At 34.0% G+C, this 140,974-nt stretch overlaps 15 protein-coding genes, 2 long non-coding RNA genes and 2 pseudogenes across 24 annotated transcripts; 12 read left to right on the plus strand and 7 right to left on the minus strand.

Annotated features, from left to right (window-relative positions):
* The first annotated feature begins 4,592 nt into the window (after positions 1–4,592).
* Positions 4,593–9,390, plus strand: LOC111199179 (cell division cycle protein 27 homolog B). The gene is made up of 16 exons (XM_022688575.2): positions 4,593–4,802; positions 5,238–5,310; positions 5,389–5,498; positions 5,615–5,661; positions 5,737–5,834; positions 5,915–6,201; positions 6,559–6,720; positions 6,856–7,069; positions 7,160–7,359; positions 7,448–7,513; positions 7,659–7,778; positions 7,931–8,007; positions 8,091–8,210; positions 8,305–8,524; positions 8,606–8,887; positions 8,988–9,390. The coding sequence occupies exons 1-16, from the start codon at positions 4,698–4,700 to the stop codon at positions 9,036–9,038; spliced, it is 2,232 nt and encodes a 743-aa protein (XP_022544296.1). The 5' UTR covers positions 4,593–4,697; the 3' UTR covers positions 9,039–9,390.
* Positions 9,391–11,847: 2,457 nt separating this feature from the next.
* Positions 11,848–13,748, plus strand: LOC111199418 (F-box protein At1g30790-like). Its single transcript, XM_022689489.2, has one exon. The coding sequence runs from the start codon at positions 12,256–12,258 to the stop codon at positions 13,432–13,434; it is 1,179 nt and encodes a 392-aa protein (XP_022545210.1). The 5' UTR covers positions 11,848–12,255; the 3' UTR covers positions 13,435–13,748.
* Positions 13,749–23,845: 10,097 nt separating this feature from the next.
* LOC111199419 (pathogenesis-related protein 1) lies at positions 23,846–24,783 on the plus strand. The gene has a single exon (XM_022689490.2). The coding sequence runs from the start codon at positions 23,942–23,944 to the stop codon at positions 24,599–24,601; it is 660 nt and encodes a 219-aa protein (XP_022545211.1). The 5' UTR covers positions 23,846–23,941; the 3' UTR covers positions 24,602–24,783.
* A 6,584-nt stretch (positions 24,784–31,367) lies between these two features.
* Positions 31,368–32,092, plus strand: LOC106431618 (pathogenesis-related protein 1). The gene has a single exon (XM_013872415.3). The coding sequence runs from the start codon at positions 31,477–31,479 to the stop codon at positions 32,011–32,013; it is 537 nt and encodes a 178-aa protein (XP_013727869.2). The 5' UTR covers positions 31,368–31,476; the 3' UTR covers positions 32,014–32,092.
* A 918-nt stretch (positions 32,093–33,010) lies between these two features.
* On the plus strand, positions 33,011–36,500 carry LOC125576637. 3 transcript variants are annotated; one of them, XR_007315068.1, is made up of 8 exons: positions 33,011–34,163; positions 34,246–34,315; positions 34,592–34,643; positions 34,740–35,246; positions 35,354–35,616; positions 35,718–35,925; positions 36,002–36,100; positions 36,421–36,500. It is a non-coding gene; the product is annotated as an uncharacterized LOC125576637 (long non-coding RNA). The 3 variants fall into 3 exon arrangements; XR_007315066.1 differs by having other exon boundaries at positions 33,018–34,163; positions 35,547–35,616; XR_007315067.1 differs by having other exon boundaries at positions 33,018–34,163; positions 35,547–35,616; positions 36,436–36,500.
* LOC125576638 lies at positions 35,670–37,098 on the minus strand. The gene is made up of 2 exons (XR_007315069.1): positions 36,408–37,098; positions 35,670–36,307 (listed from the first exon to the last, which is right to left on the minus strand). It is a non-coding gene; the product is annotated as an uncharacterized LOC125576638 (long non-coding RNA).
* Positions 37,099–37,205: 107 nt separating this feature from the next.
* LOC125576634 lies at positions 37,206–41,820 on the plus strand (annotated as a pseudogene).
* A 7,349-nt stretch (positions 41,821–49,169) lies between these two features.
* LOC125576636 (methyl-CpG-binding domain protein 4-like protein) lies at positions 49,170–50,977 on the plus strand. The gene is made up of 5 exons (XM_048737135.1): positions 49,170–49,292; positions 49,370–49,485; positions 49,588–50,247; positions 50,434–50,630; positions 50,702–50,977. The coding sequence occupies exons 2-5, from the start codon at positions 49,381–49,383 to the stop codon at positions 50,814–50,816; spliced, it is 1,077 nt and encodes a 358-aa protein (XP_048593092.1). The 5' UTR covers positions 49,170–49,292; positions 49,370–49,380; the 3' UTR covers positions 50,817–50,977.
* A 5,451-nt stretch (positions 50,978–56,428) lies between these two features.
* On the plus strand, positions 56,429–61,438 carry LOC125576633 (probable RNA-dependent RNA polymerase 5). 5 transcript variants are annotated; one of them, XM_048737133.1, is made up of 18 exons: positions 56,429–56,806; positions 56,886–57,033; positions 57,122–57,251; positions 57,379–57,453; positions 57,647–57,830; positions 57,977–58,175; positions 58,256–58,343; positions 58,415–58,564; positions 58,661–58,681; positions 58,773–58,844; positions 58,938–59,044; positions 59,127–59,275; positions 59,348–59,582; positions 59,667–59,892; positions 59,971–60,119; positions 60,206–60,510; positions 60,594–60,793; positions 60,940–61,438. In XM_048737133.1, exons 1-18 carry the CDS (start codon positions 56,494–56,496, stop codon positions 61,174–61,176), a joined length of 2,988 nt encoding a protein of 995 aa, XP_048593090.1. In that variant the 5' UTR covers positions 56,429–56,493; the 3' UTR covers positions 61,177–61,438. The 5 variants fall into 5 exon arrangements, with proteins under 5 accessions (XP_048593090.1, XP_048593088.1, XP_048593087.1 ...); XM_048737131.1 differs by having other exon boundaries at positions 56,889–57,033; positions 58,655–58,681; XM_048737130.1 differs by having other exon boundaries at positions 56,430–56,806; positions 58,655–58,681.
* Positions 61,439–63,306: 1,868 nt separating this feature from the next.
* LOC125576635 lies at positions 63,307–66,980 on the minus strand (annotated as a pseudogene).
* A 10,602-nt stretch (positions 66,981–77,582) lies between these two features.
* Positions 77,583–82,448, plus strand: LOC106357580 (probable RNA-dependent RNA polymerase 5). Of its 2 annotated transcripts, none has more exons than XM_048737137.1 (17): positions 77,583–78,127; positions 78,210–78,363; positions 78,462–78,594; positions 78,660–78,734; positions 78,848–79,022; positions 79,121–79,319; positions 79,426–79,513; positions 79,612–79,773; positions 79,858–79,929; positions 80,021–80,115; positions 80,186–80,334; positions 80,414–80,636; positions 80,733–80,958; positions 81,036–81,184; positions 81,269–81,573; positions 81,668–81,822; positions 81,956–82,448. In XM_048737137.1, the coding sequence occupies exons 1-17, from the start codon at positions 77,866–77,868 to the stop codon at positions 82,190–82,192; spliced, it is 2,859 nt and encodes a 952-aa protein (XP_048593094.1). In that variant the 5' UTR covers positions 77,583–77,865; the 3' UTR covers positions 82,193–82,448. The 2 variants fall into 2 exon arrangements, with proteins under 2 accessions (XP_048593094.1, XP_048593093.1); XM_048737136.1 differs by having other exon boundaries at positions 77,584–78,127; positions 80,009–80,115.
* Positions 82,449–83,085: 637 nt separating this feature from the next.
* LOC125576639 (NADP-dependent malic enzyme 1-like) lies at positions 83,086–86,415 on the plus strand. The gene is made up of 17 exons (XM_048737138.1): positions 83,086–83,289; positions 83,381–83,501; positions 83,574–83,800; positions 83,879–83,984; positions 84,055–84,120; positions 84,207–84,302; positions 84,377–84,448; positions 84,546–84,629; positions 84,706–84,804; positions 84,916–84,963; positions 85,038–85,091; positions 85,162–85,260; positions 85,345–85,434; positions 85,512–85,589; positions 85,663–85,828; positions 85,925–86,053; positions 86,132–86,415. Exons 1-17 carry the CDS (start codon positions 83,165–83,167, stop codon positions 86,218–86,220), a joined length of 1,749 nt encoding a protein of 582 aa, XP_048593095.1. The 5' UTR covers positions 83,086–83,164; the 3' UTR covers positions 86,221–86,415.
* A 93-nt stretch (positions 86,416–86,508) lies between these two features.
* Positions 86,509–90,050, minus strand: LOC125576640. The gene is made up of 14 exons (XM_048737139.1): positions 89,690–90,050; positions 89,322–89,377; positions 89,069–89,243; positions 88,877–88,978; positions 88,664–88,735; positions 88,426–88,542; positions 88,262–88,339; positions 88,066–88,128; positions 87,890–87,986; positions 87,739–87,817; positions 87,450–87,664; positions 87,208–87,353; positions 86,961–87,083; positions 86,509–86,876 (listed from the first exon to the last, which is right to left on the minus strand). Exons 1-14 carry the CDS (start codon positions 89,777–89,779, stop codon positions 86,724–86,726), a joined length of 1,566 nt encoding a protein of 521 aa, XP_048593096.1. The 5' UTR covers positions 89,780–90,050; the 3' UTR covers positions 86,509–86,723.
* Positions 90,051–99,791: 9,741 nt separating this feature from the next.
* LOC125576694 (factor of DNA methylation 5-like) lies at positions 99,792–102,588 on the minus strand. The gene is made up of 8 exons (XM_048737262.1): positions 102,462–102,588; positions 101,845–102,257; positions 101,582–101,770; positions 101,424–101,513; positions 101,052–101,342; positions 100,763–100,978; positions 100,429–100,671; positions 99,792–99,975 (listed from the first exon to the last, which is right to left on the minus strand). Exons 2-7 carry the CDS (start codon positions 102,247–102,249, stop codon positions 100,429–100,431), a joined length of 1,434 nt encoding a protein of 477 aa, XP_048593219.1. The 5' UTR covers positions 102,250–102,257; positions 102,462–102,588; the 3' UTR covers positions 99,792–99,975.
* A 681-nt stretch (positions 102,589–103,269) lies between these two features.
* LOC106357579 (uncharacterized tRNA/rRNA methyltransferase MSMEG_6073/MSMEI_5913) lies at positions 103,270–105,181 on the minus strand. The gene has a single exon (XM_013797260.3). It carries the CDS (start codon positions 105,020–105,022, stop codon positions 103,391–103,393), a length of 1,632 nt encoding a protein of 543 aa, XP_013652714.2. The 5' UTR covers positions 105,023–105,181; the 3' UTR covers positions 103,270–103,390.
* A 629-nt stretch (positions 105,182–105,810) lies between these two features.
* Positions 105,811–109,224, minus strand: LOC106357578 (hexokinase-1). The gene is made up of 9 exons (XM_013797259.2): positions 108,776–109,224; positions 108,122–108,272; positions 107,867–108,049; positions 107,694–107,768; positions 107,461–107,616; positions 107,290–107,388; positions 107,085–107,215; positions 106,503–106,584; positions 105,811–106,417 (listed from the first exon to the last, which is right to left on the minus strand). The coding sequence occupies exons 1-9, from the start codon at positions 109,045–109,047 to the stop codon at positions 106,064–106,066; spliced, it is 1,503 nt and encodes a 500-aa protein (XP_013652713.2). The 5' UTR covers positions 109,048–109,224; the 3' UTR covers positions 105,811–106,063.
* Positions 109,225–123,593: 14,369 nt separating this feature from the next.
* LOC106449763 (vacuolar protein sorting-associated protein 32 homolog 1-like) lies at positions 123,594–124,680 on the plus strand. Its single transcript, XM_022706182.2, has 6 exons — positions 123,594–123,668; positions 123,785–123,884; positions 123,975–124,060; positions 124,146–124,237; positions 124,309–124,417; positions 124,495–124,680. The coding sequence occupies exons 1-6, from the start codon at positions 123,594–123,596 to the stop codon at positions 124,678–124,680; spliced, it is 648 nt and encodes a 215-aa protein (XP_022561903.2).
* A 4,786-nt stretch (positions 124,681–129,466) lies between these two features.
* LOC125576695 lies at positions 129,467–130,632 on the plus strand. Its single transcript, XM_048737263.1, has 2 exons — positions 129,467–130,218; positions 130,401–130,632. The coding sequence occupies exons 1-2, from the start codon at positions 129,467–129,469 to the stop codon at positions 130,630–130,632; spliced, it is 984 nt and encodes a 327-aa protein (XP_048593220.1).
* Positions 130,633–133,097: 2,465 nt separating this feature from the next.
* LOC106381735 (zinc finger CCCH domain-containing protein 20) lies at positions 133,098–134,827 on the minus strand. Its single transcript, XM_013821673.3, has one exon. The coding sequence runs from the start codon at positions 134,483–134,485 to the stop codon at positions 133,412–133,414; it is 1,074 nt and encodes a 357-aa protein (XP_013677127.2). The 5' UTR covers positions 134,486–134,827; the 3' UTR covers positions 133,098–133,411.
* Positions 134,828–140,974: the final 6,147 nt, after the last annotated feature.

Below are 140,974 nucleotides of genomic sequence, written 5' to 3' on the forward strand. Positions count from 1 at the left end.
AACTAAGTTAAGTTCCTTAAGAATAAAAAAGTGAAATCATATACTATAACTATTAAAAAATAAAGAAATAAATTTAATAAATCATATATTAAAATTATTAAAATAATAAAGAATAAACAACAATAATTAAATTATTATAGTAGACTTCCAAAAAGGTCTACTATGTTATAGTAAGATCTACTCCAAAATTTTAATTTTAGTAGACTTCAAACGAAGTCTACAGTATCGTAAATTTTAACCTAGTTACATTTTTGTCTCCCTATATAAACAAAATTTATTCAATCTCTCTCTAAAGTGGCTGCACAAGTTCTTAAAACTCTCTCCCTTCTCTCTAAAACTTTCTCTCTTCTCTCTAAAATTCTCTCAATTGTTTCTAAATCTCTCTCATTATCTTCTTTCTCTCTAAAATTTTCTCAAGTCTTTCTCACAATATTATCTTGTCATTTTAGATATTATGATTCATGGTTTTCATCTTCTCCTTTAAAAAATGTAAGTTTTAGATCTATAGATTTTAAATGTGTATTTTATGTTTATTTCTCACAATATTATCTTTTTTTGGTAGGTATTATCACTCATGGATTTCATCATCTCCTCTAAAAATGTAAGTTTTAGATTAATAGATTTTAAATATGTATTTACATGTTTATATTCAAATAAATTTATAGATCAAGCTCTCTACATTAATTTGCTACTAGTTTACCTTATAAATTATATTATGTAAAGTATTTTCAGATTTAAAATTATTTTCACATTTCAAAATATATAGATTTTTTCAGATCTGAAAATTATCAGACAGTGTAGACTTCTAAAGAAGTTTACTAAAGCTTGCAGACTTCATATGAAGTTTACTAAACCATAAAGTTTAAGCAGACTTCATTGGAAGTCTACAAAAATATGACTTTAATTTTTTTTCTATGTTTTTTAATAATTTTATCTTATTTTGCAGGTATTTTCTTCCATAGTTGTTCTCTTCTCCTCCTAGAAATGTAAGGTTTACATCTATAGATTTAAAATATGTGTTCTAGTATTTATATTCAAATAAAGTTACATATTAAAATTCATATTAATATGTCTTTAATTTATAACTATTTTGTCTATTAAATCATATTTTTAAAAGTTTTTTAGATTTAAACTTATTTCATATTTTTAATGTATTATTTTTCAGATCTATTTTTTTTGATAGAGTAGACTTCATTTGAAATCTACTTAAAACTTACGGCTGGTAGACTTCAAATGAAGTCTACTAGCCTTGAATTTTAAGCAAATTTCATTAGAAGTTTACTCAAATATGATTTTAATTTTTATCTTATTTTTTAAAATTTTATTTTATTTTGCAGGTATTCTCTTCCAATATTTTCAAATCATCTTCCCAAAAATGTAAGCTTTCCATATATTCATTATAAGATATTTTGTGTTTATAATGAACTAAATTTATAGATTCATACATTATCTTTTTGCTTTGTTACAAGGATGACAAAAAACCATTTTTGAAATATTTTCCAGAACAAAGTATTTTCAAATTTTCTAAATGCACACTTTTAAATATGAAAATTTTCCATTAGTGTAGACTTCAACTAAAGTCTACTAAACAATAACTTTACGTAGACTTAATAAAAAGTCTACTAAAATATGATTTTATTTTTTATCTTATGTTTTTCTCATAACTCTATCTTATTTGGCAGGTACTTTTTCCAAGACTTTATTTGAAGCATCAAGATTATGAAAAATCAAACATACTCAAGAATACTTTTTAATATATTGCTCTGTAATAACTTTCATAATAAAATATTAATTTTTAAATAATTTTTTAATGCATAATCTATAAACATTGTATTCATTTTTAGTTGTTTTCACTTGTATGATATTATTAATTTTTTGTTAGATATCAATTTTTTCACAAGATCTAACCAACCAAACAAGTAAAACCACCATAAGCTAAAATAATAACTAACACACATGTGAGAAGAAGAAAATCTATACAAAATTTTCCCAAAAATTTTCAAGAATAATACTAATCAAAACAATTTGCAATAAGTATCAAGTGTATAATTATAACACATTAAATTGTGAAATTCATCCAAGACCATTAAAATTTTACTAACATACACTGTAAAATAATTAAATCATGAAAAAATATGATGAATAATACACAAATACACTTTTAATAGAATTTACGACGTAGACTTCAACTGCAGTCTACATTTGTAGATTTACAAAAACGTCTACACTTATTATTTAACATATAGTCAATCCAAATTTTTTTAGTGTATTGGCGCAGGCTTGATACACAAAGGCGTACAAAGTGTGTCTTAGATAACTCGATCAAGTTCCGTACTTGTCGATTATTCGTGACAGGCATAAGAGGAGTATATTCCTATTCGGAGTCATTTGTTTTAAATGATGTTTGGTAAGGAATAGGTTAGCACCATCTTCTCAATTTTGTTGTCCAGATCATAATCTTCTTGTGTCATTTCAAGAAGTTTACCATGTGTACAGCCATCATGCACAAGGAACATTCTTCAACCTTTCCGATTCTTCATCTTTTTCGAATATTTTGTCACCCAAAATGTCTTTGGCCCATACTTCACACTCGCTCTAAGTTTCCAACCACATCCTTGAACACGACACTTAGCCACATACAGAGTTTTTGTTGTCTTATATGCTGAAAATGTAAAATTATATTCCACAGTCACCGACTTCAGCTTTGAAACAAGCTCAGCCTTACTAGCAAAACTATAAACGAAGACTTAGAAATACGTCTACAATTATTAGCTAACAACATTGTCAAATCAAATGAATTATACCTTCATAATTATAAAAAAAAAATTATTTTCAAAATCACTCAAACCCATTAGGATTAACTAACACACACTGTCAAACAAAAAAACTAGAAAAAATTTAATGAATAATACACAAATTCACATTTTTATAGATTTTTCTATGAAGACTTAATATTTAGTCTCTGAAGATGTTGACGTTCTTTTCAGTTTACAGACGTAGACTGTCAAATAGGTCTACTCTTTGGGTTGGTTTTTGCAATTGACCATTTTACGGGTTGCTTTCTATAGTTGAATAAAAGTTGTAATTTTGTACATGTAGACTTTCATTTCAGTCTACAATTTAAAAAGGTTACTTTTTGCAATTGACCAGAATTCATCCAAGATTTGACTTTCAGAACTAGACTTCATATGCAGTCTACATGTTTGAATTTTTTTGAAAGAGGTTAGTTTTGCAATTGACCAAGTTTGACTTCAAATCAGTAGATTAAAATGAACGTCTACGGGTGTGTAGACTTCTTGTGAAGTCTACTCTCAAATCCGACGGGTTGGTTTTGCATTTGACCAAAATAAAAAAGTAGACTTTATACGCAGTCTACATTTTTTTTTTAAGATAAGAAGACTGCATATGAAGTCTACAATTTAATAAATTTTTGATTGCTTTTTAAACTTTTTGGTCAAACACAAAACTAACCTATTCCACGAAGTCAAAGTTTTGGTCAAATGCAAAACTGACCTTTTATAGACTTTGTTGGCAGTCTACATTTTGTAGACTTCCGTTGAAGTCTATTTTGAAAAGTCAAAAGTTCGGTCAAATGAAAAACTAACCTCTTTTAGGTAGACGTCTTAGTAAGTCTACCGAAAGTTTTATTTTTGTTGTCAAAGGTAAAGACGGAGACTACTGGGGAAGTCTGCGTTAGAAAAAAAATTTGTCTGCTCAATTGCAAAACTAACCCGTGCGTTGACAAATAGACTGCATCGTAAGTCTCCACGGAGGCGTAGACATACAAAACAGTCTACCGTCGCGACACAGATCTGAAAAAGAACGAAAACCATGTAAATAGTTACATTTTTCATGTGTAAAGCTTGTTTCCAACCTTTTCAACCGTCCAAACTCCAAATATGAGCAAAAAGAAGCATCTTTAACGATTCACTAATGAAGAAACTCGAAAATATGAAGTTTGTGATTATGAAAATGATAGTTATGAGAGTTTTTTAGATGGAAATGTAGAGGAGATGAGAGAAAATGAAGTTTTTTGGGTTATAATGAGAAAAAAAAGTGGTTGAAAATTGAATTCTAGAGCTTTAGAGCTCAAAAATGGTGGTTCATGGTGGTTGGAAAAATTGATGATGATGGCATTTTTGTAAATAAGAAGAAATGGTTAGGGTGTATTTGATTTTTTGTTAATTTCGAAATTAATAAAAAAATAAATAAAAATGGCAATTTTGTGAATAATTCAAAAACATAAGGATAGTATGGAAATTTTATTGATGAATAGTATGGACAAAAAAAAAAGGGTTGGTTTTGGATTTGACTTGAAAATATGGGTTGGTTTTGAAAAACACCCACAAAATTGTTGCTACCATAAATCTTAAGTTTTATTTTTTTTTAATTTTTAGTTAAATGATCTTTATCATAATAAAAAAATAAATTACATTTTAGAGTGTGGGCTGCCAAACAATTGAAAATAACGAATGGATCAATTGCAAAGCCCAGTACTTGATTAAACGTTTATAGTCTTTGTCACGTGCCGAATAGTTTGAACTTTGAAAACAGAGCATCGCACGTGCCGCCTCAAAATTTGAAATTATTTACTTCTTCAAAATAAATCACCAAAGGGTAAGAAAAAAAGGAAATCGAGAAAAACAGAAACCCCTCTTTCTCTCTCTCTCTCGGAAGGAAGACAAAAGCTCGTAACAATGGAAGCTATGCTAGTGGACTGTGTACGCAACAGCCTCAGTCATTTTGTGTACAAGAATGCCATTTTCATGTGCGAGCGTCTCTGCGCTGAGTTTCCCTCTGAGGTTATTACCTCTTCTTTCCACTCTCTCTCTATGGAGATTAATTGGGTTACTTTTGGGTGTGTAATTCAATCGAGCGTCCTTGAGTTCTTCGAGATCGATTTTGGGTTTCTTAGCTTTTACCCCCCCCTTTGATTCAAGATCTATATTGTTTGTTTCGTTGGTCAATTAGACGATGAAAATTCGATTTTTATCTTTTCGAATTTGGAATCTCCACTAGTGACCTGGTCAGCTTCTATCTTCTTGCTTTAGATCTCTCCCCCCAATGTTTTGACTTTCTCCTCTGTTATTTTGTTATCCCAAAGCTTAGCAATTGTATAACCTTCAAATTAGGGTTTATACAGCTTCCAATTTGCTAGCAGTGAAAAAATGTCAGTAAAAGACCAGACTTTGAGGCTTTCCATGTCGGTAAAACTTTCTACTCTTCCTCTTAAATAGGTTAATCTGCAGCTATTAGCCACCAGCTACCTTCAGAATAATCAAGCTTACAGTGCCTATCATCTGCTCAAGGGTATGTTGCTTGGTTTCTCCACAGTTTATTAGGTCGTTTGCTCATCTTCTTTGTATTGCGTCCTTCTTTATTTTAAAGGAACACATATGGCTCAGTCTCGGTACTTGTTCGCCTTATCTTGCTACCAGATGGACCTTCTCAATGAAGCTGAATCTGCACTCTCCCCTCTTAATGAACCTGGTGCCGAGGTACTTTGTCATCTCTCGTACATTGCTTTTATTTTCTCACACAAACTCTCGGTGTCAGTAGATCTTTTGTGTTTTATTTAGTTCAGATTATAACGTAGCTTCTGGTTATTCTGCAGATCCCAAATGGTGCAGCGGGTCATTACCTTCTTGGGCTTATTTACAAGTTCGTTTCTTGCTCTCTCTAAGCATTTTCGTCTTTATTCTGAATCGAGATGTTTTCTCATTAGTGATCTTTCAGGTATACTGATAGAAGGAAGAACGCCGCTCAACAATTTAAGCAGTCTTTGACACTGGATCCTCTACTTTGGGCTGCGTATGAGGAATTATGCATACTAGGTGAACGCAATGCATTTTCTGCGTACTTGGTACGTTTGTTATGGTTCTCTTACGTGAATCTGGCCATCCTACTTTTTCAGGTGCTGCTGAGGAACCATCTGCGGTTTTTGGTGAAGCAGCTGCTCTCTCCATCCAAAAGCAGTACATGCAACAACTGCCATCTTCGCTCGGCTTAAACACGTACAATGATGAACGTAATACGACTTCGGCTAAAAACACGAGCTCTGAAGATTACAGTCCAAGGCAGCCCAAGCACACGCAAGGCCATGGCCTTAAAGATATCTCTGGAAATTTCCATTCTCATGGTCTTAACGGAGGTGTTTCGAACATGTCATTCTATAATACCCCCTCGCCAGTGGCTGCACAGGTAATGTCACACTTCTTTTAATATCAACAAGTCGGTCGGCTTTCTGTTGAATTGATCACATATTCTTGAGTAATTTGGATATTTAATGCATCATACGGTATTGATTTTGTAGTGCTTGCATTGCTTATTATGTTATACCTTCAGTGCCAAAGATGGTTTGGCTAATCTTTCATTGACTATTACTTCTGAGTCTGTTTTTAATGTCTCTGGTTTGGCATGCTACCTTACTACTTATATCTGGAGAACTGTATGTTTTCACCTTATAAGCATTATTTTGGTCATGGTGTATTGTGTATGTGCTTTAAAGAGCAGCTGTGAATGAGATTTAAATTGACTTGTATATTTGTCAACTTGTAGCTATCCGGTATGGCTCCACCACCACTTTTCCGGAATTTTCAGCCGGCTGTCCCTAACCAAAACTCCCTTACTACTGACAATTCCCCAAAGTCCACAGTCAACTCTACCATTCAAGCACCTGCACCCAGAAGAAAATTTGTAGATGAAGGAAAGCTACGTAAGGTAGTATTCACATGCCTGTACTGGTCTATTTGTTGTCATAAAGACACAATTCTGAATTTGTTGGTTTTCATTCTCTTTATAATACTCTGGTTCTTTTTGAATTTTGTCTTACTTGTCATATCTTTTCCTATGCAGATTTCTGGCAGGCTGTTTTCTGATTCTGGTCCACGACGGAGTTCGAGACTATCTGCTGATTCAGGTGCAAACACTAATGCAAGTGTTGCAACAGTAAGCGGAAATGGGAACAACACTTCCAAGTATTTGGGAGGTTCTAAATTGGGTTCTTTGGGACTTCGTTCTGTAACACTTCGGAAGGGAAATTCTTGGGCAAATGAAAACATGGATGAAGGTTGTGACATTACATGCACTATATCACCATATTTCTATTGAAAGCTGGTCTGTTGTGATACTCAACTCGTCGTCATCCTGTTTGGTTTAGGGGTTCGTGGGGAATCTTTTGATGATTCGAGGCCTAATACTGCCTCAACGACTGCTTCTATGGCTTCCAGTGATGCTAAATCCTGTGATCAAGAAGACGAAATAATGTCGCAGAGAATCACAATTGGTATTTCAGAAATATTAAGCCTCCTAAGGACACTCGGGGAAGGGTGTAGACTTTCGTACATGTACAAGTGTCAGGTAAGAATATTGTTGCTTACTTAAGTAATACAAAGTTAATTTACATAGGATTATTACATTGTCTTCCTTGTTCTTCTGGGTGTTTCAGGAGGCACTGGATACGTATATGAAACTTCCACATAAGCATTATAATACAGGATGGGTTCTTTCCCAGGTAATAAGTGACTCTTCTCTCTTTTAATTTGTCATACTTGGATATGTTTATTCTACCAGCTATCTTGTTCAGTTTGGTGCATGAAGTTTTAGTCTGGTGGCCTGTGATATTCTTGTTAAAGGCCTTTTGATGTATATTAATGCAGGTCGGGAAAGCACACTTTGAATTAATAGACTATTTAGAAGCTGAAAAAGCATTCCGTCTTGCCCGCCAGGCTTCTCCTTATAGCTTAGAAGGAATGGATATTTACTCCACGGTCCTCTACGTAAGCGCGTTTTCCTGGTTTCTAAACATAGAAACTCCTCTGTGTCTGATGAAACTTTGGCCTTTTGCTTTTAGTCTCTGGGAAGTTTAAAAATTCCGCAAATAAACCTCATGTATCTTAAAATTTCTCATCAAATAATGATGTTTTTGCAGCATTTAAAAGAAGATATGAAGCTGAGTTACTTGGCTCAGGAACTAATATCAACAGATCGCTTAGCTCCTCAATCTTGGTATTTTATTGTTGAATGTCTCTTTCTGATTAGTTATGTATTGTTGGTAATGACAGAAATAAGCGAAATGCGAAATTATGTAGGTGTGCAATGGGAAACTGTTATAGCTTGCAAAAAGACCATGAGACTGCACTGAAGAATTTCCTACGAGCTGTTCAATTAAATCCAAGATTTGCATACGCACATACTTTATGTGGCCACGAGTAAGAAAACTTCTATTCATGTTAACAATAGTCTGGTTGAAATGCTCTGGTTATTGGTCTAAGCAACGGTCTCTTGTCTTTACCGTTTCTCTAGATACGCAACTCTGGAAGATTTTGAGAACGGAATGAAAAGTTACCAAAACGCACTTCGTGTAGACACAAGACACTATAACGCATGGTATGGGCTTGGAATGATCTATCTACGTCAAGAGAAGTTAGAGTTCTCAGAGCATCACTTCAGAATGGCGTTCCTAATAAATCCGAGTTCCTCTGTTATAATGTCTTATTTGGGGACAGCTCTGCATGCCTTAAAGGTTATATTCTTGCACTCATTTAATAGAACTTTCTTTTGAAGAATGACTAAAAAGAATCTTGTTTTTGTTCTGTGTAAATAGAGAAGCGAGGAAGCGTTAGAGATAATGGAGCAAGCTATATTAGCAGACAGGAAGAATCCTCTTCCAATGTACCAGAAAGCTAACATACTTGTCTGCTTAGAAAGATTAGATGAAGCTCTAGAAGTTCTGGAGGAGCTTAAAGAGTATGCGCCTTCAGAGAGCAGCGTCTACGCTTTAATGGGCAGGATCTATAAGCGGCGAAACATGCACGATAAAGCCATGCTTCATTTCGGTCTAGCTTTGGATATGAAACCGCCTGCAACTGACGTTGCTGCAATAAAGGTTTGAGTCTTTCAGAAAACACACAACAAACAGTGTCATCTTCTGATGGTTTTATCTACTGCTTTTAAATTTTGAAACTGGCTTTTATTGTATGAAACAGGCTGCCATGGAGAAACTGCATGTTCCAGATGAGATCGACGAGAGCCCATAGAGAATCGTTGCTACTCTGAGAAACATGGAGAAAGAAGCAAATGTATGGGTTTGTGCAAAAGCCTACCTCCTTTATGGAACTAGTTGGGTTTTTAATCTTCCAAAGATTTTGAAGCTTTGGTAACCAAACAGTAACACAACCACAAAGAGCTTACCACATGAGTATGTATCAGGAGTCGATCTGTATGTTGTTCATACCTACTTCTCGCAATATAAAATTTTATATTTGTTTAGAAACTCCATGTTTGTCTAGAGCTATTTTTTTTATTCAAGTAATTTTGTTTTATCTAAATAATATTTAGAATATATTCTCGTCAACAATTTATGTTTTTAAATGTCTTTGCAGAATTTTATTTAAGGCTTACTATGATTGATTAAAGAGTTCAAAACCCAAAGAAAACAAAGAAACGCTACTCTTTCTATTTTTGAAAGATAAATGTTTTGAAAAACACGTTTGTTTCTGAAAGATATAGTATATGTTGTGATTTCAATATATTTTATATGAGTTAATAATAGCAAATTATAATATTTAAAACATTAATTTGTATTTATTGAATTATTTTAAATTAAGATTACTATAAATGGTTAACCAAAGAAAATAATTTATTTATCTACAATTTTTCATATGTTTTTTATTATGCGTAAACCTTAAAAATATATTTATCTTTAGTGTTCAGTATGACCAGATAAAAATAGAAAAGACGGATATATTTTAGTCTACCTCTAGATCTGATTCTCTCTATACATAGTTTACTATCTTGATTCCATTAAGCTTGGATATCTGGATAATGATTCCACCCTTATAACGGTAAAAAGTGGTATTCGAGCCAGTGGAACCCGACTACAAAATGCATTACAATGCTTAAGGAGATTTAAGAGTCCATAAGTGACTTATTAAATATATCTATATAATTTTCTTTATATATTTTGGAGGCCGAATGCCAATGTTTTATTCCTGGTCCTGCAATGCTTGGGAAAAGTTTGCACGAATGCTTAAACTTGTAACATTGTACTTCATCCCTCTGCATTCAGTAAATAAAAGCCTGCAGTGACAACTCTGACTCGGATGTATATGATATCTTTTTACTTTATAAAAATATGTAACTAGTGATTTATGCTATATTTTAAACATTATGTATATGCTAGAGCATTTATTTGTATTGATTTTTTCCCAAAGCTATTTAGTTAATTGTAAAGTATTGCTTAGTTTATGACATATAAGCTAATTAGAGTTAATAAAAATTTAATGTCTTAAATGCCATGCTGGCTAATAGATTTTTTTTTTTTTGAACGTCTGGATTGATATTAATCAAAGGGGTTTGGTACATATGAGATCAAGGCAATGCCTTCTACCACAAGGTAGTAAATTTAGAAAAATAAAGCAGACAACACTCTAAATAAGAGTCATAAGTCGCTTACATCCTTTCTCTTGCAAGTCTATCATGAAGCCAAGAAGGACCACCCATCGCTAGATATGATTGAAAACGTCCATCTCTTAGCACACTCCTTGCGATTTCTCGGGCAATCCCGTTCGTAACTATTTTCTCCTCTTCCAGCACCACCATTGTAAACTTCTCTTTAAGCTTTATCACCTGTTGTAATAGACCCCTCAAACGTGGCCATTGGAGTGGTGTTTTGATGGCTTCAAGCACTTCATTATAGTCCGATGTAATGATCACATTTGTGACTCCTATGTCAACCAGGCTTGTCATAGTCCATATAATACACCGCAGCTCTGCTACCATTCGGTTTGGCGCATGAACAAGCGCATCCCTTGCATGATACATCACATTACCATTCTGATCCCTTGCAATCCAAGCAACCCCACTGTGGAGATGTGCATCCCTCCAATTCGCATGAACATTGCATTTGATGATTCCATGCTCAGGCGGCGACCAACGAGCAGTATTCAGAATATTCTGTCCCTCCTCTGTGTCGCGTGATGGAGTGTTGTTCAATAAGAACCATTGATCAACTTCCTGCATCATATCTCTAAGCAGTCTCACCATAGAGTCCTGAGTTTCAGCATATAGGATAGCGTTTCTGTTCTTCCATATTAACCACATAACCCATGGTACAGCACGTACTATATTCTGCGGTTTACTCTTATCCTCCATTAGATCAAAAACAGAGGATATGTTTTCTTCAAGAGAGCGTTGAGATGACACAGCAGGGAGGGGAGTTCCTACATCAGACCATATTAGGGAGGCTACTGAACACTGGAACAAGACATGATTAATGGTTTCAGGACCGTCTTGGCATAGTCTGCACGAAGGATCAACATTAAGACCTCTGGAGTTAAGACGTTCAGCAACAGCTAAGGCACCAGACACTGCTCTCCATAGAAACATTCGAATTTTTGGTAGCGTAGGGAGTTTCCAAATTCGCTTCTTCAGATCATTCTGGACCTGTTCCTCAGGTGAGATTTGTCCTATCGATATCGATTTCACTTTAACCAACATCTCATAACCAGTTTTGACTGTGTATGCCCCGTGTCTTGTGTAAGCCCATACGAAGCAATCCTCTACCTCTCCCGGTACCATTTGCTTGATTCGATGAACCTCATTTGGCGGAAAAAGTTCTGTTAATTTCTCCTCATTCCATACGCCTGGACTGGACAGTAGCGATGATACCTTAAGGTGGGCATCTATACGAATTTGGCGATTATAGATAGGATGGTTTTAGAAAGGGATCTCCACAAAATAAAGACAAATAATAATAGGTATTAACATTTTTTAAAATGATGGTAATAAAATAATAACCTTTTAATAGACAAAAGACAAAATAGCAATGTCAGCAAGTAAACCATTAATATGAAAACAAGAAAAAGTAAATAGAAATGTATAAAAATTCTATAAAATACGGATTTGTTATCATATATATCCTATTATCATAATTTGGGAAAAATATCTAGAAGGATTTGTTATCATATGTATCCTTCCTGTCATCCTTTTAGAGTAATTATCATAGTTGTGGAGGCATATCTATTGTCTGTCTTCTATTATAAATGGTGTGGATGAGTTATAACTGATATTTAAGGACATAACATGTGAACAAGAGTAGAAAGCATCATCAAGAAATTTGTAAATTTCTCGAGGTAATATTACTATCGCTGATTACTATGTCTTTTCTATTGAGATAACTCTATATATTAGATGTGTTTTTGGACGTGCCCTAAGAAGTTGTATGTTTTTTAGTTTTGAGTTTGTCCTGTCGCCATGAAGACAAAGGAGATGGAAAACAGCAATAACGAAGGAGTGATCACAACCTTCAGACATAGCTTGGACTCAATCCCTCTTGATCTAATAAGCGATATACTCTTAAAATTTCCTGCAAAATCCCTTGTCGAGTTCACATGTGTATCAAATACATGGTACTCCATAATCCGCAGCCAAATGTTCATAAAAACTTTCATGTCAATATCTATCTCTCGACCTCGTATCCTTCTCACCTTCAAACGTAACCACAACGGCGAAAATGAACTGCTCTTCTTTTCGTCGCCTGATACTTCTCAAGTATCAAATGATTCATCATCAGTAGTGTCCAGACACGAGATGACGATGTCAAGAACCTCTCTTGGTGATTACATAATCCATAGTCCTTCTGTTCGTGGCTTTTTATGTTGTTCTCATCAACATCAATACATGGTATGTAATCCAACTACAAGACAAGTCATAAACTTACCCGAGGATCATCGTTTTGACCACGGTACAATGAAATGTTACATGCATTTGGGATACGATCCAAGCAGTGATAAGTACAAAGTGTTGCGAATGGTCACCCAACCGGGGAGCAACTTAGTTTCTGAGCATAGTGTGTATACATTGGAACGTCAACAATGTTCTTATTCTCCGTGGAGGTGCGTTGAAGGTGATATATCTAACTATATTCCTAGTTCTAATGGCGTGTGCATTAACGGAGTTGTGTATTATGAAGCTAGGATAAAGCCATGGATTAGCTCTGTAGTACTGGTTACTTTTGATTTTGGTTCTGAGCGTTTTTGTCAGATTAAAACACCAGGAGAAAAGTTTACTTGTCTAGCAAACTACAAAGGGAAACTAGCAGGCCTTAGTCTCCTAGGTAATAGTTTTAATTTGTGGGTTCTCGACGATGTGAAGGAGCAAACCTGGTCGAAAACAGATACATTTGTTTTGTCCCATACTTTGTGGAATATACAGCTAAAATTTTCAGGAACCACTGATGCTGGGGAACTGGTTTTTGCACCAAGTTCATTTTCTGATGACTTCCATGTTTTCTATTTCGATATAAAGGAAAAGACAATGAGAAGAGTTAAGCTTGAAGGAGTCACAAACGATGAGGAGTTTAGATGTCGTAGAAAACATCTTTGTTATGTATCAATCTCATGTGACCATGTGGAAAATATTTACCTGTATTAATTCAAAGTAAAAGTTGTTCTAGTTAACTTTTTGTCATTTTATCTCTTTTTATTTTATGTTTAGCTAACCTTTATTGACAAAAAAAAAAGAAGCTAACCTTTATTAATTCCAATAATGAATTTCAAAGAGAGTTTGGCTATAAACGGTATCTCTCTGTACTTTATGTTCAACCTTGATTCAAACCTAAATCATTGTCTTCCTAGAAATATCTTATGCAGCTTGATGATACTTCTTTTTTCGTTTAGGATTTGTGTTTAAGAAGTTTTTTCTTTTGATATTCTGGAGTACGGTTTAGGACCCTCTTTAGTGATACACAAAAAAATCTTCTATATTTCATTCTAAAATAGAATAACTTTATTATAGAGTTAATTTGCTCCAAAATATTATATAAATTACATAAATATTATATAAATTACAAAATGAAAATTAACTAAAAATATTAAAATATATATATAAGCATGAAAAACTAGGATTAAATATTAAATAGCACTAAAAATTTGAAAAAAAATAAACATGATATAAATATAATCTAAGAGAATACTTATTTTCTTTGTCAAACAAACGATTATATTAAAAGGTGTTAAGTTATAACATCTGGAGCTAGACTTAACGATAACAGGATAAAAACTGGAGGGATCCTCAACAGTTTGATGAACACCAACATAACAGCAAAACAAGACATAACAAACTTAAAGAGAGATACTTGCTCGACAACCAGATAATACATAGATAATGTTTTGTAATTTATTATTTTTGTGTTTCAATCTAACTGCTTTTAATATTTAAATTATTAAGAATATATAATGTTTGTTGGCTATTGTTATTTTGTTGAAGTTTTATGAGTTGCGATTGTTTATAATCCTTTTAGTGCCACTAGATTTCATTTTTTCAGTCCGTAAATAGAATAAATGTTTAATCTCAAATCCAAATGTCTTAATTTGATTATTATTATTATTGAAAAGATTTTGATCCAAAATCTACTTCTCATAAATAAAACTATAAAACAAGAAAAAATATAAATTAATACATTAATTACCAATATGAATATTGAAGTTTTATAATTTATAATATTTATTTAAAAAAATTATTTAATTTAACAATTTATTTTTATGAGAATAAACATTATGATTAAAAACTTTTTAGGAAAAATATATTAGTCCTCACAAGGTGTGGGCCATAAATTAGTATATATATATATATATATATAAAATATGTCCTTCTTGTTATCATAATTTGGGAAAAATATCTATAAGGATTTGTTATGATATTTATCCTTGTCATCCTTTTAAAGTAAATATCAGAGTTGTGGAGGCTTACCTATTGTGTTTTTCCTCCATTTATAAAAGGCGTGAACGATTTCATCAAGATAATACATGTACTATTGAACCAAATTAAAAATAATACATGTGAACGATTTCATCAAGAAATTCTCGAGGTAATATTTCTTGGAGTATCAAATTCAAGTTTGTATCATTTGAAATATAAGCCTTTGTTGTTTAGATTACTCAATATATTAGATGGTTTTGGATGTGCCCTAAAAAGTAGTATCTTTTTTTTAATGAAAAAAAAGTAGTATCTTTTTTTTAATGAAAAAAGGTAGTATATTTTTTAGGTTTAATTTTGTCTTGTCACCATGGAGACAAAGGAAACAGAAGACAACAATAACGAAGGAGTGATCACAACCGTCAAAAACAGCTTAGGCTGGATCCCTCTGGATCTAACGAGCTTGATACTCTTAAAACTACCGGCAAAATTCCTTGTCGAGTTCACATGTGTATCGAAGACATGGTATTCCATAATCCTTAGCAAAATGTTCATAAACACTTTCATGTCAATGTCTATCTCTCGACCTCGTCTCCTTCTCACCTACAAACGCAATGAAAACAACGGAAATGAACTTATCTTCTTTTCGTCTCCTCATATTTCTCAAGAATCAAATGATTCATCATCAGTAGTGTCCAGGATGTTAACACTAGACGAGTAAAGCTGAATAAACAAAGTTTTGTAATAGATTGTTTAAAGAAGATTTCTAATAATACATAAGTGGTGTTTGTAGTTGTTTTGTCTCTCGAATTATCTTCTACAGTATTATTGTGTTTGCATCTTGCACTTACACAATGGACCATCACCTTACTAGGTGGTTAACTTTTCAAACTAGTCCAAAATTCAAAGAGAATTTTTTCAATTTTCTTGTGGATGAAATATCATTTCTAAGCATTTATCTCAGTCCCATGCATAATCTCACCGACATGGGGCTTATACTTAGCAAATGAGCTAGCTCACGTGAGAAGTATGCATGGATCTCTTTCTTGAGTTGGTTAGGTTGTTCAAACCGGAATGTTAAAGGTTATTATCTATATCGGTTAAGGCTGTTGTTAGCTTAAATGAAAGAGGTAGTTTTCTTAATTTGTTGATGTACAAGTAGGCCTATGTACAAGGACATTCAAATTCGTTAGAAAGGCAAACAGCTCATTCCTAGTAGTCACATGTGAAAAACCTATCACATACTGCCTCACCTCAGAGATAATTGTTTTGAAAACTAATTGTTTCACAATTTTTTTTGTGTGTTTTCTATAAATTTTCTATTACTTAATAAATATAAGTTGTAAATTTTGTTTTAATTTTTTGGGTTTATTGAATTACTAAGCTTAACTGTATTAAAAATTGATAATCACAAAAGATATATTTACAATACAAATTTAATGTATTTTTATTATGTATGGACGAATGAAAACTTCTTTTAATAGAAAGAAGATATTATATTTAAAGATTTTAATTACATTTAAGTACTATTGCTAGGCTTTTAATTAGAGTATATGCAACGAAATATCTCACCATTTGAAAAACTTTATCATGAGTCTCTCAAATTGTTAAAAAAAATCTTAAATAAATGGTTTTTTGAAAAGATTCATGGTTATAAACTATCATTGTGGATAATTTTACTGCAACACTCACTCCTATTATCAAATTGTTGGAGATGGACCTAGCACAAAGTCCATTAAGTTTTGGGCCCAAAACTCACTTCTATTATCAAATTTATCAGATGATGACTTCGCATAAAGATAAGTTTGTATTTTCACTATAAAATGAGGTGTCAAAATCATTAAAAGGAAGAAAGAGGAGAGAGACCACAAAAGTATAAGATGACCTCTCTCGTCTCCGACTACCAGCTCGCCTTCGACTACCAGAAACTACCACCACTAAAAGTCCGAGTTGACCTCTCTCGTCTCCGGCTACCAGCTCGCCTTCGACTGCTAGAATCTACCACCACTAAATGTCCGAGATGACCTCTCTCGTCTCTGATTACCAGCTCGCCTTTGACTACCAAAAACTACCACCACAAAGAGTTCGAGACGACCTCTCTTGTCCAAAACGAGCTCGACTACTGACTACCGGGATGACCTGGCGACCATCGACTACCTCGGAATCATGATGACGTAGCGACCACCGACTACCTCGATGAACTCGCGACTAGCGACTACCTCGCGACCATCAACTACCCGGCGATTACCAACTACCTTGGTACCATCAACGACCTCGCGATCATCGACTACCTCGGTACCATGATGACCTTGCAATTACCGACTACCTCGATGACCTCGCAACTACCAACTATCTCGCGACCATCGACTACCTTGGTTTCATTGATGACCTCGCGACCATCGACTATTTCAGTACCATGTTTACCTCACGACTATCGACTACCTTGATGACCTCGCGATCATCGACTACCTCGGTACCATGATGAATATTCCTCGACGATCATGTCTCCAAATACCATGTCATGATGACCCCATCTCGACCAATATACCTTGACAACCTTGATCAGTCGACAATCATGTCTCAAGCAAACACGTCTTTGATGACCTTGCCTTGACAACTACATCACCTGGACGACCACGTAACGACGACCACATTATGGAGACATCATCTCGACTAATTTGCTTTGAGGACTTCGATCAAATCGTCGATCTCATCTCGACAACTATATCTCGACGACCACGTCCTTGAAGATCTCACCTCGACGATCATATCTCTGACAACCATGTCACAATGACTTCATCGATTTTCTTGTCTCAACCAAACTCGACTCCAACTCCCCTTTGGCGACGACCTAACACTGATCTCCAAAAGATGACATGCTTTCACTGCTTTCCGACGCCGACGAACTACCACTGCTCTTCGACAATGACAAGCTCACAATACTCTTTGATGACGACATTCTCCAAGTTAACAATCTCCTACTCAAAGACATCAACACGAACGATCGAAAGACAACCTCAAAACATATGGCCTCAAAAGTGACTTTCAAAAATGATGATAAAAACTGAGCATCAACCATGATGAACTCCGTCTATAGTCAAAGGATGAACTCGACAAAGTGATCGAAGCTCTGCGCACACACTTGTTGAATGATCTCCACACCCAAGAAAGCCGACCTCAGAGCTCAAATAGATGAATTACACACCTAATGAAGCCAAACTCTGTGTTTGATGGATGCTATGTGCATTTATGGAAGCAATAATACACATTTGTATTTTATGGACAATTTAAATCTCATCTAATTTCAATCATTACTCTAATACTAGAGCTTTTCCCGGGCTACGCCCGGGTTTATTTTCATTAATTTTAAAATAGTATGTTAGTATATTTAAAGATATAGTATATACTAAAAACTGTGATAAATATAAATTACTAAAATAAAATTTAATTATAATGCAAACAAAAATAATTATAAAATCTATTATATTATCACAGTAGAAAAACAGGTTGAAATCTCAATCATTTTAAATTTTGATTTCGTAACTCCTCTGTTCATTATATCTTTCTGATTCGTATTGTATAATTAGTGGCTAAAAAGTTTAAGTTCTTACCAAGAAAACTAAACTTTCTAGAAGTATGCATGAAAAATAAAATGGGGTTGCTGAAATTTTCTTCTAAATTCAAAAAAGTTAGATACAATAAATATTTTATTTTGTAAATACCTTGATAATAGGTAAAAAGATAATTTCTTATTGAGTATTTTTCTGAAATTTCATAAATGTTGAAAAAATATAATAGTTTTCGAAGGTGACTGGTAAGTACTCTGAATGCTTTCCACACTTTTTCACAACTAATCTAATTTACCAATCATGCTTTAAAAAAATAATTTAAAGGTACAATTCAAAAGTTAAACTGAAAATAGATTGGCTATGAAAATCATTTTCTTAAGAACTTATATTTAGTGCTTTGAAAGTTATTGATATAAATCTATTTCAATAGATTAAGTTTACAGCTACAACATTTTTTTTTACAAATTTACAGCTTATATTCTAAAGCAAATAATTAAGTTTACAGCTACAAAGACTAAATATCTCTACCAAATATTATTTTATTTTTGTCGTTCTCTGCTAAATAATATCTTTTAAAAATTATTCGTTTTCATGAGATTCATGTTTTTCATCATCGATTTCCAAGAACAAAGATAGAAGATATTATAGATATAGATATTAGATAACAACATATGAACTTTGTGATTAATATCTAGGTTGTGATTTTGTATCCAGTCAGTTAATTATGAACTTTTTATTGAAATAATTCAAAAATTAACGCCAAAATTACATATTTATGTTATTAAATTAAAGGAATTCTAAATTTACCATAATATTTGATATATTTTCTAAATTTATTTTTAAAAATAACAATTTGCATAAATACCTTAAATCTGTGATGAAAATAAGACTAATTTTCTTAAATCATTTATAAATGTTTAAGAATCATTTATAAAATATTTATAGAAGTGTATAAACTCAACCTCTCCTCTATATACTAAATAATAATTAATATACTGTAAATTCAAATTCTATAATATTTGTATTTGAAATAATATTAAAAACAGTATCTAAAGTATGGTATTTTAAGCAGTTGATCATTAAATTTGGATATCCTTTTCTATTGTGTTTTTCATTTTTAATTAAAATTCTTAAAATCCTTTGTATATATATCGTTTACAAATTTTGTCAGAATATTTACAAAAACTTCCTGGTTTTGTTAGCTCTAAGTTTGGAACATAATTGTTTTTCCCGTCAGCATAGAATATGTATTATTATAAAATATTCATAATTTTGAAATATAAAAAATGAGTAACTCACATTTATGCACTAAAGATGGAAAATGTAATTTGGCCCTCTTATCTTGACATAAAAGTGGTTTGTTCTTCTTCTTTTAAGTTCTAATAATATCAATGGAATAATGGAAGTAAATTTTCTTGACGGTGTTATTAGCACACTAATTTTCCTGCGTTTTTTGAATTAGTTTTTACGATATGTTATCTAATTCAAATTGGTTTTAAATTTCTATATATTATGAGATTGATGATTGTGAATCTGTGATTTTTTTCCTATGAAAATACGTATATTTGATGATAAACAATAACCAAAGTCTCATGAGAGCAATCCAAAAATTAAAACAGCACCCAAAAAGAACAGAGCCTGAGACTCATTCACGTCTTCCCACCACAAAACATAGACATCACCCCACCAACATAATCCCCTTTCCTCATATCAATACCTTTAGCAAGTTAGTCGTTCTTCTGCAAACAAACCCCTCAGCCAAGCAACCTCTCCCCTTGCAACATACGACTGCAACCTCATATCCATGGTGACACTTCTTGCGATCAAAAAGGTGATCATATTCGATTTCCTTGATACCACCTCCAATTCCCACTCATGCATATTACTCAGCGCAGTTTTTATCTCCATAGCATACGCACGATAAGATGGCCACGCCCTCGGTCTTTTCACCGCACCCACCAAATCTGCATCTTCAGTTTCAAAAATTACTTTATTCAGCCTGTGAGATGCCATGCTCTCAATGGCCCAAATCAAAGCATGGTGCCTTGCTTCCGCTAGGACGTAACACCAGAGAAAACCCTCCTACTGTGCAGCAACACCTCTCCTATATTTATTCCTCACAGTGGATATGTATTCATTAACTTTTATTTTCTAACCATGATTTGTCTCAGGATCTACATTTTTATGACAAACATATTACTGTACTAATGGTTACTAAAAGATAAATATTTGAGCAATAAACATAATATACCTCTAGAATATCCAGAACCAAAGTTTATATGTTTATGTTTTCTCCAGTTTTTCTTTACCATATACTCTTTATGCTCTGTCTCTTGTCACCTGAGCAGGAATATATATTTTCGTCGACCTTTAGCGAGTGAAAATATTGACAATAGATAGTGCGAATACATAACATATTTACCTTAGCGACATTACCTGTTCCACTAACAACAGGATATAGACCATCAGGTTTCTTTGAAACCACAAACTTGATTGAGGCAAACCTATGACAATTTTATTATGTACTTCTCAGAATTATAAATCTCACATATCTAAATATTTGTTTCCATCAAAATGGTAAGCAATCACCTCCGTTCCAGGCCGATACAGGCCGATCTCCGATCGAATGACGCCCTTAGCCAATCATCCGCTCTCTAACAATCTGCCACCGGACGGGACTTTTCGGTGATCGCCAATTCCGCAGTGGAGGAGATCGTCGCATCTCCGGCGTCAGCCGTTTGCAAGAAGCTAGCCTTCGACCTCATCAGATCCACACGCCTCACTCCGGATCTCTGGGACACGGTTTGCTCCGGTGTCAAAACCAATCTCAATTTCTCTGACTCCGACGTAACCGCCGCCGCCGTCTCCATCCACGCCGCTTTCCCCTCCTTCTCGAGTTAGCCATAACAAACCAATAGAGGGTTTATTCCATCGGAACAGATTCATGTCGTTTGGGTTATGATAAGCACATGAATTTTATGAGACTTAGATGTGGAGGCGAAGGAGAATCGGAAGTGGTGTAATGGGAGGAAGACGAAACGGAGAGGTCCGTATGTTGTGTGAATGAACGAATGACGTGGCAAAAAGAACCCATCCCATTGGATGATTTTCCATGCTGAGGTGGATAGGCTCAATGGAGCTCATATATCCCTTTTAATATAGTATAGATTTTCTATAAACGTATCGGTACCCAGCCGGCGATCAAGCAAGACAATCAACCATAAGCTCTACGACTCATTTTATATGGGATCCGTTCCCAAGTGCTACAGTTCCTCGCTCACACTTCAAAAAACTTTTGCAAACGAAATATGAGTTCTGCTCTCAGAGTGCTACATCTCCCTGCTCACACTTGTATTATTTTGCAAAAGTACGATCCTAGTGTTGCAGCTCCGCGCTCACACTAACTTTGCAAACAAAATATGTGATCCGTTCTCGGAGTGATGTAGTCCCTGCTCACACTTGTAACGTTTTGAAAAATATGGGATTTGTCTTCAGTGCTGCAGCTCCGCGCTCACACTTCAAAAAACTTTTGCAAACGAAATAGAAATCCGCTGTTAGAGTTTTTTTTTGTAATAGATTTGTGATTATAGACTATCATTGTAGATAGTTTTACTGCAACACTTCACTCCTATTATCAAATGTTATAGTTTAATCTTAAGAAAGTTCTCAAAAAAATAAATCTTAAGAAATGGTTTATGACGTATACGTAGAACAATTCACGGGTGCTGAGTAAAAGTCACGAGAGTTATATAACATCACGTGGATTAAAGTTCAGATAGATTAATGAACGTAACTAATTAATTAGTCCAATCAAATTCCACGTCTGTAGGATTGCGAGATTATGCGTACGGTATATATGAAAGTTTAATGTGTTTCCAGTACAAAACACGCATATAAAGCATAACATGAGTCGGAAGGCGAAAGGGGTTAAAAAATAATCCCATATTGTTTTCCATTTACATAGTCACGTATCCCTTATATATTAAAAGAGAAGTATTACAACATATTTTTGTAGCCATATGTCATTACCACAATCATTCTTAGAATCCTTAGAAAAATATGTTGGTCCACATAAATATATAATAAGCTTTTTATTAAACTAACCATAAATTAATCATAAATTTTCTTCATTGTTTCCTTAATAAAAATCACGGAATTACCTAATGTGGCTAAAGTATATATATGACAATTAATGATTTTGAATAATAAAGATTTGATAAAAATTACTCTATTCTCTATCATTTTTAAAAAAATTTAACTTATTAAAATAAATTAAACAACCACATTAACTATATAATAAAAATTTAGATTTTTTCGTATATTATATATTTTGAATTTTAAAAAACGAATCTAAATGACTAAAGTTATTAAAAATTTCACATTGAAATTTTTGTGATCCATGGTTTAAAATGTATGTTATAACAAGATTAAATGATTACGAAATTACATAAATATGAAGTCTCATTTAATAAATATTATATATATGTATATTAATATTTTTAAAAAATAAATTATATACCATATAAAATACATAAGTATTTTAATTTTGATTTTGCTTTAAATTTTTTTGATAAACATTTTGAACAATTATTGACAACTTATTAGATTTTAAACTTTGCATTGAATGTTTTTAAAATTATAAATTACTAAAACTATTAAACATTCCACAAATTTTTTATTGTTATCAGTGATTTAATTTTTTTGTTATAAAGAAATACAAATGATCAAAAATAATATGAGTATAAAATATTTTTTAATAGATGTCAATATTAAAAATGTACTATATATCTATGTTAATATCATGTAAACTTAATTTTATAACATATATAAAATAGAAAAAGTGTTTATATCGATTAATAAAATTTATTTAAGTATTTATACCAATTTAATTATATACGTAATAATTCCTAAAATTTTAATTATTCAATATATATATATATTATTTCTTAATATGTAAAAATATATAATACTTAAAAATAATTTATATTTAATATTCATCCCGCGCAAGTCTTAACCTAGTCATATGTTGAAACATTATCACAGTTGGTGATATTACCGTCCACAATTAACGGACCTAATTAGCCCCACAGTTAAACTTCCATTAATAACCTGACATTAATTACGTGATCAATCACACACTAGACGATAAGCTTTTCGACTAATCTAATTAACTTCTTTTTCATTCAAACTAACATTAAGTGCATTAAGATATTTTATTAGCTAGTTTAGACGCACCTACACCTACAGTCAAACTAATTATTCTTTGCCTTCTACAAAGTTCCGGGAATGCGTTAAGAAATCTTGCCTTTTCCGTTACATTTATCAAACTTTCAAAATTGTAACTTTCAGTCGATTACTTAATGTTGACGTTAAGTACTCTAAAAATTAGAATATAGAGTCCTAAATTTATATTATTTTAAGAAATTTCTATAAGTAATTTGCTATTTAGTAGTAATTGTTTAGGAAATAAACAGCGTCTGTTTTTCGCTTATTTTTTGGTTTAACTAGTGGTGAATATTTGAAATCCCAAAAATAGTCACGGAACTCTTGCTTTCCTAGGCTTACAAAAAGGAGAAAACAAAGAATCAAAATAGAGAACAAAGAAGTTCGAAAACAAAAACAAAAGAAGTGTTGACAAAAAAAAAAACAAAAAAAAAACTATAAGAAGAACAAGAATGTCGTTTTCTGGATATAGCTTCGTCATAGTATCATTACTCTCCATCGTCTTAACTCAAATCTACGGTTCCTGTAATGTAGACCCAAATGCTAATCCCCAACCGGCAGCAACGTCAGGGGTTAGGGCTCATCCCCAACCGGCAGCAACGTCAGGGGTTAGGGCTCATCCCCAACTGGCAGCAACGTCAGATCTTAACACCCTAGGTCGAACCAACTTAGACCCAAGGGTTGATCTTCTACCGGCAGAAACTTTATTGGTTCACAATCGGGTTCGAGCCGAAGTCGGGGTGGGTCCAATGGTGTGGGACTTCAAACTAGCTGCCTTCGCACAGAACTACGCTAACGTACGATCCAAAGACTGCGCCCTACAACATTCGACAGACGAAATGTACGGCGAGAATATAGCCGCAGGGTGGCTCAAGTCTAAAGAATCAATGAGCGGTCCGATCGCGGCTAAGTTGTGGTATGGCGAGAAGAAATTCTACAATTATCAAACCAACAAATGTAGTGGTATGTGTGGGCATTATACTCAGATGGTGGCTAACCAATCGCACCGAGTTGGATGTGGTCACGTCAGGTGTCATGCAGATACATATCTTTGGGTCGTATGTAACTATGCTCCTAGGCCGATGGGTGATGAGAACACACGTCCGTATTAATGAACTTTTGTTTTTAACAAGACGAATAGTTGTCTGATGTAATAAAATTTAACATAATAAGTTACGTACTATAGATAACCAGACATTATAGTATGGAGATGTCTGATCATGTAATAAAAATTAACATAATAAGTTCGTGTTTCATATAATATACCAGAATCCAGAAATTATATTTTTTGTGATTTGTAGTATTTAGTAGTAATCACTTAACAGTGTATGATCACACCTTGTATTCATATATTGTAGAGTGTGTATTTGAGTTATTGAAAAAATTATCTCCAAACGTGTATATATTATTAGCACTTAATTACATAATACATATCACCACCCTTAATTTTCTTGTATTTATATTTTATAGAGCTAATATAAATATAATACATAAATTTAATGTTTAATTTGCTTTCTCTTTTCAAATTTCAACAATATGTGAATTTTAATTTGAAGATGATACATTAAAGAGACCAACACAAAACATAAAACTAAATGTTATTGTTTATTATTTTCAAATAAATACATGATTAATAGTTCCAATATGATATCCTTAAAAAATATTTTCTAAGATTATATTAATGTTAATTATTAATATTAAAGAAGTAAAAAGTCACAAATTGTTTCTTCACATGCACACATTGTTGAATAAACACAAGCTTTAAGATTGGATAATATTTGCATAGTGGATAATTCATGGACTTCCATAAATCAATTCAGTGAAATTGGATGGGTTTGGAAAGATACAATGGGAAATATCCAATTTATGAGGACTCGGAACTTAATGAGGCGTGTGACAACACTACACTCGGAACTGGAAGCGCTAAGATGGGCAATGGAGAGTATGCTACAACATTCAACATGTCAGAGATTTGAGACAGATTACAAGGACCTGATTGCAATTAGAGATGACAATTGGGTTGTACCGACCCGCCTTGTCCCGCCCCGCCGCGGTACACGGTCAATGCGGATCTTCGCGGTACATGTCCGCGCGGGATGCGGTTTCTAAAAGAGCTGCCCAATCTCGACCCGCGACTTGCACAAGCCTTGGCGGTACAGGTCCGCGGGACTCCGATCTTCATCAACACATGCATGAGATGTTCGGTGAGAGGAGACTTGAGTGTGCCAATGTCTAGGTCATGAACTCCACGGTTGATCGCTTCCGCGATCAACTCACTGATTCGAAAGAGATAAACATTGTACTCGTCGTACTTTATCTTGAACTTCTGGAGACGCGAATCACGGTTAATCTCGAGAAACCTGTCGATGAAGTTCTTGATGGCGGCTGGATCAGAGAAGTCATGGGAGTGTAACTCTAGTCCTGGGACTTGAAGCCAGATATTTCTAAATCTCGTCGACAAAATGCTTGTCCTGACGGAATCTTTGGTAGGAAGGCATAAGAGGATCTGAGTTATCAAAGAGTCCGGAAGGGAGCTGATTCCATGTGAAAGATGAGGGCATCTTGAGCAGGGATGAAAGAAACAACACCAAAGGTGAGACGAACAAGGATGGACAAATAAGAAGCAAGGGTGTATCCGCTTTTTATAGGTTTGGTGTCTTTCCTCTTCAGGGAGAAGAGACCAGTCTGGTACGGATGATGAATACAGAGAGTCTTTGTCAGAGACGTACGATGATCATACGATGATGAAGATAGAGACCAGTTTTTGCGGATCCCCGCGGGTCCCGCGGGATACACCAAACCCATCCCGCTTCTGGCCCAATTCCGCACAAGCTCATCCCGCGAAGCCCGCTAAAAATTTGGGCCTAGATCTTAGTAACCAATCCCGCCCCGCAACAGGTCCAAACGGGCTGGCGCAAAATAAAATTACTGATTTGCTAGCTAGGAATGTCCGTTCTTTTCATAGATCTCTTTGTTTTATTGGTTGTTCTATCCTGATTACTCAAATCGCTAGTTTGAATAATAGAATAACCGTTTGTCGAAAAAAAAAAAAAGGTAAAAGTCAACAATTTCATTCCGGAAATGAAGCTAAGTAAGAATAAATCACGGGTGTAGAATAACATTCACGTGAATTATTATATTACGAGGACTATATAGATTATTATACGTAACTTACAAGATATTGATACACATAATTTTATAACTGTGATTTTCTTCAAACCAATCACTTTCGACTTTAGGTGTGATTAACGGTCGCGTTTCACGTCATTGGTTATATGACTTATGCTGTTAATTACCGTAATTAAAGGACTTGAAAAGAAATGGCGTCAAGTAAGTATTTACAACAAAATAGTATGATTGTCTTCAGTTTATTTAGTTTATCTTTTTTTTGTTAAAAGTTTGTTAGACTTTTTTATAGTATCTGGTAAATTCTAAAGTTGTTCTGGACTCTTTCATACACAATCCCACAAGTTTATACTTTACAGATTGTGTAATGTAGCTTATCCTGTTTTTTCAATAGCGAATGTCAGATTTATTTTTTCTATAAATTAATTGATAGCGTTTAATCTTTTGATGTGTATGTACTTTGGAGCTAAAAGAGATTGTCAGAGAGAAGTTAGAGAGAGAAAAGTTTTTCTAAGGGGATCCGGCGGTCGGCCGGCGCGTGAGCGTCCGTGCCGTCGCCGGAGCCCCTTTTCCTTCCGATAAAATCATCCGGGTCTGTCCCTCCTTCTCTTTTTCGGTGTCCGTCGGTCGGAGCTCAGATCAGTCACCAACCGGTGTGGTTCTGGTACGGGAGTTACGGCGGGGCTTGCGGGTAGGAGGGGGGGGGTGTCATTAGTGCGAGTTTTAGTTCCGGGAGGCGGAGGCTCTCACAGCTCCGTCGACGCCGGTTTTTGTCTCCGCGGTGGGGAAGCTCCCTTAGTTCTGCCGTCGTCGGATCTAGCTCCCGGGGGGTAAAGGCTGTCACAGCTTTACGTCGCCGGCTTCAGTCCCCTAGTCCTTTAGGGTTTATTTCGGTGTTTAGTCGTTGGTTTGGAGTGGTTTCTGGTCGCGTCGGAGGAGAGAAAGATCTCCGACGGAAAGGGTGAAGTTGCATGCGAGGTTTTGGGCGGTTGCGGTGAACGGGGGTGGATGAGATCTCGCCACGGCGATCGATTCTCTCCGATATTTGAGTCCTAAAAGCTCTTGACGGTGAAGAGGTTCGGAACTTTGGAGTTCCGGCGTGGCTGGTGATCCGGCTGATGGATCTCCGGCGAGGATGAGTTGCAGGTGCGATGCGTCGATCTCGCGACACGTGACCCTCGACGCCGAGGATGTTGACACGTGTCCAAGCGTTGAAAAGAGTGATCTGCGAGGCGGCCGCGCTTCGAAACCGTGTTGGTTTCTAGGGTTTCTCAAGGTGGGCCGCTGGATTGGGCCCAATTGTGTAACGAGTTTTGCCCTGTAGCTTTGTTGGGCTTTTATTGTATTTTGTTTCTGGGCTGGGCCCGTTTTTATAAATTAAAAAAATCTATTGACGGAAAAAAAAAAAAAGATGTGTATGTACTTTGTCAAACAAAGAAAATGATATACAGTATGCATTTATTGCCACATATACTTTAGGAAAAAATTGTCTAAAGGCCATGTGTAACTTTTGTTTAGGTGGAATCATGTAACACCAAGTTATAAATTCATTAATTCCCTCCTATATTAGCCATCAGTCAAAGTCTTATATTTTAAATCTTTACCATAAATCAATCAAATTTTAGGAATTTCTATTTAGACTTTTCGCATAATTTTATAATCACATAAATGCACGTATATTCTTGATTTGTCTTTCTATGACATTTTCAAATTTAGGATTTTCATGTTGAAAAATTATGTATGAGTTTTGTTAATTTTGATGAATTTGAAGATTTTATGCCCAAATTTTATTTTAATCATATAAACATGTTATTCAAAAGAATCCTAGATTTACTTTAAGATATTACTAATTAATCCCTTATATATTAAATCCCTTATATATTAAAGGAGAAGCATTGTAATAAATGCATTCACACTATAATAGACACGTGGTAGCTTCATAATGATTTGATAATAAATATGCTAATGCATTCACACTATATTCATAAATGTGTTCACACTATATACTTTTTATTTTTTTAATATAAAACTCATATGCATGGTTCCAATAAAACTTTGGATTTTTCGGTTCGAATCAAAACAAATAACGAATCAAAAGCTAAACTATATATATATTATTTTTATTGTTTACCGATAAAGTTGGGCAAAATATTAATAAGTTTTGATTCAATTCGTTATCCGTTTTGAATTGAACCAAAAAATATGGATATCCGTAACTTTACGAAGCAAATCAATTACTAAAATACAATTAAAGAAAAGCAAATTACAAATACCAATATTTTTAAGAGCGATTATCAAATTCGATCTATTATATGCATATATATACATATATGTACAGAATTATATATATATATATATATATATATGTTATATATATTATAGTTTATATAAGTTTTACAATATCTTTATAAATTAAATTTATTATATTATGTATTAAAATTTAAAAAGTAAATAATATTTTATTTTTGTAATAAAACGTTATTATTAAATTTTCAATTAATTTTTTAATTTTATTTACGGATCAAATCGAATATTCTTTAAAATCCTAAATCATTTCGGATATCATAATCACCGACTATCCAAGTGGCTAAAGATTGAATCGACATGAATGTCTTCAAATACTCGGATATTCGATCTGTGCCCATCTCTATTTACGGATACAGTTGATTTTTTATATAAAAAAATTCACTAATATCAAGGCCTTTTTACCTTTTAATTAATTTTAATTTTATCTTTCATGTATTATTTAGAACAAAAATGTCATTAATATTAATTAACAATATCTTTATATATTTATCATTTATTTTTATATAATTTTATATACACATACATGTGCACCTTGATGTGAAAACTTTATAAGTATTTACCACTACTGAAGTATCTATTTTTTTTGGAAGTTGAAATATATTTTTTTCTTAATGCTTCTTTCACGACCGAACAAATTGTAGTGAAATGATTAGTCTTAATAATTTTATTTTCTTTTTCTTGAACTATTATCCGTTTACAAACTATAATATGAAACCATTGTTTCGACATGAGATTATCTAAAATTTATAACATAAAAATAAACAAATAATAATAATTTTTGGTTTCTACCGAAAAAACTAAAAAATCAAACATTCTAACAGAATAAACCAAAAAAATAATTTAAAACTGAACCAATATCCAGATTAAACAGATTTAATGTGTTTTTATTAAAAAATAACAAAACTAATAATCACATCCCGCGCAAGGCGCGGGTTATTACCTAGTTATATATTAAAGGAGAAGCATTGTAATAAATGCATTCACACTATAATAGACACGTGGCAATCTCACAATGATTTGATAATAAATATGCTAACGCGTTCACACTATAATCATAAATGTATTCACACTATATATTTTGTATTTTTAAATATAAAACCCGCATGCATGGCTCCAACAAAACTTTGGATTTTTCGGTTTGAATCAAAACAAATAACGAATCAAAAGCTAAACTGTATATATATATATATATATATAGTGCTTTTATTGTTTACGGATAAAGTTGGGCAAAATAGTTAAGGGATTTTGATTCGATTCGTTATCCTTTTTGATTGAACCAAAAATATGGATATCCGTAACTATACGAAGCAAATCAGATACTAAAATACAATATCAAACCAAAAAAAAAAACAAATCACAAATACCAATTTTTTTAGAAACATATATCTAATTCGATCTTTTATATGCATATATATACATATATGTACAGTATTATATATATATATATATATGTTATGTATATATATTATAATTTATATAAGTTTTACAATATTTTTATGAATTAAATTAATTATTATTAGGTATTAAAATTTTAAAAAGTTAAATAATATTTTATTTTTGTAATAAAATGTTATTATTAAATTTTTCAGTTTTATTTACGAATCAAATCGGATATTCTTTAAAATTTTAAATCATTTCGGATATCACAGTCACTGATCCAGTGGCAAAAGATTGAATCAATATGAATGCCTCCAAATATTCGGATATTCGATTTGTATCCACGTCTATTTATGAATATAATTTATTTTCTTTATATGAAAAAAATTCACTAATGTCAAGGGCGTTTTAATTTTTAATTTTTAATTAATTTTAATTTTATCTTTCATGTATTATTTTAAATAAAAATATCATTTAATATTAATTAACAATATCTTTATATATTTGTCAACTATTTTTATATACTTTTACATACACATAAATGTGCACCTTGACGTGAACACCTTGCAACTAAGTATTTACCACAACTGAAGTATCTATTTTATTTTTTGGAAGTTGGAATATATATTGTTTTTCTTAATGCTTCTTTCACTACCGACCAAATTGTAGTGAAATAATTTGTCTTAATAAATTTTTTTTTTTGAACTATTATCCGTTTACAAACTATGATATGAAGCCTTGGTTCGACATGACGACTATCTAAAATTGATAACATGAAAGAAATAATAGTAATGTTTGGTTTTAACCGAAAAAACTAAAAAATCAAATATTCTAACCAAATAAACCAAAATATGTATTAATTTAAAATAATAGTTATATTTTAGCAGATTAAAAACTAAAAACTAACTTAAAACTGAACCGATATCCAGATTAAACATATTTAATGTGTTTTTATTAAAAAATAACGAAACTAATAATCACATTCCGCGCAAGGCGCGGGTTATTACCTAGTAATATAATAATAGAAACTAAACCCTCCAAAACAACTTTTAGTTGTTAGTATATTAATCACAAAATAGTACAATACCTATTTTGTACTGTTTTCGGAGGCTTACAAAAGGAGGAAGCAGAGATCACATAACATAAGTTCCAAGAAGATTTACAAAACCAGAACAAAATGTTGTCTTTTGGTGAAAGCTTCGTCCTAGCCCTAGCATTATTCTCCGTCATTTTAACTCCAGCCTATGGTCTACCAAAAGTGAAGCCAATCGATGATGTCCAACCGGAACAAACGCTAGCGGTTCACAACGAGATTCGAGCCGCGGTCGGGGTGGCTCCATTGGTATGGAACGAAACCGTTGCGGCCTATGCACAGAATTTCGCCAACAAGCTAGCCAAAGCTGGGAAATGCGCGTATACTGACATGAGACATTCTGGTGGACCTTACGGCGAAAACATCGCGGCAGGATGGGTCCAACCTGAGGATCAAATGAGCGGTCCGATCGCTACTAAGTATTGGTTAACGGAGAAGCCTAACTACGACCATGCCACTAACAAGTGCAAAGATGTTTGCGGGCACTACACTCAGATCGTGGCAAATCAATCATTCAGTCTCGGATGTGGCTCGTATAGGTGTCATGATAATGAGTTGATTTGGATTGTATGTGATTATTATCCTATGCCTATGGGTGATGCGAATACTCGCCCCTATTGATGATTTGAACTGGATGATTTATTTCCAAAAAAAATGTAATGCGTGAATCTATTATCTATAAAAAGATTAATATATTAAGTTAATATATCTTACATATAGATGTGATCAAATTAAACCAGCTAGTTTATAATTTGTTTTAATGATGTTGTCGTATTACCATTGTGATAGAGAGGTAAGAAACATAAAACAAAAAAAAGACTGAATTATATTAATTAGTAGCCTGTATTGATATTGATCTGTGTAATTTTCATATTATAGACGTAGGCATAATGCTAGCAGAAATTATGCAGCAAAACTAGGTCATCAGGCTCGGCCTCATATGCTCAAATGTGTTGAGGAGCTTTAGGGATGATATGTTAAAGTCAGCATGAGACTTTGATAATAGTATAATACATTAATAACTTTCCACAACATCTGAGGCATGCTCTACCTTTTTTTTATGGACGCGATCAGCCGATCATCAAGATTACTTTAAGTGACATGCTAATCATTCTTCTTTATCCTCCTCCTCTATTCTTATTGAATTAGAGCCGAAAGTACTGAAAAATCTATTAATTACGCTTTCAAAAACACATCTATATAATTAAAACATAAGTCATGACTTAATTCATGTATGATTTTTTTAATTTGGACTACTCCTTGAAAAGTTGTTTAAATTAATTTTTGTATAAATATTTAATGTATTTGAATTATTCTAAAACAAACAAATCAAATAGATATTCTTATATTTTCTCTGAAATTGTTTCTGGATAAAATCATTTCATATTTTTATTTACAATATAAGTACATATTTCATTTTCATCAAAATAAACTTTTTAAAAATTAAATAATTTCGTATTTATTTAAAAAATAAATGTATATTTTATTTTTCACTTAAACAAAATATTTAAATATTTAGTTAATTTCGTGTTTATTTAAATATATATATATATATATATATTTCATTTTAACTAAAAAAACCTTTTAAATTTTAAATTTTTTATTTTTAATAATAACTAAACTCATATACAATTTCATATTAAATTTTAATATAATGCTTTGCAATTAAATTTTTGATCCTTAACCAATAATTTATTCAATTTAGAACTTTGTATCACATGATTAAAAATATGCCATCATTGACAATTTAAAACAAATAAATTAAATTATTGCATGAAACTATAAAATTGTTATATTTTAAATTCTATATTAAACAATTAGTAATATGGTAAATATTAAAATTATATACAATTAATCATGTAAAAATATTTATTTGTGTAACAATAAAAATAATCACCTGCACGGTTGCGCGGGTCAAAATCTACTTGTAACTTAAAACGACAAGTACTTGATAGTCATCTTATGAAGTAAACATAATTAATGATTTTTAGCTATGCATGGCAATCGAGTTGGCATTGTGGAGCGAGTAAGTGTTCGATAACATCTAAAACTATTGTAAAACTACTACTTTTTTTTGCTGTTATTGTAAAACTAATTTTAAATCAGTACATCTATACATTGCGCTAGTTTTGTGAGAACGCGAATTGTAGTTTCACTATTTTTTGTATATTTTGCTAGTTTCTTTTTGATCATCAAAAAGTTTTGGGTCAGTGGATCTATACAATCAAATCTAAAATCTGAGGTAAATTGTTTAAAACCCTTGATCTACATCATCACTGGGTTAAAAGACTTCTTGCATGTTACTTTAAAATTTGAATGAACAACGCTTCCGAACTTTGATAATCTTCTGAAATAATCAATAAAAAACCATTATATTCGGAAGTCCATTAAAAACACACTTAAGTAAAAAGGCCCACCTCATTTATAAAAAAAACATATATACACCCTTCAAAAGAAATACTTGTACATAGGAGAAATATAAGAATCCTATTTCGACGGCCAGGATCATGTAGACCACTGTAAACAAGGTAGTCGTGAAACCACATGATCAATGATCTGAGTTCTTCCCCCTTCTTTTCTGTTTGAATCCGTTTTGTAATTCTCAAAACCAGCTATTGATTTTTTCATTATGATCCTCATTTTTTTTCTACTCGGGAACCGAGTCGGTGGTGCGTGGAAGCTCATTGCGGATCCGCCGTGACTAGCGGGGAGTTACTTTCTGATTTTGATCATCAATGGCGTCTTGGCTCAAAGCTGCCTGCCTGCCGAAGGTAATCTTAGTGGTGGTTTCTGCACTCTTTTACCATGACAACAATTTTGTGAAAGTTTGATTGATTATTGGATTTATTGGAGGTTGTGGATCGAAGGGGAAAGTCTGTGGTTGAAGACCTCTCCGAGGAACAGTCTGATTTGCACTTGCCAGGTACTGCCCATAGTAGTCTGTACAAAAAAGCTCACCTTTGGTTCTGGTTCATCTTATGATTACAATGTGAATATCATAGTTTGTATCCTTGTTTTACTTTAAGCAGTAGGACAACACCTGAAATATCACCAACTTTTCTGTGGAAATTCTGTATAATAAGCCCAAATGGATTTCTCTTAAACTATTTAGAAACATTGGCATTATTGGCTCACATCTTTACAATTTTGGTTTTAGTCATGTATCTGTCTCTTATATTATGTTTTCTCTTTTGTTTAGCTTCTAATAAGAAAGGGTCCCAAGCAAAGAGATTAAAAGTTCAAAGGGAAAGGTATTTACATTGCTTCTCTTATATGTAAGTCGTTCTCTTTGTTTGGTACCATCCATATTCAACATCAACTTCTTCCTTTCTGGACTGTATTTGTAGGCTCGGCAGAAAGTAAAGTTGTCAAGGAAGAATCTTCTAATAATAGAGATTTTTTTGGTGATCAATCTCGACCAGGAGTTTCGCAGTCGGAGGTGCCTACCTCTAGAGATTCAACCGACTGATACAGATGTTCAGAGTGTTCTGTCACTTCCACAGTCTGTGGCAGACACAAAAAGTGAAGATGCTGCTGTGGTAGCTATTGGTTCTGTTGCGCTGCTGAGCCAACTCCAAATGACAAGCAAGCTGATGGAGCTGTTCCAAATGACACTTTGGTGCAACCGTTGCAACCGCAAACCTGGTTGATGCTCAGAATATTTTTTAAAAGAGATTTGGATAAATGGAATCTGTGGTGCATGTTTCTCCTTTAGGCCAAGGAACTGTGATTCAAAGCACAGGAAATGAGGCGTAAGAGAAAGTTGGTATCTCAGTCAATTTGGATAAAGAACATAGGAACATAATACCTCCACCAATACAAATTCCATGAAGATTCAACATCAGCTTGAAGAGGTTAGTTAGTCTCTGGGAAAATGATGAAAAATAACACATACTATATCTGCTACTTGCATGTATGTTGTCATCAAAAGCCTGTTGAACAATTTCTTCACTAATTCTAGGCTCAGGGGTTGTTAAAAGCTACGGTTTTCTTTGGGCAGTCAAAAGAAGCTAGGTTAAGCTCAAATATCCTTTGTGCATCAAATGGGTGATTAAACACTCTTTTATCTGTCCGATAGAATTAATTCATGCTAGTGTTTGGACGTTACCAATTTCAGATATATGCTTCATTTGTTTGTCCTCATATACATCTAGGTTTGTGCTGGACTGTCTGCAAAAGATTAAGGAAGAAAATGCACAGTTGGAAGAGTCTCTCACTGCAGAGGTAAATTTGAACAGCTTCTTTAGTGTATTTTGTACCCATATAAGAAAAAGTGATACTTGAAGCCACCTAATTTTATTTCTTCATTTTTTTTACTGTTATAGCAAGAGCTGACCAAGTCATATGAAGCTAGCATTAGATAGTTACAAAAATATTTATCATCTTCTAAAAGAAAAGTGTCGAAAGTAGAGTCAAGCATGGTTGAGGCACTAGCAGCTACGAACTCAGAGGTAGAAAGAAGCACTTGTCAGCACAATGGATGCCTTGAAAAACCAGGCTGCTCTGAACGAAGGAAAATTGTCGTCCCTTCAGGTTTCTAGCCTCTCATTTTGTTCCCCCATTATCATATATTTGAACTTCATTAGAAGAATTGGCAAATGATACGCAGGTGGAATGTACATCTCTGGATCAAGAGTTGCAAGATATGGAAGTTCGTGCTCGCAGAGGGCAAACGAAATCTCCGGATGAACCAAACCAAGTGACACATGTATGTATTTTTAGGTTATCATGCTCTACGTTGTGGAAGTTAACTTCAATTGTGAATTGTGAGCTCTTTGCACACTTTAATTTTTTTGTTAGAAGTAAAAACCAAGAACTTATATGCAAAAAGTATTTACGATCCCTTGGTAACTCTGATAAGTCATGTATCATACCTTAATTCTTCTACTGTAGTCGTTTCACATCTTAGAAATACCTGGCATTATGGAATTTCAAATTCTTAAAAGTGAGAAGTATATTCAAATCCTTGGAAACAAAGTTTATCAGCTTTTCGAACTTCAGATTTTGCTACTCACTCTAATTATGCAGATTCAAGCATGGCAGGGTGAAGTGGACAGTGCTCGACAAGCTCAGAGAGATGCCGAGAAGAAACTTGCTTCAATGGAGGCATGATACTAACTTACTAACCTCGGAACTTCTTTATGACATGATGTAAATGTTTTTGTGTGCCACAATTAGCATTATTTTGACACATGATCCGTGTGTTTGTTATAGGCTGGAATGCTCAACAAGTGAGGGTTGAAATGGTAGCCATGAAGAGGGATGCAGAACATTACGGATTAGTTCCTCAGCCGAGGCCCAAGAAGTTGGGGATTCAATGGTCAGACCATGACGGGTTACGCACGGAAAGCAATGAATGGTGCGTTTTAATAAACTCTTTTCCATTTTTGCATATGTATAGTTGAGTTTCATCAAATGTTAGGAACATAGATGTTAAGCATTTCAGAGAAGTACCTTGAAAAAGCATCCTCGTTCCAAACAAAGTGAGCTCAAACAAGCATTAATTCTTGGATTGGATTCAAAACTCAAAAATCGGAGTAATTACCAACATACAACACATTAGACCAAAAGAAGCTAAACTTTTTTTGTGCCGAAGAAGAAGATAGGATTTGTGACTGAGATATCTTTACTAATGTTAAATGACGTTATTAGACTCGCTGATTTTCAAAAACTACACTGAGAGTTTAGCGATTGTGGCACTATGGTAATTATGCATCAAAAGATATGGGTATAGTTGTCAATTAAACCATGTATGCGTAGAGAGATGTACAAAATCAAATCTATTACCAGAGAATAAAAGATGCAATCTTCTTGCTTCTCGTGTAGTCACATCAGACTCTTTTTGTTTTTCTTTATAACTCTTTGCATAAACTAGTCTTTCAGTTCACTGGTGAGAGAGAGAGTAGAGAAGAAAGTGTTTGAAGAAAAAAAAATGATAACTGCTTCTACTTCGCAGAGGTCAGTGATCGCTCTTCCGGCTCGGCTCGAAACCGTTTTGGAGAAAATATACAGCAAACACAAATGTCCTCCCATAAACGACGAGTCAAGGCAGAGACTTTCTTCGATCCCTGAGGAGATAGCTTTCGATTTGCTCAGGAAAGCTTTCAATGCCCCGGGGATGTCCAACCTCGACCACTTCATCCTCTCTAAGCTTACCCACGCCGTTACTGTTACTAGCTCTCCGGCTAAGTCTCCTCCTCCAAAAGATGGCTGCAGAGTTTCTCAAGGTCAGTATCACTCAAAAGAAGAGTCTTTCTATTTTATATTTTGTGGGTTCTTACTTTGACTGTGATTGGTGCTGACTGCAGAGGAGATATCTGTTGATTCTGAAGCTCCTCCTCAGCTCTTACTGGCTTTGAGTGAACTTGAGTTCAACAAGGCCTTTCTCTTGCTTACCTACATTCCTCGGTATGCCTCCTAAGTTTTCTGACTTTTTTAACCTCTTTCCCTTGAGTTGGTTCTGGTAACAGTTACCCTTTTTTTTGTGTGATACTTTTTGATGTTAAACAGGAAAGATCTGAGTCAGGTTGAAATAACTGCTGAAGAGATCAGAGGATGGAAGGATTTGTCTATGGTTGCATTTGAAGCTGCCGTTTGGATAGTTTGGGAAATAAATTTTGTTCCCCAACAGACCGTAGATTGGTATTTTTGTCTGTTTCCTCTATTTGGTATTTTATTGATATGAATTCCTAATAAAGGTGAATTAACAAGAAAGAGAGACATATTTTGTACTGTTTGGGTCTTTATATGCTTCCTCTGTTTCTGCAGTCACTGGAATGTGATAATGAGAAGACTAGCTACTACCAATGTCATGTTGCTTCGGATGGCAGTTACACATTCAAGGTGTTCAGTCCACTCTTCAACTACTATCTTCTTTCGTGCTTTGCATATATTCCCAATGTCGCATGTCTACTTTTTATGTTGAAATAATTCTTTGGCAAGTTTCTATCTTATGTCTCTATTACACGTAGTATCGTGGTGGGGTCAATAGGCATTGACTCGATCTACTTGTACTTATAATGGACTGGAGACACTGTTTTGGCAGGGACCTCTTCTTGAACCCACTGGAACACACTTGCACAAGGCCTTGGGTGATGCTAATGTTTTGACGGTCAAGTTTGCAGATGTCCAGAAAAATTCGTCAACTGATCCTTACTCTGCGTACAAAAGGATTGCCAAGAATGGTATCATGGTCGGTTTACGTCGTTATCAATTTTTTGGTGGGTCTTTTTCCTTTTTGTTCTCTTTTGATATATCATTCATGTCACACTGTACATACAACACTTTTTCGTTGTTAAATATTCTTTTTGTGTTGAACAGTTTTCAAAGATGGTGGAAAAGGTCAAAAGAAGATAGACTTTTCCACAGAAGGAGTGAAATGCTACTTCATACGCACTGATTCCACTTCAGCGAATGATTTGGGAACTCCTTACATCTTTTCTTGGAAGTCAATTTGTGAAGCTCGTATGCATTTTATGCACGTCCACACATTGCCATCTTTGGCCAACTACATGGCAAGGTACCTCAGTTTCTTTTATTAATCTATTTGAGAAATTTTTTCCTTTTTAATTTGAGACACTGTGTGTTTTTGTTGATGCTTCAGGTTTTCTTTGATTCTGTCAAAGACTAAGAAGCTTGAAGTTGACATGAATGGGATAACCTTTGAGACAATCAATGATATACACTGCCATGTACTTTGTTAATTATTTTCTCCTTTTAGAAACCGTGTCTCTATCTAATTAGTCTTTACTTAAGTCTTGTTCTCTGTGTCCTTTGATCTTTTACCCTCTGTTCCAATTGCAGGATGAGAATGATAAAGATGTTCTTAATAAGGATGGGAAACCATGTATACATTCAGATGGCACTGGCTACATCTCTGAGGACCTTGCTCGGATGTGTCCAGTACATGTATATAAAGGGAAATGTCTCAGGAGCAATAATGTTCAAAACCCGGTATGTATACTAAATTTCAAACCCATGTTCATGCTCCCTTATATACTTGTCCATAGTAACAGTTACTTTTCCAAACAGCCTCTTCTAATCCAGTTTCGGATGTTTTATGATGGCTATGCTGCTAAGGGAACTTTTCTCTTAAACAAGAAAGTAAGTCTTGTCTCTTTCTTTTTTTCATTACAAAATCCATATTTGTTTGTTTAAATGTTTTCAAGCTATTCCTTGCTCCAAATTTTGGCAGCTTCCTCCTCGTACTGTCCAGGTCAGACCTTCTATGATCATGGTTTCTAAAGATCCAGCCTTGTCAAATGTTAGCACTTTTGGCTCCCTAGAGGTTGTCAATACAAGGTAAATGTGTTTCTTTGAAACTTCTTGTTTGATACTAAAGTTCTTAATAGTAACATGTTGTTGTTTCCATTATCCAGTAATCCACCTAAAAGAACAAAGTTATCAAGAAACTTGGTTGCGCTGCTCAGCTATGGAGGAGTCCCTGATGAATTCTTTCTAGATATTTTGCTCAATACTCTGGCAGAATCCAAAACTGTCTTCAACAACAAACGTGCTGCTCTTAAAGGTCCTTAACATACATTCCAAAGTCCTTATTTACTTACGATGGATCTTCTAAGAAGTGGGTTTACATGTGCAGTTGCCCTTAATTATGGAGATATGGACGATCACAACGCTGCACGCATGATTTTGGCTGGTATCCCACTTGACGAACCACACTTGCAGGATCAGCTGTCTATTTTTTCAAACACAGAGAAGAATGATCTCAAAGCAGGAAGGCTTCCTGTGAGTGAATCATACTATCTCATGGGTACAGTTGATCCCACTGGAGAGTTAAAGGAAGATGAAGTCTGTGTCATCCTGTATGCTTCTTAATCTCTTGCTCTTTCACTTTTTGAGTTAGATGTTTATTTCCTAACTACATTCTTTGTTGTGGTTTGGTGTAGTGAGTCTGGCCAAATCTCAGGGAATGTGCTAGTTTACAGGAATCCTGGACTACATTTTGGAGACATACATGTACTTAAGGCTACTTATGTTAAGGCCTTGGAGGAGTATGTTGGAAACTCAAAGTATGGTGTGTTCTTCCCTCAGAAAGGTCCAAGATCTTTGGGTGATGAGATTGCAGGTGATTTGTATTTCATCTCAAGAAATCCAGAGGTAATGCACTGAATTTGAAAGTAAAGTTCTGTTTTGTTGTAACCTGATTTTTTTGATGGTTTGCTATCTGTTGTAGCTACTTGAACACTTCAAACCAAGTGAACCGTGGGTGAGTTCGACTCCTCCTATTAACATTAACTCTGCTAAAAATCCAAGCCAACTTTCACCAGAAGAGTTGGAAGAAGAGCTTTTCAATATGTACTTGAAGACAAGATTCCATGCTAGGTACTCTCAACTTACTTTTTTAATGCCAAAAAAAATGTGAATCTTTGGGACTCATTATTTTTTTCTTGGGTTTACAGCAATATTGTAGGGATGGCTGCTGATAGCTGGTTAACAATAATGGACCAATTCCTCACACTAGGAGATGAGAGGGCTGAGGAAAAAGCTGAAATGAAGAAGAAAATGTTAAAGCTCATTGATATATACTATGATGCTCTTGATGCACCTAAGCAAGGTGCTGAGGTCGTCAATTTCCCAGACGAGCTGAAGCCTCACGTTTTCCCTCATTACTTGGAGCGTGATCCGAAATTCAATTCCACTTCTATTCTTGGAATGATCTATGACTTTGTTCATTCACATACAGCAGAGGAACACAAACCATCAGCTGGTAAAGGACCTTTCTTCTTACTACTGATCAGAACACAGAAACAAATGATTATATCATCATGAATATCTATTTTCAACTGTGGTTTATACAATTCAGAGATGAGTAAACTCTCATGTTTCAAAGTTGAGCCGGTCTCTGATCATCATATGGAGAAATGTGGACGGTGGTATGAAAAGTACAGAAAGGAAATGATACAGGCGATGGGTAACAAAGATGAATCAGCCAATGAAGTTATCCAGAGATACAAGCAGGCAAGCTCTTCAATGAACGTGTGTTTTGTGTTATTTTGTCTCCCACCAATAGATTTTTTTTTCTGCTTGTGTGTCAGGAGTTCTATGGTGCTGCAGGGCTTGAAGAGCTTTATCCGCAAGCCTTGGCACTTTACAACATCGTTTACGATCATGCAGTCAAAATGAACAACGCTCGAAACTGTGGGTTTGTGTGGAAGGTTGCAGGACCGGTCCTGTGCAGGTTCTACCTTGAGAAAACGGAGGAAAAATCCTTAGTATGCCCACTAGGTGTGTTTAAGAAGGTGCTTTTGGGTTGATCACAAAGCACATGTTATCTGCCCTGTTCTTGTAATATAAATAAGCTTTTTGTTGTGATCATGTAAGATAAGAAGCGTGTGAGTCAAGTTTCGAACCTTGGTAAAAAACCTATTTGTATTTGTTCTAATCTAATCAAGAAGTGTTGTAATGCCTTTTGTTAAGTTCGTATGAATGTAGAACCTATTTTCATGTGTATTACGAAGCTTGTATTATATTTATAATAATTAGCTACCACTGCACCAGTGTTGAGCAATCTTACAACTTGTAATTAATCTAGATGTTCCTCGTTCCCTATTTTACTAATGACTTTTGTTTAAAACACAATGGCAATTAATCTAGATGTTCCTCGTTCCCTATTTTACTAATGATTTTTGTTTAAACCACAATGGCAAGACCATTTTGACCTGGTATCATAATCAAAGACACAAACTCGATCGTTGGCACACTCAGAAAAAGAACACGGAATAAACATAGAAGATAAACACAAGTATTATTTACCCAGGGTTTACTTAGAATGACTACGTCAATGGAGCCTGACAATGAAGCAATTCGCTATAACTCAAGTACAAAGACATAGCACCTCTCTCTCACAAGGCTTGGTCGCAAAGGACCGCTCACAGAAGACCTTTTTGGACAAGAGATAATGAAACACACGAGCTCTCCTTATATATGAATCTATTACATTAACCTAATTAGACTAGGGCATTCACCCTTTTCCATAAACCTATTTAAAAATATTTCAAAATACTTGTAACTTCCATAACTCCATGAAAATAATATTTTCAGGATCCTATCAATTTCCATAAATCCATAAAAGTGATATTTCATTTTCCTAATATGACGTTTTTGTATTGGTTTAAGTTATGCGATCTTATTTGATTTCCATCACTAAATCCTAACGAAGTCCCTGACAGATTTTTTGATGTAGTCTCCCACAGTCTCACGTATAGTCCCGAATCCCAACAACTTTGGTTGAGGATGATGAGATCAGATATTTATAAAGAGAAACATATCAGAAGTGACTGATATTCAGGTCTTTCTTCGAGTTTCTTGTGTTTCCTTATCATGTTTCGAATCACAGTGAGGGAACCAGTGTCCAAGGGGTAGTAAACTTGGCGTTGGAGGAACTCTACCCACAAGCCTTGACATTGAAAGAGCATTGTTTACCTACTGCACAATTTTACTTAAGTTAATGATAAGCCTTTGTTGCTTCAATAGGCGTGTTAGGTGAGTAAACTAACCAAGATGTGATGTGGTTCTCTTGTTTTCCTGACAGCATTAAACCTAGTTAGTTAAGCAGAATAATTAAAAAAGTAGACTGACATGTATACATAATCCAAGAACATAAAGTCATGTGCTATGTTAACATTTACAGTTGTGAAATTGTAAATTGCTTGAAAAACTCTAGGAGAAGCAGAGGGTTCAGTGCCGGCCCGGAATATCCCGTGGCCTAAACCAAAAGAGAAAACCTCCAAAATAACTTCCAACTTAAAAAAAAAAAGCCAAAAAAAAACTTGAACTTGAGCAATTTAAATCACCAATTTTTTTTAAATATTGGCCGATTTAATCTCACATTTATGTTGACTAGGTCATTTAAACTACTCTAAAGTCAACAGTTAATTATCTTTAACCTCCGTTAGATGTAATCCCATCGTTTGATAAAATATTCTTCATCGAATCCCCAAATCGACCACACATCCTTCCACGGAAAACACAGACCGAAGAAGAATGTTGTGAAGAGCTAGTTTATCCAGAACGAGCTGAGAAGTTTGATCGTTTCCTCGTTGAGTCTTACGTAGATTATAACAAGATGGTCAAGTGGTGTCCACAGACTCAAGAAAATACTGGTCGTCCTTCTGAAGAACTGAAGTGGGTGATTCGTGAGTTTAAAGAAGAGCTATTGTGTGTATTTCTTTGTTATTTATGGCCATGGTTTACGTTTTGGTGTTGAGACTTTGGGGCTTTGTGGCTTGATTATAACTTTGTTTTAGCTATTATGACTTTGTCACTTTGCTTTGGCTTTATTTAAGAAGAGAAGAATACATTTGAGTTGCTAAAAGGTACTTGTGGAAATCACTTGCTTCTTTCCCTCAAGATTGTTTTTGTTTTTGCTTTAGGTTCAAGACTTTTAGGACACTGCAGCGATTTGAATGGTTGTCTGTGTTGCAGGCTGTTTTTACTCAATTGCGTTAGGTGGGCTTAGGAGCTTTGAGAACCCTAAGAATAAGATCAATGCCATTCCTGCTTAAGAAGAAATTTGGGGAGCCACATTCAAGCTGATTGATTGATTCTTTAAGAACATATTATATCTAGTTTCATTTTTTCAGCAACATTTTGAAGACTCATAACACAAACAATGGTGGTTGAAACAGGTGGAAGGAGCAGCAGTTCTTGTAGATTGAGAATGAGAAAGAATCAAAATCAATCTCTCTTAATCTTGAAACTCTAACAGTAAGAAAGAAATAATGATTTAAAGAAAACAAGAAGCTGTTCTATGAGTTCTTTAAAGCTATGTCAATGGTTGGTGATGACGTGTTAGTGTTGTGTCTCTCCTTTGTCTTATGTTTCTTTGTACAGCCCGTGTATGTTTGTTCTGGTGTTTTTAGCATCTTCGTCCCAATAAATTTAATTTATCTTTATTTCATAATCACAAGAATTATTGAGAAGAACAGTACTGAGACAAAAGTCATTAACACTTAAACGAAAACTTGTCTTTCATTTCAATTTCTTGACTCACAAGAAACAACTATTGTTTCAAATAAGATAAAACTGACGCTGGTTTAGTTAAAGTTACGTAGTTTAATCTTAACAGACATTAAATGTATATTAACAGTTGACTATTGCTAAGTTAAAATGACTGGGTCAACATAAAAACAAGATTAAAATGACCAATATTTAAAAGTTGAAGATTTAAATTACTCATATACAAGTTCAAGTTTTTTTGGGCTTCTTTTTGAAAGTTTGAAGTTATTTTGGTGGTTTTCTCTAAACCAAAATAAAAAATGTGGCCTTTGATTTATTTTCAGAAATTTTGACTTTTGTTTATCATTACTATATATTTATTTTATATAGGAAAATGTATTGCATTAAAACCAAATTTCTGTTATCTTTTAAATCAAACAAATATAACAGTTTAGTTGTGATTGCTGTAAATTTTAACCTGGATTTTTGTTAAGTTATTTTACAATTATATAAAGAATCAAGAAAATCATAAAAATATAAGAAAAATGCATTACTAATATGTGTTTGAAATATAAAATATGACTGTCTTTAACTATGATAATTTAGAGGACAATAAATGATAGTTGAAAAGAAATATATATACATGATTATTAGCTATAAAAAAGACACTAGGAAATTATGAGGAAAAGGAAAATAACTAAATATTCTTTAATATCAATTATATCTAATGGGATTCTATTGAAAGAAGACACCAAGAAAGCATGAGAAGAAGGAAAATAACTAAATATTACATCTTATACTAAAGAAGATAAAAAACGACCACTTATGATCATTACACAGGTTAAGATTTTGTGGTCATAAAAATGTTAAATATAAATGTAGCCTAAAGCAACAGCTTTACCATCCTTATGGCTAGGACGGGCTTGAGAGGGTTTATTAATTATACTGTGTACTATAGATTTTACATAAGTAGGTATAAAATAAAATTTTAAATTTGGAAATATAATGTATTAAATATAGTATATTTAATTTTTTAATTCTATAAGAAAAATACGGTTTAGGATAGTTAAGTTTTTAATTCTATAAGTAAAATAGGGTTTAGAATAGTTAAGTTTTTAATTCTATAAGTAAAATATGGTAAAAACAGTTTTTGATTTTCAAAAATAAATTTGCAAAAAAATAATCGAAAAAAAAATTCCAAAAACAAATTCAAAAAAATATAAAAATGTTCAAATTTGAAAAATTATAATTCGAAAACATAAAAAAAAAGTTATTTTTATTATTATTTTTTTTATTTGAATTCTTATTTATTATATATATAGAGAACAATGATATAAGAGTCTTTTGTCACTTAATGAAAAGTGTTTTTTTTTGAAAATGTTTATTTAATGGTGGTAAACATGAATAATGGTAGCAAGAAAATGGTAAACATAAAAAATTTCCCGTAATTTTCTTTTCCTAAAATCCTAAACAAAAAATGTAAAAGAGTGTTTGATATATATATATATTTAATTGTAAATGAAAAGAAGCCTTTTAAAAAAAAATCCAAACAAAATAAAAGTTTAAAATTATTTAGTGTTAAAAAAAAAGGAATTTGATGATAAGTATGATGTTTAAACTATTTAATTAACAAAAATCAAAATTAGGATGTCCTCATGATTGTCATTTATATGTGTTTGGTCATACGGAAATAATACACATGTTTGATCATACGAAAACAAACTCATATTTGATATATATTTTTATGTTTGGTCATAAAAGTTAGATTATTATTATAGTCACGGAAGTGATTTTTATATGCATTTTGTCAAAAAAAAAAACAAGTTTCATTTTCATCTTATTACATTTTTTTGTTTTTACTATGTAATATTTGTCTACTTCATTTTCAATGAAAATGTTGTTATGAAAATATATGATTAAAAATAATGAATTAAGAAAATTAATAAGCATAGGATAAGTTATAATAAAATATTAAATTATTACATAAGAAAGTGTATGATATTGTGAGTGACTCGATTGGCCTTATTTAACTTTTAATTTTTTTCCATCTAATTCTTAATTCGGGTTGAGTTGGGTTTAAATTATAGGTACGAGTGTTTTCTCTAGCACTAAGTAGAAAGTTGATAAAAATTCACCTATGCACCATGATTATAAAATAGAAATATTAACTAGAAGTATGTAAAAACGAGTTCTTAATTATAAAATAATTTTCACACAACATATGCAAAAACAATCCTAAAAATATAATAAACTGATTTCTTACTTTTATTTATTTATTAAATTAAAACATCAAACAAAACCGGACGACTTACTGGGTCGATGGATCACTGGATCGACAGCGGATGAACTGCGCGAGTAATAAATAAATTAATTTTATTATATAATAATATATTAGCTATGTAAATAAAAATATAGAAACTAAAGTTTAATATTTTCTAAATTTTTTTAAAAAAACACAAAATAATAGTTTGGATATATTTTATGTTTAAAAATATTTAGAAAATACTTAACTTTAGTTTTATATTTTTATATTCAATTGACATACAAAATATCAAAAAATGATTTAGACTATTTAAAATTTTCTGTAACAAAAGGTAAGAGTTACGACATCTAAAAAAATCAAGACATAAAATTCATAAATATTTAAATTTCTAATGTAAATAATAAATTAAACTCCATATCCAAAATAAAACAAAAGTAAAAGATCATAATAAACTGTCAATAACGGAAATAAACTAACACCAAATCACATCAACTAATTTGGTTCTCTGTGCCATCGTTCACTTTATTTTCTTCAGGTGGCATAGTGAAATCTTCATCAAAATCTAAAAATCACAAATATAGGTAGGGGTTATTGGTTGTTGTATTTTAATGGATTTGAAAATCCGAACTAAATTTAGTGTTATTTGTTTTATGATTTTCAAATATGTATTAAAATCATGTGTTATTGGTTTAATGATTCATAAATTCTATATTAAATCAAGTGTTATTCAATCGTATGGATTTACTAATAAATTTCATTTTATAATGTATTTGAATGGATTTTTTTGTATTTTTTTGTTAAAAATACAAAGACTCAAATCCGAGGGAAAATCTCTGGATTTGTAATTACTAATCCGAAAAAATTTAAAAATCTGTATATTTTACTTGGATTTATAAATACTAAGGAGATGTGTTATTGGTTTATATATTTTGATTGATTTAGAAATCCATTATTTATAAATCCAAGTAAAATATACAAATTCTCTCGGATTAGTATTTACAAATCCGGAGGTTTTCCCTCGGATTTGAGCCTTTGTATTTTTAACAAATAAATCCATGCTAATCCATTATGAAATCAAATCTATTAGTAAATTCGTATGATTGAATAACACTTGATTTGAATTATAATTTATGAAGAGAAATTGCCAAAAATATCACTTTCATGATACCACTTTTCAAGTTTACACGAATCACTTTTACCCTCATTTTTAAAGAGAGAAAAAATGCATTTATAATCCTAATGTTATATAACTAATATAGACTTAGGATTAAGAATTGAAAGGTGAGATAGAGTTTAGTTTATAGGGTTTAGAATTGAGGATTTAGGGTTTAGAATTGAGGGTATAGGGTTTAGGATTTAGAACAAGGATATATAATTATTATTTATTTACATATTTATTTATTATATATATTTAACAAGTATATAAGAGTTTTTTACCTCTTAATGAAAAGTGTATTTTTGAAAATGTCTCTTTAGTAGTGGCAAACATGAATAATAGTATCTTAAAAGTGGTAAAAGTGAAATTTCCCCATTTATGAATCATTAAACGAATAACATATGATTTCAATACATATTTTAAAATCATAGAACCAATAACACTAGATTTAGTTTGAATTTTCAAATATATCAAAATACACCAACCAATAACCCCCACTAAAACTATACAAATGAAAAGGGAAAACAAACTTTTTTTTCAGCAACTAACTTCTTAATTGGAAACTTATAATATAAAACATAATCTAAAAACATAATTAAAAACTAAAAAATAAGTAAAAGTTATTTATTGGTTCAACCGACTTATTTTTTAGTTCAACAGGTATCGGATTCCGAGTTTTATTGAGTTTTACGGATTTTTGCGGTTTCTAAATATTGGATTTTTTGCAAAACTAAAACTGATTTTTTTATGGGCTACTGGGTTTTCCGGTTCACCGTGACTGGGTGGGTTTCAAAACAGTGGTTGCAAGGGACTGACTCTAGATCTATACTATTATTTGCGAAGTAAATTTTTGGAATCGAGCTCTCACGTTAAAAGTTAGAGCGGTTAATAACGTTTATACCCTTAATGAATAAAATGTAACTAAATGAAAAAATAAAAACGAAATTTTAATTTATTTGATTAGATAATTGATTAAAATTATAATAGTAAGAATTATCCAAAATCTGAAAATATAATTTAAAAAATAGTAATTTATGTATATATTGTATTGTTATCTGAAAAAGTCTTTTAGTAAAAAGTTTAAAACATGATTTATCAAACTAAATATTAATCAAATAAAATTCTTAATTAAATAATTTAAAATAGAATATTGAATTATCCAAAATCTAAAAATATAATTAAAAAATATCTATATATATATATATATTGTATTGTTATCTGAAAAAGTATTTTAGTAAAAAGTTAAAAACATAAAATACATAATTAAATATAAATCAAATAAATTTTTTAATTATATAATTAAAAATATATATTAAAATATTTTAAAATTTATTTTAATATAATGAATATAGTGTACAAATAATTTTTAAAAAATTATGAAAATGTTTAAGTCGTATCATGGGCAAAACACACGTAGTATCTAGTAATAATAAAAAAGTATCGATCTTTTTTCCTCACCCAAACAGAAGCTCCTCGATTTCGTGCTTTTCATTGCCAAGCAAACTCAGAATCTACCAAACCCAGGTGAAATTTTCGATTTTGTAGTATGGGTCGGTAGCTAATTTAGCTAAAGGAGTCGTTTTTTTTGTTATTTGGGATAGATTAATGGTAGATGATGGCTCATCAAGTGAAATTTCATATGCCTAACGATGATAGTTCAGTGACGAGGACTCTTCGGGCCTCGCCTAACCATTTAAACGACAGACCCAGCTCCGAGGTAAGTGACGAGAGTCGCTCGTTTTTTAGTTTGTTTAATGTTAGAATTTGCGTTGAGGGTGTTACTGAAACTAGACATGGTTCTGGTCATTTGGTTCTTCAGTGTAAGGGGACAAGAAACAGTTTTGTTTCGTGTAGAAGTTTGGATGATTTGTTGTCTGAGTGTACTTATAAAGGTGTGAGGAGGAAGACATGGAATGGGTTTGGAAGTAAAACCAGAACTAATCTTGTTACTCCAGGGAACACAGTAAAGGATGATAGTGATAGTGTTTTTGAATCTCACAGTGAAAGACAAGAATGTAGTGAATATCTGACTCAAGTAAGAAGAGTTTCTCCGTACTTCCAGCACAAACAAGGGTGTAATTCTGATAGTGAGTCTTCTAAAACGCAAAGTGGAAGCAGTACTAGGAAAGCTAAAGTCCGAAAAGTTTCTCCATACTTCCAGGGATCAACTGTTCCAAACCCGCCAAGAGATATGCGTCAATACTTTAAGATCGTGAAAGTTTCAAGATATTTCCATGGCCTGTCTGCCCAAGTAAATGAATCACAAAAGGAGATACCAAGAAGGGTGAGGAAAACTCCTCTTGTGAGCCATTCTCTGTCTCAGTCTCAGAAGACTGATGAGGCATACCTGCGGAAAACGCCTGATAACACATGGGTGCCTCCGCCATCTCCATGTAATCTACTTCAAGAAGATCACTGGCACGATCCATGGCGGGTGCTGGTCATATGTATGCTTCTCAACAAAACTTCTGGTGCACAGGTTCTGTCCTCTTTCCTCTCCATTTTGAACTTACATAATTTTAGTAGAGAGTAGGAAGTGAGACCTACTGTCTCAGAAGAAGTGTAGATGCAAGAGGATTGATTCAGACATGACTGGAACTAGTTGCTCTTGTAAGAAGAAAAGGCTCACTTGTTGGTCAGTTGATTTTTCTTAACGTGACTGCAGACGCGGGGGGTGATATCAGACCTGTTTGCGCTGTGTCCTAATGCAAAGACTGCTACAAAAGTCGAAGAGAAAGAGATAGAGACTCTGATAAAGCCTCTTGGACTACAGAAGAAGAGATCCAAAATGATAAAACGGTTTTCTCTCGAGTATCTTCAAGAGAGCTGGACTCATGTGACTCAACTGCATGGCGTTGGAAAGTAAGTCTTTGAATACTCAGATTTTATTTCTGTAGAGAGTTTTTGTTCATTAGGGAATTATTCAATCATAGGTATGCAGCGGATGCGTATGCCATATTCTGTAATGGCAAGTGGGATTGTGTGAGACCTGATGATCATATGCTAAACTATTACTGGGAATTCCTCAGGATTCGGTTTAGGTTATGAGTGGGAAGAAGATTGTGCTGATTATATTTTCTTTGCTCTGTTTTTTCTTTTTGTCACAAATGTTGAAAAGTTGTAAATGATAGAGATCTTAACTTAATGCTTGTTTAATCTTATATTGTAATGTCTCTGGTATCGTATATGAGTTCTTTATGTGTTTAATATTTGTTAAATGTGATCCGAGTACATTGTTCAAGCCAGAGACTTATGCATTACCAGGATGAATCTCTAATTGGGTAAAGCTAGATATTCTACAGGACTGAAACTATTACACGATCAACTTGCAGTGCTTTATAAACGAAAAGAGGCATTTACTTTGTACTTCCCTTGGAAAGAAATTTATATTCTACCAGTCCAGTGCCATGCTCTATGTCTTGGACTGTTTGCGGCTATAATAGCTCTTTTTGGTGCCGCTTAATGAACAACAAGTAAGAGCTTTTCAAGATTCTGTAATAGCTCTGTTTGAGGCTATAATAGCTCTTTTTGTTTCTGCTTGTGTGTCAGGAGTTGTATGGTCCTGCAGGGTTGGAAGAGTTTTATCCGCAAGCCTTGGCACTTTACAAGATCGCGTACGATCATGCAATCAGCACTTTACAAAATGAATAACGTTCGAAACTGTGGGTTTGTGTGGAAGGTTGCAGGACCGGTCCTGTGTTCTACATTTAGAAAACGGAGGAAAGTTCCTTAGTATGTCCACTCGGTGTGTTTAAGGTGCTTTTGGGTTGAGCACAAAGCACATGTTATCTGCCCTGTTCTTGTAATATAAATAAGCCTTTTGTTGTGATCATGTAAGATAAGAAGCGTGTGAGTCAAGTATCTTACCTTAGTAAAAGCCCGTTTGTTTTTGTTCTAATCTAATCAAGAAGTGTTGTAATGCCTTTTGTTAAATTTTATGAATGTAGAACCTATTTTCATATGTATAACGAAGCTTGTATTATATTTATAATAATTAGCTACCACTGCACCAGAGTTGAGTAATCTCACAACTTGTAATTAATCTAAATGTTCCTCATTCCCTATTTTACTAATGACTTTGGTTGAGGATGATGAGATCACATATTTATAAAGGGAAATATATCAGAAGTGACTGATATTCAGGAGTTTCTTCGAGTATCTTGTGTTTGCTTATCATGTTTCGAATCACAGTGAGGGAACCAGTGGCCAAGGGGTAGTAAACTTGGCGCTGGCGGAACTCAAGAAACTCTACCCAAAAGCCTTGACATTGAAAGAGCATTGTTTACTTTCTGCACAATTTTACTTAGGTTAATGATAAGCCTTTGTTGCTTCAAATAAGCGTGTTAGGTGAGTAAACTAACCAAAGATGTGATGTGGTTCTCTTGTTTCCCTGACAGCATTAAACCTAGTTAATTAAGTTTAAAAAAAAAAAAAGCAGAGTGACATGTATACATAATCTGAAGAACACAGTCATTATGTTAACATTTACAGTTGTGAAATTGAAAATTGCTTGAAAAACTCAACGAGAAGCAGAGGGTTTATTAATTATATTGTGTACTATAAATTTTACATAAGTAGGTATAAAAAAAATTAATTTGGAAATATAATCTATTAAATATAGTATAGTTAAATTTTTAATTCTATAAGTAAAATAGGGTTTATTATAGTCAAGTTTTTAATTTTATAAGTAAAATATGGTAAACACAATTTTAATTTACGATATATAAAAATTATTTTCTTTACAGTATATGTATATAACTTATTTAAAAGACAAGTTAGAAGATGATTAAAAAGATTTAGGAACTATTAAGTATTTTTTAAAATATCTAGTATCCATAATATGAAGAACACAAAGTCCCTTTGTATGTAAGATAATTTAACTACTAGCCACTTTTTCAAGGCTGATTTGGTAAATCCGTTTGGTCACTAATCCTCCAGGGTGAATGTGCTTTTATGAATATGTACAGAAAAATGTCGTATTTCCTGTTAGGCTTGGACCATTTACCCGGACCGAAGAGTCAAACCAGAACTGACCCAAAAAACCGGTTCGGATCTGGTACATGTAAACCCATTTTATTTTATAGGGTCTAATTTCTGAAGACGTGCAATTCTTAGATCCGACCCAAACCACACCCTATACCCGATCAGGTATTAGTGGACTAGAGTTTTAATAACCACCCTACCCTATACTATCTATTGATTTCTACTTGCTCGATTTACCATTAGTTCCCTTTGTTCGTTTACACTCCCTCCAAAATAGATTAAAACGAAGAGATTATCGATTTATAAACTGTAAATCCGGTTTCGGCAAACACCGTCAAACTGGAATCCCATAAGAATTAAGTTCATCAGATTCTATATCAGAGCCTAACCCTAACGTCTCCTTCATTAGCGTCCTCTCGAAATCGATTGAGGGTAAGTCTCTAACTTTTGTTTTAATTCTTGTATGGTTTTGGTTTAATCCGAGTATAAGATTATTGTGTTCCTTGCTTTCGAATTGTTTTTTGTTTAGGGTTTAATATTTCTAGGTCGATTCCAACTTCAAATTTGATTATGTTGTTGTTTGTTCTTTGGTTTAATTTAACTTCTTGACTGCTTAGAGAAATGAGATATCAAAAGAGTGTTCAACATAACTGTAGATAATGCCACATCAAACAGTTTAGCAATGAGAAACTTTAAATAAGCTTTTAAGGAAAAAAATGGAGATGAGACATTGGTTTCAGATGGCCGGTTTATGCATTTTTGTGTGCTACTCCTACACTCAATCTGATTGTTGGAGAAGGTTTGCAGGAGATAGACATCAGTGTAAACTGCATTCGTATTGCCATTCATTTTTTGAGGTCTTCAACACCGAGGTCCTTTAAGCAGGGTGTAGAGTCAGGAATAATTCAAAGAGGAAACTTACCTTTAGGTGTGAAAACAAGGTGAAATTGCACATGTATGATGCTAGAACAGGCTATGAAGTTTAAGGTGGATTTTGACAAGATGGACGCCTAGGAAAAGTACTATAAAGACTACGTCAACGAAACTGTGGAGGAAAAAAATGACTTGGACCACCAAGCAAAGATGTTTGGGAAGCAATTAATAGTTTAGTCTAATTTTTAATAATTTTCCACAAAGCTACTTTGGTTATGTCTGCTACAAATTCGGTTTGTGCGCATAAGTTGTTTCATGCAATCATCACCGTAACGAGGAACATTACTGGATTAATTAAGCACGCCTTCTAGTCCAGATGAAATTTTAAAGTTTAAGGGAGCAACCATGTTAAGGAAACTAGGAAAGTATTATGGTCCATCTGGGACAAATTTTGAGATGAATAAGCTTATCATTGTTGTTGGTGTTCTTGACCCAACAAATAAAATGAATTTTTTCACAGTGTTTTTTGAAGTTTATGGAGCAGATTCAGTTCTGATTACTCATTTGAATGATGAAGTAGAAGACATTTTGAGGAGTTTGTTTGATGATCAGTACAACAACAATGGCACTGCTGGTGGTTTGGTTGCATCAGTTCATCGTCAGTCTCAAGGAGCATCTTCTGAATCTCAGTCACAAGATCAATTTGGAGATGAAGTATCTCAGATAAAAGTACTCTGGAATGGGCTTATCTATGAGCGCATAAAGGGCCTCTACAACGAGCATGTTCGAGAAACAAAAAAAAAGATAGATATGTATTTGAAAGAGAATGTGGAGAATCCAAATCTTATAGATGATTCAGAGTGTGATGTACTCTCATATTGGAAGGTTAATCATGCAAAGTATATGGTTTCTCTCACTAGTAGCTAGGGATATAATTGCAATGCAAGTGTCTTCTGTAAAATCTGAATTTGCCTTCAGCACTAGTGGCCGAGTTTTAGACTCAAGCAAAAGCTTCTTAACACAGTATATGATAGAAGTATTAATGTGTACCGAGCAGTGGCTCAAATGCGAGATTAAACTCAAAGGAAAAGGAGTCATAAGAAAGAAACAAATGCTTAAGCAATTAGAGATGTAAGATAATCTTATAAGATGTATAATTTCTGGTTTCTATCTCCTTCTTTATAATTACATCTCTATAATATATGTGTTATGTTTTCATTCTTGATAATTAAATTCATTCTTGTTGTTTTAAATTTCAGATGTTGATTGGAGATAGAAGATAAAGTTTGAATGTTGCTACTCATAATTCATAAGTACCGAGACCGAGTTATCACTTTGTTGTTGTTTTTGGTTTGTTCTTTATGTTTTTTGTTGTTTTTTATGGTTTTGAATTGCCACTTGATCAGTTTTTATGTCTATTATTTGGTAAAATTTATATATCAAAACTATGCTTTTATTCTTTTGAATTTTGTGTTGAAATTTGCAGGTTTAGTGTTATCAGATTACAGGTTTTCGGGTCCAATTTCGGGTATAGGGTAAGATATAGCCAAATAGTACCCAAAATGTATAAATGGACCTGAAATTTTCACATAAACCGACTCAAAATTCTGATTTGAAAGTTATAAATTTTGAAATTTTTACTAGTTGATGTAGGCGAGTGAACACAATTACAAGAACGCAGTGCATGAACACATGTATTTGATGAAGATTGGTGAAACTGATTTTTGGATTGGTTTTTTTGTAGATGCATGTATGTGGATCCGAAGATGTGCACTTTGCGTGTGTGTTTGTCATTTGGAAAATTGTATGTAGAGAATTTTGAGCGATCAAACATAGAAACCCATCCACATTGATATGGAACGTCAAACGATTTATTAAACATATATCTACAACAAAACATCTATGATCCTTGCATGTGGTGATATGCATTGAGTAAATGTTCATATGTTGTAATGGATGTGTATGCATGGATTCGTTATTGAGAATTGATTGATGCATTGTGTCTTTAATCCTAACATTTACATAAGAATCTCTATTAGGTGATAGAAAACATAAAGTGTAAGCAAAAGAATTTGACATATGAGTGGATTGATGTTTTGTAGACGGGTGTTCCATGGACAGATAACTTATGGACGGTTTGGTTTAATAAAAAGTAGTTTTTGATATTTTTTTATTTTAAAGTGAATTTTATTTTGGTTTTAGTCAGTTTAAAGTTATATGATTCATAATTAGCCAATTAAAACCATGATCTATGCGTAATTAAGTTCGAATTATCAGTTTGGAGAAAAATAAATTTATAATTATTAGTTTCTAGATAAAGATTTAATATATAATAATTCCTTAATATATATATATATATATATAATAGTTCTTGTAGGTAAATAGATTGTTTATCCTTGTATGTCCATGTATTTCTCAAAAAAAATGTTGTGTGTTTGCATTTAAAATTCTCTTAATCCTCCATGTGAACGTACCTTTATGAATATGTGCAGCAGAAATGTCGTCATTACTTTTGTGAAATTGAAAATTCTCCTCAAAATCTCTAGGAGAAGCATAGGGTTCGCAATTGGCGCCATTTTAAAATTTAGGCGGCGAAAAATTGTTGCCTTTCGATAATATATGACTAACATTAGGGGTAGAAACGTCAATTCCGATTATTAGTCTCTTTTAACTATCATACAAAGTTGCGTGGCTCTTTCTTGTCAATCAATTTGACACAGTGCAAAGATTTTCTTTTTGGTTAGCCAATAATAAACTAATACTTCCTTCTCTGTGAAGTTTCCTCGACTCTTTATAAAAGACTCACTCTACACTCCAAAGAGAAAACCATACAACAAGAAGTGAACAAAACACAAAACACAGAGAAAAAATGGAAAACAGAACTAGTCAGCATGTTAACGGTGGCGATCAAGCTTCTTCACGGTCAGAGAACACTCTTCCTGGTCCTGTTGAAGCAATTTTGGAGGAAGTCTACAGGAAACACAATCTTGGTCCGATAAGTGATGAGACGAGGCAGAGACTGTCTATTGTTTCTGAGGAGTTGGCTTCTGATACTCTCAGGAAAGTCTTAAGCTCCAATCATGTGAGGACGACCCACGATAGATTCATCAACTTTTTGCTTGACCAGGCCACTAATGGCTCTCCACAGTCTCCTGCTGCAAGACACTGTCTTCGTCTTCGAGGTCATTTATCACAAAACAGAAAATAGTGAAAATATGTAATTTCTTATGCTCAAGAGTAGTTTACTATGTTTGCTTGTAGAAGAGATGTCTCTTGACTCTGAAGCTCCTTCTCCAAAGTGTATGAAAAGAGAAAGCTATGGAGGATCTCAGCACATTCCTCCCGAGATCTTAGCTTTGGGTGAACTTGAGTTTAAGAAGGCGTTTCTGTTGCTTAGCTACATTCCTGGGTATGTTAATCTCACTTTTTTAATCTATTTTAAAGTAATATTTACCTCTTCTGTGATACTTACAAAATAAATATTGTATGTTTTATAGGAAATCGCTGGCTCAGGTTATAACTGCTGATGAGATCAGGCAGTTGAGGGACTTGTCTATGGTTGCATATGAGGCAGTGGTCTGGGAGCGCTTGGGAAAGGATTCTTGTTCCCCAACAGACCGTAGAGTGGTATACATTATTGCTGTTTGCTCTGCTGTATTTTAAGTATTATTTATCTTTTATGATTTGCATTTCTAAAAGTATATTGACAAGAAACTGAGACTTATGTTTAAATTACAAATTCCTTTTTCTGCAGGCACTTGAATGGGATAGTGGGAAGACTCATTATTATCAGTGTCATGTTGCTTTGGACGGAAGTTACACACTCAAGGTTCATTTCACTCTATAACTACTATTTTTCGTTAATGTTAAATAAGTAAAAGGGCCAATGTTTACATTTTCTCATGTCGCATATCTACTTTCTGTTATAAGGCGTTTAATTTATGAGATACTTGTAGAAACTGTTGAAAGAAGTCTCCAAGTTATTTGGCATTGACTCAACATACTGATACTTATGTTCATAGGGCCCTCTTCTTGAACCCACTGGAACACACCTGCACAAGGTCTTGGGTGATGAAAATGTTTTGACGGTCAAATTTGAGGATGTCCCTAAGAACTCGTCAACCTATAGTAATGACCCTTACTCTGCATACAAAAGGATTGCCAAGAAGGGTATCATGATTGGGTTACGCCGTTATCAATTTTTTGGTGGGTCTCTTTCCTTGTTATTTTTGACTCCATTAACTTATCATTCATGTCATTGCACATACAACACTTTTTCATTTGTTAAATATTCTTTCTCTGGGTTTAGAAAGTAGATACTTAGAGCTTCTTTTAGCACTCTGTTGATACAGTTTTCAAAGATGGAGGGAAAGAAGAGAAGAAGAAAGACTTTTCTTCAAAAGGAGTGAAATGCTACTTTATACGCACAGACTCTACATCTTCGAATGACTTGGGAGATCCCTATATCTTTTCATGGAAGTCAATCCATGAAGCTCGTATGCATTTTATGCATGTCCACACGTTGCCATCCCTGGCCAAGTATATGGCAAGGTACTCAAGTTTCTTCTCTGAGCCTCTACTAGAGGCATGCTAATATGTTTCATCTTTGAGCCTTTTTGTTGATGCTTCAGGTTTTCGTTAATTCTTTCAAAGACTAAGAAGCTTGAAGTTGACATGGCTGGGATTAACTTTGAAGAAATAGATGATATAAACTGCCATGTACGTCTTTCTTAATATATGTTTCCTTCAAGAACTGCATCTACTTAGTGTAGTCTCTAATGTGGTTCCAGTTGCAGGATGAGAATGATAAAGATGTTCTTGATAAGAATGGGAAACCTCGTATACATTCAGATGGAACTGGCTACATCTCTGAGGACCTGGCTCGGATGTGTCCAGTAAATATATTTAAGGGAAAATGCCTCAGGAGTGATAGTGTTCAGGTATGTTCTCTATTTCCATGACAAAGGGAAATGTCTTAGGTTCACTTTGTTCACTCTTATGTTTCCTTATCATGTTTTTTTCTTACTTAGGTGCAGGGAGCTTGTAAACAAGACCCGGTATGTAATAAAGTCTACACTCCCCTCTTTCTGGTTGATTGTATTACTGAACAGAGCAGTAACATTAATACCTTTTTTTCCTTCCAAACAGCCTCTTCTGATCCAGTTCCGGATGTTTTATGGGGGCTATGCTGTTAAGGGAACTTTTCTCTTGAACAAGAAAGTAAGGCTGCTTTGTTCTTTTTCATTACAAAATCCATATTTGTTTGTTTAAATGTTTGCAAGTTATTCCTTATGTTGCTTCAAATTTTGGCAGCTTCCTCCTCGGACTGTCCAGGTTCGACCTTCTATGATCAAGGTTTCTAAAGATCGAGATTTGTCAAATTCTAGCACCTTTGACTCTTTGGAGGTAGTCACTACAAGGTAAAGTCTGTTTCTTGGATACTTCTTGTTTTGATACTAAAGTTCTTGATAGTAACATCTACTTGTTTCCATCATCATCCAGTAATCCACCTAAAAGAGCAAGGCTATCGAGATACTTGGTTGCGCTGCTTAGCTATGGAGGAGTCCCTGATGTATTCTTTTTGAATATACTGCGCAACACGTTGAAAGAGTCAAAAACCACTTTCAACAACAAGCGAGCTGCTCTTGAAGGTCCTTAATATTCCAAAGTCCCTATTTAACTTACGATGTGACTAATGAATGATCTTCAATTAATTTGTGCAGCTGCCCTTAACTATGGAGATATGGACGATCACAACGCTGCACAAATGATTTTGGCTGGTATCCCACTTGACGAGCCACACTTGAAGGATCATTTGAATATTCTTTTAAATATTCTTTCAAACACAGAGAAGAATGATCTCAAAGCAGGAAGGCTTCCTGTGAGTGAATCATACTATCTCATGGGTACAGTTGATCCCACTGGAGAGTTAAAGGAAGATGAAGTCTGTGTCATCCTGTATGCTTCTTAATCTCTTGCTCTTTCACTTTTTGAGTTAGATGTTTATTTCCTAACTACATTCTTTGTTGTGGTTTGGTGTAGTGAGTCTGGCCAAATCTCAGGGAATGTGCTAGTTTACAGGAATCCTGGACTACATTTTGGAGACATACATGTACTTAAGGCTACTTATGTTAAGGCCTTGGAGGAGTATGTTGGAAACTCAAAGTATGGTGTGTTCTTCCCTCAGAAAGGTCCAAGATCTTTGGGTGATGAGATTGCAGGTGGTGACTTTGATGGTGATTTGTATTTCATCTCAAGAAATCTGGAGGTAGATAACACCTTCATTAGAAAGTAAAATTGCATATTGGTGTGACCTGATTTTTTTGTGGTTTGCTTTCTGGTTTAGCTACTTGAACACTTCAAACCAAGTGAACCGTGGGTGAGTTTGACTCCTCCTAATAACAGTAACTCTGCTAAAAAGCCAAGCCAGCTTTTACCAGAAGACTTGGAAAAAGAGCTTTTCAATATGTACTTGAAGACAAGATTCCATGCTAGGTACTCTCAACTTACTTTTTAATACTTAAGTTTTTTTTAAAAAATGTGTATCTCTGGGATTAGTTTTTTTTTTCTTGGGTTTACAGCAATGTCGTAGGGATGGCTGCTGACAGCTGGTTGACAAAAATGGACAAATTCCTCACAGTAGGAGATGAGAAGGCTGAGGAAAAAGCTGAAATGAAGAAGAAAATGTTAAAGCTGATTGATATATACTATGATGCTCTTGATGCACCCAAGAACGGTGCAAAAGTTGATCTCCCAGACGAGCTGAAGCCTGATGAATTCCCACATTACATGGAGCGAGATCAGAAATTCAAATCTACTTCCATTCTTGGAAAGATTTATGACTTTGTTAATTCACAGACAGCAGGGGAACACACACCATTATCTGGTAATGAACCTTTCTTGTATAACACAGAAATAAATCATTATATCATCATGAATATTAGTTTGACTGTGCTTTATACAATTCAGAAATCAATAAACTCTCATGTTTCAAAGATGAGCCGGTCTCTGATTTTCATATGGAGAAATATGGACGGTGGTATGATGATTACAGAAGGGAGATGAGCAAGGCGTTGAGTAACAAAGCTGAATCAGCCAGTGAAGTTATTCAGAGACACAAGCAGGAAAAAAATGAATCAGCCAGTGAAGTTATCCAGAGATACAAGCAGGTAAGCTCTTTGATCTGATGCTACCAACAAAACTAATGGATCAAGGATGTTTTGTTTACTGGTCCAATGGAAGTCTCTCCCCAATTTAATTATTTACAATTATAAAGAAACAATTCTGAGATTTATGTACGCTGCTTGTGTGGCAGGAGTTCTATGGTGCTGCTGGGTTTAAAGACAGCAAGAAAAGTCTTGAAGAGCTTTATCTGCAAGCCTTGGCACTTTACAACATCGCTTACGACCATGCAATCAAAATGAAAAAGGTTAGGAACTGTGGTTTTGTCTGGAAGGTTGCAGGACCGGTGCTGTGCAAGTTCTACCTAGAGAAAACGCGGGGGGAATCCTTCGTATCTTCACCTGCTGTGCTTAAAGAGCTTTGGGGATGAACACAAAGTACTTGTTATCTTCTTTTAGTATTAATAAGCATTTTGATGTGGTATCATCATGTAACATAAGAAGCGTGTGGGTCAAGTATCTTACCTTGGTAAAAACGTAATCTATCCGTTTAAAATGTGGTGTAGTAGTTCCTTTTGTTTTTAGTTCTAAGTCTACCCTTATCATCTACTTTTTGATACTTTCGTGTGTGCATTTGCTTATGAATTCTCTTGTAATAAAATTATGTTAAATAATAATGAACCTTTAACTAAATTTATTTCAGTTTTTTTTAATTTAAGTAACCTAACTTATAGGTGGAGCTCTGTGGTGAGTGCCTTTTGGTATAAGTAGTTCTTTTAATCCTTAGATTTGTCCTCTAGTGTGTATATTTGCTTATGAATTAAAATAAAACTAAGCAGCTTATATATTTATTTTCCACCTCTAACTGTTCGTGGCGACTTGTGGAGTTCATGTAGTGTACAAATCTGTCTTCTTTAGTGTGACACCTCTCTGCATCCTCAGCCCTCCATTTTGGCTTTTTCACCACCTTCTTCATTCCATTACGATAATACATAAACAAAGTTCGTTCCAGATTCTTGCTTCCAGATTCTTGCTTCCAAAAACTTCCTCAGATACTTCTTTTCACTTTGTTTTTGGATTGTGTTCATAGCTCCTTTTAAGATGAAGAAGAATGTGAAGAACTCGGATTTTAAATCCTCTGTCAATGGTGGCGATGTTGATGTCTATAGAGAAGATTCAGCCTCCATTGAGCACAAAACTAAGTCTCTAAAGTACGGTAGAAAAATTTGCTTTCAACATAAGACATTCCGTTGGAACTATAATTTTGAAGCAAGATTGGTTTATGCGATCGGGACTGATTGTTAACTCGTATAAAGAATCACTGAAAGCCTTCAAGAAACCATGGGCTCACCGGTCAAAGACCTCTTAGGTGCCATCAAGGTTTGAAACAACTTCTTCATGTTAAGATCTCAATCTGTTTTCTTTCTCCTCTTAATTAAGTTAAATATAAAAAAAAGGGTAAGCCTTTTCCGGAGAAAGAATGTGAAAAGCCCCACTGGCCACGGGCGTGTTTATCTGGGTTAGCAGCAGATTCGAACTCGGGTCTTTTAGGATCCACGGAACGCCTTGTGCCACCCGACCACTGAAGCGTGATTGATTTTGTTATATATGTCTCACCAGGACATAAAACTGAATGTTCTGATTGGATCCTGGCATTGGACGATTTTTCACAAAAGAAGTGATTGAAGCCATGTCTTCCTGGTTTTGGACTTGGTTTAGTCATCTCAGGAGCGATACGAGTGCATGACGATACGCTTCTGGCCGCAGGTAAGTGTTTCAAAAGCCCCACCTATCGTCTACCGTTGAGACCAAGAAACAAATATCAAAGTCTGCTTTGAATCTAATAATAAATTGCTTGGAGTTTGGAGTTCAAACACATGCAAGATCTCATGTTAGCCTTGTGTCTCTTACCCTGCTAATACTACAAGACTGTACTTATCTGTTCCAGGCGTCTGCTTTTTGGCCAGACCTAACCCTTAATCTAGGGAAATATACGAATATGTCATGTGATATGAATGAAGAAGATGATGCAGTACTATAAGCAAACGCAACTAGAGACTATGGCGAGTGGGAAGGCTGCAGCAGAGTTTCAGTTGGAGAAAGAGGTCAAACGTCTACAGGAAGCACAGGTTCTGTCTGAAAGCTCTCTACGGTCTATAAATGTAATTTGATATTTCCATGCTACGTTCAACGAAGGCTCTAAACAAGCTGGTTGGTTCAGGTAGAGGTAGAGAAAAAGCAGTATTTCGTACGTGTCTATGCTAAAATAACACTTTTCTAGTATAATAGAAGATGATGCTGATACAGCGAGAACACAGGTAGAGAGACTTTCATACTAACAAAAAAATCAATTTCAGGTACATCTATTTGTTTTCATGTTATCCTTCTTTTCTCTTCGGTGGGTTAATCTTTTCTTCAGTGTTGGTTGATGACACAACTCCGAATTCACCTGAGGTGGACCTTGAAATCAAGTTAACTAAGCTTGATGTTTGTGGAACCGGTATAAAGAAAACTTTGTGACAAATCGAGGATATGGACTTTCAGTTTACAACGAGCTTCCGAATCCAAATAATGCTCTTGACAAAGATTGATAAGTGGTCACTGGTCACATTCATTTGAAAAGAAAAAAAAAATACATGATATAATTAGCTAAACAAACATTTGGCAGAGCAAAAGTATTCAACAACTCCATCCTTGTAACCCTTAAAAATAGAAGGGAGAATGCATCTTATGTTACACCTGGTGCAAACTGCTCTACAAACAGAGGTGTTGGATACAACTTCTCCATGCTTGTCATATTTAAGACATGGACCTGGCATCATGTATGTGAAGCTTCCCACAACGCAGGAAATATGTAACAAGACCCCGCAATCATTGCATGTATAGAACCATTTCTTTGGGTTCAGTTTTTTTTCACATGCTTCACACCAATATTCACCATCCACACTCTCTTCACCACAATACAAGGAGAGAGGATGATCGTCGTATCTATGTCTCATGACCTTTTTTGGTAAATAACCGCAGTGGAAGCACAAATTGAAGTCACACTCATCACAAGTTAATTCTCCATTCCACCGACATTCACTACAGCTCACGGAGTACCTTTGAGAGTAGTACAGAGGATGTGGATGGCTTGCATGCACAAATGGTTCTGAAAATGAACCGCACCGTACATCTATGGTCTTCAAGCCATTAGTGTACATGAAACCGGTGAACAACTGAGAACATAAATGACAGCAAGAAATTTCGTCGTCTGTGCTTGTCTTTTGTAGCATAAGAGGAAGGTTGTCACAGACATGACGGTTCTGAACTGCACTGCTCACAACTGTAGAACGGTTCTGAACAAATCTGGAACGCGCAAGCTCCACAAAGTATGCTTTCTTGGAGGATCTCACCATCCTTGTTGATTCGTAAGTTATGATCATGGCTGAAATGTTTGATAGTCGTATCATCAATCACCTCGTAAGGTGCAACTTCCTCTTCTTCGGGTGTTCCTTCCCTTTCAACCATGTCCCATACATCGTTTCTCGTTGCACATCGTGCATGAACAGCAAAAGTAGGACATTTGGCGCAAGTATACGCTCCATAGAACCCATTCACTTCTTTACGGCAAACCCCGCACTTCCACTTACCTTGTCCAAGGCTAGGGGTGTAAGAGATGCGGTGATTATGGCGGTTGATGTTGATGACACGTGGTAAACCAATACACTCCCGGTGGATCATGAAATTGCACTGAAGACAGAAATAAGGGCTTCGTTCACCAGTCGTACCACAAGCATCGCAAGTGAACTCAATGTGTCTAGGAACAAGATGAAGCTGATGATCATGGGTTGTCAGACTTACAACACCAAGTGGTGGTGGGTTTCTCATGCACCGTGTGCATATGCTAAAGTTGCAAACATCACAGTGGTGAATTGGTTTACCTAATTCATTCCCGCAAAGAATACATTTCTTGTCAGCGTAACTGGGTGCTGCTGCTTCACACAAAAGGTACTTGAGTGAATGTTTGGGATGGGAAGTGTGGTACGCCTCTGGAAAAAATGTGACACATTCTATATGAAAGAACAAATTGCACTGAACACACATATACTTAACTGTGCAGTAAAAACCTAGATACCCGCACACTTTGCAATCTATCGCGTCACCAACAAACTTGGAAGAAGGGCAGAGTTCAAGCGGATGCTCATGCACACTGGGCTTCGAAAGAATAGGAAGTGGGGCTGCTCTCCTTGCACAGTCCAGATCCAACTTGAAATTGCAGATTGAACAAGAATAGCCAAATAAGAATCTCGATTCCCCACATAAACTACATGAATACGTTTCACGGCTGAACAACTTGAGGAGATGGCCAGGATGGGAAGAGTGGTTGATTTCTGGCAAGGCCTCACCACACTCTTTATGAAACACTTCACCACCACAACCCAACTCATTGCAACAATATCCTCCGTAAATGTAACCCATAAAATCACACCCTTTACACATACCGAAAACGAATCGAGTCAAAGGTAACAACGGATGGTTGTGAACTGATGATACCTCTAGTTTTTCCATTTTGATGTTTCGATTTCCAATAGCCTTAACCTCTTCACTTCTCTTATGTTGTGTCGATCTTTTTCTGATGTTTATTTGTTAATGAGTTTTGAAGCTAAACAAGGCCAGATCACATTCTTTTGCCTTTCTCTCACGATTCACAAGTTCAGATCTCCCCGTGATTCACGAGGGGAAAAGTCACTAAAGTGCATTGGGAGTATATAATAATGTTGTGAGTTTGTCTTTTGATGTAATAATGTCAGAGTTTGATAAGCATAAGGTTCTTTATATCTATATATATATAATAATCCCACGAATCTAATTAAACACACTCACAGCGAATGTCAGACTTGGTTTGTTGCTAATTCAAAATCCGAGGAATTTCACAACAACAGCAGCAGCTACAGAACACACAAGCCTTAGGCTTACAGAGTATTTGTTTGGTAGATAGAGCATGGACCTCAAAATCATATTATAGTAGATATGGTGTGGTATGGCTGGATGAAGCCGGAAACGAACATGAGAATCTCATGTAGAAACACACATTTACATTCAGAACTTGAAGCACTAATTTGTTCTATGGAGAATATGATTGAACATATAACATGCCAGCATTTTGAAATAGACTGCAAAGATATCATCTCAATGATAACGAATCCGTCAACATGGTAGCAGAGGTAGCATCTCTTCAAAAGAGTTTCCACGACTCAAGATCATCCACGTACCAAAGGCTCAAAACAGGAAGGCCGACACCTTAGCCAAGACAAGGCGCATCTATCAGAGTTTAGTTTTTGTTTGTTGTGCTATTTTGGTCTGGATTTCTGAACCACTTGTTGTTTGAGAATGATAGAATAGCCATTTGTGACAAAAAAAAAGGTAAATAATCCACGTAAGATATTTTATAAAATATTTATTAGATAAATCAAAATATTTTTAAAAATATACATTGTATAATAACAAACAATATGTAAAATATATATTTTTATTTGATCAAGTTAAAGTTATAAAAGTATTAAAATTTTATCAGTTCAAATATTGCACATATTTATAAAATTTTGAAATTAAATTATTTATGGATTTCATATGGTATATAATTAAATTTAAATGATTTTAGTTTGCATACCCACTAAATAGACTTCTTACTCATATGGTTTTATGATCATTTGAATATTTTTAAACCATTGCTCATAAAACTTTAAATATGGAATTTTTAAAAGTGTAGTAATTTATAATCGTTTTTAAAAATTTAACATATAGCATATACAAAAAAATCTATTTTTTTATATGGTTGATGTGACTGTTTTTAATTTTAATAGCGTAAAATTAGACAAAAATGATCAAATATATAGAAATTGTAACAAATCTTGATAAGTCAATATAATTAATTATCATATTTATTTCAAATAATATAGGGTAATTTCATAGCTTTTACTTAAGGAAAGAACAATGAATATTTATTTGTGAAACATTTGAATAATGAATGGTCCATCATATTATATACAATAACATGATTTGTAAATTCTCTAGTAAATAAAGGCTTTTGAAAAGGCATATGGAAGTGACACATAATCATAGAACCCAATGTTACAACTTAACAATGCTTCTCTTGTAATATATAAAAGATTTATGATTTTTAAATTTTGGTACTGTATATTATGTCACTCTATAACAATAATGTATGTGTCTTGTTTGACATTATTAATATATGATAATTTATTTTTTATACATAATTTATTTTGTTATTAGTCACTGTTACATACTGATATATTTTGTAACATTTTGTTATAATAAATTCATAATTTGAAAAAAATTAAATAGAAAAACATCCTTAAATATTATTCAATTTTTATCATTTGAATTAATTAATATTTTTAGTTCATTTAATTATTCTATAAATTTAGCTATTTGCTGAAACTTTAAGGTTCATTGAAGATGACGAAGAATTCTAAGTATGCCTCTTGGCTCGCTTATCCGCTACACAAAATCTTATGTTTCCTTTTTTTACAAGGAACATTGCACATTTGATATGATTAAAAATTTTCTCTATCTAAAACACAAATCCTCTCCCCTCTTTTTAAATTCAAGCTTTCTCCATTACTAAACTCTCTGCTCAAGTGACACTGCATCCTTTCTGGCGGTCGCCGGATGCTCCTCCATGTGCTCTCTTCTTCTCTCTACATTTCTCTTTTCTATCTTTGTGGTATCTCTTTCTCTGTTTGAGTTGAAGGGTTGAGCTCAGCCGAGATCTCGGCGTTTCAGATCCGGCGGTTCCTAGTGCAAATATGGCGCATGCACAGTGCCGTGCCTACCTTGAAAGTTGAAAGAAAAGAAACTTTCGCTTAGGGCATCATTTTCTTAAAAAGCATTAAATAAGTCTTTAGTTATGTCACAATATGCAAATGCAATATTGGCCACAGTCAATATCTATACTATTTAAAAAGAAAGAGTTTTATAAAATCTACCTATGCAAGGTTGATGGACCCTTTCATTTTTAGTCAACCTATTATATTAGTAAAAATTAAAATTATCTTACATTTTAATACACCCATGTTTCTTTCAATCAAGTAACAATAAATCGTGACGTAAATAGAGATTGATATAAACGTAATAAGGTATATCTCCAATAAGGTATATCTCCACTTGGATCACTTTTTATAAACATTTGATATAAGTTCAGGTTCTAAACCGTGCTGTGGTGCCCGACTAAGTGGAGATCCACTGTGAAGATTCTAGCCTCTTCGGCCAACAAATCAGATTCAACAAAAAGTTCATTTTTAAGAGTTTTGAATGTTATAGATCACATATTGGAAGATATATCTACGAAACTGATGCAAAAACAACAAAAAGAACTCAAAGAATTAATGAATTTCAACGAATCTAAGATTGACGGCGGAAAAAAAATTGCAGAAAACCTAAAACAGTTGCAAGGAAGATGATAACGTAATTACCATTATGCCATTCATTTAATAAACGGACAAAAAAAACGTGCTCCTACTGTTTTGACAAGAGATGAATTGGGCTCAAACGAAACAAAACCACTGCCGGTCCAACTACACTTAGTTGTTTATTCTCCTCAGTTTAAATATATTTGTAGATATATTTATTCAAAATTTGACAAAATGATTATAATTAAATGTGTCCATTGGCCACGAAAAGCAACGTCTCACCTTTACAGTGGCTCCAAATATGTCTCCGACATTTTTTTTTTTGAAAAATTCTCTGACATTTTTGAAAGACATGAATCAAGCCTTTCAAACTGGTATTCATTCATGAAAGCAGTTAAATTCTTTTGCTGAAGATTCTTTCAAGTCCATAAATACTCTTACAAAGGTAAACCAAAGGCAAAATTAAAAATTATTGTATAAACCTTATCATTAACTGGAAATGCTTAATAAAATGATACAGTTTCAAACTTTATAACATATATTGAATTAATATGTATTATAGAAAAAATATGGTAGGTTTCTCATGAAAATCTATAACAATAATAAGAAAACATAGGTCCGAAGCGCGGTTTTTTAAAACTATGAACTGTTTAATATGAATTAGTATTTGTAGATTGTTGTACATTATGTTATCTTGAAATCTTATTACACTAAAGCAAATAATTTTTTTTAAAGTATATAATTTATAAATTAGTTTATTTGAGTTTTTGTATGTAAATTTTTATGTAACTCTTTAGGTCTGTGCATTTTATGTGGATCTAGAACCACGAACCGAAACCGACTCGAAAATATAGGTTTGGTTCCGGTCCAGGAGAAATGGATGTTTCGATTCTGGTCTGGATCATACCCAAGAACCGATCAGATACCCAAAGTACTCGAATGTTTTGGTATATTAGGTATGTGTGGATATTTGTATAAGTTTTGGTAGTACATATATTCTTTTAAGTTTCAGGTTTGGGTTTTTGGTTACAGTTTCAGGTTTTGGATAATATTTTAAAATTTTAAGAATATATTTTTGGTATTCACATTAAATTTTGGTTTTTTTTTGTTTTTTCGGATCAGATTTTGGCAAAAATACGGGCTTCACGGGTATTTGAATATATTTCAGGTATTTATTTTGGTTTTCAGGTATATGTCAAAAGAAACACATTTTTAATTAAAAATTAAAAGTTCATATCGTTAATACATTTCAATAATGAAAATATATTTTCTTAAATACTGTATATCTATTTAAACATAAATATCATATTTAAATCCGTTTCGAACAAATCTCACACTTTGAAAATAAAATATTAACGAATGATAAAATAATAACGAATGATAAAATAAAACTCAATTGTTAAAATGCAAAACAAAAAATAATGGCAATTCTTAAATTAATTAATGATAAATCAAAAATAAACTCGCATATTCTAAGCGCGGGTCAAAATCTAGTTCATATTATTAATTTTTATACACTGTTTATTTAAATCAATTTAGTTAAAGTAGGGCAACTAATAAATAACTAACATGCACTATATATTAGCCGCAGCTATTACTCTTACCATTAAATTATACTTTTGTTTTAAATCAACTTGGTTTAAGTGAGGCAAATAATAAATAATTTAAAATAATAAGGATTTAAATAACTAGAAGTTTACAAGTTATCAACATTGTCTTCTCGTATTTTGGTAGTTATCACTTCTAAGTATGATACATTCTTTCTCAATATTTAAAATTTGTAGTTATATTTATTCTATAATATTTTAAGTTTGTATAGTAATACAATATTTATTTCATTACTAGATATGAGCCCGTGCGTTGCAACGGGTTTTGTTGGGTGCTTTAATTTAATAAAGAAATAAATCATTTTATTATACTTTTACGATTATTTTTGCATATGTTGTGTAAGAGTTATTTTATAATTAAGAACTCGTTTTTACACATAAATTCTAGTTAATGTTTGTATTTTATAATCATAGTGCATAAGTGAATTTTTTTTTATCAATTTTCTACTTAGTGCTATAGAAAACACTCATACCTATAACTTTAAACCCAACCTGAATTAAAAATTAAAAAAAAAAATTTGAAAGTTAAATAAGCCCAATCAAGTCAATGACAACATCATACACTTTCTTATTTAATAATTTAATATTTTATTAAACTTATTTGATGCTTAATAATTTTTTTAATTCATTATTTCTTAATGATATATTTCCATAACAACATTTTAATTAAAAATGAAGTAAAAAAATATTACATGGTAAAAACAAAATGTAATAAGATGGCGATTAAACTTGATTTTTTTAACAAAATGCATATAAAAATCACTTTTGTGAAAATGATAATAATCTATTTCTTATGACCAAACATGAAAATATATATCAGACATGTGTATAATTTTCGTATGACCAAACATATATAAATAGCAATCATGACGACATCCTAATTTTTTTTATTTTTGTTAATTAAATAGTTTTAACATCATACTTGTCATCAAATTCTTTTAACATCATACTTGATAATTCCTTTTTTAACATCATACTTGATAATTCCTTTTTGTTAATTAAATAGTTTTAACATCATACTTGATAATTCCTTTTTTTAGATTTTTTTAGTTAATACTTTTCTTTTACAATTTTCTTTCTTTGTTATCTTTAAAAACGAAAATTATAATTTTTCAAACAAAAAAATAAATTTAATTTCAAATAATCTATTACAATTATTTACTTTTTTAGGATTAAAAAAAAATAAAAATTACTATCCCATAATTTTAACAATATATAATTGTAAAAGACTATGTAATATTAATTTTTATTTTCCAAAATCTTAAAAAGAACTGTAACAACTAATTTTGTAATAATATATCATATTTTTAAATCATAAAGAAAAAAAATATTATATTTTTGACACTTATCACAATCTTAAAAGGTTTATTGACACATGTCGCGATCATGTTAATTAACAACTTTGAAGAATCAAGTTTTATATAATAAGATTCAAGTTTGTATCATCGTTTGAATATATCAATTAAGACACTTGATTATTTTATCTATACAAAATAATTATGAAAACTATTTAAGAATATTTCTTTTTACAAAATGTGGTTATGTTTTTCTAGGACGAATATAAAAATGTTATAGTGATTCTGTCTTTTTGTCAATAAAGATACTATTTATTAGTTTAGATGCATTTCTATTAAATGATTTTATTTTTGTATTCGCTTCGGGCAATTATAAAGGCTCGTACGACTCTGAAGGGAACTCGAACTCAGAACATGAATTACTAGGGTGCAACATAACCAAATATGCCACTTTCTCAACTATGTACAATGTAAAACGTTAAATACGTAAATAAGCATGGATGTGCACGTGCACACATGCTCCTTAAGCTAGTTTCGCCCCTGCATGCACGGCGGTCCAGCTAGGGCTTGAGAACAGACTCTGCCTCCTCCGTGTCTTTTTCCGGTTTGCTGAGGGATCTCTATCCGGGGATTTTTCCATGTCTCTGGCTGTGTCTCTTAGAGTTTTGGTGGTGTGTGAGTCATTGAATAATCCCCCTTGGTTCATCGGTGCAGTGTGACAAGTGTCTATGTGATAGCGCTTCTAGGGGAGGGATTGGAGCTTGTGGGTTTTTGGATCTCTTTCTTCTCTGCTCCTCTTTCGGGGTTTCAGTGGTCTTTGGAAGTAGCACCTGAAGTGATTGCTCGGGTGGATCGTTGTCTCGCCTTAGGGTTTCTCTCCGGTGGTGACATGTGGTGGTGATGTCTCCTCCAATCGCTTCAATCTATCTAATGGCGTGTGGAGTGCTTGACTTCTCTTCGGAGGTGGTGTGGGTTCGACGAGGTGGCATTTCTCGCTGCGTCTCTCTCTCCTTCTGTCATCTTCGATGGATTAACTGCAGTTAAACGAAAATTTTTGGCTTTAATTTGAAAGTTAAGGGTTTAAATAGTTGTTTTCTCGAAAAACATTAATTGCATATTCGATATGAAAATAATCTAGTGTACTCTTGTTACATAAAAAGTAATCTCGCCATTTTTCTTTTTTCTTAACAACATCTCACTATTCTTCCTTATTCTGAATTTAATCCTCCATTACAATTGTAGGTAGCGGTTGTGGAGATAACTACTAGGAGATGACGTAGTGGGGGAATCCATATCTTACCATCACCGAGAAGAATGGAAATCAGGAACCAAAGCCCGCCGGTTAGACGGAAAATTAACCATTGAAGCGCTAGGGTTCCAATCGCTTTTTTTGTCGCACTTTTTCGTCTCCTTAAATGTAAATTTTGCACGTTAAAAATGTTTTATTTTAATTATTCTTAGTTTATTAAAGTTACTAGAGCCGGTGTCCGCGCTTCGCGCGGATTCCATGTATAATTAATGTAATGTTTTATTTAAATTTGGAGTTAAAGTTTCTGAAAGTGTGAGTTAAGTTTTGTTTTTTTTTGGATGTGAAGACGTAGGAACAAAATAGTTTGACAGTAGAAATAAATAATTGTCCAAAGGGAATAGAATCTGGTAGATAACGAAAAAGAATTAAAATAAGATCAGACATAAACGTCTGTGAGGTATATTGTGAATAGTCTTGTAGAGCGGCCACTTTCTTTCGCCATGATTAGGGTATAGAGCTAACGATCTGAGGTAAGAGAGATAAGAATATGATCTGAGGTAAGAGAGATAAGTGTATAAATATGGATCTAGATATAAGGCGGAGGGGAGATGTAGAAGGTCGGTAAGGATCTTGAATGGAGGCTTTAAGGGAGAACATTAAAGTTCCAGCCCTTTCATCGGAGGCGTTTTGCGGGAAGTTTTGGGGGAGACAAAGAAAATCGCCATGCGAAAAAAGAAATGGGAGAGACGGCAATTAGGGTTACTGAGAGGATGAGAAAGCCTTAGCTTTAGTTTTACCAAAACGGCGATTAGGATTAATGGGATGGGCTGCGAGAAAGTTATTTACCTGGCCCACCGGCAAGTGTTGTGCACATCTATACTATTATTTGCGAAGTAAATTTTTGGAATCGAGGTCTCACGTTAAAAGTTAGAGTGGTTAATATCATTTATACCCTTAATGAATAAAATGAATAAATAAATTAAAAAATAAAAACGAAATTTTAATTGATTTGATTAGATTATTGATTAATAAGTTGACAAAAAAAAAGATTATTGATTAATAATAATATTAGTAAGAATTATCCAAAATCTGAAAATATAATTTAAGAAAGTGATAATTTCTGTATATATTATATTGTTATCTGAAAAAATCTTTTAGTAAAAAAGTAAAAACATAAATTATATAACTAAATATTAATCAAATAAAATTATTAATTATATAATTAATAATAGAATATTGAATTATCCAAAATCTAAAAATATAATTAAAAAAAGATAATTTCTATAAATATATATATTGTATTGTTATCTGAAAAAGTATTTTAGTAAAACGTTAAAAACATAAATTATATAATTAAATATTAATCAAATAAAGTAAATTTTTTGAATCGAGCTCTCACGTTCAAAGTTAGAGTGGTTAATATTGTTTATACCTTTAATGAATAAAATATATAAATAAATTAAAAATAATAAAAACAAAATTTTAATTGATTTGATTAGATAATTGATTAATATTAATAATAGTAAGAATTATCCAAAATCTGAAAATATAATTTAAAAGGGAGATAAATTATGTATATATTGTATTGTTATCTGAAAAAGTCTTTTAGTAAGAAGTTAAAAACATAAATTATACAACTAAATATTAATTAAATAAAAATTTTTAATTATATAATTAAAAATATAATATTGAGTTATTTTAAAATTTATTTTAGTAATGAATATAGTGTACAAAGAACTTTTCAAAAATTTATAAAAATATTTAAGTCCGCGTCGCGGACAAAACATCTAATTTATTTAATTAAACATTTATCTAATTATTCTGTACTGTTTTACTGTTGTCGTTGTTTAGCTACAAATCGAATAAATATTTAGTAATTAAATTCTTCACTACAGAACACAGGCGTGTAATCCAAGACCTTGAATCTAACCATGCTATATTGCTTCAATCGTATGCTTCTGGGCCCCACATAAGCCGCTGTGTACAAAGCCCAAACGTTTTATTGCAAACGAAGCCCGAACGTTTTATTGCAATTTCAATTGGAAGCCCAATCCCAGTGACATGGCAATATGATAGGTTGAGATTATTTTGCACATGTGGCATCTCTCTTTAGCCTTTAAATTAGCTTCTTTTATATAGTAGGATTTTGTAAAATTTTAGATATATATATATTATAGATATATATATAATAGATATATATAATAGATTTCGACTAAATTTAATAGAATTTGAGTATTTTGTGTGTTTTTTCAGATCCTACCCGACCCGGACTGATAAGGATCCAAAAATTACGTGTATTTTACAAGTATTTTAATTATAGATCTGAACCGACCCAGATCTGAGAAGCACCGACCTGAACCCGAATCAAAAATTTACAAATACCTATTTGGTCTAAATGTCTATGACTGGAAGGACCCGAACCCAAGAAGAACCGGTCCTAACCCAACCCGAAGACGCGAACACCCAGGACTATAGCTCGTTGTTTCATAAACCAAACAAAGCATTTCTAGACCTATGATCGAATAATAGAGAAAATTATTATCACTCTGACTGAAGGAAAAATCAAGTTGAGAAAGACAACAAAGCCAGTTGTTTATAATGGTATATAGAAGCTTTATGCTAAACATTGCCGTCTCAACACCCCCAGTTTTGCTTATAGTTGGTTTATCTGAAGAGAATAGTAAAAAAAAAAAAACTAAAACTTAAAGAGTGCAAGGTTAATCCATCTAGCAAGATAAAACTACTTTTCTTCTACTGTTTCAGGAACTGAAAAATCAAAAGAGAGATTGAGTATTAAAAATAATCATAGAACCAAATTTTTTTCTTCATTATATGATAATCAGTTTGTGACATATTACCATGGCGATGCCATCAGACACCATAAGATGATACATGCCTTCAGCAACTCCAGAGTAAAGATTTGCCTCCTTTGCACCACATCCTGATGAAAATGGCACATCAATCGATTAACTAGAAACATTCTACTGCACCCGTTGTTCATCATTACAGACAGAAAAACAAAAGGAAGTTGAATTGTAAAACTAAGACAGAGATACAAACAAATTCTACGAAAGAAACGAAAACAAGAAACCTAAAGTGAAGGAACAAAGAGGAAGATGAAACGAAGTCGGTAACATCCTGGATTAGCCACAAGTCGTGCTTTTTTTATGTCCTCCCTCAGAACCCATACACAACTTCTTTCTGAAACCATCATGACAACAGGTAAAGCACAAGCAACATGAACACAACATACCCAAAATCAAGTAAATAACTTTTGAGAGTGAAGTTACCTGTAACTATGCTGCTTTGTGTGAGAAGACACCGAAATGCGGATATCATTGAGAAGCAGATTCATAACTTTTGAGCTCTCAGGTGCGGGGAGGGAAGATGTTTTCCATTGACTGGCCAGCTTTTCTATCAGCAGTCATGAGAGCGAGGGAAGACACCGAAATGCGGATGATTTGCAAGAAGCCATACGATCTGCTGCCATTCAATTGAAAAAGGGGATTCCAAGTCTATCATTTGTTAAAATTTGGTAATGTATTTGGAAACAAAACTAACATTATTTTTTAATGTAATGCTAAAGAACCTTTAAAGCGATGACTATAAGGTATTTCATTTCCTATATTCATGAGACTATTGACCAAGGCAAGTACCAGTACCAGCACCACCTTTTGCCGGAGGGAAGAAGCTTGCTACACTTTTTCACTCCTTAAGCTAAATGAGAAGGCCAATGCCCAAAAAGCTACATACTTGCAACAATGATGCATACCAATAATATGCTCTGATCCATTACAAAAAGCCAACGAGTCTGAAAAAAAAGAACTTGAAATATGTAAACAACAACTGAGCTAAAAAAGAAACTAAACTGCGTTTTCATTTAGCAAACACTGAGCTCAAACTCCGACGCAGCACAACTGATTCTTGGTTTCGATTCAAACACACAAAATCGGAGTAGTACCAATTCACAACACAAGAGAACAAAAAAAAAATAAAGAACTTTTGCTTTTACATATCGTTAGAGCATCTCCAATGGTGGTAACACATTGGAATCCTTAGCATTATTTTAGTAATTTTTTTTTTGAATAGTTAAGAATTCTAATAAAAAATGTTTGTTCAATGGTATATCTAATTAGGAGTCTTTAGGTATAATCTTGTCCCATGTTTCCTTAACCTGAAAGAGATTTACAAGATAGAAATTAGACATCAAAAGTAATCAACTTGTTCTCCTATACAATCGAACTTGTTCTCCTATACATTCACAACACTAAAGAATCTGACTTATAAACAGTCTGAAAAGAATCTGAAACCGTAAAGAATTCACAACATTAAAGAATTCACAGAGCACACAGTAGTAATACTAATCTATGAGAAGAAGATAGTACTTCTGGGTAAACAATCTAAAGAACACAACACTCCAATCGTAATGAATCACAGAGTCGAAATCTTAACAACACAACACAACCCTCTTTGAACTACAAACAAAAATCGTTTTCAAACACTAACTACAAACGAAGACTTTCCCAAATCAATTCAAACACAAATCGTTTTGAAACCCTAATAGATTGACTCTTTCAAAATAAGAGAAGAAGATAATCCCAAATCGCATGAAACCAAGATCGTTTTCAAACATTAATGTACCTATGTCCACAAATTTTCAAACTAAGCAGGTTTAAGAATCATGGTTAGAGTTTAAAAAGAATTACTAATCAGATTTAAGAATCATGGTTAGAGTTAAAAAAAAATTACTAATCAGGTTTAAGAATCATGGTTAGAGTTAAAAAAAATTAATAATCTCAAACCAATGAGACAGGGCCAACACATTAAGGACTTCATCCTTTTAATCCTTAGTTAAGGATTCATTCTTAACTTTTCTTAACTGTGCACCATTTTTTAATGTTTGTTTAATGATAAAGTGCTAAGGATTATAGCTAAGGATTTGCTATAATCCACCATTGTACATGCTCTTAGTAATGGAAAAAGAAATATGGACTTTAGATTTTTTTTTTTTTTTTTGAAACCCGAGCTTCGATCGCATTCTCCGGAGGAAAATCGATTTGCAAACTATATCTATTTTATTGAAAACTCCATAAAACCTTTGGAGCGTCACGGATCATTTTAGCGATTGCGGTTACTTCAGACGGCGTTTGGGGGGGGGGAAATTGTGGCATTATGGTAATTATGTATCGAAAGATATGGTATACTTGTCAATAATTCCTTGTGTAAACGGCTCTATGCGTAGAAAGAGAGAGAGAGAGAGAGATGTATAAAATCATCATCAAATCTATCAAATGTCAAATAAAAAAAAGATGCAACCTTTCTTCTTCTCTGTGTTGTCAAATCACATCAAGAGCTCTCTTTCTTCGTCATCATCATGAAAAGTCTCTGCATAAAACTGTTTGCACTGGTGGTGTGAGAGTGCTGCTAGAGATAGTTTAAAGATGCAACCTTTTTGCTTATCATCATCAACATCATCACTGTAGTCTCTTTTAATTTTTTCTTTATAAACAAACAGTCCTTCAACTTCAAGGGTTGTGTTGCTTTTGGAAGAAAGATGATAACTTCGCAGAGGTCGCTGATCGTTCTTCCGGCTCGGCTCGAAACCGTTTTGGAGAAAATATACAGCAAACACAAATGTCCTCCCATAAACGACGACTCAAGGCAGAGACTTTCTTCGATCCCTGAGGAGATAGCTTTCGATTTGCTCAGGAAAGCTTTTAATTCTCCGGGAACGTCCAGCCTCGACCGCTTCATCGCCTCTAAGCTTACTAGCTCGTATCCTCCTCCTGGTTCCTCTCGAAGCAGACTTTCTCAAGGTCAGTCAGTTTCTATCCAAACAAAAAAAAGAAGCAAGCAGAGTCTTTGTATTTGACTGTGGTTTTGTTGCTCTGATTGTAGAAGAGATACCTGTTGATTATGAAGCTCCTTCTTTGAGAAGACGCCAAGTCAATGGAGGGTCTTCTCTTCACATTCCTCCTCCTCCTCAGCTCTTACTAGCTTTGGGTGAACTTGAGTTCAACAAGGCCTTTCTCTTGCTTACCTACATTCCTCGGTATGTTTATTTATGCCTCCTAAGTTTTCTACTTTTCACTTAAGTTGGTTCTGGTAGAAACTACCCTTTTAATGATAATACTTTTTGATGTTAAACAGGAAAGATCTGGGTCAGGTTGAAATAACTGCTGAAGAGATCAGAGGATGGAAGGATTTGTCTATGGTTGCATTTGAAGCTGCGGTTTGGGACAGTTTGGGAAATAAATTTTGTTCCCCAACAGACCGTAGATTGGTATTTTTGTCTGTTTCCTCTATTTGTACTATTTGGGTCTTTATATGCTTCTTCTGTTTCTGCAGTCACTGGAATGTGATAATGAGAAGACTAGCTACTACCAATGTCATGTTGCTTCGGATGGCAGTTACACATTCAAGGTGTGTTGCATGTCTACTTTTCTGTTAAAGCAATTATTTTGCAAGTTGCTATCTTATGTCTATTCCACATTTCTTGGTATCTACTTATACTAATGGAGACACTTTTTTCACAGGGCCCTCTTCTTGAACCCACTGGAACACACCTGCACAAGGTCTTGGGTGATGCTAATGTGTTGACTGTCAAGTTTGAGGATGTCCCGAGAAACTCATCAACCGATCGTTACACTACATACAGAAGGATTGCCAAGAATGGTATCATGCTTGGGTTACGTCGTTATCAATTTTTTGGTGGGTCTATTTTCTCTTTATCATTCATGTCAACACTTTTTCACTATTTTAAAATATTATTTATTTGGAGCTTGTTATTATAACACTCTGTTGAACAGTTTTCAAAGATGGTGGAAAAGAAGAAAAGAAGAAAGACTTTTCTACAAAGGGAGTGAAATGCTACTTCATACGCACAGACTCCACGTCTGCTAATGATGTGGGAAGTCCCTACATCTTCTCCGGGAAGTCAGTTTATGAAGCTCGCATGCATTTTATGCATGTCCACACATTGCCATCTTTGGCCAACTACATGGCAAGGTACCTCAGTTTCTTTTATAAGTCTCTACTGTTTTTATCTTTGAGCTTCTGTAGAGATCTTTTCCTTTCTAATTTGAGTCACTGTGTGTTTTTGTTGATGCTTCAGGTTTTCATTGATTCTTTCAAAGACCAAGAAGCTTGAAGTTGACATGACTGGGATCACCTTCGAGAAAATCGATGATATACACTGCCATGTACTTTGTCCTACAGGAACTGTGTCTCTATCTAAAGTAGCTTATACTAGTCGTGTTCACTTTGTGCTTTAATCTTTTTCCATCTCTTCCAATTGCAGGATCAAAACAATAATGATGTTCTGGATAAGAATGGGAAACCATGTATACATTCAGATGGCACTGGCTACATCTCTGAAGATCTTGCTCGGATGTGTCCAGTAAACATATTAAAAGGAAAATGTCTCAGAAATGATAATGTTCAAACCCCTGTTCAAGACCCGGTATGTATACCAGAGTGAAAACCCCTCTTCATGCTCCATTATATACTTGTCCATTACTGAACTCACAATTACTTTTCCAAACAGCCTCTTCTGATCCAGTTTCGGATGTTTTTTGATGGCTATGCTGTTAAGGGAACTTTTCTCCTAAACAAGAAAGTAAGTCTGCTCTCCTTTTTTTTTCCATTACAAAATTTGTTTGCGAGCTATTCCCTTATGTTCCGCCGTATTTTGGCAGCTTCCTCCTCAGACTGTCCAGGTTCGACCTTCTATGATCAAGGTCTCTAAAGATCCAGCTTTGTCAGATTTTAGCACTTTTGATTCCCTAGAGGTTGTCACAACAAGGTACGTGTTTATTTGATACATCTCTCTTTTAATGTTATCCTAGTGACATCTAGCTGTTTCCATCATCCAGTAATCCACCTAAAAGAACAAAGTTATCAAAAAACTTGGTTGCGCTGCTTAGCTATGGAGGAATCCCTGATGAATTCTTTCTGGATATATTGCTCAACACCCTGGAAGAGTACAAAACCATCTTCAACAACAAACGTGCTGCTCTTAAAGGTTCTCAATCCTTTAGTCCCTAGAAACTTATGCTGTAACTAATGATTCATCTTCTAAGAAGCCATTTGATTTGATGCAGCTGCCCTTAACTATGGGGATATGGACGATCAGAACGCTGCACAAATGATTTTGGTTGGTATCCCACTTGACGAACCACACTTGAAGGATCATTTGTCTATTCTTTCAAACACAGAGAAGAATGATCTCAGAGCAGGAAAGCTTCCTGTGAGTGAATCATACTACCTCATGGGTACTGTTGATCCCACCGGAGAGTTGAAGGAAGATGAAGTCTGTGTCATCCTGTATGATTGCTAATCACTTTTGAGTCTTTACATGATAAAGAATAGATGAAGTCTTGTTCATTTCTGCACTACTTTCTTTGTTGTGGGTCTGTGTAGTGAGTCTGGCCAAATCTCAGGGAATGTGCTAGTTTACAGGAATCCTGGACTACATTTTGGAGACATACATGTACTTAAGGCTACTTATGTTAAGGCCTTGGAGGAGTATGTAGGAAACTCCAAGTATGGTGTCTTCTTTCCTCAGAAAGGTCCAAGATCTTTGGGAGATGAGATTGCAGGTGGTGATTTTGATGGTGATTTGTATTTCATCTCCAGAAATCCAGAGGTAAATAACACCTTCGTTAGAAAGTAAGGATATGATTTGTTGTAACCTGACTCTTTTTGGTTTGCTATCTGTTGTAGCTACTTGAACACTTCAAACCAAGTGAGCCGTGGGTGAGTTTGACTCCTCCTACTAAAGGCAACTCTGCTAGAAAGCCAAGCCATCTTTCACCAGCGGAGCTGGAGGAAGAGCTTTTCGATATGTTCTTGAAGGCAAGATTTAATGCTAGGTACTCTCAACTTAAGCTCTAGATTCACAACTGTGTTTTGGATCAATCTTTGGGATTTATGTTTCTCTTCTCTTGGGTTTACAGCAATGTTGTAGGGATAGCTGCTGATAGCTGGTTAACAATAATGGACCGCTTCCTCGTGCTAGGAGATGAGAACGCTGAGGAAAAAGCTGAAATGAAGAAGAAAATGTTAAAGCTGATTGATATATACTATGATGCTCTTGATGCACCAAAGAAAGGTGCTAAGGTCTTTCTCCCAGACGAGCTGAGGCCTGACATTTTCCCACACTACATGGAGCGTGATCAGAAATTCAAGTCCACTTCTATTCTTGGAATAATCTATGACTTTGTTAAATCACAGACAGCAGAGGAACACAAACCATCAGCTGGTAAAGGGCCTTTCTTCTTACTACTGATCAGAACACAGAAACAAATGATTATATCATCATAATTATCTGTTTAACCGTGGTCTATAAATTTCAGAGATCAGTAAACTTGCGTGTTTCGAAGATGAGCCAGTCTCTGATTATCATAAGAAGAAATGGGGACAGTTGTATGAAAAGTACAGAAAGGAGATGATACAGGCGATGGGTAACAAAGATGAATCAGCCAATGAAGTTATCCAGAGATACAAGCAGGTAAGCTCTTCAATTAACTTAATGGATCACGTGTGTTTTGTGTTATTTTGTCTCCCACCAACAGGAGTGAGTCATCTTATGCTGTAGAAACAAACAATTCTGAAATTCGTTTTCTGCTTGTTGGGTGTGTCAGGAGTTCTATGGTGCTGCAGGGTTTGAAGACAACAAGAAAAGTATAGAAGAACTTTATCCGCAAGCCTTGGCACTTTACAACGTCGTTTACGACCATGCAATCATAATGGATAACGTTCGAAACTGTGGGTTTGCCTGGAAGGTTGCAGGACCGATCCTGTGCAGGTTCTACCTTGAGAAAAAGCAGGGAAAATCCTTACTGTGTTCACTCCCAATGCTTAAAGAGCTTTGGGGTTGATCACAAAGCACTTGTTATCTGCCCTGTTCTTGTAGTATAAATAAGCCTTTTGTTGTGTCATAAGAAGCGTGCGAGTCAAGTATCTTACCTTGGTAAAAAAACCTAATCTATAGGTGAAGCTATCCGTTCCAGATGTGATGTAGCACCTTTTGTTTTTAGTTCTAAATCTTATCGTCTATTGTGTGATACTTTCGTGTGTATTTGCTTATGAACTGTTCTTGTAAAAAATTATGTTAAACATCAGTTAGTTAGCTCTGCTGCACCAGCTTACTCGGACGAGACAGTCAGAAAATACTGGAGTAGTAACTCTACCGGCAAGCATTGGCACTTGACAACTTCGTTTACGATTATGCCACCATAAAGAACAAAGTTTGATTTTGTCGTCGGTTTGTCTAAAAGGCTGCAGGGCCGGTCTGTGTAAATTCTACCTTAAGAAAACAGAGGAGAAGTCAATCCCCTGTTCAGCTCCTTTGCTCAAAGAGCTTTCGGGTTGAACAAACTTACTTGCCATGTTCTGTTCTGCTCCGTTCCGGTAAAAAGAAAAAAGAAAATTAATATAAGCGTTGTGATGTATAACAGGTTGCGTGTTAGTCAAGTATCTTATTTAAGTAACCTAACTTTTAGGTAAAGCTCTGTGGTGTATGCCTTTTGGTATTAGTTCTAATCCTTAGATTTGTCCTCTAGTGTGTATATTTTCTTATGAAATAAAATAAAGACTAAGCAGCTTATATATTTTATTTTCAACCTAACTGTACGTGGCGACTTGTGGAGTTCATGTGGTGTACAAATATGTCTTCTTCCGTGTGACACCTCTCTGCATCCTCAAGCTTCCATTTGGCTTTTCCACCACCTTCTTCTTGATCCTTTATTATATAAACTAAACTTCTTTCCAGATTCTTTCCTTGTAATACTTCTCTTCAGATACTTCTTTTCACTTTTGTTTTTTGGATTGTGTTCATTGCTCCTTTCGAGATGGAGAAGAATGTGAAGAACTCGGATATGAAGTCCTCTGTCAATGGTGGCGTTGTTGATGTCTATGGAGAAGACTCAGCCACCATTGAGCACAGCATAACTCCATGGTCTCTCTCTGTTTCTAGGTAAACAACATAACTTCTCCAAAGTCACAGAACTACTAAGTCTCTAAACTAACACTTAAGGTAGTAATTAACTTGGTTTCTTTGTGTTCAGTGGGTATTCATTACTGAGAGATCCTCGCTACAACAAAGGACTTGCTTTCAGTGAGAAAGAGAGAGACACACACTACTTGCGTGGCCTTCTTCCTCCAGCTGTTGTTGATCAAAATCTTCAGGTGAACACTTGGACGTGATTTTAGTTATTTTATTGAGATATCTTTTGTTAACGCTGTTTCAAATGATTTTAGGAGAAGAGGCTGATCAACAACATCAGACAGTATCAATATCCATTACAAAAGTACATGGCCTTGACAGAACTTCAGGAAAGAAACGAGAGGCTGTTTTACAAGTTGTTGATAGATCATGTTGAGGAGCTTCTACCTATCGTTTATACTCCAACTGTTGGTGAAGCTTGTCAGAAATATGGAAGTATTTTCAGGCGACCTCAGGGTCTATTCATCAGTTTAAAAGAGAGGTTAACTTCTATTTCTATATTATGATTCCTCCTTTTTTTACCCTTTTTTTTTAACTTTATATTCATTCATTCATACAGAGGTAAAATTCTAGATGTGTTAAAGAACTGGCCTGAAAGGAACATACAGGTTATAGTTGTTACAGATGGTGAAAGGATTTTGGGTTTAGGAGATCTTGGATGTCAGGTAAGTCCACTGATGTGGCTTCAGTTCAAGTCTTGTATAAGTAACTGACCAGAGTTGGTGTTGACATTAGGGGATGGGTATACCTGTTGGTAAACTGGCCTTATATACAGCACTTGGAGGTGTTCGTCCTTCTGCGGTAAGTGTAGTTGGGGTTTGTGGAGTGTTTTACCAGTAAGTAATATGAGGAGACTAAGTTGCTTTTTTTTTTTTTTTTAATTGCAGTGCTTACCTGTCACCATTGATGTGGGAACAAACAATGAGAAACTGTTGAATGATGAGTTCTACATAGGACTCAAACAAAAGCGAGCAACGGGACAGGTATGCTTTAATCGTGGTCTTGATAGTTTCAAAAACTCATGAGTAGATTCTTATGCATAACATGATTTCTGCAGGAGTATAGAGACCTCTTGCATGAGTTCATGAGTGCTGTGAAGCAGAACTATGGTGAAAATGTTCTTATACAGGTGCTAAGTTATGATGAATTCTTGCTTCTTCAGTATGATTTTTTTTGTGTAACCTTTGTTATGTATATATGCTTTTGTTATCTTCCATTTGTCACAGTTTGAAGATTTTGCTAATCATCACGCTTTCGAGTTGCTTGCAAAGTACCGGGATAGTCACCTAGTCTTCAACGATGATATACAGGTAAGGTTTCAGACTTCTTCTTGGTGTTTATTGTTGTCTTCATAGTTCTAAAGAGTTTTTGTCTTTGTGGATTCAGGGGACAGCAGCTGTTGTTCTTGCTGGATTAGTGTCCGCACAGAAGTTAACTAATAGTCCACTTGCAGAGCACACCTTCCTCTTTCTTGGTGCTGGTGAAGTAAGAATCAGTTCTTTTTTTTTTGGCAGAACAGTCTCTGATCCTTACAAGTTTGGCCTAAAATGATTTGTGCATAACAGTATCTGATGTCTTATTGTTTTGTTGTTGCAGGCTGGTACTGGAATAGCAGAACTTATAGCTCTTTATATCTCAAAACAGGTGATGATTTGTCTTGAATTTTGGTGAAATTTTTGGTCCAGTTGCTTTCAGTTTACCTCATCTTTCTTGTGCAGATGAATGCTTCGGTAGAGGAAAGCCGCAAGAAGATCTGGCTTGTTGACTCTAAGGTAGAACTTTCAACATAAGATGTTTCATTGGAACTATAATTTTGAAGCAATTTTTGGTTCTTTGTGGTAGGGACTGATTGTTAACTCTCGTAAAGAATCACTGCAAGCCTTCAAGAAACCATGGGCTCATGAACATGAACCTGTCAATGACCTCTTAGGTGCCATCAAGGTTTGAAACTTCTTCTTCATGTTTAGATCTCAATCTGTTTTTTTTTTTCTATTTCTCCTCTTTAAGTTATATATGTTTCACCAGGCCATAAAACCGAATGTTCTGATTGGATCTGCTGGCATTGGACGGTCTTTCACAAAAGAAGTGATTGAAGCCATGTCTTCCATTAATGAGGTACTTGTTATTCATTCCTCTGCTAAGTGATTGCATCAAGACAACGGTTTGGTTTAAAGAAGAACATGTTCTTGCAGAGACCTTTGATAATGGCACTCTCTAACCCAACAACACAATCAGAATGTACAGCTGAAGAAGCTTATACCTGGAGTAAGGTAACAAGTCTCTCGAAACCACACTACTTTCATATGGAGTTCAAGTTTTGTGATCTTCTTTGTTGGTATGAAGGGTCGTGCAATATTTGCAAGTGGAAGCCCGTTTGATCCAGTTGAGTATGAAGGAAGTGTGTTTGTATCTACTCAGGCGAACAATGCCTACATATTTCCTGGTTTTGGACTTGGTTTGGTCATCTCCGGAGCAGTACGAGTACATGATGATATGCTTCTGGCCGCAGGTAAGTGTTTCAAATGCCTGAAAATCTCAAAAAGAGATCTAAAGCTAGCAGAAGCTCTGAAGTCTTTGTTGGTATGTTGTGCGTAATAATATATAGCGGATGCATTAGCTGGACAAGTAAGCAAAGAGAACTATGAGAAAGGAATGATATATCCTTCCTTCTCTTCCATCCGCAAAATATCAGCTCACATCGCAGCCAATGTAGCAACTAAAGCATATGAACTTGGTATCTCCCTCTTTGCTCTCTCTCTTTTCTCTTTCTCTCTCGCATTCAGTCTTAAAACTAAAGATATTGGGTTTACAGGACTGGCGGGGAGGCTTCCACGGCCAAAGGAGATTGTCAAGTGTGCGGAGAGTAGCATGTACAGCCCCACCTATCGTATCTACCGTTGAGAGTTGAAGACCAAGAAAAAAAGCTCAATGCCTGTTTTGTATGTAAACTACTGTTTCCTTGTTCCCCAAGTGTTTTTCAGTACTATGTTTCAGTAAATAATGAACTGCTTCGTCTTTGGAGTTCAAAACACTTGCAACATCTCATGTTAGCCTTGTATCTCTTACCCTCACTAATACTACAAGACTATAATTATCTGTTCTAAGCTTTTGCTTTTTTGGTTCAACCCAACCCTTTATGAACAAACATTGTATAAGCAAAACAGCTTGAGGGGTAAGACAAACCAAAAGAAATCAACGAATAAGAATTTCCTAGAGGGGAATAATGCATTTTTCTTCACCAATAAACATTTTGTAACCAAGAAAAACAAAAAACAATATCAAATCTTCCCCAATCTGGAAAAAGAATCACCAAAGAATCAATCATCTATTCACCCACGAATACCCGGGCAAGAGAAACGACTTTTTGAGCTTTGCTTTCTAACTGTATTAAGAAAACGAACTTTTTAAACATCAAACTTCTTTGGTTGTCGCCAGTGAGCCAAGTTTCTTCCCAATGAGCTTAAGAAGGAAGCTTTATGTGTAGCTCCCTTCTTACCATACAAGTGTTTCCCTCCTAAATCAGTCTTTGCTGGTACCATGTCATTCCTTCTCTCAATCTGTTATCACATTCCCAATAAACAATCTCAACACACACTTGTCTAGGTGGTGACATATACTTAAAAAGACACACTTGGTTTTACCTTGAAAACCTTTCCATTTCTCAAGTGGTATCTAATTCCAGACCAGTTTATGGATTGAGAAAAGTGAGAACGGAATGCTGAGATCGGATATAGAAAGTTGTCCACTAGCATTGCTATAAATATCTGCAAAACAAAATTTCCCCAAAAATATCAAACCTAGTAACATTCTTTTTCTCCTCTCTTATCTTAACATCATTACTCAGTTTTTGTATCATCTAATCAATAAAGAGGGGTTGAAAGCACGTACAAGTGCCCAGTTGTAAGGTGCAAGAGTGAGACGTGGAGCCTCTGGGGATAACAGATTGCATAGCGTCACTTCTCGTCTTGTCAAATTCCACATTGCTAGAAGCTCGATGAAGGTGCAGATCGCCAACAGTATAACAAGGGACATACCTGCAAATAACCTCATCTTTCCAGGTCAGTATGTAGCACAAAGAACAGCATACAATACAACAGTTATAAGTTGAATATGAAGAAAGGTATGCTCACCACTAGAAGCAAAGGTTGCGTCTTCAAGTTGACTATATCCCTTGATATAAATTCTTAAAGCTGATGTGATGTGGATGACAGACATAACATATGGTGCAACAAAACCCCATGATAGATAACAGTGGACGGCAAACAAAGCCTTGTTCATTATCCAGTTAACTTTGGATATGTAAGATTCCAGCACAAAGGTTTGCTTTCTCAAGTAGTTCCAGTACCTATAGAATAGGAGGAGGAAGAATGGTTAAACATCATATTTGGGGATTCAAACAAGTGAAATACGAGTATGTACCGTCCAAAACTTAGATCAGTTGCAAGAGGATGAGGGAATACAGCAACAGGAGGAGATGTAATGAGCCTCTTGTGAGCACCTGAGGCAAAGGAAAAAAAACAGGTGAGTGGAAACAAGAAGAAACTTTCAACTACACATACAATAATGTTACCTGCTAAAGCGGCAAGTGTCATATCATCCGAGTATCCACCATCACGTAAGCCAGAGACAACACCATATCGATCTTGTCTGAAATCATCAGCATGCATCTACAAAATAGTTGCAAAAATAACCACATGTAGCACGGATAATACAAAAGAAACACTATCTACCATGCTATTTACATACCATCATGCACCCTCCCCACAAAAAGAATGTTGTCCCACCAGTCGCAAATCCCATTGAGCAAGGCTGTAAAGAGAAAAATGCCATTTATGAAGCTCAACTTACAAAAAAAAAGCTACAAACATAAACGCATAATAGGGAAGCCAGTGAATAAATTATATTTTAAAGGAGTAAAGAAAGCAGACAAATGTCAACGTACCATGTGGTACTCATAGATGCAATAACTTCCAAGAGTTCCAGAGGGCAAGTCTAGAGGATACCCAGTTTGAATAAATATCTGCAACACATCACCATTGATGTTAATTAAGGGCCTATTATCATTAAGCTAATATATTCATGAACTATATAGTTTGGGGTACCCACCTCTGGATTTTTCTCCATCTCAGACGTGAGTGCTCCAATTGTTCCAGGATGCAGGCTAACATCATCGTCCAAAAACAACACATATTTGGTATCTTTGTGCATTTTCTCAACTCCAATCTTCACAGAAGCAGAAACCAAATTTTTAAAAAAGTCAGCAAAAGCCAATGACTGAACAACATAAATGAAAAAATGTATATTCGAAGATAGTTTAATTTATCACTAATTTGCTTCAACGTACCAACTGATTATGAATTTTCTGGCTGCAAGTAGTTGCTAAACCAGCAATAACAACCTTAGCTTCAACATGATCCTGCGCACATTTAAGCATAACAATGAGCAAACTTTTGGAGTCAGTACATACTTCATGACAAAAGAAGGTCATATGAACTATGAACTGAGAGTATTTTCCATCAGTGTCAAAATTATACAACCCGTTGTAACGTGTGTATACCTGATGCGTAGCTAATAGACGGGAAACAGCATGATAAGCAGGGTCTTCAGTACTTTCTAAAACAAATAGGAATTCCAGTGGTCCACCATAGAGAGAGGTGATCTACACAAACATATCGATCAAGATTAACGAGAAAGTTGGAACCAAGAAAGTATAAAAGAAAAAACTATGCCAAGAACATGAGGGTCTGACCTGACTTCTCCAATTGTGCAGATTGTGTTCTCCGAAGCCTTTTAGAGGCATGACAACGGAAACCCTGGGAAGTTTAGCCTGCCTAGAGTGCTCGAGTTCATTCATGTCTTGATAGAGAAACGCCAAGCTGTTTCCTGCTTTCATGCTGTTTTTGATTCTCTTAATCTCTCGGTTCCTTAAAGGTAGAAACAAAAACACACACACACTTTTCAGAATAAGAAAACAGCAAGCAAAGGAGACGCAAAGAAAGTACCTGACATATGCAGCCATTAACCAGCCTAGAGCAAGGAGTAAGCATATAACACATCCCTGAGAGGCATATGAAGAAACAATCAGACCAACAAAAGGCAGTAAAAATCTTATCTTGATGGTAAAATAAAATGCCCAACCAGACAAGTCTAGGAGTAGACATTATGCCCCCCAAAAAAAAACATAAAGCCTTCAGTTTCTCCTTATCTAAAAGCTTCTTGAGACAGTGCTATAAAAAACATTACTTTCCAAAAAACAGAACAAAGATTGTCCAAACGACGTATTGGAGAATGTCAAAACGAATCAAGAAGAGGCAAATGGATCTTAAAAATCCAAACTTTTAACATGAAAGGGACCAAAACAAGAGCTGACCTGGATCTGAACGAAGACGGCGAAAGGGGTGCAGAAGGCTCTGCTGAGAGAGAAGAGAATGGAATCCATGGAGTCCAATGTAGTAGACATTAAGATTGTTCCCCTGCTCTCTCTCCAAGTGTTCACGTCCCCTTCCTTACGAAGAAGCAAAAACACCCAATGGAGGAAGAGGAGGAGGAGGAGGAGGAAAATGAGGAACCCTAAGATTTGAAATTCGTCTCTAAATCTCTCTTAAAGTGGTGAAATTTAGCAGATCGCCATTGACGGAGCAGCGAAAATCCAGAGAGACGGAATCACACAGTTCATCCATTTAATCATCGACATTTCCCTTTCCTTCCTTCTTTTTTTTAATTCAAATTTTAAAATAAAGTTTACTATTTTTGATTATAATATTTATTTCTAAAAATGATAAAATACTAGTATGATAGTTATTTTCTTTCTTCTTTTTTTACCACTCTCTCTACTTAAAATCAGAAGTTTTTTTTTCATGTCCTCAACTTAATACAGTATTACACATATATATAGTCTGAGTATATAAATATATATAAGGAAAAAATATTTTTACAAGTTTATTAACATAACAATATGCATTTAATTCTTTTATATACTACTATATAAAAGGGACTAAATTCAAGGCTTTTGGGACTATCCACCTCAGCTAAAATATTTTCATCCAAAAAAATTAGAAATAGATGTCATTTAGAAAATAATTAACTAACATACGACTTTTGATATTTCTAGAAATTTCAAATTTGTAACTGCTAATTTATTAATAGAATCATATATCTATATTGAATTATGTTCTATTTTTAATCGTTACACTTCAAAGGTAAATAAATTATTAATTTATAATATATATAGTTTATAACTTTATATTGTAGTTATAAATAAAGAGAAAATAACCGGGAAGGGTGAAGAAGCTCATGTAAAATTATGCAATTAAAATGGTAAAATGGTGAGTATGATGAAGTGAATCTAAGAAAAATTGTTATACAAATTATGGTGTTTTCTTCGTCCATTATAATAATTTAAAATAAAATATATATTCACATAAATAAGTCAATATTTGTTGTTTTTTTTTGGTAAGATGTTAAGATTATCATTTTCTGAAAGGTTACATTGTTGTTTTTAAAAAAATTATTATGGCAAGGAAACAAAAACAACCAACAACAACTCAAGGTAAAAAAAGCCTTAAGGAGGTCTTATACAAGAAAGATAAAAAGAAGTAGAAAAGAGAAGAAAGAAGAACTTGCCGGGTAAGAGAGGAGACGGTCACGCATCATACGGTCGAGAGAGGCAAGGATGACTGATGAAGGTGAGGGGACAGCTGTGAACACACAAGCATTACGCTCTTCCCACAGCAGGTAGATGGCTGACTGAAAGTATAGCTTGATGACTGGAGTAGCATGCGCATCTGCGTTGACGCGAGGTTAATTGATCCAGGCTGCAACAAAGTGTAGATCAGCCGGAGGAGAAATCCAAACTTCAGCAGCAAAAGACTCTCATATCAAGCGAGAGAAAGAGCACTCAAAGAAGAGATGATGGTGAGTTTCTATTTAGATATTACAAAGGACGCACGTTCCTGAGACATTTAACCCCCAACGCCTCAAGCGATCCTTGGTTGGCAGTCTTCTCCGCAAAGCCAGCCATGATATAAACGCATTACGTGGAATATGTTCCTTGAAACAAATAGTCGTGTGCCAATATTTGTTGTTGATAGTGTTTATATTCTTTTTTGACATTAGTATCCATATTTTTTAGTAAACTGATCCAAAGAGATTAGTTTGTAGAGCTAACCAAACGAGGATTATAGTGGTTACTTTGGAAAAAGTAATAGGTTGAATGATAGATGGCGTGCGTACTTTTTCACATGGAAATCTGTACATATATTAAAACTGTAAGATTTGAATCATAGAAAAAATATAGTGTATATGACTGAAGTTGGTCCATTCCGAAACTAAACATGGCTAAAATTCTTCTTTGTCAAAATGCATAGATGTGAATCTTATATGAATAGAGTTCTTCATTGCTTATAGCAGTGTAATAAACTCCGTGTGTAAAGGAAAAAGAATGTTATATAAGTGAAAACAAAAATTATGATTTTTTTTCTTGTGCCTATAGGCTCTTTGCAATTTGAAGAAGAAAGAAAATATTGTGTGAAAATCTTTGGCTCGGTCAAATTTTATCCAGTTGTTTATAAAACTGTTGTTATCTGATTCATGTAATTTTTTAGTGTTGATTTAAAAGCCCAAAAAACCCATCTATACTAACTTTTTGATATTTTTTTTTCTGTGATTTGAATTTAAAAAGAGATAAAACTTTCGGTAAGTTATGTAAACTCAGAACAAGTATTTAGCTTAAGAAAGCATTTACATGTTTCAAACTTATAATATATACATATATAATGTTTAAAATTATGCATATAAAACATGTGTAAAATGTGCCTGAATATGTTTCTATTCTTTAATGTGTTAATCGTACTATATATAACATTATTTTAAAATTTCAAAAAGTTTATGTTACATACAAAAAATCATCAATAAGAATATAATTCTCCATCTACAACAAGAAAAATGAAAAAATATAAACATATAAATTTAAATTAAAAAAAGTTAACATTGGAAAACAAAAAGTTAATGTAAAAGAAAAAAACCGACAAATAATATTATAAATAAAATAAATATATAAGACACAATCTGTGCGAAGCGCGGAAAAAATCTCTAGTACTAGTATAAGCCACTAAGTTGTAATACGCGTAAAAAGCTTTGTATGAAAAGAAACATTGCTTTGTGAACACAATATTTTCTTTTGTACGTTATTGCTTTTGTAGATATTTTAAAGTTTGATGCTATAAACGTTTTATTCTTTTTTTTTCTTTGGCCAAACAAGTGAAATAGCCCTTTTTAAAGGCATTTTGAAAATGAAACTAGTCTTTCAAATACCATCTGTTTAGCATGATAAATGATGAAATAAGCCTTCAGTAAAAAAGAACCCGATAAATTTGATTAAAATTAATAAATTTGGGATATTAATTTAGAAAAAATGACATTAAATTTAAATATAATGTCCGATACATATTTACGCAAAAACTGTAAATGAACATGGATTATGTTAAAACTTATTTACAGAATTTTAAAAAACTTGACACACTAATATTGTTTTTTGCTTCCAAATTTCTTAAAAATCTTTGATATAAGTTAGTCTTTTAGTTTGTTTTTGTAACTCCATATTTAGTTTTTAATATCTTATATATTAAAAGAGAAGTCATGACTTCTTTCATGTGTGATTTTTTTTTAATTTGGACTATCACTTAGAAATCTTATTAAATATATTTTATTAAGACTAATAATACATAGAATCTTTTAAATACTTTAATCATAATATCTTTTGATATCTTTTTATTTTAAATATAAATATATTTATTTTAAAAATCTAACAAATCTGTTTTAAAAGATTTTTACAAAATCTTCATTTTCGAAATTATATTTAAATATTTTCACTAATTTTGAAATTAGTTTGAAATATTATTCTACATTAATAAATTCAGTAATCGTTTATAAAATAAAAAATAAAAAATTCTGTAATATTTTATATATTATATAATCATAATCAATCATATTAAAAGAAAATTATTATATTGAGATAAATATAATAAAATTGTATTAAATTTATAAATTTTATAAATTTTATTTTGGTAAGTATAAAATATTTATGTTCAAAAATAAAATCTAATACGTTGGTAAGATGGGTTAACATTAGCAAACTATATAGTACATGTATAAAAATTAACATGTATTTCTTTAAAGCTTATAATATAAAATCTTTGTAACTACTTTAATCATAATATATTTTCATTTTAAATATAATATATATTTATATATTATATTTTAAAAATTTTAATAAATCTGTGTAAAAATATTTTAACAATAATTTAATGTATTTTAAGTTATCGTTTATAAAATGAAAAATAAATAAAGTATATCCTATTTTATCTACTTTATAGTCATGATCATGTTAAAATACAATTATTATACTTAAATAAATATGATAAAAGTATATTCAATTGATAAATTTATAAATATTATTTTCATAAATATAAATTATTTATTTTAAAAATATAATATGATGATAGAACGGCTTAAAATTAGCAAACCATATAATACATGTCTATAAATTAACATATCTTAGACTTTTGTATATACAATAATATATTATCTAAAATGAATAAGCATAAAAAATATTAGTAAAAATAAATACAGCTTTGAAACACGGGTCAGAATTTAGCATAAATTAAATACAAAATAATTTTCAAACATGTTTTTTCATGAATATATTAATTTGCTTAATAACTAAATGCAAATACAATAAGATAAATATATAATAAGAAGTGAAAAAACATATGGTTTTAAACAATAGATTATGATAAAATTATTGTATTTGAAATAGTTATATAAACATTTAAGTATATGATTTAAAAATATATACCACTAATGTTTAAAAATAATAATTTATGTAGAAAAGTAAAAACAAACACCCGCACGGTTGCGCGGGCCAAAATCTAGTAAATTTTTAAAGAAACAATTGAGAATGATTAATGCAGATTAACTACTATCAAATCTGGTTATAAATTTCTCCATTTTATTGTGCCAAAATATTACAACTTCAGAATATTTGAGAGAAAACAAAATGAACAAAATAACTAAAAGTAAAACTGCAAAAACTGGAAATTTTATATGTACTATATCATAATATTTAAAATTTGACTGAAAAACAAATACTGTAAAGTATTATAAATTACCACTTATACGCAAAATGTATCATATTCTTAGGTTTTATAATCCATATCACTCAGATATTTAAAAATAATAGCTAAATAAATCTTAGTTGTCTATAGTAGTTATATTAATATACATTTTGATTGTTCTAAATTATTTTGTAAGATAACTAAATTTAGGAATAAAAATATATTATCATTTTGAATTATATGGATTAGAATGATAACAACCAAAAATCAATAAAAATTGAAGAAAAAAAGAATTAAAAAAATAAAAACTTAATTTAATAAAAGATATTTTAGAGAATATAAAATTTTCATGAAGGATTTTTTTTTTATTTCAATAGGAAATATTGTTATTATAGTGTGAAGTAAATTTGGCGGCAAAGATGCCAGAATGTTATGCCGAATCTGAAGGAGAGGGACCATCTCTTCCTTTTCGAACAGGCTATCACAAGTGGTGACAGCTTAGAAACATGTGTTTTTTATTTATTTCTTTTCAAATATTAGATTTTATTGCTCCTAACACATAATCATTGATCTCATTTGCGAATTTAATATTCTTGTGGGTATATTCTATGCATCTTCTTCTCTGATGTGACTAAAAAATTGTTTGCCTGCAATGTTCCTCACTTCATATCAATTTTTGGTGGGAAAACTAAATGGGATTATTAGATTACTGAATTTCTAGGTAGATTTTTTTTTGTCGACGAATTTTCTAGTTAGATGAGATCATTGGATTGATAAGTTCTAAATCGTCTCTGGATAGTTTATATAAATATGCACATAGTACAATATTGCAAAGGCAGCACAACGATTTTTGTTTTCAATGAATATTGTTGCTGTTCTTTTTAACTATTTTGAAAGTATTAGTTTCATATTCAAAAAGCTAATAAATTCAAATTGAGTTGTTCTTTTTGGGCAAACATGGTCAAACAATCACTCGCACCCCAATCTGAAACCATTGTTTGATTTCTGTACGTAACTTGAGTTGCTTGTGTGCAAGAAATAAAGTGTATCGCAAGAATTTGACTTCAATAGATAGATTATATAAGCAACGAATAACAAATTTAACGTGACGAAATATAACACAATGTTTTTAAATTGAAAAAATTTCGTGAAGTTTTCTAGGGACTTAATTTTACAAAAGGTTTGATTGGCAACAATCGTGTTTAGTAAGGCGGTTGAGAGCTGGCTTGGTGGTGAACTTTTTTTTTTTTTTGGGTAAAAATATAAAGATATTATTACCAAGCTTTTAAATTTTTGACAGAAATACAGGGATTAACAAGAAGCAGAAAAGAAAAATAAAAATGTAAACAAACACTCGATCTAGCCTAAACCGGGCAGACACTACAAACCAAAACAATAATCCTGAGGCGAGACTCGAATGGCACCTACCGCTTGCCGCAAAAGGCTGAACCAAGTTAAATCGAAAGACAAAACCCGGTAATTTTGACCTCCCCGATGATCCGCTCTTAAAGATATCAGCTCAATCGAGAACAGCTCGTGGAGTACCTCCTAGCACACGCCCACAGGAACAGGCAGAAACGGAAGAGGCCAAGCACACCTGCATCAGCTAGACCTAGCAATTTTTCAACTCGGAGACGGCCTGTACACAATGTCGGACCAAGCAAAACAGGCTGACACCTCCGCATTCCCAGACCATTAGCCCCAAACCTGCACTAAAATGAATCACACACCACCACCAAAGCTCAAGCGAACCACAGTGATGATGGGATGTGTGCGAAGACCAGGCACGCGAGAAGCGGTCAATGACAATAACCGCAGGCACGCTTGAAACCGTTGAGAACCAACGAGCTAATTCCAGAGCTGCTAGAATCTGTCGCTTGCACCTGCAAGGACAGCAAGAAGAACAAGGGCAGACACCTAACCAAGGAACCGTGAAGAGAAGATTCGAAGTGAAGAGGCAGAGCAGTAGGCTTTATGTGCATGTGTAATCTCTATCTCTATTTGTTTTATGATGAGTTGGGTACCACTATATCCTTATGGGACATGTGAATACTACAACTAGGTGTGCATCAAAGCTGAAATGGAACAACTAGGGGGCTTTTGCTAAAAGTAATAGTCTATAGTCGCATGTTTCGCAAACAAGGCACACTACTGTGGTAAGAATCCCACCGGTCCACACTAAAAATGTTTACTAATTATTTTAAATAGTAATAATAAAATAATAAAAATACTCTATTCAAAATGAAAAAAATAACTTTTTACTTAAAACAAAATATTAAATGACTAAAATTAAAATTTTAAGTATGAAGATCATATCAATAATAAAGTTCTACCATAGATGGAGGATCATCACTTTGCTTGGATTATATGGAACATATGGAAATATCGTAATAATAAAGTTTTCAGTAATATGGACATTGATCCCATGAATACGCTTAAATTAGCAGAAACATAATCAACATTAGCCCTGTTCTTTTCCAGAACGCAGCGTCAGCGGCGTGCGTCAAAAAATAAAAAAAGATTAAAAATTAACACGTCAGCAGCAGGTTAAAACAGAGAGTTGAACGTACTAATAATTGACGCAAAGGACACGTTAACGCGGAGTTGAAGACGCTGATAATTGCAGCGACGATGAAAGCACGGAAAAGATCAGTTGCGGCAGTTGCCGGCGGAAGCTGTATAACGAAGCTGCACTTAAATTTCTTTTTCTTGTTTGATAATTTTTGGTTTCTGCGTCAGACGCATCGTTAAACAAACGAACAAGCCTATTATGGGCTGAGGCACAGACATTGCATGAGCAGAGGACAGTACCACAAGTTACGGTTACGTCTCTGCCGCCAATTCCAGGAAGATAATGTTTCACAGATGGTTCCTGGAAAGAGGGTGATATCTTTTCCGGACAAGGTTGGCTCATCACTCTAGAAGGATTTGATGGACTGGTGGGGGAGAGGAATGTTCGGGTTAGGCTCTCTCCTCTTCATGCAAAAATGAAAGCGCTACTCTGGACAATCGAATGCATGAGAAATTTACGTCAATTTCAGGTTACGTTTGCCACAAATTGTTCTCAATTGGTGAAGATGGTTTCGGAACCAGAAGAATGACCAGCTTTTGCAAATTATTTGAAAGACATCAAGTCCCTGAAAGAAAGTTTCCTCCGAGCAGAAATCATCCATGTTCCAAGGACACAAAATTCAATGGCGGATAGTCTAGCCCATAGTGCTAGGGTTCAACTGTCTTTTGTCTTCCACATGGATGCAGATCAACCGGTTTAGTTTACAGATTCTGTATGAGTCTGTATAAGTTGATGACAAAAAAAAAAGATCATATCAATAAATAAATTATGTATATATTATTAATTATATTATAGAATTTACATATAATCATACTAATATATGTGTATTAATCGGCTTATTCGGTTTGTTCGGTATATATATACCAAACAATATCTATATACCATGGTTTCTTAAAAATAATTTTCATTCAGCATATTCGGAATTAAAATATAAATTTAATTTCATTATTTTCTATCGATATTCACCATGCGCAAGGTGCAGAATCTTATCTAGTTATTATATATTTTCAGAGCTTTTTGATTTTAAGAGTCACAATTTGATAAAAGGAACAATATAGTTTTTATGACTATAGCTTTTTTTATCCCATTTTAATCGATGGTGGTCAGGACTTGAACCTAGGTGGCAGAACTTACAGCCGTGAGTCCTTTACCACCAGGCTACAAGTGTCCGACAATATAGTTTTGGTATGAGATATATCATGAGACTGGTTTAGAGATGATGGTATTTAATATATTGGATTTTTACATATGGATAATTCCTTAGTCCACTTAGTATACATTGAAAAAAATGATTTATTGACCTGGTCCGCCGAAGTTAGTTGATTAATAATTAAAAGCTAAGTTGTCGAATCTCCTATATATTAAAATAAGAGCATTACAACTTTTAGTTATGATATGTATCATTACTAGAGTGATTCTTAAAGTTTTTAGAAAAATATGTTGGTCTACTAAACATTATTATTTACTTCTCATTAAACTAACAATGAAATTAATTAATAATTAATAATTATTATTTTTCTTTCTTTCTTTAAATAAAAGCTATGTAATTACCAAAAATGAATAAAATATGTACTTGACAATTAATGATTTTAATAATAAAAATTTGATAACAATTTACATATCTTTCATTATTTTTAATGTTATATTATTAAAATAAATTAAACAATCATATTAACTATATAATGTACCACATACACATAATGTAAGGGCGGACAGTCTCGCACGCAGTGGTAGAAGACAATCGTCTTTTGTTGTACATATGGATGCAGAGCTACTAGTTTGGTTTACAGAGTCTGTATGAGTTTGTTTAAGTTGCTGACAAAAAAAACCATATAATAAAAATTTAGATTCTTTCGTAATGTTATATTTAAAATTTTTAAAAACGATTTTAAATTACAAAAATATTAAAAGTTTCACAATGAAAATTTTATGATGTACAATTTAGAATTTTTGTTATAATAAAATACAAATGATCAAAAATCATATGAGTAAAAAATCACATTTAATAGATTTTTGGGAATGATTCATTTTTAATAGTACATAGTTAGTTTTTGTTTATCGCTGTTGACTTTAGAGGGGAAAGCAAAACGATTTTCTAAAATGTTAAGCATTAAGGGCCTGACTGGTTTAACCGCAGCGGTTGCGGTTGCGGTTGCAGGAGTTTGCGGATGCGGGTGGTTGCGGTTTCTAGCGGTTTTAAGAGATTTGTATGACTGGTTATGCGGTTAGAAATTTGTGCGTTTGCGGGATACTTATGACTGGTTAACTACCAAATGCAGCAGCAGTTAAATAATAAATTAACAATATTTACATTTTATACAATTATAATATCAAAAATAATAATATTATAATAAATATAAAATTTATATTTAGAAAGTTATAGTTTAAATTTTTTAAAAATATAGAAAATATTTTTATTTTAAAGTTTTATAATATTAATTAAAATTTAATTGATATATTTTAGCATTTTTATAATTTCAGTTTAATTTTTTTATTGAATTTTTTTATGTTTGTATTTATATTGTTTTGGAAAAAAAAATAATTTTTTTTATCCTCCCGCAAACGCCCGCAACCGCAAACGCTAGCTGGAACCAGCTTTTGAATTTATGAGGTTCAGAGCGATTTGGAGCGATTTAGAGCGGTTTAGAGCGGTTTGAGCGATTGTTGCAAAACGCCAGCAACCGCTACCAACCGCAAAAGCTGCGTTTGCGGGTGGTAGCGGGAAAACCAGTCATACCCTAAATCGGCGTAAGTCACTAAAATTAACTAATAAATTAGCTATAATATTTATAGAAGATAAATAAATTTAACTGCTAGGAGTTTATAAACTGTAGTCTAAAACACTCACAAAAGTCGCTGAAACTGTAAGAACATTGTTGATCGCTGGAAACAACATACATAGGTTCTTAAATTATCAATTTGCCTAATAAAAAGACCACGTCTTCATTCTTCCTCCAGCGTCTCTGCTTCCTGCAACACAAGAACACGACTACTTGCTTTCATTAATTATTCTTTACAAGCTCACTGATTGCAATGCTATTAGGACATTTCCAATCCCACTCCATTTTTTTCTCCAAAATAGAGTAAAAGTGAAAATAGATTGCTCCAACTCAACTCCAAATCTCATTCCATAATAGAGTTTACTCCATAAATGGAGTAATCTATTTTTTGTTTGTTCATCACTCCATTATGGAATGAGAAATGGAATATGATTGGAGCATTTTTACTCTATTTTTATTTTTACTCCATTTTAGAGAAAAAAAATGCAAAATGGAGTATTACATTGGAGATGCTCAGACTCCACTTTATGTTTTTAACCGAGAGAGAGTTAGTTGCCAAGTTATGACATAAGCAAATACATGTCAATCGTAACGATTCTTTATTTGCTTGCAAACCTTAACGAATTCAAGAGATTTGAGTTACCTAATCCTTTCTTTTGCGTTTGAGATTCTTGAGATTCTTGATCTGCAGCGTCATGTATTCGATCACTTCTTTAAGTGTTGCATTTCTTTTTTTTTTTAAATTCCATAGTGCTGGGACTGAGTACCGCCCACTTGGGTTGTACTCATTCAGCTCCTCCAGTGCTGTCTTCACTGCCTCTGACACCTGTTCACCCCACTCTTCTCTCAGCTTCTTAAGTTGCTCATCTTCTTCATCCACCACTTCCTGCACCAGTGGAAATAGATGAAGATTTCATAGAATGGGACATGGAGACAGTGGGAAGGAATCTCTACGGAGCAATGAGACATAACTAAACCTTCATTTTGTCTTCAGTCCCCACGCGTTTGAATGGATACCATCCTGAATCCTTGAGGCTTTCCTGCCATTTTGAGCAAAGCATGGCGTACTGCACCTCAGCTTCTTCCCCTTTGAATCTTTCCTTGCATGCTTTTAGGAATGGCTTTTCATCAAGTTCTCCCAACCGCTTTATTCTGATGTTGGTTCGATCACCGCTCAACATTCCTATCAATCCCTGAAACAATCCAGATCATTCACAGCTCAGATATCTCAGGCAAGAAGATGGAGGAAGCATTTAAAGTAGATACCGTAATCAATTCTTGGCGTGCTTCTTGTATCTCATCATTGCTTTGCCTTTCTTTTATCATGAGGGCCGAGTTAGTATCCTCTAGATCTTGCAGCTCGGAGCACTTGTCCTCTAGCTCTTCATTCATCTTTTTCATTTTCTTCTTAACGTCCTCATCATCTTCATCTTCCCTATGATGCTTCATGACTTGCAGCTTTCCTTTCAGCTCTTGAATCTCCATTTGAAGTTGCTGCTTGCTGTTTAACTCCTTCTCAAGCTGAAGGATCTTGTTCAGTGCCTCCTTTTTTTTCCTCTGAATTCAGAAAGAGTACTTTTCAATCTTCAAACACAAACTGAGCCATTCATTAACTGAAAACATACATACATAACATACCTTGTGTTCTTCCACAAGTCTCAGTACACGATCATCCGTCCTTTTCTGCTCAAGTGAAGCTAACTGGAGAGAGGAGCTCACAGCATCGTTCTATCACAACCAAAAAAAAGATCATCAGTAACCCTGGAAAACAACATAAACGCATGAACTATTATTACCTTCTTCTTCTCTCCTTCAAGAGTTAGTCTCTCCAGTTCAGTTAATGCTTGCTTCTTGTCCAATTCTTTGGACCAAGCATCCAGACCCTTCATCCTATACTCCAGTTTCTTGTTCAGCATCTCTTTTTCTCGTAAGATCCTGTCGATGTTGCGCTGCGAAAACTCCTGAATCCTTTTTGTTTCTGGATATAAAAACAAGAGAGAGAGTCACAAACCTAAACTCACAGCAAACATAAACAATCAACTTGTCAGTGTACACAAACCTTGTTTATAAGTAGCAAACTCTTGTCGTCATCGTTTCCTCTCAGTGGGCTGATGACAATCCCCATCCAAGGCCACACATACATGTCGTCATTCACAACAGCAGCTTGCTTCTGCTTGGACAAGCTAATCACTGGCTCAGCATCACCAGCGAGATCCTTGTGGAGGTACTTTGACAAGGCCAAGTGATTAGCCTTTTGTTTACAGTTTCTAGTGGTGGATTTGGCGACGGCAGTGGCATGAGCAAGCAGCTCCTTGTCCTTGTAGCGTTGCTTCTTCCTCTCAGAGCAAAAAGGGCACTTGAAAGTCTCCTCCTTTAGCTTAACTTTCAGCTCCCCGTCCCTCAGTTGCTTGTAAGGCTTCTCAGAGTAGTCACTCTCCTCTGACTCAGAACTGCTATTATCCATCCTTATTACTAGTTGAGCACACAAAAAGCTGTTTAACTCCTCAACATAATAAAACTATCTAACTTTTACTATTAGAAGCTCTTAAATTTTCAAGATAAAACGTATCTAAAGATGAAAACTTTTAACAAGATTTCAGGAAAAGTTGAGGAGAATCAAACACTAGAAAAAAGCACAAGAAAGTGAAGAATCGAGACGAAACCCTAAAGACTTACTGAGGATCTCGCGGCGAGGAGAGAGCAAAAGAGAAATGTGATGACAGTGACAAGAGAGAAGGAAGAGCAATTAAGGTAGATGAGGAGTCGCACGTAATATATAACGTGGTTACAAAAGAGTTAAACGTAACTACAAAAGAGTTAAACGTAACTATTTATTAGTACGAAAGTCCATGTGAACAAATGAAAAGACAGCAAATGTCTGAAACATCCATTTGGTGTTTTGTCCCCATGTCTCCGAACGGTGACTGCGGTTTGAGCGGTGCGGGACAAACGGTTCAATTACGGTGCGGTTTTAACAGTTATAAAAATATATAAATATATAGTATATGTAGAGATTTTTGTTACGGTTAACTGCGGAGGGGAGCAGGACGATCGTCACCATTCAAAGCCTAAGTCCAATTCAGTTCATTGCAAATATAAAGGATGAGCTTATAACATCAATAATTGTTTTGTGGTGAAACAAGTTTTATCTCTTGAGTTTTTCAAACGGCATGTGTTGCGTTTCTATTTGAAGAAACTATACAAATAATAGTTGAAATGTTCCAAATATAAAGCATTTTCATGACCTAACAAATTAGTTGTAAAAGCAAACATCAAACACTAGTGGTAGGAACAATTTGGTTTTGCGTTTACAATAAGCAAAGCAATATTTATTCGAAATACTAACACGATTATAAACTCAATGAAAAGAACAAACCACACTGCGTGTAACGTGCAAAGAAGAATTTTTTTTTTGTATCCTTTGCTAAATGCAACATAAGAACTGGCTTTTCGAGTGCAAAGAGGCCAGGAAATGATCGGAAAATTAACAACTAAACTTTAGTAAATAACCATAGAATGAGAGTAGAAAAGTAATATCAAGCACATAGCAACCCCCAAGTTTGCTGCAAAAATGAAATTATTCAGAGAAACTAAGCACCACTGAATCAAACACTTGCTTTGTTTCCTATCAAGTGATGAAGAAACAAACCAGCTGCAACACTCACGTTCAAACTCTCCACAGCTAAGAAAGATCTCAATCCTTCCACTTCCCCATCTTCAGACTCTGTACTAGCTGCAACATCGCTAGCCATATTCCCACTAATCCGAACTAAATCAGTGCATGATCTCTCCACCAACGGCCTTAACCCAGTCCCTTCATTCCCCAGCACAAGAATCGTCGGCCTACCGGGTGAAACCTCGTTCAAAGCAACAGCCTTGGAAGAAACCGAACCACCAACCACACGCCAACCGTTCTCAGCGGAAGCTTCCAGGAACTGCATCATGTTCTTGCAGTATCTAAGCTCCATCACTTCCAGAGATCCAGCACTTGCTTTACTCACCACCGCACTCAACGGAGCCGAGTTTTTAGCGCACACCACAACTCCAGTGGCTCCGAAAAAGTAAGCAGACCTTATGATGGCACCTAAGTTCTGCGGATCAGTGACCTCATCTAACGCCACCCAAAGAGAGTACTTCTCTTCTTCCTCCGAAGAAACCTTATCTAGCTCTTTCACTTTCACCAGCTCCAATGGTGAAGCATCCAGCACCAGTCCTTGATGAGGTCTGTTATCAGCAACCATGTTGAGATCATGCTTGGAAGTTTCTTTAATATCTAACCCAAGCTTCTCAGAGAGTTTCAAGACTCTCTCAAAACCTTTCTTGTCTTTCTTCTTCTTGTTGTTACTGCTCAGATCCAAACCTTCTTGAACGTACAGAGCGTACAGCTCTCGTCTCCCGGCAGAGAGCGCAGCTAAGACCGGACTCACTCCGTAAACCACTTCACCGACCATCCTAGGCACGCTTGACTCGGTCGCCTCTTGCCACGTCCTCCTTCCCCAGCTCTCTTGCCTGTTCCAGTTTTGATACGCTGCGTTGCCACCGCGCCCTTCATCTCTTCTTACATCATACCTATTGAACCTATTTCTGATCTCAGGCCACCTAGCATCGTTTGGCTCTTCTTCAACATGCTCGGTTTCAACTCCTTCATCATCTTCTCGAGCATAACGATTAACTTTAGGCAACTGCTCTTTAACCGGTGAGTCATTAGCAACCCAAATAGAGTTTCCAGTAGCTTTCTCGCTTTCTCCATCATCTCTTCTACCACGGAAAGAATCACGCTTTCTTGTTTCACCACTAAATCTACTTCTCCTATCAGAAGAAACAGAACCGTTTCCATCTCGTTTCTTCTCCCAAGATGAAGATGATCCATTACCTCTCCTCTCTTCGACTGGCTTCACCCAAATGGAGTCTCCACGGCCGTTTCCGTCACTTCTCTGGTCTCGGTAAGCTTTTGAAACTAATCCAGATCTTCCTCTATTACCACCACTACTTCGTTTGCCAAATCTCTGTGAATCGAAGCTAGAATAGTCTCTAACGCTTTCAAGCTTCCCTAACATTCCAATCTCTATAGATTTGAGGCGAGAGCTAACTAAAAGACTACCTCGGCTAAACCCAGTCGAGACATGTGCAAAGGCGCTTCCTTTGAGGTGGAAACAGCTTTTAGTAGCTTTGGTTTGTTGTAAGGAAACCCTAATCGCCATTGGAAAGCCTTGGGTTCTTGTCAGGTTACAGTACATTTTTTCCGGGTTAAAGAGAAGAGAAAGACAAAATCTTTTCGCTCTCAGAAAGTAGCGGTTAAGAATGGTGAATCTCCCATTTGATAATGAACGAACCAGTTGCTAGGGTTTAAGGCAAAGACCAGAGGAAGGGGGAAGAAGATAAGAGAAGCGCAGCTGCGAAAACGGCACCGTTCTACTAAAACTTACACCTTGCCCAAAAACTCCTCAAACACTTTTAAAATTACATTTCCTACCACTTACTGCCATACTCACAGTCGCTGGTTCGAACGATTGATTAGTTCGGTTCCGGTTATTCCCAATTTTCGGTTAGTTATACTAACACAAAGTTGTCCCCAAATTGAGCTGAACAAAGTTTGGTTCAGTTTATATCAAAATTAACCCAAGTTTTTGGTTTCTGTTTAATATCAGTAACTTTTTTAGTGTTTTTAATTTACTTAAAGTTAGTTATTTATATCGTTTAAAATTTGGTTAGTTTGGTTAGCATAGTTCAGTTATGAACTTTCCCTAAAATGAAAAAAAAAGTAACTAACAGCCGATTTATTATCACTATTTTATCTACCGAATTGAACCAAATTCATGACCAAATTTGAATCGGGAACCAGAAAATTACAGTTTGGTTAGGCTGGTTCGGGTCAAAATCCATATCCTACTCACATTAATGAATTTTTGACTGTATGAGAATCATGAGTGCTGTTACAAAAGTATGTATGAATGTTGAAAACAAGATCATCGGATTGTCAATACTGCTCTGTGTTCAATAGAAGATCAGATCTTTTCAAAGCAACTGATGAATAATGATCATTTTTATATATAGAACTCAGAAATATATAGTTCTACAACATTTTGGCTGATTCTTGAAATTTGCCATACCCTGGAGACGAAACCAACCAGGGTTTATTACTGTTCTTGTACTTTGATAACAAAAATAAAAATAAAAAACTTTCCTCAAAAGGAAGGGCTTACCTTTTTTAGCTCTTTTATTTGTTTAAACCCTAAAGGCAAACAAAGAGTCCATTGAAAGTCCAAACCTTCTTTAACTTAACTTGTTTCAGAGACGTCATCGAGGTACTGAGAGTGCGAAGCAGCAAGTAGCGCAGCTCCAACGCCAGACCCATCATTCGAATGAATCACCTCCACGCTCCCTGATGCTTCATCTCCAAGCAACTCTTTCAATGAGCTCTCCATACACTCGCTGAACTGAGTGTAGTGCTCGAAGAGTCCACCGTCCATGGCTATCACAGATTTCTGCGTTTCTCCGTCTTTCGGTGCGTCTCTTCCTAGCTTCTTGAGGATTCCGTAGATCCCTGCAGCTGATAGACGAGCTCCGCGGCTAGCTATGATGTCACACAGACTGACCACAACTTTTCTCATCTTCAGAGAAGTGGTAGGGACCTGAGAGATCACCAAAGAACATTCATTGAGACTTCATTATATACCTTAAGTGTGAATGGTTATGCATATAGGAGGAGATGCTAACCTCCAATATGTCCTTTAACTTGCTTCCAACAACCTTCAAATCAGGAGAAGTGTCGCTGTGCATAGCAGACATGTTTGGTGTCCTGCATATACCATAAACTGGTTAGACTTCTCACTTGAAGCAAGTAGGGTTGCGGTTATTACCCGAACCGAACTTGCCGAACCACAACCCGACGGTGGTTTTCGGTTAGTTAAGTTCGGTTCAGTTCAGCAACTAAAAAATTTGGTTTTAGATTTGGTAATCAGTTAGCTCAGCAATTAAAAAAAGATATTTCCAAACAGTACAATCTTAACCGAAATCTAAACCAAAATAACCGAACTAACCATAATAACCAAAATTAACAAAAAAAAATTGAATTTTTTTCAATTTAAACCGAAAATTTACCAAACTCAGCACAAAACCAAAAACCTAGGTAGAATTTCAATTCTTTGAAACCGAACTAACCAAAAACTGAACCAAACTTTGTTCGGTTCACTTCGGTGAGATTTTGGCCGATCCCAACTAACCAAAATTCGAACTAACCGAAGAAACCGAACCCGCAGGCCTAGAAGCAAGTAAACTATGTAAAAGAAGTTAACAAACCTTATGATGAAAGGTATTCTCAGCTTAGGTGGGACAGAGTCACCAAAGAAAGCAGCCTCATCAGCCATTTTCAGAAGAACTCTTCGCAAGATCTCTCCCAAATACATACCCGAAATGATTTTCTCAAGAATCTGTGAAAAAAGCCAGAAAAGAATCTTAGTGAGCTATAACCGAAGAACTTGAAAAAACCAGCAGAGTTTCATACCTGTTCACCAGGATTCAGACTATCGAAATCCAGCAAGTGGTCGTACTCCGTCAATGGAAGATGTGATGACCTGAAGTTTCCCCACTCCATGTTGATCACCTACATTGCGGTACATACTAAGCTTCAAGTAGTTCAACGCTCAATGGAAGTTGTTATAAAAAAAACACAAACCATTTCTCCAGATTTGGGAAGTAAGCCGTGCCATTTGGGAATGGCATGTGCACGTTCCACATAAGCTGCGTTTGTGCCAGTGCCTAAGATAACAGCGGCAACCACATCAGGGTTATAGTATCTACCACCAGCAAGTGTTCCAACCGTGTCATTAACCTGCAATAAGTTTACAAAGAGATTATTAGGACATACGTTAGGTGAAAGAAAATAAAAAAGAGAAGAGGAACACTTACAAGGGCTGTGACGTTCATGTCAAGCCCAACTCTTTCCATAGCTTTAACAAGCTCACCAACCACATCTTGTCCAACCTACACCATCCCCATCAACAGACAGAAACAGAGTTCAGAAAGAGGACTATCTTATGTAATAAATTTGGAATAAAATGAAAAAGGTAATCAAGCTCAACTGTATCTTCGATGGAAAAGCCTTTGGTCCACTTGATGAGAGTGCCAGAAGACAAAGAAGTCTGCTTAACCGGAAACGAGAAAGTGAAACCTAGCTCCCTTTGTCTACCCTCAGGGAGATGAAAGTCCTCTCCTTCTGTAGCCACGAAATTTGCAAGCGCCTCAGCGATAAAATTGAACAGTTCCTGGGTCCACAGAATATAATCAACACACAAAGACAGAGATCAACCAAAGAGTAAACAGGTAAGGGAACTGACATCTGAACCGCTGGTCATCAAATGAGGAGGAATAGAGACTTCTTTGGCTTCTTGTTTGACAACACGGCCTTCTTTGCCACCAAGAAGCACACGCATCACACGGAAGTTCGTTCCTCCTAGGTCCAGCGCATAGAAGAAACCATGTTCTTCCCTGTAAAGATTAGATTCATTTACATCAGAACCTTAAAAACAAAACTAGTGCCACTGTTAACTATGCTCATGATGATTCACCCTACGTTGATGACTGAGACTATCTCTTGCAAATTGAGCAAACCTAGGAACAGTGAGACATCAAAAAATTAAGGACACGCATAAATCATCGATAAGTTTTCCAAAAAATTTGATCTAAAAAGTATGTTAAGAATCAAGGATAAATGAGTTTAAGCTAGAGTGTCATGATTATACACAAACGTCAGGTTCAAAGAGAATATGATTCAAAAAGCAACGGATCTTGATTCCATCTGAATCACACCATGCTCATGCATTAAAGTCGATAACTTTCAATCGCAATCAATCAAAAACCACAGAGACCTGATCCAATCCAAAGGATTCATCATAAAGCATGAAACTTTATCCAAAATAATTATCTAAATCTGACCAAACAAATAAAAAAAAACTCCACAAAAATCGCAAATTTTATCTTTAAATAATTACCCAGAGGGAAGATTATCGACGTAGCTGATAAGCATCTTAAGCTTGCTTCCACCTTCGGAAGCGAGACCCGCGTGCATCTCAACCGTCATCGCATCCGCCACTTGTCTCAGTTTCGCGATAGGCGTCGCGCAATCCTCCTCGAGAACCCTCAGGATCTCTATCACACGCGCCCATTTCCCGGAGCTTTGCATCCGCCGCCGCACGATGTACACAGACGCCGCGCAGACCGCCGCAGCGCACACGACCGTCGCACCAACAGCCACTTTACCCATAAGATTCGATCTCTAAGACAAAAAGGACAAAGGTTTTGGATCTATTATAGGATTGGGTTGGGGTGCGTGTGAATGGTATTGAGATTGGAGACCACGTAAGCAGGCTTGTGTTGTCTGTAAACTACGGAAAGAAAGATCACAGTTTTTGATTTTTTTTTTTTATTAATTTATAAGGATTTTTGGAATTTTCTTGCCGGTTTTGTGTTTTAATTTTCGGAGCTGATGAGAAGATTGTAATGGATTTTTAAAGAGAATTACGTAAGTGACCCTGTCCGAGATTTGGTTTTGGTCTTTTCTTTGGCCGAATTTTATGGAGGAAGTTGAGTGACCGATAATTCGGAAAAACCTAATAACTAACAAACTATTATCTAATGTTTGTAGAAAATAAAAATCATCTGTTGTGTAAATATGCGTTTTATTTAATCTTATCCATACATAAATCATAGTTTTTTCAAGTTTTTATATATCTTTTGGACCATCAATTCGAAATTTTAATTAATACATTTTTAGCATTTGATTTTTAATCTATTTCATGTATTTATGTCATTAATTTTAAATGCATCAACAAAACCAGTTCGTGTAAACCCATTTCTAAGAACACGAGTTAACCAAAATCAATTGTCTTAACCAGAAATTAAACTGGATTTTATTTCTGACATTCTTTCATGATCATTATGTAATCAATACGTTCATGATAATGTGTTCCACCAAGATCAAACATGAAAAATTACTGCCACAAATAGCACATTTATAATACTATTTTCATAACTATTTTTACCATCACTTTTAGTGAATGGTAAAAAGTGATGGTAAAAAAAAATTTTCTTTAGGGTTAATTAATCTAAACTTAAAATTTAGAGTTAAGGGATGAAGTTGAGTGTACGTATAAGTAAAAGTGTACCTTCCTTATCTTGGACGATGAAAATGAAAAAGCTCCACTCTTCTTATTGAATCATTCACACACATACTTATGGCCCTATTTCCTGTTCAAAGCAACTCATAACATTTACATAAATACTTGTTGCAACTTATCTATGAACCTCACAAAGTTTTGATAAAACGTGAAAGAACAATAACATAGATGAATATATTTTTTTAAGTCAAAAATAAACTATTGATTTAAAATGATTTATGGGTTATTAGTTGAGTTATAAATATTTGGTATCTAACTAATAAAAATGACAAAATGTGGAATGATTAATAAATTTTTAAAATTATGTTAAGGTGCAAAATTGTAAGAAAGACTCTTGATGAGATACATTGGAGTATATATTAGCAACAATGAAAAGTTTACCTGTAAACTCTAATTGTTTTTGAAGCTCTTCACCAATAACATAATTTTTCACCTGAAGGAAAATAGTAGAGAAGGGAACATTCAATGATTTATCAATAAGTGAGACTTATATTACCTGAACTTCAGCAATCCTTTGCAATTGAGATTCTCAACCTGTCTGATAATCGAAGGACTGCAACTAAAGCATTAAACTTCAACGAAACAAAGTACCACGTCAAGGACTCAAAACAGCAGAATGAAGATGACTTGTATTTCCCATCATCTTAACTAAATCTGTTGGAAGAAAGTAACTTGTTTAGCAGCCTTGACAAATCAACACTGAGCTGCTTAGGTTTCTCGGAAAAGCAGCGGTAGGATCAGCGGTAGCCGTAGTTGTAGGAGCAGAAAATGGTGGATCAGGTAGTTAGGTGAAATCTGAACCAGAGGAGCATCTCTTTGGAGTGTACCGAACGCTTTGAAAGTGATTGCAGCTATCAAATTCACTGGTTCTTGCAACTGTGGTATTATATCTACAAAGCCCTTTCAATCAACCGGAGCTCACCGTAGCTCCACCAGCACCAATTACGTTTCTAATCACAACCAATCCTGCCGACTTCCCCTTAAAAGATTTCCACTTCACCAGCTTCTCCAGTCTATGGAAAAGCACCTGCCTTAACGAGCTGGATCCGGATGAAAAGCATTTCCAACAATGGCTTCATGAATGCAGAAGCAAAAGAAGGCTTCATCGTTTGCCAAGAGATCTCCAACACAGTTGTGAAGAACCGTCGGGTCTACAGCTCCCACTGATTAGGAAGCTCAAGATTGAGAAGAGCAGAATGATGAATTTCACGGGGGGGGGGGGGGGGGGGGGGGGGGTTGCAATCAAAGATCTATTGTGTGAGGAGTGCAGAGCAATGATTAATGAGCGCGTTCAATACGACCCCACTACAAGAATAATAGAAAATAGCAAAGGACTAGCGACAATATTTCCGTAGCCATAACAATTAGTGATGAAAATTGCAACGGAAAGTGACAAAACAAAAAAAAAATGTTAAGGTTGTAGCTAATTTGTAGCGATCTATAACAATCTAGCTACAAATATGATCGATAGGAATTCTCTAGCTAAATAGCTACTAATTAGCGAGGAGTAAATTGTCACCAAAACTTTTATAGTTATCAACGCATGGCTATAAATATTTATGTATCTAATTGATATGTATGTGCCATATGTATGATATTTGAATTTATGATATATGTTTGAAACTAATAATGCTTGAATTAAGATAGTGTGAATTTGCGTTATATGTTTAAAACACTTCAATTTTTATGTTTGTGTTTGGTTGATATATACTTGAGTTACAGATATAGTATAGGGTTTATTAGGGATTGTGGTTTATGATTAAGGGTTAAAGATTTTATAGTTAAAAAGTTGTTAAAAATATAATAAATTATAATTTGCTAGAAATTTACATAAGATTAAGAAAAGTGTATAAATTTGTGATGTTAAAATGAAATATTGGGTTACTATTTTAGTTATGAATTATGGTATATGGTATAGATTTTAAGGATTGTGGTTTAGGATAAAGAGTATATAGGTAAAGAGTTGTTAAAAATATTAAAAATTGGTTGGTAATTTCTAATTGGTTAGAAATTTATATTAGACTATTAAAAATGTATAAGTTTGTTTATTGTAAAAACCTTTTTTTCATTAATTATTTTGCCTCCATTCATTCTCTCATAAGTATTTTTGGCTCCACTAAATGCCTTCATTTTTTCATTTCCCTCCTAAATATAATATCTAAAACAACTATTAAATAAATAAAAACTTTTGACATTTGATTGTTTTTAATCTAAAGGCTATAAATCATTATTTTGTGAATCCTCTACCTTCTTTCTCATTGGTCAATATATATATATAACCTTAAATTTGGATTGTATAAATGTTATAATCTAATAAATGCATTCAATTATCACAATAACTATTGAGTAAATAGATATAATTCTTAGGATATAAAAATAATACATTTTGAAATAGATTGAGCATAATTTATGTTTACAGAGATAATATCTATAAATTAAAAAAAAAGTCCAAAATAAATTTGTCAAAATTAAAATATGAATGAGTTTTTTGGTGTGTTCGGGAATCAAATCTCTTTTGTACAAAATGTAGTTTAAGAAAAAAAATTAATTTCCAAAAATTGATTTCTGGTACCTAGAGAGATTATAGATCGGAGGTCTAGAACTTCAATGGTTTTAGATAAAAGAAGATCAAACTGATCTATATCTGTGTCCCTTTTAAGTTAGGGTGCATCTTCTCCTTATAATCAAAGTCACTCTGAACTTCACATAAGTAAGAGAAAGCAAATAGTTTGGTCCTCAGTTTTGTCCCTCATCCACTGAGTCCCCTTTTAGATACTGTGTAGTTTGTGTTAGTATAAAGTGTTAACCAACAGTACACCCTCTTTGAATTTCTACTTTTCTTTAAGTCGCTTTTTTATACTATATCTATGCAAAATCCTTGTCCAAACCACTGGTGGTCGTAGTAGACATTCCATCAATATCGAATGGAACAAAAAAAATGAAATAGTTTTTTCAAATAACCAATTAATTAAACAGAACTATTTTGAAACACAAATCGCTGGATAGTTGCTAAAAAGAACATAAAATGCTGGAATTGGTTTTTTAAGTGGCTAACTAGACCGCAATACATGGACAACACATCTCGAAGAAGACTTCTACCCAGCCAAACAGATGACTTATATGTGTAATGTATTAGTCTAATCCTCTGAAAAAAAACACTAAATTCTAAGAAGAAAAAACAGCATAGTGGATGACACAAAAATAAACAACTTTTTTGAACTTTGCATTATTATTACAGAAAGCAAAAAATATAACCAGAAATATTATACTTTGTAAGCCAGCTATGTTATCAAAGAGAAAAAAAAAATAGGGACACCTACCAAATCTAACAAAAAAAACATGATGGAAATACAATTATGTAAACTGAAACTCAGAAAACCCTTTAACAAAAAAAGTAAACTGAAACTCAGAGTATTAAAACGTGTGGTTGAATCTAAAACATATGTATATAAATTTTTGTATGAAGAAGACCATATATTTTTGCAAATGTAGTTTTTATTACTTTTGTTTTGAAAATGTCAGCTTCGTTTTCAAAAGACAAGTGTTTTAATTTAGTTAACAAAAGAAAAGAAAATAGGGATATAATTTCTACATCTAATCTTACTGATAAAATCAAACGTTAGCAATCTTTCAAATCGTTTGAAACATGGATTCAAGACGTGAACGGAATGAACTTTCACAGCTCAAAAGAATTGGAGTGTTAACCATTTTTATATTAACATTATTAATTAATATTTGTGCTTACGCATTATATGTCGCTTGGAAATAAAACTAATAAAAGTGGTCCAGAACCAGTTAAGAAACAACGGTGATGGCATAAAGATGCCTCTTCTGACATCGACCGCTAGAAGTTGCCCTTTCCCTGTTACAACCTTTCTTTTCTTTTAAGGATCACAAATTTGCTTTATTTCTTCTCTTTTCACGTCTGATAAGAAAGGCCGGCCCAAGACTAAATCAATACAAAGCTGAGTATTTTCATGCTACTCAACATACTGATTATTCTTTATTAAGTTATGGCAATCGTTATAATAGGAGGTAGGAGGTGCGTAACTGAGTAGCTTATAATAAACTAGTATATCAGCTAATAAGATAAGCAAAAGAATAGGATAAGTATAATATCCAGTGTGTTCAAAAAAAAAAAAAGTATAATATCCAGTAAATAAACATGTGTGCATTTCAACTAACATGTGTGTAAATGTATAGAGTTTTTTTTTTGAGAAAGAAACTTTTAAATGTATAAAGTTTCCAATTGTTTTTTCTTATAACTTTAACTAAAGACGAAAGAATAAAGAGTCAGTCTCTCTCTGACACGCTTCCCAATGCAGTTTCGCTGGGTGCTTCCTGGCCGTGCTTCCGCCGTGCAACCATCGTCTTCAACCTCCGGAGATGCTCTTCTCTCTCCCCCCTTCCCTCCTGACCCTCCAGACCAAACTTCCTCTCTCTCCCTGCACCTTTTTCCGCCCCTAACCTCAACTCCACCTCCCTCCCATTCGGAAATTCGCAGATCCCATCTATCCAACTCCCCCATTGATATTGTTATGTCTCCAGCTCTTGGCTCACCCCCATCTGCAGCCATTGCTGGTACCACTACTCAGTTTGGTTCTCTTGCTGAGATTGATTCCCTACTTACTGTTCCTGCTACATGAAACTCTAATCCACTTTCATCATCTTCCCCAACTACTGGTTCTCAAACTCCACACCCAAACCTACACTGTTCCCTTGCTGAACCTAATTCCAATAACCTAAAGACAATCCAGCCTAATTTAAGCCCTCCCCTGCTATCAAACCATGCTTCAAGTAGCTATGCCCTCTCCAACCAACAGTCTCCTTCCCCTCCCATTAACACTTTCACTTCCAACTCTCAACCAAAAACTTCCATATCCCTGCCCCTCCATCTCATCAAACCACTTCCCACTAGCCCCTCTGCTTTTAAAACTCCTTCCTTTGCCCCTTCTTTAGCCAATAACCCCCTCCACGCCACTGCTGAAAGTCCTTCTGACAAGCCAACTAAACCCTCACTAAAAAGAACACGCTCCTCCCCTACCCTCTCCCCGCCAGCTCTACCAAAAATTTCCTACCAATCCTCTAAACACCCTCCCTCTGTCCCCTTCCCTGAAGTCAGTACTATCCAATATCTAAAAAACTCCCCTTCCTTGCCCCCCCCCCTCCACAAAAAACCTTTTTTTGCCACTACTTAATCTCGCGACCCTCTCCAGTCTACTAGAGACCCCCCTTTTTCTTCCTAATGAGTGCAAAACTCTTTTTTTGGAACCTCCGTGGTCTAAATGACCCGGCTAAATATCAGATTTTCTCGGATTGGCTTTATAGTCATAGACCCATTTTTGATGTCCTTTTGGAAACACATATTAAGGAACTATCTCTGCCCCGCTTGATGTCAACCCTTTGTAAAGACTGGCATTATCTATCTAATCACCAATCAGATGAAGATGGGAGAATTGTGGTTATTTGGAAGGATCCAGCTAAAGTCAAAGTGATCTCTCAATCAAGGCAAATGATCACTTGCGAACTAGAGCTGCCTAATTGTGCTCCTATCATCTACATTGCCATCTATGCGTCCAATCTTAGCGAAGAAAGAAATGACATGTGGGTAGAGCTATTGGACCAGCACTGTGCGCTTGCACTTGACTCAAGGCCGTGGATGATAGGAGGTGATTTTGATCAGATTCTCTACCACCATGAACACTCGGCCTTCTCCCACAGTAGACATTCTCCACAAATGTTTCAATTTCGAGACTGCCTTCTCCAAATGGGTGTCTTCGATCTTCGGTATTATGGACCTGTTCATACATGGACTAACAAATGTGATGCTGCTCCGGTTGCAAAGAAACTAGATAGATGCTTGATCAATAGTGATTGCCTCACCAGGTTTCCCAACGCCACTGCCACTTTCCTCCCCCCAGCCCCTTCCGACCATTCGCCTTGCCTTATCGATCTCGCATTCCATCTCCCTAAAGCTGGTACCCAACCCTTCCGTTTCCTAAACTACCTTACCAAACACCCGAGCTTTCTTGAGGTTGTTACAGATGCTTGGTTGCTCGCCGGAAGTGTGTCTACCAACCTAGCGTCGCTGTGTTGGAAGTTGAAAGCCATAAAAAGGAGTCTCAAAATTCTTAATAAAGAAAATTTCTCAAAAATTCAAGAAAGAGTTACTGAATCTTACCGTTTGTTACAAATTGTGCAGGTACAAGCACTGACAGACCCTACTCCCCTTACTTTTGCAGAAGAACACGAGCTGAACCTGAAATGGAAATTTCTTAGACAAATTGAGGAATGTTTCTTCTTGCAGAAGTCTAGGATAAACTGGCTGAGAGAGGGGGATTTGAACACTACCTATTTTCACCGTGTTTGTCAAGTAAGAGCGAGCTTCAATGCAATCCGTTCGTTCCTCCTCTTGACTGGTGCTACCATTACTGATCCGTTGGAGATGAGTGCACATGCGATTTCTCACTTCCAATCTGTTCTCGGTCCTGATCGGCTTCCAGAGCTTTGGCTCTCTTCTTCTGACTGGTTCTGTAGTCTCACGGCCTTCAGTTGTAGCCAACAACAGATGTCCTCCATTCTCCTGATGCCTACTGCAGATGAAATCACTAAGCTTATGTTCTCCCTTAACCCAAACAAAGCATCGGGGCCTGATGGACTAACTTCTGATTTTTTTAAAGCCTCCTGGTCACTGCTCGGTATTGAATGTATCAACTCGATACAGGAGTTCTTCAACTCAGGGTTCCTGCCAAAAACAACAAACTCAACCATTCTTTCTCTGGTACCCAAATTTACGGGAGCATCAAAGATTACAGACTACAGGCCTATCGCATGCTTGAACACACTCTACAAAGTTATTTCACGGCTGCTAGTAAGACGTCTAAAGCCTATTCTACATCAGCTGATCTTGCCAAACCAAACAGCTTTTGTGGAGGGAAGACTACTGGTGGAAAATACAGTGCTTGCTAGTGAACTTGTAAATGGCTATCATAAGAACAGAGGAAGCAAGAAGATTACCATCAAGGTTGACATAGCTAAAGCATTTGATACGCTCTCATGGGATTTCCTCTTTGCTGCTCTGGACAGTCTACATCTCCCTGCTCCTTTTATCCGGCTGTTGAAATCTTGCATCTGCACGCCAACATTCATGGTGGGTTACAATGGTACGGTGAGTGGCTTCTTCAAGGGAAACAGAGGACTTAGGCAAGGAGATCCTTTGTCTCCTTACCTTTTTGTCATAGCTATGAATTACTTGTCCCTCATGTTGGATAAAGAAGCAAGGTCTGGAAATATACCGTATCATCACCAGTGTCACAAGACGAAGTTGACTCATCTCTCCTTTGCGGACGACCTTCTGATCTTCATTGATGGGTCTTTGGAGTCAGTACAGAGAGTTCTTCGGATCCTGCACGAGTTTGAAAAGCGGCCAGGACTCGCGGTGAGTCTACAAAAATCTAGTTTCTTCGCATCAGGAATCACGGAGCAAGAAATTGCGGTCATACAAGCCTCTACGGGAATGCCATGTGGGAGCTTACCTATGCGTTATCTCGGGGTTCCATTGTGTACAAAGAAACTTAACCTGCAGAACTGTGAGCCTCTACTACAGCAGATCAAGCAACGCCTCTCCTCTTGGTCCGCTAAAGCTCTATCGTTTGCAGGGCGTCTGCTACTGATAAAGACCGTGATCTCTGGAGTCTCTACTTTCTGGTGCTCCAGTTTCATCCTGCCAAAAGCGTGCATAAACAGAATCAACTCCCTCTGTAGTCAATTTTTGTGGAACGGTAGTATTGAAGGCCACCATACAGCTAGAGTAAGTTGGGAGACAGTGACGCTTACCAAAGAACAGGGAGGGCTCGGGGTAAAAGACCTTCATAGCTGGAATCTCGCGTGTATACTGAAGCTAATCTGGATGCTCTTCTTTCGTCCGAACTCTGTCTGGGTCTGCTGGTTCAAAGAGGTCATCTTAAGAGGAGATATATCTAACTACTGGACGGTAAATAAAAGCTCCACTCACTCTTGGTTGGTTAACAAGATGATCAAGGCCCGTGAGCTTATCTATCCGCTGCTTAAACGCCGGATTGGGAATGGTGAAACCACACGGTTTTGGTTTGATAACTGGATGCCTTTGGGAAGTCTCTACTCCTTCTTAAATGCCAGCAGCTCTCGCCTTGGTATCCCGCGCTTAGCAACGGTTGCATCTCTCTGTAATGCTGGGCAATGGTGTCTTCGGCCTGCAAGAAGTGAAAATCAACTAGCGCTTCAGGTACACTTGACTACGGTGGTCTTATCAGAGGAAGAGGACTACTATGAATGGGAGATAGATGGCATGCTGAGACACAGATACAACACTGGAGAAATATACTCCTACCTAAAAGGTCATCAGCAGCTTGTCCCTTGGGCCAAGATCGTCTGGTTCTCTTATGGGATTCCCCGACATAGTTTCCTCACTTGGTGGTCCTCTTGGACCGATGTCCTACAAGAGACAGATTAAATAGTTGGGGTCTAAACGTTGATCCACTTTGCTTGCTCTGTAATACTGATCATGAGAGTAGAAATCACCTTTTCTTTGAGTGTAGTTACAGTGCGATCGTTTGGAGGCAGATAGCAAATCGGTGTGATCTTCAGCATCTCACATCCTGGGATGCCATTGTTCTCCAGCTCCAATCCTTGCGATCGAATCGGGACTCTATGCAACTCACGCAACTAGCAACGCAGGCCTCTATCTACTGGCTCTGGTCGGAACAAAATTCAAGACTCCATAATCGCAACTTCAAGTCGCCAGAGGTTATAGTCTCCCTCATAGATAAGCAGATTCGAAATCAGCTTCAAAGCTTCCGCCACTCTAGGGCATCGTCGGTGATGACCCAACTCTGGTTTCTCCGAACTTGATCTCATTCGGAGTAAGGAACACGTCTCGATCCTCTCCTCTTGCTACTCACCGTTTCAACTTCATCTTCTATTCCTTGGGCTTTGACAAATTTATTGGGCTTCAGTTCTACTAATATGTGTTTTTATTAATGGGTTTAACTTTGGGATTTATCCCATAAGACACTTAAGCCTAGGGCTTGTATGTTTTTTTTTTCCTTTTGCAATTTAATTAAGAAAGCCAGCTTACAAAAAAAAATTGTTTTTTCTTATATATGCAAGTATGGTCATGGTGTACGGGTTACCGAGTTCTTTTTTCCTGTCGGGCTGTCTTGTTTGCAAGAGTGTATGATCAGTCGCATGCAATTTGGGCATATACTCTACTTCTTGAGAAAAGTTAAGCTAAACTTGTTTAGGCTAAATTTATGTACTATGGTCGATAGACAATTAGGAAACTTGTGTTTGACAAAGTAATTATATATTTTTATTAAACATCTAACCTCCTGATATATGCTACATGATCGATATCTATATTAATAAAGTTGTCATGTCTTTCTCCACAGGCCACCACGTACGTTAGTAGGAAAGGATTGACGTTTTTGGACACGCGTCACTTTTTAATCACTTTTCCTCCACTGTTTAGTTTACAAAATGAATGATTTGGACTTCTGATATTTTATTGGGCTTTAAGACAAATTTTTTATTGTTTTTCCTCTGACCTAGAGCTTTCCGTCGGAGCTGTGTTTCTGTAATCCTACCCTTTTCTCTTCACCATCTTCCACGACGTAACGGTCCGTATTAATTTCAATCAACAAGGAATCCCACTACTTTCTCTTCAATGTATTTTAGATTAAACCTTTTGCAACCCCATTCCATGTATATATAGACCCTCTGAGAGGTTGATGCAAATCCCTAATTTCTAACCAATTCATCGCTTACGTTATTTCTCTAACAAATTGTCTGATCCAAACTTTTTTTACAGAGTTGAGGCTGTTGTACAGAGATTGTCTTGAAAATAATGCTCCGTCTCTGGGAGGCCAGTAATGTTAAGAAAGTCGGTGAGCTGATAGGCGTTGATATGGTGCTCATTGATTGGAAGGTATGTTGATTATCAGTTTCTCTGCTTTCATTTATCAACTTTTCAATTTGATATTATCTTGTTTCACTTCTCCTCATCTGTCTTCGCTAATCCAGACATCAATCAATCTTCACCGGCTCAACATATCTTGAAAGGAGGGTTGTATGAGCTAAGTGTGTTTGGTGCTACAAGAAGCAACCCAAATTTTGATTTGGTGACACCCCTGTTTCTATTAGGTTCACAGATCAAACAATGTTCGTTGAGTTATTAAAATCAATCCACCCCATCCCGAGGAGAGCTTTCTGTTTCGAAATTACAACCAACTCATACTCTTAGCTACCACGATCACAGTTTTTCGAGGTATGTTTTCATTTGGCCGCCTTCGTACAACTCTATATAATCATTGTAAACACAACACAAAACTACCATGATGAGAGTAGTGCTAACATCGTAAAAGGAATAATAGATAATATATTTAATAAAATTAGTATTTAGGTCATAGATGTTCTTTTACGCCATGTTGTTCTAAATGTGAACAAAAGCTCTAGGGAGATATGTTTCTTTCACATGCATTGTATGTGATAATACCAGTGTTGTGGGTGTTCTCAGGTGATGATCTAATAGCTATGCCATCCAATTATTGTATTCTACTTATGTGTTTAGTTTTCTAAATTTAAGGTGTCTCGGGTTTGAGGGTGCATGTGTCAATGCTCATGTGAACAACGAACTCCCACAGTTTATTGCTGATATTTTTGGCAAGACCTTCGTCTTCCAGCTCAAGTTAGGTGAGTTCAACTTCACTCTTAAACACCAAACCTTTACCATTTCATGTATCAATCCTTTCTGAACGCCATGATGCACCTCTCCCAGAATTTGTTATTGATGTTGGTACGTTATACTGTCTTAATATATCTTTTTTTCCCTAAATAATATATTCATGATCATTACTGCATTCTGAACAGGGTGGTGACCATAGTGCTGATGATGTTATGCCTGGAGAGAATCCAGTAGCATCCAAAGTCTGATGGTGACAATAAAACTGATGTTGAGCTACCAGATGGTGTGTCAGGAGAATTCAGGAGAGTACAAATGCCAACCATCAACCATCCTCATCTGTGGTACCAGGAGGCGGTCGTCTTGCACTAACTAAACCGGTTGATGGTCCAAATGATAATGGAAAGAAGAAGCCATGTTTAGCATAGCTCCACGTCCAAAAAAACACAAATCCCCACTAGATTTTGTTCTGTTGTTATGTCTCCATTTATTTTCTTATCAGTCGGATTTTTAATAAACCCAATGCAATGGTGGATGTTTTGATTTTTGACTATTAACACAAGGTTTTTACGGAACATGTCCTTTGATTTTCTTATCGCAAAATTTTCTAGCAACTTAATCTATTTTATATTAAACCCAATGTAATGGTTGAAGTTTTGACTATTAACTAAAGTTATTTACTAAACGTCTTCCTTTTATTTCAAATGAAATGGCTAAGGCATTTAAGCCTTAAACAAATCAATGACCTCCGAATGACAAATACTGTGAAGATGATAAGTTTGAAATAGTAAACCTATTCATCAAAAACTATTAAGACAAACGTGATCAATTAAATTATCATAATCTCAAAAACTAAGACAGTCCATACAAACAAAAATAGAAATACTCTAGGTGTAACTATTATTTTCAAATCACATTCTAACAGATAAGATGTAAGAAATATTTGTTGTAAGGTTTTATAGAAAACATATTGATTATGGGTGAATCAAAAATTCAGTTAGTTGTTCCACTGTTCTTAAAGATACAAAAGCTACAATAGTTTGCGACCCCAACAAGATTAACAAGAGATGCTAATATATATTGCTACTTATATAAGCAAATGATTAAGTTTGTTTATTTCATTTGGAATTCGTTTTTATTATTCTAATATCTTAGCTTATATGCAACAGCTTTTTTGCTCCTACCATTAGATTTTTTTTTTTGAAATGTTGTAAAATAACTTTTTCTTAATATTAATTTTTGTAATGGTCTTTATCTTTATATATGATAGAACACCTGAATAAGATATCCTGAAAAAATATTCAATTAGGATCAAATCAATGTTGGATCATGATTAAGAGTTCATTTATTGGATTCATAATCGAAGGCCAAAATATTTAACCAATGCATCTACAATGAAGCCCATCACAGATTGTCACATCTATGACATTGACAAAGCATGCGAAAATTGTTACTACTTAAAAAAGATGAACAAATTTAATATATTTATTCTTACAAGATGATCACGAAACAAAACATGCATTTACATGTTTTCTTTTTGGAACATCAACTTTGCTTTATATTTCAAAATTTAACTATATTTACATTGGTGCAACTATCAACTATATATTCTATATTTAATGAATCAATCAGTGAAAACTATTTACACTACTGTCACTAACCACTATCAATCAAAAAACAATTTTAAATTTATTAGAGAATAAAACATACGAACCCGGCGCGTAGCACCGAAATATCACTAGTAATAAATAAACATGGAGAACGTAAACATTGAATTATTTTCAATATTGCATGGTCATTAATGTTGTTAGTATTTCTACTTCCTAGGTAACTCGGTCGAGTTCTGGAGAGAACCAATTCTTGAAAGATCACATGTTCAACTTTTTAGAAGAAAAGAAAAAAAAGCAAACATGACCAACAGAGAAAATTAGCGACTTCTCTAGTTACCGTCGATTTCATTGTAAATTAACATTTGATTCAGCATGTTGACCAACATTATTTTGATCAATTTTGAGTTTATCTTGAATTTTGATAGTTTATATAGTTTATTTGAAATAAATGTTAGTTTAGGATGAAATTGGCATGGTAACAAAATTCAGGTAGATAAAAACACAACATAAATTGTTGATGTTGGAATTGATCATTTTTCAGTAAAATTGCAGATTGAAGTTACCTCAGAAATAGTAACAAATTCATTGCGATAAGAAGTTATTCATGTTTGGGCCAATCTAACTAAGCTTCTTTTTTGTGTGTGCACAAAGTAAGCTTATGTAGATGGGTTATTTATTGGGCTAGGCAACTATAATTGATACTAAAAACTATCTTGTTTGCGAGTCCAAATCCATGAATTTAAAATTTCTGAATAATGTAGAAATCTAATTTTAATTATATAGATAGATGTATGATGAAAATACAGTTTTAATTATTAACTAAAAACAAAAGGTTTTCTTTGGTCGTTACGAAACTACAAGAGTTATACTTATCAAGTCGATAAAAAAAAAAGAAATATATATGTATTTTACAAGAAAATATTATGAAAACCAATAAAACCTTTTTGAGGAGTTTGTAATAAAGACTTAATTTCAACGAAATTTCCGAGAAAAAAATCATTAGTAGTATTACAAAGTAATAAAGGATTAGGAAAACCAAATCATTAGAATTTTAATATAAATTTGCAAAAAGAAAACTTGAAACTTCGTTTCTTCTTCACTCGATTTGATCTCTCTCAATCAGGCAACCTTGGCATCGAAATCTCTCAGGTTTGTGTTTACGAATCGATTAAAACACCTCAAACCCTTACTTTTTTCTATAGTATAATCTTTGCCTAGACATGTTGGCATGTAATCTAATTAAAAGGTTTTCTGTAGAGTTCTCTCAAGTGTGTTTTTCGAGTTATTACTAATCAAAACATAAGCAATGTTTACTCGGCTATTCCGTAAACCAAAGAAGAAGGAGACTGATACTCTCCAAACACTAGAGAAGCTTAATGAGGTATATATGTCGGTTCTCTATTTTTGATTCTCTTGTGTGAGGAAGAAGATTCAATAGTCGTTTGTTTATTTCTTTCAATTCTTGTTTTGGTTTGATTTCTCAATGTTCTTCCTCAGACTCTTGACATGCTAGAGAAGAAGGAAAGTTTGCTTCTAAAGAGAGCTGCTCAAGAGGTTGAGAGAGCAAAGGAGTTCACCCGTGCCAAGAACAAACGAGGTAAAGACCCTAAAATCTCCTTGTGATTATTATTATGAGAATATTATCTGTGTAGAAAGAAGATTCAAGAATGTGTTTATAATCTTGCAGCGGCTATGCAATGTTTGAAAAGGAAGAGGGTCTATGAGCAACAAGTTGAACAGCTTGGAAATTACCAGCTCCGTATTCATGATCAAGTAACCCTTCTTCTTTTTTTAACTTATTAAATTTGTTACTACTATAAGGTATATTTTGAATGTGTTTTTCTTTTGTGGTAAATAGATGATTATGTTAGAAGGTTCTAAAGCAACAACAGAGACTGTAGATGCTTTGAGGAGTGGTGCCTCTGCGATGAAAGCTATGCAGAAAGCAACGTATGTGCTTATATACCTAGTTTATGATTGAAGTGTGGGCATGTTTTTTAAAACACATGTGTGTTTTGCAGAAACATTCACGATGTTGACAAGACCATGGATGAGATCAATGAGCAAACCGATAACATGCGACAGATCCAGGACGCTTTGTCTGCTCCATTTGGATCTGATTTCGATGAGGTTAACTTTCCCTTTATTCCCACGATCACATACTTTTATCAGATCTTCTCAGCATTGTCTGTATGGGAAAATTACAGGATGAATTGGAAGCAGAACTTGAAGAGCTTGAAAGCGCAGAGCTAGAAGAGGAACTTATTGAGCCGGTAATACGACCTGTTCAAAACCTTCCTGAAGGAAAGCAACCGGCTCGTCCTGCAACTCAGAAGAAACAGACCGCTTATGAAGATGAACTGGCTGCCTTACAAGCTGATATGGCCCTCTAAAAGGTCTTCAACTTTAAATGTTATAAACAAACTAGGGTTTTGTTTACTGCAGTGGAAGCTGGTCTTAATAGATGAGGTTTGTGTGTGCTTTATTTAAACACGGAGAGAAAGAAAGTTTTGTATGTATTATTCGGAAGCCAAGAATGTGTTTATTTAATAGATGAGGTTTTTCTGTGCTTTATTTAAGAATAGGTTAACACCCGCGCCTTGCGCGGGATGAACATTATATATAAAAATTATTTTATGTATTAAATATTTTTACATATTATGAAATAATAAATATATATTGAATAATTAAAAGTCAGTAACTATTAAATATATAATTAAATTGGTGTGAACATATAAATCAATTTTATTAATCCAATTTTTTTTTAATATTTGATAGGATATGTAATTAAATTTAAATGATACTAACATACATAGTATATTTTAGTATATTTTTAATATTAATGTCTATTAAATGATGATTTCTACTCATATAGTGTTTTTGATCATTTGTATCTTTTATAGCAAAAGATTTAAATTACTAACAACAAAATTTTTATTGTGAGATTAATAGTTTTAATAATTTATAATTTAAAAAAAATAAGTTGTCAATGTTCGTTCAAAACTTTTACCAAAAAATTGTTCAAAGTAAATTTTGAAACTAAAAGATTTATGTATTTTATATGGTTTATAGTTTAATTTAAAATGATATATATATATATATATCAATATTAATAATTAATTAAATTATACTTTTTACTTATATAATTTTGTAATCATTTCAATGTGAAACTTTTAACAGTTTTAGTAATTTATAATCGTTTTTCAAAATTCAAAATACAACATATATAGAAAAATCTAAATTTTTTATTATATGGTTATTGTGGTTGTTTAATTTATTTAATAGTTTAAAATTAAACAAATATGATAGAATATACACTAATTTTTATCAAATCTTTATTATTCAAAATCATTAATTGTCATATATATACTTTAACCACATTAGGCAATTCCGTAATTTTATTTAAGGAAATAATGAAATACATTAATAATGAATTTATTGTTAGTTTAATAAAAAACTTATTATATAATTAGATGGACCAACATATTTCTCTAATGATTCTAAGAATTATCCTAGTGATGACATGTGGCTACAAAAAGAAGTTGTAATGCTTCTCAAATAATATATAGGGGATATACTAGGATAAGACCTGCTCTTTGAACATGATAAATTTATTTTATAAATATTTTAAATACATAGTATTAACATTAATATTTTATATTCGATCGTTTTTATAGCATTAATAAACCAAAATCTAGGTTAAGATCCACGGTTTACGTGAAGTGAAATGGATGTAAAATTTATATATATAAAGTAGCGCTGTTCAATTTCGAATTCTGTTTGGTTTCGGTTTGGTATTTTGGTTGATAAAATTATAGACCATATTAAAATTATCTACTTTGGTTTGATATTGGATTATATAATTTCGGTTTTGGTTTATTATTTTTTATATCAAAAACTCAAACTATATTTATTTTTATAACATTTTGTCATTTTAATTTTGTATAAATAAAAATCGAATTTAATAGCGCAGCATGTATATTTTTAGTTTTTCATATAATATTTTTTTGAAAATACGGCAGCACTATATTTATCAAATCTCACGTATTTTTTAAACATAATTAGGCATGTTTGCCAATATTATACTACATTCTGGTTGATGCCTAGTTGGAAATATGATGATCTTGTCAATGTGCTAGAAATCCTCTATATAGTTTGGCTTATTTAGGTTAACATCGTTAACTTTTAAGAAATGTAATTACCATTAAATTCATTATCTTTTCAAATTATAAGAGAATGATTTGTGTAATTTTTTATTTGTAATGTAATATTGCAGTGCATAGCCTTGGTCTACAATATTATTGAAAATTTTTATATAACTTTAAGCTTCTAAAAAAAAATTAACTACAATTCTTAAGAAATATTTTAAGCCACCAAAATTTCTAATCCAATCTTGTTGCGTTGCAGTAATTTACAGAACCATACATTTTAAAAATTTATGTGGTGCAGAAGTTTAAATTTATACTCTACATTATAAAGAATATATTATATAGGAATTCATAATTGACACGATTTAATAATTATAGAAAGTCACATTTACCTTATTTTAGAAATATAGAAAGTCCCACATACATTTTAGTACAATGTATATTTGACAATTGACATAAAATCACTAACTATATTTATTTCTTTCCAAAAATATTTGTACCTTACATAATTTGAGTTATTATGCCTTTGAAAGTTTCCAAAATCATTCTAACTACACAAACTCACATTAAAATTATTTTTTGCTAATAAGTTGTTTTGCTTTTCGAACACATACATTATATATATGATATAAATTTGTAATATTTATCATCAAACACGGTTAGTGAAAGTTTAACCGGTACTTGATATTAAAATAGTTCAGATTAGCTTATATATATGATATTTCTATTTAGATAAATTATTCACAAACATGAGTAAACCAAACCAAATTTAATTTGGGTTTGAATTCATGTCATCTTAGCTGTCTCTATTCAATATATTCAACAATTAATATAATCTTCAAGCTTATGCAAAATTGACCTTAGAAATTCTCCACGTTTATCTGTCTCCAACCATTGATAGATCATAAATCTTGTGAGTTATATAAATCGTTTTAGATATATTATTCTCAAACATAGTAAACAAAACAGAAATCAATTAATAATATCAAATAACATAAAAGGTTCTAAATAGACTTATTGTGAGTTATGTCCATACATGGTTGCACAATAGAGAGGTTCACAGTACTCAACAACATGTGCTTGTTGAGTCTTTTTTGTAAGTTTAAATTCGTAAGAACAGCCATTGTCATCTCTATTCTCTCATTCAAATATAAGTTTATAATGTTCAAACTTTTTTTTTTGTGTGGCAGAGATTAAACACTGTAATCTATCAAAAAAACTGTGTTGACGTGATAAAGTATAAGAAGGGGTGTTCTGATTATAAATGTATAGTATACCTATCTGCAAAATTGTGACTTTGATTGAACCAGAAAGTATGTGAGGTATGCTAAATATATGATGGTCCCTCTGTTCGGGTTCTGTTGTTGGTCTGTATATTGTGATAGTTGAACTTGAGTAATAACTGATACATAAGCTAATAATCCTAACTGAGTGATTAGGGATTATTGTCCCATTTGTTACAAACTTACAATGATTCAAATATTCTGTTGGTAGTAAAATATAAGGAATATGTATATGCTAATTTTATACGATATATATGTGACTGTTGTGTTTTATACGATCCTAACAGGATTACATATATATGCAACTGTTACGTAATGATTTTTAGGGGATATGCGACCAACATTATATTTATAAGCTATAGTTTATATTAGGTGCTCTAAAATTCTTCTAAATAACATTTAGAAGACCTACACAACTGTCACATAAGATAAGATTTTTTTTTAATTTTTACAAAATTAAGGTTATAACTACTTAAAAGATTATCAATTAATATATAGGGGATTCGTATCTAGTTTTTCTCTTGATTTACTTTCTGCAGTATATTATAGTGTCATTTTGCACAGACAGTTGAGTGGATGAGCCAAGAGAATATGGTACGCATACATATATGTAGAAGACTAACTAATGTGGAGTAAATTAGTATAAAAGAATTGTTTCGACATAAGCTTAAGCTGATGTTAGGATGGAAACTTCATTCTTTGTTCGAGGATTATGAGAGAGAGGCTTCAATCTTTCTTTTTCTTCATTTATGGATAGAAGTCTTGCCTTAAACTAAAAAAATCACCATAAATCTAATTTTAAAAATATAATACACGACCTTATGTAATAGGGGATAAGTATAATACATTATTTTCAACCAGCATACAAAATTTAAATCAGTATTATTTAATACTATATTTTATTATAGTTACTTTGTTGTATTATTCATATATAATAGAAAACTGCAATTTGCATAATAATGTTTCTCTTGCATTTAGGTTAAAACATGTATTTTGGAGTATGTTCCCTCCCACTAGAGAATATTAAAAGTACAATTTTGTAATCTTGGAAAACTAAATTTACATCAATTGACTTTTCTAAAACAATAGGTTTGTATACGACAAAAAGTATTAATGGATTCAAAACAAAACGTATAAGAAGGAAAAATAATCTATGATTTATGTATTGAATTTTAATTATAGTTCCGAATAATTATATTTTTCCTTTTTATAATAAGTATAGAATAAAAACTGAAAATAAAATATAATCACATTAATTAAATAAAAATGAAATCTTATTAATTAGAAAAGCATGAGTTTGCTAACAAAACTAACAAAAACAAAAACAAAATAAAATTTAGTACTACTTTCAGGTGACAATAAATTAAATATTTTAAAAATGTATATTAAAATTTAACAAATTACTTACAAAAATGGTTAGTTGGAAAAAACACACATCGAATTCTATCAAACTACTATTTCAGTTATTTTCTGCTTTTATATTAACTTCAGAAGCTACAGCCAAATGATAATGGTATGAGGATGCTGCTACCATCGAAGTAGATTTGACCAACAATAAAGAAGTTAGGGCCTATGCATCTGCCCCTTTTATTGACATGCACAAAGCAAAGAGCTTCACCAAAAACACAAGGAATTAATACATCTGCACAATAAATTCAGCTTACGATATACTCGCTTTGTTTATTATGTGCACGGAGGCTCTGATTTCAAATATTAAAAAGGCGGAAAGGGTCAAACTATTAACCGGGATGAAAGTGGCAAGGGCTTGTCCTGCAATCTCTCATCTACTATTTGCAGATGATAGTTTGTTTTTCTGTAAGGCAAACAAGGAAGAGTGTCAAACTATTCTTAGGATTCTAAAGGAATATGAGACTGTTTCAGGGCAACAGATTAATTTCCAGAAATCGTCAATTCAATTTGGACACAAGATTGATGAAGCTACTCGGCAAGAGTTGAGAGATATTTTGGGAATTCAAAATCTAGGGGGAATGGGATCTTATTTAGGCTTGCCGGAAAGTCTGGGTGGCTCTAAGGTACAAGTGTTTGGATTTGTTCAAGAGCGGTTGAATAAAAGGGTTAATGGATGGACCTTCCGTTTTTTTACAAAAGGTGGAAAGGAGGTGATTATTAAATCGGTGATTACGGCCTTACCAAACCATGTGATGTCTGTGTATAGGTTACCAAAAGCTACAGTTAAGAAGCTGACGGGTGCTGTAGCACAATTTTGGTGGAGCCCAGGAGGTAGTGCAAGAGGTATGCATTGGAAATCATGGGATAAAGTGTGTGAAACCAAAGATAATGGTAGTTTGGGCTTTAAGGATCTCATGGATTTTAATACAGCAATGCTTGGTAAGCAACTATGGAGGCTAATTGAGAAACCAAATACTTTTTTTCAAGAGTTTTCAAAGGACGGTATTACAGGAATGCTTCACCCCTGGAACCGATCCGATCTTACTCTCCGTCATATGGCTGGAAGAGTATTACTTCTGCTAGATCTCTGGTTTGTAAAGGACTAATTAAAAGGGTGGGAACAGGATCATCTATCTCTGTATGGAATGATCCTTGGATCCCAGCCACTCGCCCGAGACCAGCAAACAAAAAATTTCACAACTTTTATCCGGAACTCACAGTGGACTTCCTCATCAATCAGGAATCTCGTTCATGGAATGTACATGCAATTAGGACTCTAGTGGATCCGAAGGATGCAAGAATTATTGAAAGTATCCCTTTAAGTAGGAATCAGATTGAGGATAAGGATGGATGGCATTTTACTAATAATGGAAAATATTCGGTCCAATCAGGTTATCAGGTTGAACGTGTTTACCCTGATAGGTTAAAACCTCCTGTTTTTATGGCCCCACAGTGGATATACTTAAAGCTTTCTGCTGGAAAGTGCGGTGTCCACCAAAGATAAGGCATTTTTTGTGGCAAATGGTATCAGGATGTATATCGGTGATGAAAAATTTAAAGGCACGAGGGATAAGAGGAGATATATGTTGTGCTCGTTGTGGAGATCCGGAAGAATCAATAAATCATGTATTTTTTGAATGTCCTCCTGCACGTCAAGTGTGGGCACTATCCAAGATTCCTTCACCGCATAATATCTTCCCTATCAGCTCTTTATTTGTTAATATGGATCATCTTTTTTGGAGAGTACAACCGCAAATGGATGACCATCAGTTTGCATGGATTTTATGGTATATATGGAAAGCCCGAAATAACAAAGTTTATAGTAATTTGGATATTGATCCGCGGGATACTCTTAAATTGGCTGAAGTGGAATCATCACTCTGGGCAGACGCACAAGTGAGAAATGAACCAAGGAGGGGGCTTGCGGTACAAACCATTCCTCCTTTAGAGACATCAGGTCGATGGTGTTTTATTGATGGATCATGGAAGGATAAAGAATTAATGTCAGGGCAAGGCTGGTATAGTACTTTACCGGGGTTCGAGGGTCTACTGGGGGCAAGGAATGTAAGGGCATGCCTCTCTCCCCTGCATTCGGAGATAGAGGCTTTGATTTGGACAATGGAATGTATGAGGAATTTAAGACAGGTTCAGGTTACGTTTGCAACGGATTGTTCTCAATTGGTGAAGATGGTTTCGGAACCAGAAGAATGGCTAGCATTTGAAAGCTATTTGGAAGATATCAAACTCTTCAAAGGAAGCTTCCTCAACTCAGACATCGTCCATGTACCTCGAACGGCGAATCTTTGGGCGGATAGCTTAGCACGTAGTGCACGCAAGCAACTGTCCTTTGTCGTTCACATGGATGCGGAGTTACCAATATGGTTTACAGAGTCAACATGAGTCTGTAAATTTCTTGCTGTCAAAAAAAAAAAATAAAAAAAAATACACATTTTAATAAAACATATTAAATTTATATAATTTTTTGTGTTTATCTTTCCATAATTTTAAGCCAATAAAAACAATTAGTGCAATTAAAATTTTAAAAGTTTGCAATTAGTTAATAAAAATGTATATAAAAATGTAGAAAATAAATTTTTTAGAAACAAATTTTTTTTCTAAAATATGTATATTTAAAAAACGGAGGAAGTATTATTTTTCGCATGAAATACGGACAGTATCTAAATAAATTATAGTAAATAAGTTATAGTTTAGATAAGATGTATACCGGAGTGGATAAAAACATAACAATTTGCTTCGACTTATAACATTATAAATTATGACGATTAATGAGCCTACTAATTAGTTCGTACAGTAGGTTTCTTCTTTTCTCAGTCACTTATTATACTTGTCTAGACTAATAATGACTATGCAACTCTGCATGTTTGGATCATTCCTCTACTAACCAGAGATATACATGTTCGCCATTCATAATTAAAATACTAATTTGTTGTATTTCGTGAAAATAGATAAATACGGATTCCGTATCTAACAATGGACCTACATGTCCCCTTAAACGATCTAATAAAACATTATAAAACTCTCATTTTATCTAATGTGGCGTTGCCTTAATCCCCTTCGGATAAGATCTATGACTATTTTCAAAAGGTCAATACGCAAAAGCAAGAGAAAAATATATAAAAGTATTAGAGTTCAAACTTTGAAGCGAAATATAATAAGGCATCGTTAAGAGTACGTCGTTATCATTAAATTCATGTTGAAGCAATTGACAAACATAGCATAAGAACATAAAGATGAAGTATCCCATTCTTTAACCAAAAAAGACGACACTTGTTTTTGATTATTCCACAAAAAGGTTATTAATAGCATCTCTATATGCAAATTGTTTTAGGAGTTGTTTTTCTAAACCAGGTGTGTAGTTCAATACCACCAAACAAGAACGTAACTCGAGTGACCAACTTCAAAAAGTTAACACGAAACTAACAAACGGAAAACAGTAGACTAATAAATATTTAGTTGAAGAAATGTATTGCGAAATAAATCCAACATCCAACCAGAAGTCGCACCAAATTAACTTCATTTTCGCAAAAATAAAAATTAACTTGACGAAGATCCATATCGAATTCCAATTAACAACTAGTTAAGAAAACTCAATATTGTGTGAATTATCATAGTCCATACAGGATAAGTTTAAAAACAAAAAAGTTCAAAACCGTGCAACGTGCTTTGATACTCATACCTTTAGTATAATTTCTGTTTAAGGTCTTGTTTACTCAAAGCTAATTACTATTTTTCTACCCAAAGGACACACGAGTACAACGACCCATCCCAAACTCGACAAGACAGAAAATGATAACCGACTTGTTTAGAACATAATCACACTCTCCGATGATAATGTTCACGGACGTTAATCACATCACAAACACCACTTCACGCATGCCTCTAAATAAATAGAACTAAACAAATCATTAGTTGGAAAGAAACATTAAATAAATGTACACTTAGTGACCATAGCAAAAATAATAATTTACATACTCATTACGTTCATTAATAGTAAATTACAAGAGTTGCATCCAGCATAATAAAACAAAATTACAAAATATTAATATTATATAGACTTTAATCATATAAAAATCCTAAGCATCTCATATACACTGAGAAATCCCCCCCGACGATACATATTATATATTAGAAATTAAGAAATTATATGAAATCCGTGAAAAATATTTACACATTACAGAGAAAATCCTTGATGATGATAATAATCTTTAGTTAAACCTTATAAACGATATTCAGATATCCGGGGGCATACGGGTCGAATCAAATCACATCACCAGTTCAGAGACCCACCCGACATCAGGAGCTTCACCTGAACCCTGATACGGATCCGGGTCAACCCGATCCATGCAGTTTTCCTTGCTGAGCTTCTCGAACATCTTCGCTCGCAGTTCACGACCCGACTCGACCCGCTCCATCGCCGGTTCTTCCTCCAAACCATTATCCCAAATGTCCATATACCCGATCTCCGGTCGGGACGGGGTATTTGGTAGGCTCCGAAACCCGGGACCCAAGAGTGATCCACGTGACGATCCGAACCCGGATCCGTAGCATCCGACTTGATTGTTGTAAGAGGAAGGAAGAGACTTCACTTTATTAAGCTGCAAATGCCTCATACACGCGACGACGTCGTTTACCGAACCCGACCCGAGAGAACGACTAAATAAAGAAGAAGACTCCGAGTCGTCTCGTGGACTCACCGGCGGCGAACCGGACGTCGGAGAAATCGAAAACTGAAACGCCCTACGAATCGGAGACACACCGTCGAAAGAATCAACACGATCGGGGCTTTGGTTCGGCAAAACCCTGATCTGATCCGGCGAATGAGCGAAGAAACAAACACGACGGCGACAGTTACCGCCGTCTTTACACGGCTGAGTCCGATAACGCGCCGGATGAAGCCAACACTCGAAAACGCCGTGAGAGAACTCACACGCGTCGCCTTTTTTGCAACCGCCTTTGCGAAACTCAGGGCACGCCGTACCGGAGTAATGATACTTCCTCGGATCACGACGGCGAGCTTTCTCTCCGGGATGAGCGTAAGGGCACTCCGTCCAGTCGTGGCTCCGGCCACGAGTGCATCGCCTCACTTTAAATTCGTACATCCGGAAATGATCGCATGAGTAAGTATCGATTGCCGAATCTGGACCCGACAGTTCCGGGTCAGAATCCGGATCCGGCTCGTTCGACGGAAGATAACGCTGTAACGCAGCCAAAGCCTCGAGCATGCTATTTCCGCCGTCAGGACTTCCGTAAATATCAACCGCCGTTAGATCGTCGTTAAGTGGCCATGGAGGAATCTGAACCGTTGGATAGGCACGATGAGTTTCTCCAATCATCATTTTTTTAAAAATTTTTTGAGAAGATATAAAATCACTTTCGTTTTCTCCGGTGAGTTTTTGTTTTGTGTTTGCTAAATCTCCGGCAATGCTTTGGCTCTATATAAACTGATGCTGAGTAGTGGGATATACTTAAACCACGTTCAGGTTAAATGTTTAACCATGGTTAAGTTATCTGCTTTTTTCAACCGCGGTTAAATCCAAAGTGAGTTGCTCGCGTGACGAATCTGTGAGATAGGGGGGAGAAAACAGCGGCGTGAGACTTTACCACGAAGCTTTATTGATGACGTGGACGAGTTGTATGTTGCTTTATGTGACAGCTCCGTGAGCGAGCGGCTGCGAAAATAATAAAATTAATTTCTTTTTAACTTTCTCTTTGAGTTCCGAAGGCGGTGGAAGGATCCTTTAGATACGCTGAAAAACGACAAAAAAAATAATCCATTTTATTTATTGTTTTAATTTTCTTTAATACATAGTTTAATTATCAGAAAATATATTAAACACGTTTTATTTTTGTCGACTAAACAAGTTTAGTCTTCAAAAAAATATAAAATAACTGATTACGGAAATTTTTTAAAATATTAAGATATCTTATAAAATAATATAAAATTTCAAATCTTATATTCTCTCTGTTTTTTGTGTATTAGAATTAGAAAATATTTTTTTTCAGTTTATATGATGTTTTAAAAAATTTTATGTAAAAACTATTAAATTAATTAATTAAAATATTAAAAATCAATGTGTATTTTTATCTTATTTGTTTTAGAATAGTAATAATTAACTTCTATTTTTTTTAATCAAATGTTTTTAATAAAAATACATTTTTTTTTAATTTGTGTGTTTATACTAAAATATTATTAAAAATATAAAAGAACTATTATAAAACGAATAACAAGAATAAATAATTCAAAAATCAATAAGCACACGTAATCATTAATTTCGTAATCATCTCCACACCTGAACATTTTATGTCCAAAGTAGAATTAATTAGTTATAAAACTAAGACATGTGGACAGATTATTGTCAAGAAACTAATATTTTCATTTAGAAAACGTATACTCCTTCCGTTTTATATTAAATATCGTTTTATACTTATGCATACAGATTAAAAAACAATTAATTTTACATATTTTATATATAAAAACACAATTATTTATACATCTAACTATATTTTAATCAATAAAAAACAAATAATAAAATAAAATTAATAAAATTTGCATTGAAAACTGAAAAAATACTTATTTTGTAACAAATTTTTTTTAAAAAAACGACCTTTAATATGAAACGGAAAGAGTACTAATTAATTGAGAGAAATTATATGTTTGAGGATTTAGATATTTTACATGGGAGAGAAAGGGATAAAACGTAGGTGTCTGTGAAGAAGAAGACATGTTGGAACAAATTGGGAATAGTAACGTTAAAAGACATTAAAGGAGACACGGTTATGCTTCTTTACTAAAACTAGAAGCAATTCCACCGCTCGCTTCGTTTATCTTTTCATTTTTCCTTTCTTTTTCGTCTCAAATCAAATTTTGTTGGGTGAATTTAAGGGAAAAAACATTTGGTCAAAATTCTTATATAATGAAAGTGTTTAATATAAATTGTTTTCCATAATTAGAAGATAAAGACTGCCAAACAAACTTTAAGTTTTCGAAATGAAACAAAAAATTATGATCTGCTATTCAGTTAAAAACAATATATAAAGACAAATTTTGATTTAACAGTTATTTTTGTGCATCCAAAACAAAACAGTTGATTTCATAGAACATAAAATCAAAATAGATAATTTTTGAACACGGAATGTTTTATCAGCTTAAATAAAATTCACGCTTTTTTGTTTTAAATTTAAAATTTTAACATTGACCTAAAACTAATTATTTTGACTTAGTTACTTATTTAAATTGTATCTTCGATTCATCTATAACAAATAACAATAAGATCTCTTGAACTTTTACCTCATGTCCTAACAAAACCATTCTCGAATGTTTTTTCTTACAAGTTAGCTGGTGCTCTGATCCAAATACCAAACACTACGCAATTTTGATTCATTAAAAAAAATTTCTAATGTTTTTACATATATTAAGAAAACAGATTAAATCACTATAATAAATAAATTTTCTGTAGTTTTTAAGTTTCAATAACTTTTAATTAATAGTAATTCAGTAAAATTAATTTATTTTATTAAAGTTTACAATTTTTTTTATAGAAAACAGAAAACTTCTATATTTGTGAAACAACTTTTTTTATAAAACATCTATCTTAGTAAGAAGATGGAGTAAATATTTATCGTCTCAGTCTTTTAATGAAAATTTTGCCAGGACAAAAATCATTTCTAATTTATTAGGCCGTGCAATTTGAATCATCAATATAAAAATAAATCTAATATAAATTTTTCCAGAAGACAAAAAATAATAATTTAATTCTAGGAAGTTATATTACATATCCACAAAATAAATGATAATTAAATTTAGAGTTTAGGGTTTGGAAAGATTTCCAAATATAGAACACTGGATGACATGAAAAGCCAATGTCCCCAAACAAATTCACAAAGAAATTTCTTTGCTATGGCCTAGCATCGGAGCCTGATCGACCACTGTAGGTCTCCCACGACGGGCTATAGACACGTCATCCAACGAAAAAGTGAGGAACGCCATCGTCAAAGAAACAACGGAGAAAAAAATGAAAATTATTGAAATTTAATAAAATTAAAGTTTTACTTATTTATATAAAATTATCTTATATATAAATATAAATATAATATATATAATTATATTTTAATATTTTTCAAAAATATAATAGGCCGGATATGGATATCCAGACCTAAATTTTCACTATCCAGATCCGTAAAATTATTTGGATCCGCATCCACGCCCCTAGGATATTCAAGTTTTGGAGCGGATCCCGAATCAGATAACATATATCGGATATTAAGTCTCAGGCCTACCAAGCATTGAAAAGCCTAAATCACAGATCGCCAAGGCCCAAAAAAAATATAATAAGACCATAAAAGGTCAAGCCTACTCTGAGCAAAGGAAGCCTCACAGACCAAGCTCAACGTGTCTAAGCAAAACCCTAAAAGGGCCAAAAACTTAATGCACCATATCCACGCCGGAGAACACATCACTGACCACCGAAGACCTATATAAGAAGGAGGAGCCAAGAAAAAGGGATCCAAATCCTCCGTAGCAAAATATGGATGCAAAATATAGTTTAATTATATTGATAATCCTTTGTTCTTCAGCACCCTATATATTCCTTTGTATTCATTGTCATTCCTTAGACAAATCATCAATAAAACATATGTTTTCTTTAGTTGATCATAACTTAGCCTGTCCTGTTTTAGTTTACTTGTCAATAAAGTTTCCTCAAACATAAACCTTACTTGTAAGAGAATTTTAGGATTAATCTACCCACATAAATATGGACCATTTCTTTTGACCCATTTGAATATCCGGAGAGAGAGAGAGAGAGAGAGAGAGAGAGAGAGAGAGAGAGAGAGAGAGAGAGAGAGAGAGAGAGAGAGAGAGAGAGAGAGAGAGAGAGAGAGAGAGAGAGAGAGAGAGAGAGAGTCTATCTATGGATTCCACATTCCTTTGGAGATAATTGTTAGTTTTTCCATAGATCTCGGATACACCCCTCCCAACCACGTTAGTCAAAAAATTACATTCAACGTAGTTGAATGTTACACACTAGCTAGTGTAGACCAAACATTTAAACCTTTTTGGTAAAAATATTACCAAACGTTGAAAATGAATATAGAGAGTGCGCAAGAACAAAGGAGTATGAATATAATTAGATTACAGTTCTATGGAGGAATTCATATCCCTTCTTCTTGGCTCATCCTCCTTTTTATATAGGTCTTCGGTGGTAGATCATAACGATGATGTGATCTCCGGCGTGGATCTAGTGTTTTTATGATTGTTTTAAATTTAGTCAAAAAAATTGTTACCAAACGTTTGAACTTGATGGTTTATTGTTGCTTTTTGGGAGAAAACTTTTCAGCTTCACCAAGTATTATAGAAAAGGGAGAAAACTTCCAAACATAAAAATATGTGAAAAATAACATAACCAAACTTATGTTTATCCATGTAAAAATATGTGAAAAATAACATAACCAAACTTATGTTTATCCATGCTAAATGCACAAAGTAAAAATACATATGGTGAGAACTACATAATCAGTTTAATTGATTTTAACCATAATAAAAGGGTCAATCGTAATTTGTAAAACCTAAACATGATTGACTAAATCTGACCCAACCCAACTAACTAAACCCGACCCGATGCAACTCTTGTTAATACATTTCCTAGATTGTTTTGTGAAGGTTCATAAGGTGAAATCACAAACAAATAAGGAAATCAATTTCACATTTTTTTTAAATTATCATGGAACAAAAAGACATTGTGAAAGCTTACCTCATCCTGAATCCGAGTAAGATTGGCCCTCTTCAATTGAAACCTCTTAAATCAAAGTATGACATACGAATCCTCCCATATATTAATTGAGAAGTCACTTTAGTGATTTATGCTGATGTGTCGCTCATAGAAGAGCTCTCCAATTATTTGTTATAATTTGATTGGTTGATGGTTTTTCATTTTTTTATTAATTTAATTAACATTTTTAAAAGGAAGCATATATAAATAAAAGAACAAGAGGGAAGAATAATAAAATATGTTTGTTGTGTTCTTGTTATTTGTATATTCTTATGTATTTAATTTTTATTAATTTGTCGAGGTACATGTACTTTTTTGAGTTACTATAAATGTGAACTAATTAGTTTTATGTGTGTTTTAAAATGTTAAGATAAATTCAGTAAGGAAGTTCAATAAAAATAACCATCTCTACAATTGTTAAAGTCAAAGATGGAAAATATAATGTAAATTAAAAGTAAGAAAAAATATTTAAAAATTAATGAGAAATATTTTTTACGCTAAAATAAACTTTTAAAATGTACGATAATAAAATTTTAACAAAATTTATACAAATAAAAACATTTTATTTCATATAATATTGGATCTCATATTAATATTAAGTATATATGCCTTAAATAACGACATTTGGTTATTTAAAAAATTGAAATATTATTTCTTTCTTATTATTTAATCAAATTTATCTAATATAGGTACATTTTAATTTAATTTAAAATAAATTAAAACAATTATTTTAAAAGATATGTAAACTATCATTAGTTTTAATTAAAAATATTTGGTTGAATGAGTTAGTGTTTGATAAAATAGTGTGATTACCATAGATAATTTAAGGAATAATTTTTTTTCTTAGCCCATTTGAGTTTTATGTTAACACTAAATTAAAAAAAAAGAGTGAGAAAGTGTGATTTGGAACAAATTATGAAAAAAATTGTTTTAAATACTATTTTTCTAATACATGTTTTTATGTTTACCTTAATCAAATTTATCTTTAGTTTTAAAGAGATAAATTTTACTATATATTACTTCATTTGTTTCAAAATAGTTGATGTTTTGGTTAAATGCACAAGAATGAAGACATTCACTTTTTAGGCTTTTATCTAAAAAGTAGCTTTAAAAATATAAAATAAAATTAATTCAACCAATCATCACAAAAACTATAAAACATCATTGGGTCATACAATTTTCAATAAAACTAAAACTAATATAAAATATCAAAACATCATGTATTTTGAAACATAAAAGACTCTCCAAAACATCATCTATTTTGAAACGGATGGTGTAATTGAGAAGCCATTTAATTGACTTTTGATTATGTGTCTTTAATATGTTAAGTTTTAGAAAATAGTTATAATTTGATTGGTTGTTAACATTTATTAGTTATTATTTTAATCATATCTAAAAATAAAAGGCAGCACTAGAACTGATTAATACAAATTACCAAATAAAACAAATGATATTACAAATAATTATTTATGGTAACCAATTGTAGAATTAGAGAAATAATATATATGTTTTTATCAATTTCTTTATTTTTATCAATTAGTTATATATAAATAAATAAAATACTTTAGCATTTTTATAGAAATAAATTTAATGGTTATATGTTATTATATATAAAACAATTATAGGTAAGAAATTATTATAAATTTTATGTTTTTAAAGTCTAGAGAAAACCGTTTACAAAAGATCCTTCGTGATAAAAGCTTCCAATCATTATATTGGTCGTATTGGAGTTACACAAAAAAACTCACACTTTTTTTTCTCTTGAGAGCTAGAGTATTTTCGGTTTTTCATGTGTTAAATTAAAATATAAATTAATTCTACAGCCAATTATCTGACTAAGGTTTATGTTTTTGAACGATTTTAAATCTTACATATCTTCTAAAAATATATATTGAAATTTTTAATTATCCAAATATTTGAAATTTAAAATTAAAAATAATTTTTTAATTATTATTCAAAAATTATAACAGTGTAAAGATAATATATATTTTTTATATAATATAATTACTCGTAAAATTGCAGGCAAACATCTAGTTTCACATAAAATTGATTTCATGT

The sequence above is a fragment of the Brassica napus genome, chromosome A7 (assembly GCF_020379485.1).
Source record: "Brassica napus cultivar Da-Ae chromosome A7, Da-Ae, whole genome shotgun sequence".
Taxonomy (NCBI): Eukaryota; Viridiplantae; Streptophyta; class Magnoliopsida; order Brassicales; family Brassicaceae; genus Brassica; species Brassica napus.

What these genes read in the sequence shown, in the direction of transcription:
- LOC125576640 (XM_048737139.1), bottom strand. Translation starts at nt 89,779, where the DNA reads ATGTCTACTACATTGGACTCCATGGATTCCATTCTCTTCTCTCTCAGC. An exon ending in CGCAACCTTTGCTTCTAGTG is followed by an intron (nt 87,354 to 87,449) that starts GTGAGCATACCT and finishes GGTTATTTGCAG; the next exon opens with GTATGTCCCTTGTTATACTG. An exon ending in GAAATGGAAAGGTTTTCAAG is followed by an intron (nt 86,877 to 86,960) that starts GTAAAACCAAGT and finishes ATGTGATAACAG; the next exon opens with ATTGAGAGAAGGAATGACAT.
- LOC125576633 (XM_048737130.1), top strand. Translation starts at nt 56,494, where the DNA reads ATGGAAAACAGAACTAGTCAGCATGTTAACGGTGGCGATCAAGCTTCT. An exon ending in CCCCAACAGACCGTAGAGTG is followed by an intron (nt 57,252 to 57,378) that starts GTATACATTATT and finishes CTTTTTCTGCAG; the next exon opens with GCACTTGAATGGGATAGTGG. An exon ending in GGAACACACACCATTATCTG is followed by an intron (nt 60,511 to 60,593) that starts GTAATGAACCTT and finishes TATACAATTCAG; the next exon opens with AAATCAATAAACTCTCATGT.
- LOC125576694 (XM_048737262.1), bottom strand. Translation starts at nt 102,249, where the DNA reads ATGGATAATAGCAGTTCTGAGTCAGAGGAGAGTGACTACTCTGAGAAG. An exon ending in GACTTGTGGAAGAACACAAG is followed by an intron (nt 101,343 to 101,423) that starts GTATGTTATGTA and finishes TTCTGAATTCAG; the next exon opens with AGGAAAAAAAAGGAGGCACT. An exon ending in GGACTGAAGACAAAATGAAG is followed by an intron (nt 100,672 to 100,762) that starts GTTTAGTTATGT and finishes CCACTGGTGCAG; the next exon opens with GAAGTGGTGGATGAAGAAGA.
- LOC125576636 (XM_048737135.1), top strand. Translation starts at nt 49,381, where the DNA reads ATGATGGCTCATCAAGTGAAATTTCATATGCCTAACGATGATAGTTCA. An exon ending in ACGACAGACCCAGCTCCGAG is followed by an intron (nt 49,486 to 49,587) that starts GTAAGTGACGAG and finishes TTGGTTCTTCAG; the next exon opens with TGTAAGGGGACAAGAAACAG. An exon ending in CAACTGCATGGCGTTGGAAA is followed by an intron (nt 50,631 to 50,701) that starts GTAAGTCTTTGA and finishes ATTCAATCATAG; the next exon opens with GTATGCAGCGGATGCGTATG.
- LOC106357579 (XM_013797260.3), bottom strand. Translation starts at nt 105,022, where the DNA reads ATGTACTGTAACCTGACAAGAACCCAAGGCTTTCCAATGGCGATTAGG.
- LOC125576639 (XM_048737138.1), top strand. Translation starts at nt 83,165, where the DNA reads ATGGAGAAGAATGTGAAGAACTCGGATATGAAGTCCTCTGTCAATGGT. An exon ending in TTCATCAGTTTAAAAGAGAG is followed by an intron (nt 83,801 to 83,878) that starts GTTAACTTCTAT and finishes TCATTCATACAG; the next exon opens with AGGTAAAATTCTAGATGTGT. An exon ending in TCTTCAACGATGATATACAG is followed by an intron (nt 84,630 to 84,705) that starts GTAAGGTTTCAG and finishes TTGTGGATTCAG; the next exon opens with GGGACAGCAGCTGTTGTTCT.
- LOC125576695 (XM_048737263.1), top strand. Translation starts at nt 129,467, where the DNA reads ATGAAAGTGGCAAGGGCTTGTCCTGCAATCTCTCATCTACTATTTGCA. An exon ending in TTACTTCTGCTAGATCTCTG is followed by an intron (nt 130,219 to 130,400) that starts GTTTGTAAAGGA and finishes ACATGCAATTAG; the next exon opens with GACTCTAGTGGATCCGAAGG.
- LOC106431618 (XM_013872415.3), top strand. Translation starts at nt 31,477, where the DNA reads ATGTTGTCTTTTGGTGAAAGCTTCGTCCTAGCCCTAGCATTATTCTCC.
- LOC106357578 (XM_013797259.2), bottom strand. Translation starts at nt 109,047, where the DNA reads ATGGGTAAAGTGGCTGTTGGTGCGACGGTCGTGTGCGCTGCGGCGGTC. An exon ending in GTCGATAATCTTCCCTCTGG is followed by an intron (nt 108,273 to 108,775) that starts GTAATTATTTAA and finishes TAATCTTTACAG; the next exon opens with GGAAGAACATGGTTTCTTCT. An exon ending in AGTTAAAGGACATATTGGAG is followed by an intron (nt 106,418 to 106,502) that starts GTTAGCATCTCC and finishes GTGATCTCTCAG; the next exon opens with GTCCCTACCACTTCTCTGAA.
- LOC106357580 (XM_048737136.1), top strand. Translation starts at nt 77,866, where the DNA reads ATGATAACTTCGCAGAGGTCGCTGATCGTTCTTCCGGCTCGGCTCGAA. An exon ending in TTGGCCAACTACATGGCAAG is followed by an intron (nt 79,320 to 79,425) that starts GTACCTCAGTTT and finishes TTGATGCTTCAG; the next exon opens with GTTTTCATTGATTCTTTCAA. An exon ending in CTTTTCTCCTAAACAAGAAA is followed by an intron (nt 79,930 to 80,008) that starts GTAAGTCTGCTC and finishes GTATTTTGGCAG; the next exon opens with CTTCCTCCTCAGACTGTCCA.
- LOC111199179 (XM_022688575.2), top strand. Translation starts at nt 4,698, where the DNA reads ATGGAAGCTATGCTAGTGGACTGTGTACGCAACAGCCTCAGTCATTTT. An exon ending in TTAATGAACCTGGTGCCGAG is followed by an intron (nt 5,499 to 5,614) that starts GTACTTTGTCAT and finishes GTTATTCTGCAG; the next exon opens with ATCCCAAATGGTGCAGCGGG. An exon ending in CATACTTTATGTGGCCACGA is followed by an intron (nt 8,211 to 8,304) that starts GTAAGAAAACTT and finishes CCGTTTCTCTAG; the next exon opens with ATACGCAACTCTGGAAGATT.
- LOC106449763 (XM_022706182.2), top strand. Translation starts at nt 123,594, where the DNA reads ATGTTTACTCGGCTATTCCGTAAACCAAAGAAGAAGGAGACTGATACT. An exon ending in AGCTCCGTATTCATGATCAA is followed by an intron (nt 124,061 to 124,145) that starts GTAACCCTTCTT and finishes TGTGGTAAATAG; the next exon opens with ATGATTATGTTAGAAGGTTC. An exon ending in AAAGCTATGCAGAAAGCAAC is followed by an intron (nt 124,238 to 124,308) that starts GTATGTGCTTAT and finishes TGTGTTTTGCAG; the next exon opens with AAACATTCACGATGTTGACA.
- LOC111199418 (XM_022689489.2), top strand. Translation starts at nt 12,256, where the DNA reads ATGAAGACAAAGGAGATGGAAAACAGCAATAACGAAGGAGTGATCACA.
- LOC106381735 (XM_013821673.3), bottom strand. Translation starts at nt 134,485, where the DNA reads ATGATGATTGGAGAAACTCATCGTGCCTATCCAACGGTTCAGATTCCT.
- LOC111199419 (XM_022689490.2), top strand. Translation starts at nt 23,942, where the DNA reads ATGTCGTTTTCTGGATATAGCTTCGTCATAGTATCATTACTCTCCATC.